Source organism: Lates calcarifer, linkage group LG13 (genome assembly GCF_001640805.2).
Source record: "Lates calcarifer isolate ASB-BC8 linkage group LG13, TLL_Latcal_v3, whole genome shotgun sequence".
Lineage (NCBI taxonomy): Eukaryota > Metazoa > Chordata > Actinopteri > Centropomidae > Lates > Lates calcarifer.
This window is the reverse complement of record NC_066845.1, coordinates 1,631,566-1,775,744: the sequence shown is the minus strand read 5'-3', so window position 1 is coordinate 1,775,744 and position 144,179 is coordinate 1,631,566. Positions and strand designations below refer to the sequence as shown.

The 144,179-nt window shown below is 39.8% G+C and overlaps 1 protein-coding gene across 1 annotated transcript; it reads right to left on the bottom strand.

Annotated features, from left to right (window-relative positions):
• Positions 1-54,148: 54,148 nt before the first annotated feature.
• rtn4r (reticulon 4 receptor) lies at positions 54,149-94,569 on the bottom strand. Its single transcript, XM_018662282.2, is given in 3 exon segments — positions 54,149-55,065; positions 55,067-56,241; positions 93,964-94,569. Coding segments are annotated over 3 exon segments (1,404 nt in total). The 5' UTR covers positions 93,986-94,569; the 3' UTR covers positions 54,149-54,858.
• Between the last annotated feature and the right edge of the window lie 49,610 nt (positions 94,570-144,179).

The following is a 144,179-nucleotide window of genomic DNA, read 5'->3' as shown; positions in this document are numbered from 1 at the left end:
GAGAAAAAAAAGAAAAACAGCTGCATTTGAAAAAAAAAAAATGGGGAGGTGGTGTATTGTTGGGAATATCATGAGGATTTATTTTAAATGAAGCACAATGGCTTAATTTCCCTTCACTCGTACCCTGAAAAACTGACATCTAGCCCTTTAGATTTTCTTCCTCGTGCTAGTGCAGATGAAAGCAGGGCAGGAATCACACGGCTTCAGCATTCTCACTTGCAAATTCAGGGATGACAGGGTTCCTCCGCCAGCTTCAATTATGAATGACAGCCTTTTATCTCCTGCCTGCTAATTAAGTGAGATGATGCTATATGCTCACACCACATTCTCTTCCCTTTTTTGTTCTCTTAGATACCTGAATCCAGCCTTTATGGTGGAAAAGATAAGTGGGGAGAGAAATGGGTCAGGAAGAATTATCTTGGAGTTCAAAAGAGTTAAGTTTAAAGTGACACAATGCAGAATCCACAGGAAGAAAAATGGTAAGCTGACTGTATATCAAAGATAGAGTTAAAAAAAAAAAAAAAAAAAAAAAAAAATACTGCACAGCTCCTATGGAAAGTTGGCAGCTGGTGGAACATCCAAAGGAAAGCATTTTAATAATTTGGCTGTATACTGAATATATTAATATGGAACAATGCTCTAGGACCCTTGATTTTTCTCTCGCCATCTTTTTTGTGGACACTTAACTACAGGGACATCCTTGTCTAATGTCACAGAGGCTGATTTGGAAGTGGTATCCAGAATTTTGACAAGTCGTTTTTAGTGTAATATGGAAACATAGCATTTAAATACACGTCAAAAGGGGCCACTCAGAGGGATTAGGTCACAGTTGAGATAGGCAAAGGATCTGGGGTCAATCCGACTGGATCCAATTAGCTGCCTCTGACAGGAGGCCATGACAAACCTAACTCCGCAGCACATCTTACTCTCTGAGCCAGGGTCCTCACTATGCGGAGGGATGGAGGGATAGAGGACTCAGGGAATAATAGAAGAACAAACAAGTCACGACTCCAGGAGAACACCCACCAGATACTCATTAGAGGAGAATCTCTGCCTCTTCCCTCCCCTTTCTCTGCTCAACAGCCACCAACCCACAAGCCCCCCCCACCCACTCGGCTCCCCGTCCCCTCCTGAGTGCGTGCTCCTCAAACTGGATGAGATGAGAGGATTTTTTTTTTTTCTGGGCTCTTGGACACTGACAGCAATTTTTTCCACTTTGCAGAATATACAGTGAGCAGTATTGACATCACTTTTGATAGCATTCAATTAAAGTTTTTTTGAAATCTGCCTGAGGTGACAGTATTTCCTGTTTCAAAGGAATGGTGCAGAACTTTTTTGTTCTGTAGTAGAATCATTTCCGTGGAGTTTTGTGCCTTTTTTTTTTTTTAAGTGATGTCAATTATTCATTCTTTGTCTATTTGATGTGGGTCATTAAAAAAAGGAAAACAGTGTAAATGTTATCACTTTTGGCAAAGAGCTTAGCGGATTACAAAACTCAGTAAGACAGTGGATTGCAAACGGCTCACCTCCACATGAGAAAAGTTTGGGTTGTTTCAGTGCATCCAGACTTTTTAGAACAGATCATCCTACATTTATACATATTAAGCAGTTGCAGTTGCTTAATGAAGCTTTGTTTGCCCAAAACTGCACATAGTAATCTGAGGCCCCCTTAAGACCTAAATTGTTCATTTCCAATGCATGAAATTAAACCTCAGAGAGAAGGAAGGTGATCAAAATGCAATCTTTTCAATATGGCATGTTCATTATTGAGTGGAAAAAAAAGAAACTATTTTCAACAGATAAAAGTAATTACTCAGAGAACACCGCTCCCAGGGACTAAAATCTTTAGTTGTCAAGACAGTAAACAAGTGGTGGAAATGGGGCTGAGGGGGATCAGTGGTCCTTTGAAGTGTTCTCTCCTTGTTTAAAATAAGCACAGTAGCTTGCCTATTCCCCTCCATGACCATGGAAAGAAGCAGCAGCTTAGACAGGAAGCTCTGTGGCCTTGGCACCCCATTTCAGGGACCCTGGACAGTAGCCTTGAAGCAGGAAGCACTGGGTGATGGACTAATCGTATTCAGGTCCCTGAACAAGTGCCTTCTAGGCCAACTCCCGCACAGCTGTGTGTGCCTCTGAACCATCACCAGCTGGGCTGAACAGGCCATCCAGCTAAGGTTATACAAAGGGCAGGAGAAGAGCAGCAAAGACTGGGCTCTAGATTCAGGGTTTTATGATGGGAAGAGCATGTCCTCCATCATAAGCAAAAACAACTGACTTTTTCAACATACAACTTTGTGCAGTGAATGGAAAGTTGTCTAATAGCAGCTGACCTAACATCTATACTGAATATGTTCTTTCACATGTGCATTTCATTATGCTCAGATTAGGTATTTGTAGACAAGGCCAAGCAAAGTGAGACTGCATTCAATTCACCACTTTGCAGGACTGACCTCCCCCACATATAATATCCTATACATGAAAGGTTACATTCAGTCTTTGCTAATAGGGTTTTGCCATTTAGAGGGACTGCTGTCAATGTTACAAAACATGGTTATCATGGCAAGCAAGCCACAAGGCTTTCTACACTGGAATCTCTGATCAGATCATACAATGTTCCATTTAAACAAACAAACAAACAAACAAAAAAAAACCTCCTTTGAGTGATAACGTTCCATCCATGGGAGGATTACTCTTAAAGCTGCGGCACATAATTTGTACTTGCAATTAGTGTTTGAAAGAGCTTTTGGCTTGTGCAGTGCTCTTGAGTCCTTATTTGTAACACAAGTTTATTTGAAGGAAATTCCTAGGAAGTAAGACTAAAATTATATGATTTTAGGTTAAGCAAATGAGCCCCAAAAAGGCTAGAGTGCCTTTGGAAAGCAATCCAGTGAAACTGAACCTTGTTGTGACAGCATTTAAATACTCATCTCAGTAAATGGCACATAAACATGCATGTTGCCTGTAGAAACATGTTTTTTCAATCAACTGAGCAAGCATTGAAGATGGCTGTCTTTATTATCCTCAGATACCTCTGTTTGAATTAATTTCCCCTTACAAGGTCTTCAGCTTCACTAAAACAAAGTCTCAGAAGAAAAGTACTCGAGGTCATAAGAACTTACATAAAAAGTGAACTGAGAAAAACAAATTCGCTTGACATATATATAAAATAAATAAAGAAAACAAAACAAAAAATATTGTGCAACACAACACACAGATCTGTTAAAATTATTTTTATGAAGATAAAAGAGATAACTTTATATATTATTTAGCCAACCTCATTATGGATTTCCAGAGGGCATACAGCATATTTAAGATTCAACTGATGACTTTTCATCGCATTGTTAAACTTATTAGCCTGCAGCAAAACTGACTTCCTGAAATGTGTGTAACATGTCAGTGTGCTAACATTTTGCAACACACATTCACACTCATTCATTTGGAGCCATTCCCAATTTACTTCAAAGTCTGAGGATTTAAAATTGTCAACTAAATGATCTTTGGTCAGGAAATGCAATTGCTGTCTGGATCATGTTCAAGGCAATGTTTTTGTAAGTGAGGGAAGTGCTACTCTGTACCACATGCTAATCAGGTTTAGGCATCAAACACACTTTGGTGAAGGTTAGAGAAAGATCATGGTGTGGTTTAATAAGGTAAGTCATTTAATATGTATTAATGCAACAGCATAAACTTTACCTAACCTTACCCAAGTATATCATTCAAAGTAGATTTGATGTTGCACATTAGAAGCATCAATGTAATTTCTGTGACAGTTGCACTGCAAGGCTATGGTCACTATGGTAAGTATGACACTTGAGTTAAATCTGGCTGCCTTTAAAAGGTGCTATTTGCAAGTTTTTTGCTATTACTACATACCAAATGTCAATAGCAGGAAAAGAACATCAATCATAGCTATTGTATTGCTTCCATTTCTATCACTTCTTTTCTCCTAATTAAATTAGCATGCTAACCAGTCAACCCCTGGCTTGTTCTGTGTCGTAATACCACTTTGCGTCACTGTTGTGCGCAGTCTGCACTCAGTCCAACACGAGAAGATGAGGAAGCAGTGCTGCCCAGAGGGCATAGTCTAACCTGTTATCTTGTAAACACAATGACAGCTGAAGCTCTTAGTGAGTAAACAACTGTTAATGCTAAGGTTGACTATGTAGCAATAGCAAAAATTACCTTTAATTAAATAAAGCTTTCCATTTTCTAAAAAAGGCATTATTTATAAAACAGTTTATGAATAATAAGAGGTAAGGTTAAAAGTTCTAGTAAAACAACCTCTAGATTACTAAATTATAAAAACAAAAAAAAATATCTTGCTGTTGATCCTCTTCCAGCATGACACTGATTTGCCTTTTTAGCTAGCTATATATTCTATTTGCTCACAAATGTGGCATGCCTATTCCACCATGTTTAATTTAAGAGTTATGCCTAGTGATGGCTTGGCAGACAATTTACATACATAATTACATCACTATAATAAGACTGCACTAGGAATTAACATTGTCACCGTGGGCAGGAAGACCTAAGATAACAGACCCATGATTTTCTATAACAGAACAATTCACCAGTACTCTTGCTATGCTATGTTAGATTTAAGTCAATAGTACCAATTTCACAGGCACACAGATCAGACCTTAGGATATTAAACTACAGAGGAATCTCTACCTGAAACCAATTTGGTTGCCATAATTACACATTTAATGAGACAAACTCCAGACTAACAGACAGAAGCTGTGATACTTACAAGAAAAGAATGAGGGGAAAGCACTGTGAATCTGAAGGCACTAAGAGTCTGAAGTGATTTGTAACCCGCTTAGCTGCCACTGACAGCAGAGCTTCTCCCCATAACAAGGCTGGGACTTGTTATGCTAATTGTGGTGTATATATATCCAAGTGAGAAACCAAGAGCCAGAGTCCAAGCTGGAGTCTGTCTGTGTAGAGTAGATTTAAATCTTCATTATACTCTTTGTCACATTTATTGAATTACAATGCTCTACATCTGAATAGGAAACTGTGATCGTTCCAGTACGTTTTCAGATAAAGATTATTGCTGGATCTGGGCAACAGACCAATGTATGGCTTTAGAGGTAAAAAAAAAAAAAAAAAAAAAAAAACAACAACAACAAAAAAAAAAAAAACTTTAATTTGAGATGCTGAGGGTGGAGGGAAAAGACACCATGGACACCGTTTTCTGTGTCCAGGCTGAGGATTGCCAAGCCTTCGGAGGAGGAGGAGATTGGAACAGTGTTCTCATCATCCCCGAGCCACTAGGTCATGGTTAAACACTAATCCTGAAGGATGAGCGAGGTAGAAACATCCACCACAGCATGCTCCAAAGATTGCACCCTTCTGTCTGATCGCATGATCACAAAAAAAAGCAGTCATGGAAGAGAAAAGGGCAGCTGCAGCTGTCAGGCACCTTTGCTCTGCCATTCTCAGTGGGGGGCAAATAGAACAGTTTATCCAACTGCTTTGACAAATATGTGACAGAGACTGTAGGTGAATGTTGATTTAAGCTTGCAGAGTTGGAGTGACATCAAGTTGTGGACCAAAACAGATTTCCTCCACAATGTTCCATCACAGCAATCAATAACACACTTGTAGACTAACCATGGGCGTTGGCCTGACATTCACTGAGCAACAGTACTGTATGACACTTTGACAACTACACCTGTTGGGTTTCATTTCTAAGGCATTACAACAAAAGCTACCGCCAGCTCTGCCCGCCTGGAGGCATCAATGCCAGTTTAATTATTGTTTTACTCTCAGAGATAATTCATTCGAATGACAGCACTGTTGTGAAACATTCAGAGGCGTGCCAGCTTGTCTTGCTGGGCAGTACAAACAGGTACAATGCTGCTTTGATTAAAAAAAAGTGCACCCTGTTGGCTAAACCTTTCTTCTGTATTGCAGCCGCCATTATTACTGGACTGAGTTGTAATTAATGGTTCAATTACAGAACAACTGCTGTCTTTGTGTTTAATTGCAGAGAAATCAATTAAGCCCCATTTTCCCACCCACTAAAAAAAGAGAGATCCTTGATAAAAATGTAGCCAATCTGGAATTCAGTTACTTGAGTATTGAGCAGACACTCACCATTAAGCCTCAAAGCATGGATGCACCCTGGAAGAAAATTGCGACCAAGTTAAAAAAAAAAAAAAAAAAAAAAAAAAAAAAAAAAAACCCTTAGTGAGGCAATTATAGAGGCAAGCCATGGAGCAAAACAAACTCAATAACTTATTCTTGAAATGATTAAATATCAAAATCAGTTTAAGGCTTATTGACGATTCAAGTGTATTGAATTTTAAGGTGAGAAGGGATGAAGAACACCATCATCAATGGTTTACGCCATTATTGGATTCCACATTTAAATATCAATACCCACTATTTCTTATTGTGTGTAAGCTCTTGTTGACAAGAGGTTAGTTGTGATGCAAATATTGCTATTATTATGAATGCCTTGAATCCTTCTCTTTCAACACATTTTTGTATTTTTTTCCTTTCAGAAAGTAAGATCTTAATGTACACAGCAGAAAAAGAGAGAGTATAGGACTGGCATTGATTTTTTTCCTCTGTTGCTGCTTACAGAAAAAGGGCAGTTACATTACACAGCTGCAAGCGCAACATAGCCGATGCATTGTGGGAGTTATTCCCAGCACGATACCTACCTACCGATAGACCTTGGACCTGTGAGAAAAGCATGAGTCACTTACTGCCAAGCACACTGTCACCTGTCCCTGGAGGACCAATTATTCTGTATGTTTGCCCTAAAGTGCCACCATGAAACACATAGAATGTTTGAATAAAATATCAGGTGAGGCAGAAAATATGGTTCACACTATTGATGGCCTCACAGTTGCATCAGCCCATAGGCCGACTGGTTGTGCAGTAGTATTTTGTTTTGTACAAATATACACTGATGGGAAGTTTTTTGAAGATAGCAAAAGAGATGAAATGCTGTCAGTTTAATGGATGAAGCTGAGGATATTCTTTGTTTTTCTTATTGTCAATAAATCCCACGAACAGACTAAAATCAACAATGCATAAGCCAGTCTCCCAATACTGGCACATACATTTGGACAATATGAACTTATGACCCTCACAAACACAGTGAGAGTCCAAATACCTTCCATCTTCTATTATAAAAACAAAAGATTGGAAATACCTGAGGGTCCTTGGCCAAGATTTGAAAACCAATTTTTGTAGCCCATTAATTTTGAATGAATTTTGTTTCCTACACATGGACAGATGGCAAACAAACTTCTATCAAGTGAAAGCAGGTGTGCATTTGCTCAGGGAAAAATGCAGTGGCAGTCCTCTGGAGTCAAAGCTGTCTGGCCCCTGGCAACCTCACCGCCTTGAAGGTCAGCTTCTCAAAGGCAACTGATACCCCTGACTGCAGCTCTTTTTGCTCATCATCCATTTCGGCAAATGGCAAGACCAGGCTGATCAATCAAGTGCCGTCAAAAGGCCAACAAAAAAAAAAAAAAGAAAGAAAAAAAACAGGGGGCAAACAGAAGCCCTGATCCTCTGTATCGACTGCTTGGATTATAGAAGATCACCCGCTGGCTTGTCTGTGTGATTTGGCCATAACTGCAATTTTATCTTATGATGATAAGTGCTAACTTCAGAAATCAAACAGTCTGCATCAGTCCTCCTGCATTCTGCCAATCTGTAAAAACAGTTGATCTGTTTGTAATGAAGCATCTGATCTGCATTGTAGCTGCAGGAAATGTGATGTTGAAAGTTATATTGACGAGCAAAATTACTACATCACCACATCACATAATATATATATTCCAAGAATTTCCTCTGATACACAGAGCCATAGCAGGAGTACTTAGGCATGCATTCAATAATGGCTGATCTCTTACAGCTAAATTTTGAAATCAAATCATGTGCATCTGTCTGCTAATCTATTCAGCCATCTACCCTGAGGAGCTACAAAGATGTTAATGCAGCAAAGGTATCATGTGCTTTTGTGCTCATGAAATAAAACTTACATGAACACCATCTTTGAGGGTTTGACAGAATAGTGATGAACAGCACTTCACATGTTACTTGAGTATTTCCAGTTTATGTACCTCCTAATGAACTGGAATTTGAACTACACTCCCAATAGTCAGATTGCTTAAAAGGGTGCCCAAGATTCTGACCACCAGTGCCACTATGGAGCAAAGTTTTAATGAGCATGTCCCTGTTTTGTTTGCATGGTGTGCTCTACTGGCATGTGCACAAAGACACAGGTGTAGGTGCATGAAGGTTTGATTGCATTTTACAAATCTGAATCCAGAATCTAGAGGAGTTGCCACTGTATTGGCACTACACAAAAAAAAAAAAAAAAAAAAACCACACACACACGGTCCAGTCAGTGCCATAGTAGCATTACAGAGTGATGATTCTTGTCTCACATAAAGAATCTTTGGCTGAGCACAAAGTCTGACTTGTAGAGAGCACAGCAAGTTTCATTTTAGCATGCTACTCCACTCATAACATGTTACTGCCAAATTTCCAAAAAAAATTACCAGTGACGAGAAAAGCTAATAAGAAATAGATGATGGCAGCAGTTAAACAAAGGCTTGTATAGATTTGAGTTGCAAATGCAACAGTTGAGCAAATGCCATAAGTGCTAATGCACCAGCTCAGAATAATATTACCCTCTGCAGTACCAAGTACCACTTTTCATTCCTTGTTTGGTCAATGATCATTGCAGTCGCTGTCTCCAAAAGAAACTGTCATCTGAAATTACAGCAGAATGCCAGTAACTTATCAGCCGAGAAGCAATTTCATCATTTGATGATAATAATTTCACTCGAGTGTTGAACATCCAACAATTGATAATCTGTGACTATCTGAGTCTATAAGACTGCAGAGTCTGTCGAAGATAAATGCAGAGGATCTCTGCAGTAGCCACCACTGCACTCACATTTTGGAAATTTTCAAGATCAAACGTTGTGCTAACTCTTCAGAATGTCAGTTTTCTCTGGATCTTTCAGCCTTGTCATGTAAGAGCTTTGTGATCAATACAGTCAAGAATTCTCCTTGAAAACAGAAAATTCTATTTTAGTGAATAGATGTTTCACAGAATTACATCATGGATCAGACTATACACGGGGAGAAACATGTCGAGTTTTCTCAGTAAATCACTGCATTCATTCTGATGGCATTTAATACAGCTCATGCATTTTCCAATTACACTTCAGTGTCAGGCTGCTGAATTGTAAGTGCATAGTTAGCAGTCATCCATTTTGTTTCTCGAAGGTTTAATGAAGTAATGAATCAACATAGGACTTCATTATTTCTGTGTACAGTAAATCCAGAAAGTACTATATATTGTGTGCTTTTGGCACAGGTCAAATTATTGAAGCTCAGACAGCCAATGATTTTATTTCCACAACTATTCCTCCAAGGGTTGTATGGATATGTGACATTATTTAAAACTAACAAATGACCAAAAGTATTTATAGACATTCATCACCACTTGATGTATGACTAAATAAATAAATGACTATAACAGGGATATGGCAATTAGTTAAAAATAGACATTTTATTAATTTAGATTAGTTAACACTTACATGGACTAATTATATCTATATATATATATATCTATATATATATATATCTATATATCTATATATATATATATATATATATATAACACATATTTCATATTAACAAGTTCATCCATGAAAAACTGCTCAATGTACAACATCACTTTCTGTTCTAGTGTCAGGTTGGTTGCAAAGAGTGCCTTGCAGTCTCTTTGGGTAACTTAAGCCATGCATAAAATATTAAGCGTTTTACCCAGATATGGTACAGCACAAGAAATGCCTAAATGTGCTTCCATGCATGTATTGACGGAACATAAAAGCAACATATATAATATGCATGATGCCAAAAAGGCAGTTGGTATGCTATAAGCACTGTAAGAATATGTAAGACTGTGCATTCCCCTAAAAAGCCAGTGGTTATTCTACTTATCATGCAACAAATAAATCATTGCTATCACCTTTACCGAGTGCAACAGCTCTTTTTTTAAATATCCCATCTTTGGAAATACACATTAGATTTGAGCAGTGTGGACACAGTCCGACTCATACTGAAAAATCAGGAGGCTGCATTATTTATGAGAGTATAAATTCCTAAGATATAACCCTCAGTGCTTAATTCAAAAACAGGGATATTTCCTGAGGATGAGGCTGTGTTGCAGTATTGATCCAAATGTTGGATAACTACAGGCAATTTATGTAACGAAGAACTCCTGCCACAATCCGTAGTGCTATAATCACAACTCCATTCACTGACATGCCATTTTCCTCCATCAACTGAACAGTGCTCAAATGCACTGTTACACTAACCCCTGCGCAGCTTTGAGATTTCGTGGCATTTGCCAAGCTTTGGCCCTGCATCGTCTCAGCAAATGCACAATCAATTTTACCTCCTTGTCTCCTGTTTCTAATTCCCCAACTACCCTCGTTCCTCGCTTGATACACTTTGGGTTCGGTACACTCACTCTGTTTGATGAGTTTTGGCCTATCAGGTGCAGTGGGGATCGAATGTCAGCACTGTCAGACAGCTTGTCTCAGTGCCCAAAGATGAATACAAGACCATTACTCTCCTTCCCCTTGTCTCTTATCCTTCACCTTGTCTTACATGTGATGATTGCTGCCTTACCTTTATTCTGTGCTTTGAAATGAATAGAAATCATAGCTATTACACACAAATCCATTTCCAAAGGCTTAATCATGCATAAAAGGCCCTATTACATTATTTTTATACTCATTATCAGTTGAATACAAAGGCACATTAGAGGCTTTAGCCCTTTTATGATTAATCAAAAGCACTTGAGGGTGAAAGCTTTATATCTGATACCTTTGAACAAATGTGTCCAATTTCACACAGATTAGAGTTATTAATTTTGATGGCTACAGTGGAATATCTTACTCATTCTCCTTAAGATTCTGCCACAGTGTCTCCTTCATATAGTTTACTGTTTTAGCATTGACTGTGCATAAGAATACTCTTGCAGTAGTTTGTCCTTTCTAATCACTTTTTGTGAGTGTCCTCCAGCTATGATAAAGGCAATTCACAGTAGGGAGTCAGTATCTGGGAAATCACGCCGTACAGTGTGAATAAATAAAGCCTCGTCAATCATTGCCAAGCTGACGGGTTGTAAAATGCCTCATTAATGGCTTAATGAATCACAATATAAAAGGTGTTGCCACCTCTCCCGCCTGGCTATAGCTATATACGTGCATGTCACTTTTATTGATCTGGCCTGTACGTGTTGATATATAGTCTCAATCTAATTGCATTCAGTGAAGGTTTTTATGGGTGTTTGCCAGGAAGGACATTTATATAGGGTTGCTCGAGCTCACCTCTAGTCATGTGATTTTTTGTCATCAGGTTTCCTGGGATAAAACTGCATCCTCTGTCATTAAAAATAATCACTGGTTAGGGAGAAAGTTGAAAAAATGAAAGGGCACTGTATGTTTTATTAATAAATCCTGCAACAATCACTCCATAGCTGCAAGAGGTAACAAAGAGAACAGCTTTAGAGCTGGAATACAGATGAGAATTTATGAGTTTGTGCTGATAGTTTCAGACAAAATCACTATTATTATGAGCATGATATAAATTCTCATCCTCTGAAAAGGCTAATTGTTTTGTTTGTTTTTTCCAGTTTACTATCCACAAGTTTGGTGTAATGCAAAGAGATCAATACTTCATCCCACAGGGAAAATGCCAAGAAATTGATGTCACAATGTAACTGTATGTGAAACAGTCCTCCAGAGCAAACAGCTGAGGTACAGTGCTTAAAGTGCTTTGTGCTTAGCGTTACCCTCCCAAGGTCATCCATAGAACAACAAGATACTCTCCTCAGGGCCACAAAGAAGATATTAAGTAGCTGTGGTCTAAATGACCTGTCTCATTCCTCCAGCCATTACTCCACTGTCAGTCAGGCTCCCTGCAGAAATTGTAAACAATGATGACTATAACTGAAAAGAGCTGCAGAACTACCAGTAACAAATGTTTTCAGGTTCTTTGGATTAAAACCCAGTTCAGTTATCAGTAATCTAAGAACATATGTGGCTATTCCAGTGGCAGTTAAACTTACTAATGGAGTCTGATCTCAGCTGCTTTTATGATATATAAATGATCGGCTGAAAACACGTGTTGTACGTGAAAGGTGTTAATGTGCAAATCAGAGCGTTCACGGTATTAATGTGTGAGTCTTAAGTATAAATTAGCAGTGATTATCAGTTTTAAATTACCCTGTAAAATATAATGGACAACTTACCCTTTTCATTGCTTTGTAATTAGTCCAGGGGAGATTCATTTTTTATGCATCAGTTTTAAATGTCTAGATGACAGCCTCGTTTATGTTCTTTTCTCAGCTGAGAGTAAAAGAAAAGCACAGCATAGATTAAATTGATGCGCTACAGTAAAAGTAGTAAAGTGAGGGATTCATCAAATAATAAGTTTCAGGAATTATATAACCACCTAAACTTTTACTTTCTATAGGTTTTCCACAAAGTTTTGTCCTATTTTCAAGGGGAAGGTTTTCAAGTATGCACAGTTTTTGCATGGAAATTCTCATATACTGTACATCTACAGCACTTTCATAGAGATGACAAAAAAAAGTATAAACTCTTCCTCTTTGTCAAAGATGTTCATAACCCCCCACATCTAGCAGCCAGTAATGTTTGTATAAATGCAGGATACAAGTGACATATAGGCCTCTCAGTTGAAAATGATTGTGACTATTTGGTGTTTATTTCTTTAAAACTGTTTTCTTTGGTTGTGTCTAGGGCATTGCACACTGACTTCAAATACCATTTACTCCTCTCCCATTTTTGCTCCTTGGTGTCAGTACATCTTGCTTACTGTTCAACACACACTATACTGAAGTTTAACAGCTTTCAATAGTATCCGATACTGACAACTTTATTGATCTAGCCCTTTTTGCTAGGGTCACCAGACAGGCCATGAAAATAGAATCAGGACCATGGACAGCTACATCACCTTTCTAAATGGAAAAGAAACCATCTCTCATACCTGAGACTAGATGTTTGAATGTCCAGACATGAAAAGTGTGGAACATGTAGGAAGTTACTGTGTGGCCTGAGTGAACTGTTCTTTTTTAGTTTCTTTACTTACATAACCAATGGGTAGGGTACCGAGACTTCACAAAATAAGGCTATCGTGCCACTTCACTTTACCACCCTTTACACCCCATGCTCAATTTGTCAGGATAGCCAATGAAACATCATGCTAACAAACTAATGTAAAACTTAATTGCAGCAGCTCACTCACTGTAACTTGCTACAGCAGTGTTCAGCTGTGCATATTTGGTTGGTAGCCAATTGCCAACCACTCAGTCTTCCAGCAATCAGGCCTCACACAGGAAATGTGGCAGATATCACACCATAAGTGGGTTTCCTCCGATACTGTACATCCTAATCATGGTAGGAGGATATACAGTACACTTAAAATAGATCACAATATTATAGCCTCTTTCAAGCATCCACTCTCTGCCCATCTCAGCTTCCTCCAGGGATGAGTAGGAGGCTGCTTCTGCCCTACAGTGAGCCAACACAGAATGTACTCTTCTTAATGTTGTTCCATCATTTCATAACATGTTGTGAAAGCAGAGGTTGACAGATACCAGCTAATGTCTACAAACAGCACAAGCTCTGGTTCATGCAACATCCTGAGAGAGGAAGCTCTCACCGTCCTGTGTAAACTGAGGTCACAGACAACTTGGGCTCGATGTAGCTGTTTAAATACGACATCATTGTGTGTTATGGTTTGGGATTTAGGAGGTTAACAAAAAGTCAGTGTTATATAATTGTGAGCGTCATATAAATTAATGTCCCTGAGGTGTCACTGTTTTTACTGCCATATCAAAGTAAAACAGAAAAAAGTTGCTGCATCTGTGGCTAATTCTAAAATTGTAAACAAATATTGGCAGCTTACAAATGAACATTTCTTCCTACACACTACCAACTCCAAATCTCAATCCAGATCTATAAAGAGGAGTTAATTTATAAAAATCCATGTATCTATTTGTTGTACTTAGAGGCCACATGGCATATCTTACTACACTGCTGGTAATTTTTAGATGAACTGATTCAGTCATTATATGGTGGCCAGGTAAAGACTGAGCACATGCTGCATGACTTAAGATAATGCAGATGCTACTGTCCCATGACACCATAGCAGAGAAGTATCCACCAAGGGATTTCACAGGAAAATGCCTGATGCATGAGGAATGGTGTATTTTGTTTTAGCACATACTGTGGCCTACACATTGGTTGTAGGTTGCAGTATGGTATATAAGGAGGCCACAGATGATTGAACTGTTGGATTTGTGTGACTTTGCTGTTCCCAAAGTCAGATTGGTGCACTTGTGAAAAGAATATTTAGTTCAAGGAAGGACAGGAGCATTTGTTTGGGGCCTTTATGTCTAAAATTACACAGCCCCTCATATTTGTAATATCATTCTTAAGTTAGTATTAGTTATTACAAGCAGCTTTTATTGTAAACAAATTGCAGTAATTTTGTTTAAGTTATCAGTGGTACAGTACTGGACTGTTTCACTTTTATTTTCCCCCCTCTATTCCATAAAATACTGATTTTTAAAAGGCTCATAAATTGCAGGGGAAGAACATAACATTAGAGTTGTGACTGAGATGAGGGTCAGCACTCATTGTGTACAAATAAACATACCTCACTAATCACACTGCATATGTTTTGTGATTAGCACAGCTGCTTAGCTACAGTTGCAGATCTGGCATGTACCATCCCTGTTAATTTGATGAAAAAAAAATAATAATAATTAGGAAGTGAGTAGCCTATGCGGCAGACATCACTTGGAAAAAGGAATCCAGTTCAATTTTGATGGCTTCCAAATCAGTGGCACTCAAGGTGGTAATTATGACAAGTGGACATGTGCACCCTGAGACTGCTAACAAGGTGTTGGAGATATTCTTTTTGTCATTGAAATGTGAACATGTTGACACCAGAATAATTGGCCTTGGTCCTTTGAGGACTCTGCATCACCTCAGGAGCACACAGTGGACATGATAGACTAGATTTGATCAAACCTGCGCAAAAAAAAAAAAAAAAACTTGCTTTGCATCATCTGATTATTTTACAGAAAGTTGCATGTTTCACCAGAAACACAGGATTTCATGTTTTATGCATGTGCTTTGTAGTTTCATATTCAAATCACTCAACTGCTTTTCGAATGGAGCTATTAGGTATCACAAAGCTCACCATCTTAGTTTGAATATTCTGACAAAACTTTCAAAATAATTCCCAAATGTGCTCATGCTGAGCTAAATAAAACAGGGTACTTTTCAGAATACTTGTCACATCTCTTGAGCGTGGGGGAATGATGCGTGTGAGTCTGGTTGTCACATGTTTGTCATACTTTGTAGGGAGTGCTGAAAATGTGACAACATGAATTCTCAGTCCCTCGGAGCGTAATGTAGAAACCTAAAACTTTTTTCTTAAACATTTAAAATAGCAACACAAGGGAAATGGTACATACCCTTTCAATGAACTGAGATGATTCACTCACTGCATGAGGATGCACCCAGTAAAATTGCTAAGTCATAATTTGACAAAAAAAAAAAAAAAAAAAAAAAAAAGAGTAGGGTCACAACATTACAGCAATTGATTGCACTGGCCACTTTATTGCGATGCATCTAAATCACAGCTAATGGATGTTACATATTTGCTAAATGGAGATCACCTGTGGGTAATCAAGGTGTGACAAGTGATTTAAGCCGAGTACACCTGTATCTGAGGTGTCTGATTGATCAATTTCCTGACATAATACCAAGGGTGCTAAAATGGGTGGTGAATGTGACTCATAGTATAAAGCACTTTAAGTGGTTCTTAAGACTAGAACAGTGCTATATAAATGCAGTCAATTTACCATTTAATAGGCCTTTTCCACAGGAGACATTGACATGTTAAGGCACAGATGCAGATATCAAAATTAAAGATGACTGAATTCCATCTAGCTGCTTCAGCTTCAGGGTTCTTGTATTGTGCGTGCTGGTTCATCGTCACACTGTCAAGGCTTACTGGGACACTTGGAGCAGAGGTGTCGTTAATGTTATTAGTAACACCTGTGCTCTTCCTACCATGACAAGGCAACTGGCAGAGAGTCAGAAAAGGTTCTCTTGCCTAATGAGGCCAAAATCTGGTGTTTTGGCCATTTGGGTATGACTGAGAGAGATGTTTAAAAGTCTGCAAGTGTATTAGGTCACAGGCAATATTGTAAACAGTGAGCAGGACAGCTTTTGAATCTGTACAATGAATGCCCTTGATTTGTCAGATATTAAATTTGTTGGAATATCCAAAAACTGTTTTACCCATAAAGTCTTACAGTTTCACACACTACATGATGCCATAGTTTAAGATCATAATATAAACTCCCTGTACTGTGACAGCAGGTTCTCTTTTCTTTTCTAAGTTGCTGACCTTTTCAATTGGTATATACTAAATGCTGGGTTTGGCATATTTGCAAGCTAGCATGCAACCATCACCAAAACAAAATGTGGTGGTGAAAAGATCATGTTCTGAGGATATTTTTCTGCCTCAGGCCCTGGATGACCAGTGAAAGCACAATGTAAAATGAATGCAGCAAAATACAAAAATTCTGGTAAACAATCTGCCGCAGTCTGCAGTAGAAGTGTGGCTTGGGAGAAGTTTTATTTTCCAGCAAGCCAACAACCACAGACATAATACATTATTGCTTCAAAAGAGTAAGAAAAATCCAGAACTTTTGGCAAGACTTTTCACCCATGGTCTCCATTCAAGCTTAACAGAATTTGATAAATAATGGGGAAAGAAAAGCCAAACAGTAACCTTTAAGAAGGGTGAATACTGGAGTAATCCAACATTTGTCTTGTACTCACTTTGTTTTGGTTTTGTTTTTTTCCCAAAAAAATGAAAAGGATTGTTTTATCTTGATAGGTGTCAAAAGTAGTATATATAATAAAATATTTACATGTTAAACACCGGTGTTAGCGACCACCCCATGGAGGCGGCCGGTTACGCCCACTGTCACATGCACGTGCAAAAGCACATTATTTATATATAAAAATAAAAAAAATAGCCAACAGTCTTTACTAGAACACAATTACCATTGAGAGTGTATTTTGTTTTGTGCGTTATAAAAGGTTGCTCTAAACATGTGGTTTTGCAGGCGAGTCTTGGATAAAGAAGGCTTAGATTTTTATAATCTAACATTATCTAAGATTTAAAACTTAAACTTATTTTGACTGGACTGGTATACATGGGGTTAACCAAAACTGTAATTGTTTAAAGTATACATGTCTGAGATGGTACAGGCAAAGTTAATTTTATTGTCATTACAAACCTGACATTTTACTAACAAATGTGTTTCAAAGTTTTTTTTGTGATAAAAAAAAAAAAAAAAAAAAAAAAAGCAACCAATGCCAGCCATTCCTTTTTTTATTAGTGGGCGTGATTAACTCGTGGCGGTACATATAAACAGTCTGAGTCGTAGTAGTAGTAGTTTGTCTTTGACCACTGCTGGGGCCCCTGGACTCGCCATATCCCTGACTCGACTACATCATTTTACTCGGCATTTAAACATGGTTCATCCAAATGGTAAGCTTGTTACTGTTACTCTTTTTTAATGTTAACATTGTTAAACAGTCGTTCAAACTATCATTTTCTTAAAAGTGTGATCTGATTAGGAGCTGTTCTTACTGTGGACGTTGTTGTGGAGAGCATCCCCTCATCCTGTGTTGATGTGGATGGTTAGTGTTTTACCAACTTTTTTTTTACTCCTTTTAAATTTTTTTTTTTTCGACGCAGAGCTAGCATTTCTAACAAGAATATGTCTTTCATCCATTGTTGTAGAAAGAGTGAACTTGGATCAGCTAGACTGTTTAAACGGTGAGTAAGTAATTCTTGTTAAAGCATATAGTTGTTATGCTGTATTATTAGATGTATTAAAACCACTAAATCTGTGTACTTAATTCCAGAGCTTTTTAATAGAACCAAACGCCAGAGATCTGTCACGGAGGCATATCAGAGAGAGAAGAGCCAAATTGGCAAGGCACAACATAGGGTAAGTACTTTGTGCTTATTTTATTCATTTAAAGTTAAATTTGGTTTGATATATATAAAATGCCTGTTTTTTTGTTTGTTTGTTTTTACATCAATAGGACCACAGACATGGTAGAAGCAGAACAGGCTTTGGAGGATGTAGCCTCTACACAGGAATCTGTGCAATCTTTTGAGGATGCCACGCCGCAATCGGTCAAGCTTCTGCAGAGGCATTGGAAACTGAGCAAGAGCATGCTTTTCGCGAGGTGGAAGCAGCAACTCAGTGGGTGGGACGAGACATCCCGTCTGGAGGAAGAGGCCTTGTTGACTGCTGCACAGCATACTTAGAACTATCAAAGTAGTGAACAAGTTATTTTTGACAATGTGTTGATGAATGAGTCTGCCAGCATGCCTCCCACCGACACTGTCTGAAGATTTGTTGTTCCCATTTCCGAGTGTTTCTGGTGATGTTGTTGATGGTGGATGAAATAACCCCCACACTACCTAACACAATTCCCAATATCCCACTAGACAGCCTTGAGGAATTGACAGAGCTTGATTTAAGTGTGCTTTATGATATCTGTTTGATACTCTGGCAATATACCTGATGCTGATCAGGTACAACAAGCAGAGGTTGGTGAGGCAGAGTGGCTGCATAATTAAAAGGGAAAGGCTTGAGCAAATTCCCCAAATTAATGACCGGTTAAACCAAATTTCCCAAATTAATGATAAATTAGACCACATCAATGTCTCTTTAGACCAGATACCCCAAATTATTGGCGGACTAGACCAAATTTCTCAAATTAACATAAAACCAGACCAGATCAATGCAAAATTAGAACTGGTTCCATAGATTAGAGATAAACTAGACCATATTACCTCCAAGATAGACCAACAGGAGGTCAAAATTGAAAATCTGATGAAGTCGAACACCGACACCAAAAAAGTTTTATTGGACAACTTAAAAAACCTGGGGAAAGCATTTACATCACTAATCAAGAATACAAATCATATTTACACATTGTTAGACAGTGTGACATCAGGTCCTTAATCTTAGCTGTAGGAAAAAAGACATGGCCCAACCCAACAAGATTTTTTAAAACGCAGCGACAGCTCTGGTCGAGTGGTTGTTAATGATGACAATTTGGTAGAAGAAAATCACATGTTTTTTTCATTTGACGCTGAGGCTTTTAAACAGTGGGATGTGACCATTAAGAAAATTTGATGCCATGCGTGAGCGGGGGTGGCGCTTGCGCAAGCGTGTGGCTGAGCCTGGTATTACAGCTGATGGTGCTGAAATGTCTTCTCGTACATGTTGTAGTACTGGGGGTGGTTTTAATAATTCTGTACCACGTGGCGTTGCTACTACTTCTTCTGCTGTTGATACTGCTGGTACTTCTGCTGCTGCAGCCGATAGTGAGTCTAATGATCAAATACAACACGAGCCATTGGTTGAAAGCGATTTCAAAGGGGCGTACAATCCTAACAACAGTGTTGATGACAACACTCTGTGCTTCTGTTTATGCCTTGCACACGCTGCCGATGCTACCTTGTCTGAGCCAGAAAAACTAGAGTATGCCCAACAGTTACACAACACTGTAGGCCTTCACCACATGCAATGGGTATCATTCACTGATGTCACCAAATTTGAAAAACATCCACATGTTAAAATTATAATTTTCCACCACGCTGCAGGGCATAAACGTCTGCAGTGTTTTCAAACCCACAACACCCCACACGATAAGACAATATTGTTGTATTTACATAACGAGCACTATTACATGATTGAAAAGCCTACAGGGTTTTTTTGTGCCTCATGTGTGCCACTATTGTTACAGCATGTATGAATCGCCTCTACTACACAATTGCAAACATCGTTGCAATGTGTGCTACACCCAATGCCAGCAACACTCTGGTAACACCGTGAAATGCTCCGATTGTAAGCGCATATGCAAATCGGTGTATTGTTAAACAACACAAGGCTGCAGATCCCACTCACGATATGACCCCATGTGACAATGAAATACTGCGAGGAGTGTGGCAAGATCTACAAGTGTGGAAAAAATCCCCACAAGTGTGCACCCATTGCATGCTCACACTGCAGGGAGCCTAAATTGGACAGCGACCTCCCTCATCCATGCTTTATACAAGCCATTGAAAAACAAAAGCCCCAGCAAAACTACATTCTATACGACTTTGAGACAAGATGCCACAATGTAAGCATGAGGCCAATTTTGTGTGTGCAATGGACATGAGTGGGGAACAAGTTTTGTTTCAACACATTAAAGTGTGTGGGGGCGTTTGTCAATCACTACAGGCGCCCTAGATTTAGAGGGTACACATTTATTGTACACAACGTGTCAGGCTTTGACAACTATATACTGTTGGAGTACTTTGTCAGAAATGGAATTGCTCCTGCTGTGACAATGAGAGGTAGCAGAGTGATTCTCATGTATGACAAAGCATAGCAACAGTGGTGGATCGACTCGTTTAGTTGCCTACCTATGCGCCTGGCCAAGACACCAGCAGCTTTAGGGTTTGAAGACTTGGAGAAAGGCTACTTTCCCCACAAATTCAACACCAGGGCCAATGAGGAGTATGTAGGTGCGTACCCAGACCCCTCCTACTACGGGTAGGACAGCATGAGTGAGTGTGAGAAAGTCAAGTTTATGGCGTGGTATGAGACAGTCCGTGGCAGTATGTGTGATATTGAAGTGGAAATGCACCGCTACTGTGTTAACGATGTGGAAGTGTTGCGTAGGGCGTGCTTGATATATCGTGAAGCATTTCTGCAGTGCACACAGCTGGATCCGTTTGTATTTACCACTCTGGCATTCAGCTGCATGGGTGTGTTTAAGACAGTTTCTCCCCAAAGACACACTGGCTCTTACGTATGAAGGTGCGTAAGTAGTGCAAAATAAGACCTATTCAGATGTGTCTATACAGTGGCTTGAATATGTCCAGACGCAAAACATCCTAATAAAACATGCACTGAAGGGGGGAGAGATGCAGGTAGGGACCGTACTTTGTGGATGGCTACATCGCAGCCACAAATACGTGCTATGAGTTTGCAGGGTGTTTCTACCACAGGATGTGTCAAATGCCACGTTGAGAGTGACGTGAACCCTGTAGCCAAGGTTCCCTACAGTGAGCTTTACCACACCTTTTCTGAGAAGGCGAGTGCCTTGGAGTCACGGTATGGCATGTGTGTTGTTGTGATGTGGGAGTGTGAATGGGCGATGCAGACAAACGGTGCAGATCCGGCAGAAAAAATTTTTGTCGCTGTATAAAAAACCGGAACGCCTGGACCCCAGAAAGGCTCTTTTTGGTGGCTGTAAAAATGCCATGATATTACATCACAAGGCTGGCTGTGACACTGGTGAAAAAAAAAAAAAAAAAAAAAAAAAAAATTTCATTATTTTGATTTCACCAGCCTGTACCCCACAGTCCAATCCAAAAAGCTATTTCAGCTTTGTCAAGTGCACTGTGCTGCCACCAAGAGGCCTGTACCACCCTGTCCTGCCCTACAGGTGCCACAGCAAACTCATGTTCCCACTGTGCCGCACATGCTCCGAAGAGCAAAATCGGTGAGTGCAGGCACATGGGTGACATTTGAGCTTGAAAAGGCGCTGCAGAAAGGGTACCAAATTGCCTGCATTGACAAGGTGTGGCATTTTCCTAACAAGACAGATACTTTGTTTAAGGAGTATGTCAAAACATTTCTTAAATGCAAACAGGAGGCATCGGGGCTGCCCAAAACACGTGAAAACTCCTGAAGATCAGCAAAAATACATTGCTGATTATTATGAAAAGGAGGGCATCAGGTTAGATCCGGCCAAGGTCCGTGTTAACAAGGCAGTTAGGGGTTGTAATAAACTACTCCTAAACTCTCTGTGGGGCAGGTTCAGCATGAGGAGTAACATGCCGTCGTGTGAGTTGATTACAGATCCAGACAGATTCACACAGCTAATGTTTAGTGATCGTTACGATGTGAGACAGTTCTGTTTCATCTCAGACAATGTGGCCATGGTGCAGCGGTGCCATGCTGACGGCAAGGGGTCCCAGGTAAAAGATGTAAGTGTGTTCATAGGTGCCATGACCACCGCATACACCAGGCTCATGTTGTATGATTTACTGGACAAGCTGCAGCAGCGTGTTTTGTACTGTGACACAGACTCTGTCATCTTAACATCACGACTTGGCGAGTGGATCCCTCCTTTAGGCCCTTATCTAGGTGATTTGACAGATGAGTTAAATGACGGGGGTCCTGGGGGGGAAACTACATCACAGAGTTTGTGTCCGGGGGCCAAAGTGCTATGCATATCATACATGCCAGGGGAAGACACAGGTTAAGTGTAAAAGGTGTGACACTTAATGCTGCAAACTCCAAAACAGTCACCCGAGTCGCTAGCTGGACTAGTGCATTCATTTGTAGACAATCGGAGCACGGATGTACACCTAACAGCTGTATCTGACACCATCAAATGCGATAAAAAGAAGTTTCATCTGAAGAATGAAACAGTTGTTCAGAGTCCAGGTGGTGTACAACAAGCACAGGGCGTTGTCTGATTACACTACACTACCATATGGATTCTAAATTAGATTGATGTTTTGATGGCAGACTACAGCACCCATTTAGTTTGGTTGTCAGTGGTCCCTCTAACTGTGGGAAGACTTTTTTTGTCAAGAGTGTTATTGAAAATGCACCAAGGATTATTTCACACAACGTGGACAATATTTACATTTATTCATGCTGGCAACCTTTGTATGATCAACTTCAACAGATAAGAGACATCAACTTTGTAAACAGTTTGCCTGAATCTCTGTGTGATGATGCGTTATTACCCCCAGACAAAATCAATTTGTTAATTATAGATGATTTAATGAACGATGCTAGCAATAATTTAGAAGTACAGAATGTGTTCACCAAATATGTACACCATAGAAATTTAAGTTGTATTATCTGGTTCAGAATTTGTTTATACAGAGTAAGTCCAGTCAGACCATTAGTCTAAATACCATTTATTTTTGTTTAATAACCCCGAGATAAATATCAAATTTCCCTTTTAGGCAGACAGATGTTTCCGGGTAACAGTAAATATTTTTTAGAAGCATTTAATGACGCGACCAGTGTCCCATACGGTTATCTCCTTATAGATTATAAAGCCAAGACACCTGAACATTTAAGACTCAGAACGAATTTGCTTTCAGACCTGCTGGTTGTCTAAAGGGTGAGGATGTTGTCACGCATGCAGACCTGAACATGTACGACAAGCAAAAAAAAAAAAAAAAAAAAAAAAAAAAAAGAATAATCCATCATTCTTCAAAGATACCTATCACTGGTGAGACAGGATGAGCGTGAAAAGGGTGTATTAACCCTATCACTTCCCGTCACTGAAACTGATGATGCGGGTGGCACGAGTCAGGACGCTGCACATCTTGTTGATGACGCTGGTGTTAAAGATCTGGTTGTGGACAGATGTAAGACACATGCCAAAAAAAAAAAAAAAAATGCTGAGCTCATTTGGCAGCACTAGCCGTGCATCAGATGTGATATCATGGACCAGGTATCATAACAACTACTGATCAGAGGCTCACATGTCTATGATTAATAAACGTTCCAGACACCCTCATCTGAAAATGTAATCACCAGCACCTATCTTATATGCACTCTTCAATTAACATGCTTCGTTACGACCGCCACTGGTCAACGGTTGTCGTCCACACCACACACACACACTCTCATGTACACGCATTTCACACGCACGCACAAAAGCACATATATACTACTGTCAAACAAAGCCTAATTGCACCTGCTGTGGTTTCATGATGTTCAGGAATAAACCAGCAAGTCCAGCAGTGATGAATACTATTTATGGGCACTGGTAACAATAAACAGGACTATCACAGCTTTACACAGTATGTGGAAAAGTATATCTGAAGAGAATTGTTATGAAAGATTCTCCCTAACACATTAGAAGTGTTTAAAACATCTATTGACAGTACATGTTGTGCATCTGGATCCATTTTGTTGATTTATGGTGTATTTTTCCTGTTACTGTGGCTAATTGGTCACACAATGTGACAATATCACAGCTGAGTTTAATTAAGATTTGCCCAAAAATCAGTGTTGCAGTGACCAGTTAATATAAAATGCCTCACTCCCTTTGCACCAGGGATTTTTCTTGCGAAAGAGGCTACCCAGTGAGCACCAGAGTTTAAAACAAGAGTATCAGCAAGAGTAACAGGTAACAGAAAAATGAACGACATTGAAGATAATGTGGATCTGGTGTTGTGTGAGCCTCCACAGTTGAGCAAATTTATTGAGATAAAATCATGACTGTAGCTCTTCAGGTCCATCTCAAGTTAATACCAACATCAACCTCAATTAATGACTCATGTGACAGAACAGTGTGAATGAACTGCAGATGTGAAAATGACAGGGACTCCCAACTGGAAGCCTTTTAAACAGTGAAACATTTCCATGACTAAACAGCAGCTCATGATGACACACTTGTAAAGCACATCAGAACTGTTTGGACTTATAAACTTGTGACCTACATGCTCCTATGTTTAGCAAACAGTGCACACAGGGACTTTTTTAAAAAAAAAAAGCTTTGGTGCATAAAGAATGACTGTTAGCATATACAGAGGGATCAAAATAAATACAAAGCAAGTGAAGCACAGAGCAACTGCTTCAGTTCTGAGACCATTGTCAGCTCAGCTTATAATCCATGTGCACTTAGAGGCTTAAAAAGGTGACCAGCAATCAGCACCGACCAATCAGAGGGAGGCAAAAGAGAGGCAGAATGTGTCTCCCATGAACTAATCAATAGTGGGTGTGGCCTACAACCATGTCTCACCAGATAAAAATGAACTGGTCACTTCTGCCTCTGTTTGCATGTGGCTTACACATAAGGAGCATGTTAAGGGTTTTTGTTTCAGAATTCTTTTGAAACTGTACATGGGCACAACTTCTGCTCTTGAAGATGTTGTGAAAATCACTACCCACTCATGACTAGAACTGAAACAAAACCACAGGTTAGTTGTTTTCATGAATTACTTCTATATATTCTATTATCTGAGTGATTGAGAATAGTCATATTATTTGAGAATGTACACAGAAGCAAACCTTTGAGCTTAATTTACCGCACAATATACAGTACATGTGCTTTTGCACCTCTTGGTTTAATCATAACATCATGAATACTACTTAGAATTGCAGGGATCTGTGTTTCTAAAAGTTCTCCCCTGCTGTGGTCCAACATCCTTAAAGGAAAAGTTTTAGTTTGAATTTAGGAATATTTTCCTAAAAGGTGCCTACCACTTCATCATCAACAACTTCCTAATGGGGTGCACACAGCTAATTTCAATTCAGATCAGTTGGAGGAAGTTATTTATAGGCATGAAAAATGTGAGTCACCATCTGAAAGTGGCAGAGTCCAAGACTCTGGCTGGACCCGGGTACTATATAACGACCCTGCAAGCTGAACTATAATGATGTGTATTCCTCCTAAGAAACTGCTGTGTTAAAAAAAGATGAGACGAACCAGTTTAGTACAAGACCTCTGAATTTAATGCCAACCTAGTGCACCATTCGAGAGTGCTGTTGTCAAATCCTGCATTAACAACAACAAGAATAAAGTGAACTTTTATATGCCAGATACTGCTGTAAAACATAGCAAAAAGACATATTATTTATTCATGGAAGATAAATTTAGATGAAAAAACTCTCTAGTTTTGTTAAAAGTATATTTTTTGTTTGTGTTTTTTGGCCTAACAAGTCACCATGTTTGTCTGCTATTTGGTAAGGCTGATAGTATATCAAAGGTTTAAGCTGAGGGTTGATGAAGTTTGCAGGCTTTAAAACTTAAAACCTGACACCAAAATGCTTAAGCGCTCCATAAAACCGATGAAATCTGCAGAGTTGGGTGATAATTCCCTGTAGGTTCGTGACTGTCTCCTTTCATATTACACATAATAATTTGCTCCAATGTTAATATACGAATATCGATTTGTGGAACTTTAAACCTGCAGTGACTAAGATCACAAAGACTGCTTTATGGCCTTCACTTGCTTATATAAAGGGAGAAAGGCTTTCCACAAGGGATCTACTGATAAGATAAGGAAATAAATGAAGAAAAATGTGTTTGAACATAGCATTTTCGAAAAAATGGGACGGGCACAATGATTTCCGTCCACATGGACCTCCTTCGAAACTTACAGCTGTGTTGCATTGCCTTAATCTGCACCAACAGGTGCACTTAATAGCAAATCAAGTGAACAGAGCAGATGACTCCTCACTGGCCCAACAACAATCCGCACACGAAACACCTCACAGTCAATACACGGGAAAACAATTACAGAAGCCAGGCTGCGTATATATTTACACAAATAGGGCGCACAACCTCATCGTAATGGGAGGACACGATGGTGTTTGCAAAATGCATAAAAAGGTTTTCATTAAAAGTCAGCATGACATTTCTAATTCCTCTAATGATGTAGTGCTTTAAACGTATGAAAATAGATCTTAAGATTTAGTGTTTAATTCAGAGCCCCATTACATTAACAGCAATTTGTGTGATATAAAAAAAACTCAACTGTATCATAAATGAAAGCACTCTGTAATGCCCATCTCTCTCAAATTATAATGACAAAAGCATATAGTTTGCATAAGAAAAGAACTTCAGTAACTTGTACATTAACTTTCCTGGTCTAAGGCAATTTTGTGTATGGCTATTTATACAGTGTATCATACAACAGCCTCATTCTCTCAGAGGGAACCAATTGGCTGGCTTAAATTTCCCTCATTGCCTGTGTCCTCTTTAGTGTGAGACCTTTTTGCTGTGCTTCTCATTGCACTTTCCCTCCTTGTAGCACGTTGGATTAAAGACTGCTTTCCAAATCCTGTGAGGCCCCCACTAATATAATGTCAAATTGATCTGTCAGCCAGAGGCCCTCTGAATCTGGGACACTTCCCCCATCCCAAAGGCATGATTACTGATTTAAAATGCTGTGCCACATCTGTGGAGCAACTGGTGGCTGCTGCTGGTTGATCCTGAAAAATTAATATTAGGGGTTCACTGGTCAATGTTTGTCACAGACTCCAACACTGTCCTACTTTTTGTTCTCCAACAATCAAGCACAGCAGCTACTCTGCACCTCTGAACTCAACATGACCTTATTCATCTGTAAACAAGCAGATGAGCTGTAAACCTCCATCCGTAATTTGCAGAATAAGTGCCGACTTGCCCTTAAAATGTATAACTCTGGTGACATTTATGAATTTTAAATCTTTCTTCCCCTGGCTATAACTGCACAGCATTTATCTTGTGTGAACATTACCAACAGATGAGGCATGTTTATCATTTTGATGCACTTACTTGACAGAGAAAGGTATTGTGGTGTAAAGTGTGTGGCAGGAGTCTGACATGCATCCCCCCACAAGCACCTGATATGACTGTCAGAGGTAACATAACAATGTTTGTAGGTTTGACAAAGATGTGAATCAACAGACGCCTTTGAGTGTATCCCATGAGCTTTCTCATACCCTGTGCTACTGTGTGTATCTCTGCTCACACAGGCCAGAGGGAGAGAGGACTTCACAGACCTATGAGGTGATCGCTGTGAACGTCAAGAGTGATGGATTCAAAGACATGTCTTGGCACAATCATGTGCACAGGGAGAGTCAGCTAATGATGTGTGGCATATGGACAGTTTCTCTTACAGCATTGATCATTTCCTAATCAGAATATTGCCCCTCAAGGCCGCCCTACTGGCTGGATTTCAGCCACATGCAGAGATGTCATGGGTGAATGATGCTTATCTGCAAAAAAGCCCACAAAAAAAGTGAACATTGAGTTCTGCAAGGTCATATATTTTATTTTTTTTATTGCAGTTTTTATCGATTAAATAATTGTCAATGAAAGCAAAGTATACTCAAAATCAATGCATGCCTAATTCTAAATTGCATTTATATAACACTTAGATCTTCATAATCTCGCCATGGACAATTTACACTCAGCTAGCTGCATGCATCAGCAGTTCCCCTTTACACAAAGCAAGCACATAAACACACCTTCCTGTGGCATATCCTGCTGACATTCACATAATATACTTTGTGTGCTCAAAGAACTATGGGTAAAAATGATCAATTAAAAAGAGACAAACCCATCATTTACCTCAATTATTGCAGAAATTTGTCAGTTTTCCTTCAAGGCAAGACATCGTTGGATCATAAATCACAAGACACACAAAAGATTTCCTCATTCCCTTGGGAGAGTTGCACTCTCAGAATGGAAACTGGCTCTTCAGTGATATAAAGACATGCCTCCAGGAGGAACAACACACAGCTACTGTACACCTCTCACACACACAGGAAAATGGAATTTATATAACATTTATGTGAATATAAATAGATATATAAAAAAGGTTTATAGCTTTAAAGAGCCCTTTGACACTGGAAGTTGCTTGTTTATCAACAGAGCAGCTACAGCTGTGCTTATTGCTTACTGTAAAATCAAACCCTCCATACTGCTGTGTGTTTTCTTTTTGTTCATTTTTTTTGTTTTGTTTGTTCTTTGGTTTAAGTTTATAAAGTCTGTTAGAATCAGCGAAATATATTTAATTCTAATTACATCTACAACACTTTAATTTTGCCAAGTGACTGTGTTCATTAGGAACGAAAAAACAAAACAAGACAAAGCTGTTCTTTGAGACAGTCACACCAAGCACTAAATTTAATCCAAGAGTTTCTAAAGAATAAATATAGATAAAATATGAATGCCTTCGGCAGAAATGTGTTGAGTTCTAATATGTTGCTACTGCTATGGATTGTCAAAAAATACACCAGCAAAACTGTAAAACCTACTTTTGTTTTGGAGGCCATACATTCAGGTGACTCCTGAATGTATGGCCTCAGTGGTTAAAGTTAGCAACCTAGCTAAGAATATGCTCAATAAACCGTTCTAACTGTGCACAAGTGCTGGGCAAATTGAAAAATATCATCAGCTACTCATCAAAAGAGGAACTAAATTCCTTAACTAGTTTCTTAACAGCAAAAAGTAATTAGTTGCATTACTTTTTGTTACTCAACAAAACATGTTTGTGGTTTAACAGGAAGCATATCCTTGTCCCGAGGGTCCAATGTTCCCCAGTTCAGTATTCTGTTCCAACCCTCTTATTGAGCTCTGATCAAATTTGTCCCAATTCAAATTAAAATATTTCATTAAAATTATCCTGTGGCTTTTTTCTATCGGAACAAGGCTTCAAAACAGCTATAAAAACACAACTCTAACTCTAACCTTAATCCCAAATCTGAAATTGTACTGTACTTCTCATTACAGAGACGATTACTGACCATTTAGGGAATTAATGAACTGGGAAGTGATTTTGGACACAGCTTGCGTCTCACATCCTCCACTGTCCTGTTGACTTGGTGACCCAGCAAAACAAGTCAAGCACACTCCCACTGTTCAACAAATGGCTTTTGTTTCCCACGCATCAAATGATGATGAATTTTCAGAACACAGAGAAACACTAAATTAAAACAAACTACACACAGCTCAGTCTTGGTTGGGGGTGACTGCACTCTTGGGGTAAATCACTTCATTAGCTGGATAGTAAATAAAAGAAAACAAAGTCTAGCATCAGGTTGAGCTCTGCTCTGTTGCAGATGAGGTAAGCAGCTTATCTGCCTTGCAATTAAAGGGATTTTCTTTTTATTGGGCCGCATTATTTAACACAGTTAATAAGCAACTTTGTAGTGCCACTGGAGGAGTGATTATGGATTAATAGAAATTGATAAAACAAAAAAAGTACTGTTGTGGTTGCAAAGCAGAAATTACTTTATTAGCGAGAAGGTGTGGATAATTCAGCGGGATCTGATTTTCAGAGGTCCGTTTCAAGTACCTTAGTGGTTTGAATCAACCCATCTGCTGCTCCCAAACCTCACCACCCGCCCTAAATCAATATCAGTCTCATTCAACAAGTTAAAGCCCCTGTTAAAGGATTTAGTGTGTAATGGAACTGGTAACTCCTGACAGCTCCTCCTGCGTGTTGGCTTGCTGTATAATGAATCCTGGGAATACAGCAGAAGGGCAAGGTATTTACCCTGGCTGCAAGGCAACTGCCGTCCATCCTGCAAACAGCTTTGCTGCCACACTGAAGGCCCAGTAATGAGCTGACAGGTGCAATGTTTACACTCGGATTGCCACTCAAGTTTGAGGGGTTGACTCTCTTGACATTAATGATGCCAGCCAAAATGGCTCAACCTTTCCATTGATTGTCGCAGATTCTTGAAAGGAATACTCAGTCTTGGTAGCTTCTCTGAATGATATTTTTGACTCTGACACACAAAACCCAAATGATGTGTCACACTTGTTTTGTGTTTGTGAAGAGCATTTGATGCTGTGCATTGGGTAGTGTAAATCAGTATAAATCTCAAAGTGGATTTGCAACGAACAGAACTATCATATCTCCACTAACTGAAACCTTGTAGGTTTGCACTATTTATTCCTCTGTTGAGTGTGTGTGTGCACAACAACAAACTATCTTCTAACAGCTGCACATAAGGATTCTGTGCTTGCCCATCATCTTATATCTTTTTGGTGTAAAATTAAAACAGTGTTGCAAAACCTCTGCTGGTGAATGTATGCATACAGTATATAGATGTTGTGTTGCAAGATCTCTGCATATTAACTAGTAGTAACTCACATCCTTATGTACATGACCAAAAGTTTGGCTTTAACATTAAATACCAATTTGCAATCTTTTGACTTTCTGACACCATCACACTGTTCCACAAGTGCAGCGATTTTCTCAAAAGTAGTCACTTATGATATGACAGGATATTCACGTAAATGTTAAACACGTCAAACATTTACCTTGAACAGAGTGGACATTAGACTGACTAACATTAACTGCTTTAAAAACCAGCCATTATCCATTATGTTGCCTTTTCTGAGTTTAGCTCGGCCTATGGTTAACCCACAGGAAGAAATCACCCAAAAAGCTCCCGTTCTGAAGGCACCTCAGCTGCCAGACACCACTTGCTTGTGTGCCACAAAATGGTTCTCAGCTCCTCTGTGGCTGGTGAGTGGGCTAATGCTCCTCATTAGAAAGGTGACCTTTCCGGAAATTGCCGCTGTGCACTCCTCACCACCCTCTGATTACCACAGTTACTGTGGCTAAAATCAAATGCCCCGGTCATTCTCACAAGTCAGGGATATGCATTTCCATCGATGTTTCTCTTGGCAGGCTTACCAGAAAGAGGGGATTGAGGAATGGTCTGGACATCATGATTATGCTTGTGTTTTGAAAGATTCTGGTAGTTATAGAATACTGTAGACATGTGAATGCAGAACTGTTTTCCAGTATCTTGGGTTTAAGCTGACAAACAATGACAGAAAGAACAGCTTTCCACACTAGTGGTGTATAAAAACAGACCTACGTCTTAAATGTCAACTTTTATTTTGTCTCTGCATTTTCTAGAATACATAGTTTCAGACGTCAGACTCCTGTTTGGTCATAATTTAGCAGCATATCTCAAGTGATTACATTTGTTGTGGATTGTTAACATAGTGAGATGTGCTATTTTTTTAAAAACAATTTAAACTATTTTCTCATGAATGGTTGCACTTAGTTATCCCATGATTCCCTGTTTATGCTTTGATGCAGATGTGAATCAATCTAGACTGTAGAGATGTAAGTAATATTCCAACATCTCTCTGTTTATTAGTAGAAAATATGATTGTACAGGTATGTCCTTGATAATCTTTACTTTTTTTGATAGTCTTTGCCAGTTAACAACATATCTCAAAAAAACCTTAAAAATGCAATTAGGCCATGGACCAAGAACTTTCTCTGTGGTTCTTCATTTATTCCATTTGTACATTTGATGAGTTCTTGTTTAATATGAAATGCATTTGCAACTCATTAAGTCACTTTTCTGTACTGTATGTGGAAACGTATCTGTCCAGGGAGGATTCAAATCTATCTGGAGGGATGCCAATAGCCTTCAACAGTGGTGAATGCTACTGTTCATTGATGCTGTTTTAACAGTAAACATGTACAGATGACAAATGAGACATCACAAAAATCCACATTTATTATCGTTCGTACAGGAATGTCGATACTGTTTGTGGATTCATTTGTCACCGGCCAACTTTCCTCTCTGGATTGAAATCTGAACTGAATCTGTGACTGCTGAGAGTAACTAACAGACTCTATTGTAGGTTGGGCAGTGCTCAGGAGTGCAGTACTGCAGGATGTTAGTGCATGGCTTTTGAAGAATGGGAAAAGAGCACGGTTTATCTTGCTTTCTGCTACAGAGAACCTTCAAACATCAGTTTTTTTTTTCCTACTTTATAGATTTAGAGATGGTCATCCATGCTCATATAAGAATATGTATGCTCTGCCTTTTTAGTAGTAGGAGTAGTTGTGTCCTATCTCATGAATAGCATAAAAACATCAACATACCTCAGAATCTGTTTAATATATGTTTAAAACTTAACCAGTGTGACATTTAATTTCCTTATTCACGGTTTCCGTAAGAACATTTATAATATTCTGACAATCTTGCATATTTTTAGCCTGAAATTTCACATATCCTTGAGCTTCATGCATGCTCACTGTAAGGAACATTTAATTTAATTTCAGATTCTTTCAATATTGTATATAATCTTTGACGTTTCAGTTGCCACCTCCAGTTGATCAAATTATCCAGTAAATGCAAATTGATGTAGAAAAAATGTTTAGTTATAAACCAAAAGGAGACAGTGCTGCAGAACAGGTTGGGGACACTTCTTTTGAAAGTGGCATAAAATAAGGTTTCATAACAATATGCTGAGGGAGATGGTAGCTGCAGTACCTGGCAGCTTTCACAGCTTTCTCCATAATCACAGAAGGCTCCCTGTTCCAGGTGGCATTTCTGGCAACACACATTGCATTCCTGGATGGGCCAAAACAAAATGACGTTAAACACAATGTTAATCTTCACATTCTGTACTAAGAATGGCTTTTTACCACACAAAACACATACCCTCTCTGTGAGTGCACAGCATAAAGAAGGATGATGTTTTGTCATTTGGTAATGTTCCAATATGATAGCCACCTAATGAGTTTTAACTGCACAGAGCCACGGTTATATCAGTATTCTGCTTGTCATCTCTGGGAGTTTACAGGAGAAAGCTTTCATCAGGCTCCTTCAAGAAGTCTTTTGAAGCCTTCAAAATCCTGCTTTTCAATGTAACAGTAATCAGGGTATATTATAAAGGCTGAATGATTGCAGTGGGAGATTGTGTGAAATGGTAACAACTAGGTGGGAATTTAAAAGCAGCAGAGATATTGGTGCTGAAAGAAATCCAGTCTCAATCTGTTGTAGAGGGATGAGATGATGGATCTGAAGAAGCACTAGAGCAACAAAATGTTTTTTTTTTTTTTTTTTTTTTTTTTTTTTTAGAATGTAATGTTGCATGAAGCTCATCTCAAAAAAAGCCACTGTGTGTATAAACACATCTTTATGGAAAAAGAAAGTAATTCTAAAATCCTCTATTAGATGTGCTAATAAATTCACTTTATACTGTTTATGGTCCAGCTCCTACAATGTTTTAACCTACTTACTCTGTCATTCCATGCCTCCCAGCCTCTGCTTACATTTGTATGTACCATACAATACAAATGCTTTAACACAAATGATTTTTCCAAGCACAGAGTTTTTTCCTGTGTTGGCCTTGGTGGTCATAATCCCATTCCAAATGATGAAAAATGTTACATGGAAATTGAAAAAAATAGCCTAGTAACGGTGAATCACTTTAATTTAATTACTTACACATTTTTATGAAGCTGTGAAATATGTTACAAGCACTCTTACGTATTGGCCATATGTCCAGGCCATTGTTAGCACCACCAACAATTCCATCAGGCTAAACAGAATGAAAAATGTGTTGCTACAAGAATAGAAATGAGCAGAGTATATTCAGTGTGGACTAGTTCTTACACAATATGAACAATGGATGAAATTATGTGTAATATGAAAGTAAGTAAGCGAGCAAAGCTTTATTTATATAGCACAGTTATAAAGTTCTTCACACCCAGGAAAAATATAAATGAATAAACAAAGTGAGAATACATTATAATATAAACCACAGCATACTGAGAGACTAAACAAACCAAAACATATGACAGCGATGGAGATCTATAAAACGTATATGAAGTTATATATACAAAGTTTTTAGAAGCCGCTTAAAACAATCCAAAGATTCAGCAAAAGATGATTTCAGTTGGGGATAAAAAAAAAGCATGATCACTTTTTTTTTTTTTTTTTTTTGGCAGTTTGAAAGAGGGAATGGATAAAAGTATGAGGTTTGAGAACTGAGTGGTTGAGAAGGTGGAACACAGAAAAAGGAGATAAGAAATGCAACTAGGGGCAAGGTCATTCAGTGCCTTATATGTAATCAACAGGATGTTTTTGTTTATTGAAAATTTTACAGGAAGCCAATGAAGGGATACAAGATCAGGGCTAATGTGGGAGCAGCAGCAAGTTCTGGTTAATAGCCTGGCAGCTGCATTTTGAGCCAGCTGTAAACAATTTAGAGAGGCTTGACTGAAGCACATAGAGAGGGAATTACAATAATTGAGATGGGGGGAAAATGAAAGTGAATTAATAATTTGAGATCAGCAGAATATCATCTGATTTTGGCAATATTTCTTAGATGAAGAAAACAGGGCTGGATGAGCTCAGTAACCTGGTGGTCAAAAGACATAAACTGATCAAAGAAGATAGCTAGTTTCTTAGTAGTAGATCTGATGTTAGAGTAAAATGGACCCATAAACTGATCAACTGCAGTAACAAAGTTATCAGGCCCAATTAAGATGCTGCCCATGGTGATGAAGCTATAGAGGATTATCACCCAACTTTGTAGCTCTAGTGTTTTAGCACATTATTTTGGTTTTCCAGCCCACAATGACGCTCTTATCAACCTCGATTTGAGCAGCAGCAGCAGTCACCTGTTTTCAGTGAAAAAGCTCTGATAAGCAGAGTATACACTACCTGCCCACCAAACAACAGAAAACACTGTTTGACTTAGATTGATCAGGTGGCCAGCAACACAACTTCAAATAAAGGCTATCCAAATGCCAATAAATGTTGTTCTGTCTCAGCTGGATAGGCCAGCTGATATACCATATCAATTTAAGGTGAATGTGTCAGATATTGTGTTTTCAGCCTGTTTTTCTGTATCCAAATGGTCTGAAAAAAGAATCTGGTAATGCAGCTTTTAAACATATGGTAGGGTGTTTCAGATGATATATAAGTTAGGGAGTATGAAATATTCTTATCTAGATACCAGGAGGTCCAGCACCTCCTTGTCTTCTGACAAGAGTCACCTTTGATCTCTGTTTAGAATTTGTTACTCACTAACAGACCTTAGTTAAGTATTTCTCCACTGAGAGAGTATTTCCTGGAATATAGTTCATCTGTAGCAATGCTATTTTGTTCAGTATTTCTGTAATACACACATGAACAGGGCTGTCTACCTAATTAATCCTGTTGTGCAACCGTTTAATACATTGACTGACTGACAGAAAGTGGTTTGAAGGCAAGGTTTTACTTAAGATTTCTTTTGTCACATCTGGTGGAAACAGTGACCAATCACAATTGTGCTGACATGCGGTGATATTTCAGCCTACAGTATGAAAACAGCAAATCTCTTCCCTGAGTGCCGGCTCATCCTTCTTTAATGTGTTCTATTCCAAGAAAGTCTTGTGGGGTGAATGCCTCGTGGATGACCTTCCCCAGCTGATGAATTCTCCACAAAAAAACTGCTGTGGTATTGCAACCAGGTTTGGAGCAATAATATTGAAAAGTCATGTTCTGTCAGGTGCAAGTTAAGCCATCATCCATTTTGTTTTTATAAAAATGACCTCCCTGTCTTAGGTTTAATAGGAATCTAGACCAGTAACTCAGTGCTTTCTCTCTGTGGTAGTGGATTGCTGAGTCCCTTCTTGTTCAGTGTGATTGGTATTTAAGGGGCCATAATCACTTACACAGTTGCATCATATGCAGTGGGGCACAGCAAAAAAATAACTTTCACCCAAGCTTTATGTAAAGCATACAGGATGTAGCAAACATATACATTAGACTTACAGTGGATCAGGCATGTAGGCTTACTCAGATGCCTATGAAATGGAATTTTCCAGAGTCTGCCACTGTGAAAGACACACTGTTGGAAGCTTCTGCAGGTATATATGCTACAGCAAGTCATTCATGGAGAAAACTGAACCAACCTGATAAGGCATGCATGGCGTCGATGTTGCGCGTGCATCCACATGGTTTGTTTCTATCAGTGTACTGAGGTGGTAGATGGAGCCTGGCAGAGTGTAATGGAACTCCCACTGTAACCCTCATCCCAGGGGTTGAGATCTGTCTGATGCTATTAATAATGACATTTTGCTCTCAAGCCGATTAATCAGCAGCTGCAACAGAAAATAGATGTACTTCAGTGAAACATGGGAGGAGGAGAGGAGTTGCTTATGTTGCACAATGCACTCATAGATTCAATATAGAGCTGGCAGTACGGATGAGGAGGAAACAAGTGGAGGCTGTATAGAATCCCACGGCACTATTGTTGGAAAGTTACAACCACAGCAAGCGGAATTATGGCCGAAATAAGGAAATGCTCATACTGTATGTAGGTGTTAGAAATTTTATATAAGCCTAAACAGTATTTAACTATTAATACAGTAGCACTGCAAGCTATGATTATTTTCATTATTACTTAACCTGAATGTGTTTCAGATTAACTGATTAATCATCAAGGACCAGGGACAAATAAATAATTGATTAATCATTTCAGCAGTAACATGTGTTGTAAATATTATTAGTTAGACTCCTAAAGATGCAGTGAAAAATAACTTTGAAGTTGCTAAATCACTATTTCAAACACTAAAACAAAAGTAGGTGATAAAGATTATATGATAATTAGTGGCACCAATTCTAATTGTTTTGCCGTTTTTTGACTGATGCATCTGCAATTTGTAGACAACTCATGGTTCCTCTCACAGTTGTAATATGTTGTTGTGAAATGTCTCACATCAACCCATTGATTGCCAGAATTCCTTTTATGGCTGAAAAATACTACTGTTTTGCATTTGGCAGCATATAGCTCACTTTTGTAGCAGAGTTTCAAAAGTCAGAGAATAGCTGTGCATTGTGGCAGTCGACTTCAGTTACTGTCTGTTCACAGTTAAAGATAGTTTGCCTTTTTATTATCTTTTCCACAGTGAATAAATAAATAAATCAAGATTAGTGAGCTAGCTATCACCACAGAAGCTTGCCTGTAGCAGCTGTGGCTGCAGCTGTTTCTATGGTTACAAAATGTGGGGCTCCAGGTCATCCTCCTTGTATGAGATGCAGTGAAAAACACTCTTTAGGCAGAACCTTGAAAACAAAGTTTCCTATAATCAGTCTGTAATTGCTAGGTTTGTTTGCTAACACACCTTGCTTAATTGCTGAGTAAAGTATAAAGGTGATATGAGAAAGTTCAAGCTTTCAAAGTCTTTCCTTATTTATTTCCTAACTCTAGATCTCTCCTTTGAAAATACATTTAAAACTACAGCAAACTTTGATATGTGGCACACAGTGCAACATAAACAGGCATTAAGGAATCTTTGACCTTCTTTGTTGACCTATTTAGCAACCGGCAGGATTTACTATATCGATACAACTAATCTCCTCCTACACAAGTCTCTGACATAGCATCCACTGACCCGCTACATTCTCCACAGTCACCCTGTAACTGACTTAAACAGCAAACTCACAGTTTCACAACAGAAAAAGCCAGTAACAAAGAATGAAGAAATGCAGAACCACAGTATATTAAAAGGCTTAAGAATGAGGCTTTAAAATCCTTATAGATGAAATGAGCAGTTAGAACTGATGTGTATGTGTGTGTGTGTGTGTGTGTGTGTGTGTAGGAGTGGGGGGTGGAAATGCCTTGAAATCCCAATGGGCACAGACTTTTTCTTCCTATTTTTGAAGGCCAAAAATCTCAGCACCTTGTAATTGTTGAGTCATTGGTATTGATCAACAACCCCATTAACAGTGTCCCCCTCAACAACATATGTTACAAACATTTAGTGCATTGGGGCAATAAAAATTGTTCTTATTGCCACTTAAAGGAGATTCCACTTGCCTGAAAGGGGACTTTTCCGGTGACAAAGCTTGCAAATTAAATAACCTCACTGAGATTATGTTCTCTAGAAAACAAAGATCTCAAATGGAAGCTCAGTCTTAGTGGAAAGTTGGTGAACTAACTCGGTGTTCTTTATGTGAACTGCATAAATATTAAAACTCTTGTCCTCAGAAGTGTGTGGCAAAATGTTGTGAATTTGGTCTGTCAGCACCTTCTGCATGGTATTATTAGAGATACTTTTTCTCCCTCTGAACTCTGAGGTCATGGTGAAGGATGAGGATGATGATGGCTGTGATATTTTGAGTCTATTCTTAATATTTGCAGTATTTTGCTGTCAGCTATTGTCAGTAACGTTTATGATGAAAAGGGGACATGACAGCTGTTCTTTTTGTTTTGGCCCCTGACGAACAATTCTGTCCTGCATATTGTTTGAGCAGGACTCAAGACATTAACATCATGTCTGTCATGTATCAAGGATCGAGCGTTTTGCAAGAAAATGTCTCTCAATGCCTGCTTCACTTGCATACAGAAATCCACTGATCTAGCCATGTTTTTCTGCAAAATCCCTCCGATATGAGTCAGGCTTATAGTCCCATAGCTGTCTGTGTGTAATAGCTCGGGCTCAAATAGGGGTAATATATGCATGCCTCTGAAACAATCAGTCTTGTTTATCCAGAGCCCTTGAACCTCCAGGATCAGAAAGTTTCTGCAATGAATTCTGATTTGCTAAATCCCTGTCCAATAAATTGCCTCAACTCTGCACAAACATCAAAACAAACACACTCTCTTTGTGTGTCACCAGCTGTTAGATTTGGGCAAGAATCACAGAAAGAAAGGATTGGATGATAGAGACATGGAGGATTCACAATTTGTTTATTAATGTCTCTTTCCTTCTCACCCTGTCTCTGCCTCCCTCCTCTTCATTTCCCCTCTCTTGAAAAATCTTTGCATCTGCACTGCAGTGCTTGCTAACTGTGAGGGAACAGTAAAATTTTGATAGAGACCTTGCAGGGTGCCTTAGCAGGTGGATTCATTTCAAAGTTTCCCTGGTTGAGTCTCCTGCCACACTCGAGTTATATTTGGTGTTAGTGAAATTCTGTTTCCTGAATGTCTATGAAGCTGTTATAAGGAGATGGAGCAGTGTGGGTTGAGAGCACGACTGCATAATTTGTATCTCAGGTGCTCATTGAAGTACACTCACTTGGCTGGAGTCACAGCTTTGCCCAAAGTGTAAAATCTCAGTTTATGGTGCATCTGTCTTTTTAAGCCTTGATGAAAGTAAATGGAAGATGAAATTAAAAGAGTCAGATTCAGCACTCAGGAAGTGATTAATTGCTCAAAGCCACAGTTCCTGTTTGGACATCTGCTTACTTGTTATTGTCTCTAATTAAAATGATAAACAATTAGTAATGCAAATCTGGATCCCTTTGGATTTTTTGGGGAAATGCAAAAATATTTTGCTGGACATGTGATCTGTGATCTGCATATAATGCAGAATAAAATAAATTATTCTCCACACTGGAAATGTTTGCTTGACTATAGACATGCTCTGTGTGGCTGTTTTTAGGTAAAGCAGTGCTTTGAGCTAACATCCTCACAATAAGACTTATGTCATATTGACACAAAACAGATGGGATGTTTAGCACAATCACCATCTTGATTTTTTATTTAGAGCCAACTAACATTTGCTAATTAGCACTAAACACAAGGTACAGCTGAGGCTGATGGGAATGTCATTACTTTTGCAGGTATTTAATCAGTTAATTGAAAATGCTGGACAAAAGAGATCACAGTTGTTTCAGTTCATTCTGAGTGGGGTGTAAATGTCTGCGCTGAATTCCATCCATTCTGGACCAAGGTGGTCCAACAAACCAACACTGCCCATCCTAAAGCTTTGTTCGTAGCTCTTGGGATGTCCGATTATAGGGATATAGGATTAAGATCAAAATGTTAATATTTAGCCCACAGGCTGCAATGTAAACTGTACTAATGCTCTCTGTATGATGCAAGAACTTTCTAACAAGCCTCAATTTTCCATTTGGTGCTTGGTTTGATCTATTGCCAGATCCTGCATGTCAGATGTTTTGGATGGGATTCAACAGCCTTTTTGATCTGAAGATGGTAATGGCTGTATATAGAAAATTCAGGAGGAGTATATAATTCTTCCTCTCATTACAACCTCATTGTTTTCCTTTAACACCCTGGGGAAATGTAGCATATTTCTCTTTTTCTTCTTCACTAATGCCGCCTAGACACAACATTTGACACCCTAGTAGACTAGATAACAGTGAAGAAAAAATGCAGCTAAGAGGAGAAACTCTGGCTGTGAAGTGATATACTGCACATCAGTCTATACAAACCTCTCAGATTACGCTTTTTAATCACATATCCACACCAGCAGGGCATTAGGTGGTGGATCTCATTGCAATGACGAGGCAATACATTAAGGCTTCACTTGTGTGGGATATTCCATCACTAAATTTCCCCGTTGCTGTCCAGAAGCCCTCTCTGCTGCTGAGTTTATCATAACAGCTTGAGAGTAGATGACCCGCCAGATGTTTGTAATCTCATACCGAGAAGCTTGTGACTGGGGTCGCAATCAGATAAGGGAACATAGAAAGGGATTATAAATGGTGACAGTGGGGAAAAGGCTATAGATTCTACCATAATCTCTGATAGATGGCAAATATCCTCTTTTACCCCCATCACAGGCTAGTCAGCATATACACCAAACCAATATCTGATAAATATGCCTGTTTATTTTTCACTATATCTTTTAAGAAAAACACCCCTCATGATTATGTTGATGTAGCTGTGAATAAAGCAAGTGAATTTAGAGCTTACACACAAGGTGCAAGCTCATTTCTTCTTGCTAGTTTGTAAGGCCCCATTGAGAGTGTATGGTTGTGTGGGCAGGTTAATGATATCAGCTTGAGAGTAGTTTTTAATCACGAACAGACTAATGAGATAGGTTGGGCTGAAGCTACTCCAGCAATAAACAGCATCATAAGTTGCTCCCTGCCTCCCTCCCTCTTTCTCTATTTTTCTTTCTGCTTTCTTCTGTCTAAACCCAAGAATGAAGAGATTTAGGAGAACCAGAGTGACGAATGAGTACACAATGGTGCAGATTAAAAGGAATCAGTCATATTTACAGGACTGAACAGCAGGACAGATTCACCCTGTTGCGAGGCACCAGCAGGTTATTGGCAGTGGAGGAATAGAATTAAGAGCCAATCCTGATGAAGTCGAAAAAATACAATTACAAATACGGCCTGACTTCTTTTGACAGACAGAGGTCTTTGTTTGTGTCCTATAAATGAATAAATATTAGTGATGACATTAACAGGATTTATGTGAGAGTGAAAAAATAAGGTAAAGCTCTGGTCAAAAGGCTTTAAAAGAAAATTGTTGTTTATTCATAGAATTATTCATTGTAAATCAACAGAAGAAAATAGATCTATTTATCTTTTTACTGTTTTGTGACTCTACAGCCTGCAGTGCTGCAGGGAACAGAGACTCCTTTTTTTTCTTTCTCTTTTTTTTTTGAACTCCTTAGTAGTGAAGCATGTTTCACTCCATTAGAGAGTGAAAATTGGAGCCATGGAAGTGTAAAGAATTGGACATCAGTCCCCCTAAGCCCCTGAGGTACATCAAGAAATGTTGGCTTGCCAAGCTCTCCCAGAGAAGAGCATGTTCTGCCTGTGAAGATGGCTTCGCAGTGGAGAGTACATTAATGCAACATGTTACTCTGTGCCGGCTTGGTCCTGCGGTTATCTTCCATCCTGTAACTTATGGGACTGGATGATGGCTGGTCTTAATGAAAAGACTAACACATTCCAATCCAGTAGTCCTATTCAAAGAGATAACCCATGACATTTTCATAGACATAACTCACTGAGATAATGCTCACTGATTGAACATACATATATATATATATATATATATATATATAATATATAATATATATATATATATATATATATATATATGTTTTCTGGACATACAGTGATCAGAGTCAGAACACAATTATTTTACTGTAAATTGCAACACCAAAAACTAATAGAATAGCTGGGTTTTAGGTGTGAGCCAACAAGTCTTCCAACTTAAGCAAGCATATAGGACACTTGTCCCTAGTGTCGGATTCGACCCTTGGGAGTGTACCAGTGGTAATTGTACTGGACTATCATCATCATGGTTACAATAACACATGTGGTAATGGTTTAGACATGGAAAGACACAGAAACTACATGGATGGGTTTAGCAAAGGATCATGGTCTGGATAAGAATAAGTACTTCCTTAAAGTTACAGACTTTATTATATAATATAATGGTAACGTGTCAAGCAATGGTCATGGATAAACAATATTAATTATCCATTTCACAGCAGAAATGAACAATGGTCTCCAGTGAGAGAATCATTTGTTTGTTGTTGTCATCCACCCTAACCTCCTCCTAACGCAGACTTCTTTCTATATGCTATATCACTTCACTTCCTCCTTTGTTTTGCTCCTGTCATAATTACCATGGCTCCTAGGAGTCATCTAACAATAAAATGTAACAAGGCTGTGTGGCTATTTCCTTTTTAAATAAAGGAACTATCTCCAGTTTTACACACTTTGTTAATATATATTTTTTTAAATCTTTTATTTTTATCTTATATTTTGTTGTGTGAAAGTGAAAGACCAATCTACAGTCTGGGAAAAATCAACATGTCCATTATGTATAGAGAAAAGACCCATTAGCAGTCTGTTAATGTCAATCCCTCGCCCTCCATTTCAGTGATTGACTTCTTGTTTCTGGCAGCTTTTAAGTGTCAGTTGTGCACCATTTTTTGTCGTCTTTAGTAAGGTTTTGTGACTTTATCAGCATATTATTCTTACCGCTCCGCAATAATCTATGTACTTCCATCCATCCTCAATTTGGTTCACAACTGTTGATGCTATGCTAAAAGCAATAAATCGGTAGAATAAATAGATATTGTAATATGTAAATAAAACTGAAACTGCATCATAGAAAAACTAAAGATAAATGGGACTGGATGTATGATCAACAGGAAAATGGGTGTAAATTCTGGTTCCTGTGCAAAATATGATTACCTTCACTGTGTAATCCTGCAGAGACACGCACCATCACAGAAGTATATATTGAATCTTTAATTCCTAAGCAAACAAGGAAAGGAGCATATCTTCCAGGAACTGAAGCTGTATAAATGCTAAATGAAATACAAGGAAAAAAGCATTACAGTACTGGCTACACAAGTCATTTTATTTGCAATGCAAAGCCTCCCAAAAGTACTATTTAACACCAAAGGTCCTGCATAAAGAAATTAATATTTAAAAAAGAAATTATAAATTTATAATGTACATGAATTTCCAGATTATCACTTTACATTCATCCCAGTTAGTTTGAGTTTGTGTGTTACGTCACAGTGGATTAGCCGCTCTGAGTGCTGGTGGGTGTTTGTCAGTAGGCGTGGTGTGAGTCCTGCTCTTGGATTGTGGACATTTAGTTTGGAGCAGATTATTTGGCTGTGCGTGCGCTGTAGGCCTTGTGAGGATAACCACACATCAGCACAGATTGCTGCATGAACTGGATAATGTGAAGTGCCCTGGGTAATGCACTGTGTGTGTGTGTGTGTGTGTGTGTGTGTGAGTGTGTGAGAGAGAGAGAGAGAGAGAGAGAGAGAGACTGCGTAACTACCAAACAACGGTCTTCATTGATATACACTTATCAGTGGTAGACCAGCAGTGTGGCTACACAATGCAGAGTCAATGCATATATTTCTTTTGGGGGGATGAGTTATTTAGTTAGACAATCAACCCTTATTTCCTAGAGCTTTTGAATGTTTATCTTAGGTATTGTACTATCCGTCTACTCATTGCACATTTTTACGATTGAACACAAGACCACAATCCTCCAGAATTGTCCTTTAACTCCCTGAGACATTTGTACAGAGATACTTGAGCTCTATTTCTAAGAGATTATGACCATTTGAACAATGGACTACAAACGTTAGTGCACCTCACAGGGCCCAAACCCACAGAACTAAAACTACCAAACAGTCCACTACCTCCCTCAGCTATCCCAACAGCAATGCTTTAGCTATTTTTTATAAGATTTCCTCTGGATGCTGGACTTCAAAGTACAACAAGATGCCTGTGGATCAAACCCACAATCTCAGAACCTCTGAATTATCCTGATACTCCAGTGCCTTTCCAATGGGCCACCATGGCATGGCGAAGATGGTCCCAACTTTTTCTTTTGTCAGCACCCAAAGGAGTCAAAAGCTCTAATAAGAGTGAAACAGTTCTTAACTGATATCAGGGAATCATTTAGTTGTAGTGATAACAACATTTTGAGGTCTGATGTTCAAAGAAAAGAGTCAAAGCTCCAACAAATGAGACTTAAGTGTGTCTGGTCAAATAGCTTGGGGTTTTAGAAGAGCTCACCTATGCCTGGGTTCAATCCTCAGGTGCACTTAATGTAAAAACGCAAAGGCTGGAACAAAAACTGTAATGTGTCTTTTTACAACTAGCTCAGAGTGTTAGGAGTGTGAAGTTTTAGGATCTGGATTTGATCTTTATAAGGCTCACTAAATTTCAAACACCCAAAGACTGAAATACTCTGAGAAATACAGCTAAAAAGTTTTTAACCAAATGGCCCAGGATGTCAGAAGACTGCACTGAGATTTTGAGGTTGTACATTTAATGCTTTGTGAATTTGCAGGTCCAAACACCCAGATGAAAGACTTAAAGACTCTAAGAAATGGAGCTTGAATGTCTCTGACCACATAACTGTGTTTTAGAGGACTGCTTAGAATTTCTGACACTCGGTTTGATTCTATGCGGCTCAGAGAATTCTGAGGACCAAAACCCAAAGTGAATACTTAAAATTGTTCAAAGAGAAGCTCCAATTGCAAATGGTAGCATGGTGGGGGATTTTTGTGACCATAAGACTCCACTGGTGCAGTTTCTGTTTCAGATTTTCTAGGGGAAGTCCCCTCTTTGATAGGTAGACATTTGGCAGGGTCTCAACTCCCCTACTGACAATTTTCAAAAAGTAAATTACACAAGCAGTTTTGCACTTATGACAAAAGACCTAAAAAAGTACCTTAAAAGTATTTTTTGTTCTTTCAAAATGACTAGAAATAGTGGTCCACACTTAATCTGACAGTCTACTGTTAGGTAGTTGTGTGTGTGGGTATGCGCTTGTATGTGTGTGAGAGAGAGAGAGACCAACAGAGAGAAGGAGAGAGAGACAGAGAGAGGGTGTGTATATGGGTAGCTTTATTCTTTTTAATCATATTAAGTTGGATCATTAGATGGACCCATTTACACAGTGCTTTCATGAGGTGTATGGGACCAAATCCTATTGGATATCGGCCTAATCTACTGCAAAAGCCCTGCAGCTTCCAGTTGCAGCTTTAGTGGGAACTGTGTATCCCTTGGTGCACGCCTGGGTATGAACATACGTGCAGCATTAATTTGGCTGAATTAGGATTGAGAACAAATTGCCACTCTACATTCCCAAATCCAGACGTGATTCAGAAATAATGAGTGGCTCAGCCCACATAAATGGTTCATGAGATTACTCCCCTCTGAATTATACAGCTCACCTCTTTCCTGGCCAGGAAGTCCAATGGTTTCATAACATACAGACTTATCATGGACAAAACAAACCTAGATAAAGCATTGGTGTGAGTGAGATTGATCTCAATCTAACCTCAGTTCTTCCGCTCTATAATAAATCTTGTTATACTTTTCAACCTCATGTCGAGTGTATCACACATGTTGTGATAGCTCCACAGACTCTGACCTTCCTTGGATGGTAAAAGCCTCATTTTCAGTCCACTTCCATCTAAATGCTTCAAGATTATCCCTTAGCAGCATTTCATGCTATGATAACACTAATGGTAAAAATAGAATCATGATCCTCATTATTTAAAAGTGGATCAGGGGGAAGGTCTTGCTGATGTGACCTTTGGAATGGGCTCTGGGGGCCAAAACTGATACAAATGCAATTCTAGAGTTGGCTCATATCACTGCCAAAGTGAGCCAGTATGCACAATCCCAAGACAGAGCATCTTAACGGATCCATCATTAATTCAATGTTTACACCTGTTTTTCTTGCTATATCTGGTTGAAGTTCTTTAACTTTTCAAAAGGAGTCCGAGTGAGACCTCCTGTTTGTAAACTGTCTCTGCCCAAAAAGAGCTTAAAACTCCGCCTTACCCCAGTTCCTGAACGTCGGTGCAGTCAGGTGAAGGATAGCTTCCCGGGAAAGATGGCCGGGATGGTGATACGGGTTTGTGGATTGTCCATCGGGATGTATCCAGTATGCAAGAACGGCAGACTAACAAAATCACGGACTTTTTTCGCGCTGCCAGGGGCTGACAGGTTAAATAGACACGGGGGCGGCCGAGACCTCTTCTTATAGTGTCTGACTGAGAGCGCCATGTTGGTTTTCTTAAAACGCGCCATTCTTTCGGCTAGGGGTGTGTGTGTGACGTACGTGCGTCTTTAAAGGATCAGATCGCCACAACGCAAGTAGGTGCAAAAAGACGCCCCAGGTGTTGTGAACTGAAGTTGTGTCTGTGAATTGAAACATTTTAAATTTGAGTAAAAAAAATGTGCTTCTTCCAGCACCTTGATGAAACTACTTTATAAACAAAAGGAAAGAAAGAACTGAAGACTGCTTCCTGGTGACCTCAGAGAGCAGTGAGAGGCTGGGCTTTCACGCAGGTACACTACACACACGCACATTGCTAGCATGTGCTGTAAGCTAGCAATTAAATTGCTAGCAAGCTTACGTCTAACGTTTCTGCAGTTAATACAGTATATTGGCTGTCTGGGGCAAAATAGCTGTGTATGCAATGTGAGTAATGCGAGCTGTGTTGTCTGACGATTGTGTGGAAAAATTTTAAAATCAAAATGTGTCTGGGAGTATGGGTGTACCTGAATTGTCTTGATTTACCTGTATGCACTGAATCAGCAGTTACTGTATTTTAAAAACTGGCATAGCTGAAACTGTGTACTATTTAGTTTGAATGAAATTTTTGAAAACTAACACAACTTGATTAAAAAAAAAAAAAAACATTTTAGCCTACTTGTGTTAGCTACTTGCATTCACTTACAGATGATAATTACACTTTTTCAACTTTTCTGACCTCCTGGTTCAATTTCAAGCAATGTTTACAACTGCTGTAGATGTCTGACAGCTTTGAAACACATCAAACACTTATTTGAAGGGCTAATCCTTCAGATATTATTCATAGAGATTTTCCAAGTATGAATTATAGTATGTGTGCTGGTGGAAGAAGGTGAACAAGAGGGGGAGAGGTAGAGAGTGACAGAAATAAATAGAGAGAGATAGAGGGGAATTGGAGTGAGATTTGATAGAAAGAGAGCTTGATAGTGTCGGAGCGTTTAGTATGCATAACGGAAGGCAAACACTTTTAGCCCCTCTGTCGAAGTCTGGGACTCCTCTGCAGTGAGCGGTCTAAACTTTCTCATATAAGCCTTTGCCTCAAGCCATGAACTCAAATATTTCAGTCACATTCACTGAAGCTGAGGAAAAAAAATGCCTTATTACTTATGATCAAAGGTTGGTGTTTTCTGGAGGAGACATGGAACGTCTGCTAGAATTTGCATTAGGAGTTGAAGGCGGGTCATTTTCAGTGAATAGAAAGACATCCAGAAACAGGCAGGGATTCGTTGTTTTCCCTGCTTTTAAGCTCACTTCCTTTGAAGAAAGTTTACATGGGTAAACAGAGCTACATGAAATCTGAATACTGGTGCTAGAAATGAAGAGTTAAATTTCGTTCTCCCTGTTAAGTCACATCGCCCTGTAATCTGTGACCTGCATTTGAATTAACCGAGAAAAAAGGATGAATGTGAGTATGGGGAAGGGAAAAATAAAATAAAATAAAAAATGTATAATAATGATTATGGGGTGCAATGGTAGCTCACCTTTTTAAGGTGTATCAAGGCTGAGTCCTTGCTGCAATGGCACAAGTTCAGATCAGCTGTTTGCTGCATGTCATTCCCTCTCTTCCCAAAACAAATTCTAACAATGATGAAATAAGTTGGACCAAGGCAGCTATTTGGTAATAGGGCATTACTGGAAAGCACTCCAGCTGGTCAGTCGGGTTTGGCCTGATTGGTCAACAATATTACAATTATTATTTACCGTCACCATTAGCATGGCTCCCCATTCTGGAGCCATTTTTCCAATATTCCCTGTAGATTATTGTGTTGTGCTTGATATTTGTCCTGTTTTTGGCCACTCCAGACCTCTAGGAGGGGAGATTGTCCTTCAGTAAAAATAAACTGCAGCATCTGTGGTTTCAGCAAATGTCCCAAAAGACATTCCTTTGCATTCAAGTGCCAAAGCCCTTTAGCAGCCATAGCAATTATGACTGTGGTCCAGTGGGAGCAAAGGAGGAAGTCAGGTAATGTCTAAGTCTGGGTGGATGAAGTTGTCAACAAAACATGGAAATCTGCCAAGGGAAACAAACTGAAATTATGATCTTTCCTTAACCCTAACCAAATCTGAACTTAACCAAACTGTAACCGTAGCATTTGGGCATCATGAAACCTATTTTATGATTCTTATTTTCATGAAAACGTTTTTTTCCAGCTTTGGAAGGTAAAATGATGACATCCTGATGATAGGGATGGAGTTATATGTTGTTCTGGAGGACAGTTACAAATGGTAAATTTTGTGGTTTCATTTTGCGGACATGCTATAAAAGGGAGCTGGCCTGTTGGCAGTCTTTCTCCAATGCTGTCCGCTCCAGGCAGATGATTCAGCTATGGGGGAGAAGTGCCACCCATATAAATATGAGATGGTTTGAGGTGGTGTACTGTTATTTCTTAGTGACATTTTGGCAGTTTTTTCATGTGACTTTTCATGAGTGTGTTGTCACCAATCTCCACACCCTCGCCGTTCAGCCAATCACACAGCACCAGACTGTCAGCAGCCGTCAGCAAGCTCCTATCATCTAGAGCCACCAAAGAGAGACACACCACTGTCTTTTTGCCTTTCTTGTTCTTCACATAATGAAGAAATAACATTTGAGCTGAGCATTAATAATTTATTGAATTATTTCACAAAGTATTGGTTAATTTATAAATAGATTTCTATATTAATGAATATTTCATATTGTTTTATTTATGCATTTAATATTTGCTATTTTAGAAATTCAGCAGCTGGGCTGAGCTCTGGAAATATTACACCAAGGTTTCTGAGCAAATTACAGTAGTAAGCATACAACTCTTGCTGATTCACATATCCTTGACTTTTCCATTTAGAATCAGTCAGTTTTACTTACATGGTGGCAGTTAGTAACACCTGCCTCAGCCCTGCTTAAAAAATGATTCTATTACTCATTTAAAGCTTTCGCAACGCACTAAGAGCTTCAATGTGTCAGGACTTCCATCCATACATCCATTTTCTGCCATTAAAATGTTAGATAAGACTGAACACTGGTTTCTTTAATCCAAAAAATATTCACATCAGAACCTGTAAATGTTGACCCATAGATCTTAAACTACTCTTAGACTTAACCCTTAAACCAGTAGTACAATAAATGGCTGTTGGTATTTGTGTGTTGAAAACATGTTTCACATGGATGCCAGCTACAGAGTGCAGAATACCAGCTAAATGCAACATATTCCTATTCTTTGCCAGAGTTTCTTCCATATCCTGTAGTTATTTTGATTCCTTGTCAAGATGCTAATCCATGTTGCATCTGGAACCTCACTGCAGATGGAGTGCCCATAATTAGCTTCATTTCCCTTCAGTGACAAAGAAGGGTAAAACTGTTACTGAGACCAAGAAATACTCTAACTGAGCAGTGTGTTTCAGTTGTAGCACCATCTAATGAGAAAGTTCTTGACGTTCAGCAGGAGCCTGCAGGCTCAGGTCATCATGTTTCTGGGCACTGTTAAATGGAGCTGTGGCCCCAGCGTGGCACTGCTGTCAGACCTCACAGCCTCTGTCAGTAACTTTAGGGGCTTGTAAAGAGGCTGGGGCTGATGGGTTTTAGTCTCCTTGGGCAGCCAGCTGGAAGAAAATTGGAACGATACTGTGTATGTGTGTGCTTGTGTCCATGTGTGCATGTGGACTGTATGTGGTGTTAAAGTATAAGTGACACACACTTACCAACTCTGAAGGTCCAGAAATAAGGACATATTTATACTGTATATATGATATACTTCCAGTTGGTTTAGTTGAGGACAGCTAACACAGTTGGTGAGAAGCCAGTGAGGGATTGTGTCCATGTCACTGTACGAGTGACTTCAGATGGTTGCTCAGAGTACCTATGAGGGGAGAGATCTTGGGGAGAACAGTGTGAACCTCCTTTTTAAAAATAGCACCAAATTAAAACAAGGGTTATGGGGAGAAGATAAAATACTACCTAAAAAGTCCACATTAACACTTGTTATAATATGACACAATTTTACAAATTTGAATAGTTACTACAACCAAAATTATTTTATCGTCCATCTTGTGAGGTAAGCTAACATTACCGTGACACCACAGTGGTCTCAGTTTTTTGAGACGGTGCAAATCTTGGTCACAGCTTCAAACTGGTGAAGGGCCCCGATCAGGTGTCAAGAAATGACTCATGGTTCCCTATGTATCTTGGCTGTCTACATTTTAAAGGGCTGCATGCTCCAAATGTTTCAGAGTATATTGTTTGATGAAATTTACCACATTTGAGTGGGTAAAGTTGATGGGTGAGTTTAAGAGTAAAGTTAGCAGTAATGAGGACTACAGTAAGGGGGGAATAGCCAAAAGTAAGAAGAAAAGTGAGAAACAAGTGTGCAGTTTTACCAGTGCAACCTACTTGGAACAATGACTAATAACCTTTCTAAATCCCATAATTCATAATTTCCATAAATGTGTCTTGATGATTTAGGGGAGTCCTGAATTACCACTATATCACAAAATGTTACCCTATGCCTGCTGGTGGTTCTGTACATTTGGGACAGAATTTTTTTACATAATATGTGCCTATAGCCATGATTTACACATTTGATTCAAACCTCCTACTAACAAAGCCACGTTTCTGTTTCCAAAATATTACCAACATATAAAAGACCGCTAAAAGCAATCAGACAGGAAAATCCATAGAGAGCAGCATGAAAACCAGGAGTCTGCTGCGAGAATAAAGAGATAAGAGGGAGGCGAAGAGAGACCATGAAATCTAATTATTATGTGTGACTGTAGTGGGGAAGTATATGCTCCAATGTGTGAATGCGATGTGATCCTTGTTTTTTGCTGAATGTTTCAAACGTTATTCATGCTTGGAAGACCTCTAGCTTCCTCTCAGCATGAGTCTCTTTTTCAAAGTCTTAAATCCACAGGCCTTGTGTTTGCCACCAAGGAAATGCCTCTGATGATCAAACTAATTTAAAAATGTGCTCATGAAGTCAACTTTGGTTCATAATATTTCTGTTGGAGAAAGTGCCTTTTAAGTAATAATCTAAGGACAAGGATTTCTATCACAGAACACATTGGTGAGTCCTTCCGGGGCACTAGATTAGGTTTTATGTTTGCAACAGCATAAATAGTGATTTCTGTTGAATGAAACACTGCAGCAGTGATTTATTTGAAATAAACAAAGGGGTATAGTACATGGTGTGTTGGCATAACCAGGACAAAATGGTAAAAATGATTTCTATTGAGACTGCAACTTCCTGTGGAAAAAAGGTGGCAGTACAAAAACTGTTATTGTAACATGAGTACATTTAAAAAATAATAATAATCTGAATGTATATCTGGAAAATACACATGACAGACATCACACATATTTTTCTCAGTCAAATGCAGAAATTCATTAAAGAAAATTGTGAAAATGTGACTGGTGCAGAGTAGTAGCAGAGAGCTGTTTATACAGTTAACAAAAAACTTGCAATGGCAGTAATGGTCGTAATCTTTCTGCATGTCTGCTGCCATGTCAAGGAGTGAATATTATGTTAGGTCTATCTGTAATGAACTCCTTTATGCATTACAGTAGAGGTGCAGTAGTAGAGTAGCAGGTCCTTATCCATACAACAGTCATTTTAACATATGAATGGGATTGAGATAGGGAGTACTATTTGATGATTGCCTGAGCAGATATACATGAGAGGTTTGACTGAATCAGACACAATCACTGACATCCTCTCAGCATGCAGCTGCTTGTGTATCAGAAGAGGGTAGCGGGACTCTATTGGAGGGGCCTTGTTGATTTTTCCCCGTTGATTCCTACCCAAGATCAATATCGTCTCAGGTCCCCTTCAGTCCTCTTACTTTCCAGGGTTAATCGACATCAATGGAAAGCTCTGGGGATTTGTGGAGACCCTGCCTTCTAATCCTTTCACTTGGTGCAAGATATATTGAGGCCTGTTGACAAGATCTTGATTTAATTTGGTGCAGAATATAGGTCTCTACATTATCCTGGCCTGTGGACACACCACAGCATGGGACCCACTACAGATACTCACCCCGTGACAGTGACAATTTGAGAGCTTAAAATATTTTGAATTCTAGAGTTTTATACGGTATTTTTCATGTCAGGAAAGCAAAACAGTACTATGATGCCTTGAGGGTCTTTTAAAGCTCTCAAAGTCAAGGTTGTGATATGAAGAGTCAGTTTTTGAATATTCCCTCTGCATTTTCATACACTGTCTAATAATTCACTCAAAATTATGAGGAATGTGGCAGTGTCTGTAATATACATAACTAAGTCTAATCATATGCAGAATTTTGTTCAGCTGCCTAGGGCATTTCATTCAACATCATCATACTGCATGTGCAGCAGTCACTTAAGACTTGTAAATATACTGCATGGATGGATGTTGACGTTGGATGTTGACCTTGTTTTAAATTGCAGATTATTGCATAATCATTGATTTGTTTGCTCTTTCACAAAGCCTGAGGAGATTGTAGTGAGAACAGAGGTTGTAACTACTGAATATCAAACAGAGGCCTGATAATTTAATTCTCGTGTGAATTATTCTTGGACCAGTGGTTCCTTGACCAATTTAAGATCAAAGTTAAAACAGGTGGCTCATCAGTTGAAAAGTAGAGGTGAAAAGTTCAAAATGCATATCAATGAGAGGGTAATTTGTTTCTATTTCAGCTGGGCTCATGCAGGCCTTCTCTGCAGTGTCTCAAAACACTGTGATGCCAAAGTCCTGAAGAGGCTGAAGAGAAAACAAACAAAATCTGGACGCCTGAGGTTAGGGATGAGGCCAGATTTGACAAAACAGTCGGTCATCACTCTCCCAACAATCCTGAAAAACAATGAGCACCCCACAGTGGGTCCACCATCTGTTTAGGAGGAGGAAAGTTGTTTGGCTCTCAGTATGGTTAGCGGGATATAATATGAGCTGCTGTTACTGCTAAATTCAAATGCAATTTGTAAATTCAAATGCATTTTGGTTCTCATTTAGAACAGTTTTGCTGACACAGTCTTAAAATAAAGACCCCTCTAATTTAGTTTTTCTTCACCTCATTAAAACAGTACACCAGCAACAGAGCAGAATAGATCTTCATAAGCTGCAAGTATTAAGTACAAGAAGTAATTTCTTGCTATTTCTTTCCTGTTTTTCTTGAAGTAGGGGGGTTGCAACAAAATATTATTTTCATTAATGAGTAATGTTTTGATTATTTTTATGATTACTTTGTAAAATGAAAATAGAGAATATGTCCAACAACAACAAACAATAGTTCAAAACCTAAAAAAAACAAATTTACATTTGTAAAACAAAGAAAAGTAGCAAAACTTCACATTTGAAAAGCTGAGATGTCCATGTGTTCTGTTTTCTTGGAAAATACCACGCAATATCAACATGATCTACGAAATAAGAACTTTTATTCATAATATATTCATACTTGTACACAAGTAAAATAAAATGCATATCTATGGTTCCTTTGCAATCTCCATAAACAAACTGACAGCATTCTTTTGGTAAATGCTACCCATATACCCTCTCTGTCATGAAAATAGAACTGAAACTGGGGGAGGTAAAACATTTTGTTTTTATAAACATAAAAAACATAACATTACCCAACAAATGCATCACTTTGAATAAATAATCGGGGGAGATCGTTTATCTTCATTAAACGGACCCAACATTCTTTGTGTGCGCTCTGTCTCTGATTTCCTGTATTTCTTTTTTATTGTTTTTGTCTTTATTCAAATCTTTTTTTTTCTTTTTCTTTTTTTTTTCTTTCAGTGGTCTGTCTAAGCAGTAAAAGCTTTTGGGAGGGAAAAAGGGAGGAGTCTCCAAAGTGTAGCTTAGACACAGTACAGTTAAGTACATAGAGAACAAACAATTTTGGGCACCAATTCATTATATACATTAGATCTGTAGTGTTCTGTAAAGGCATCCATTTTGTTAAATGTACTCTAACGTCTTCATTATTGTTTGTCCTCACCCACAATGGGTCAACGAGACTCCTCGCTTTTCAGTCACTGCCTGTTGTAGATGTCACTGCATCTTCTGTATCATTGTCATGAGCATCAACAATCTTGAGTCCTGTATTCAGAGTGAGATCAGGAGTCCTAAGACATGGCTAGAGATATCCAGATCATGGGAATGAAGAGAAAGCGAAGCACTTGCAAAGTAGAACCCCGGCCTTTGATGCAGTGGGTGTCTGATTTGGGCTTTTTGGAACACTTCTTTTTCTTTTTGTTCGACGCTGTAGATGATTCCAGATTGTCTATAAGGTCAGGGTTTAGATTTTCCAAAGACTTGTCCAGGGTGTTGGATCAAGGTTCCCAGTGGTCCATCATTCTGCTTGTTCTGGGTCTCGTTTTTTGTTCGTTCCGGCTCCTTATATTTAGTCTTGGACATGTTCTCTTTTTCCTTGAGGGGGTTGTTAGTGATTTGGCGGCTTTTGCCAGACAGGATGGAGGACTTGTCGTTATCTCCGAGGCAGCACCTGGGGATGGTGTCCCCCAGAGGATTTTCGGTAGAAGGGAATTTCCCAGACTGTGCCTTGGAGCTGAAGAGATTGGTCTGGATTTGAGGCATTTCCACACACCCCTCCAAGTCTTCACTTTTCAGACGTTTCAGGTCCTTTCCTGCCAGGAAATCAGGAACATTGCACTCCAACTCAGAGCTGGAACCTTTGAAACGTTTGAACCAGTCCCACAAGGTCCTCGCACGGCAGTCACAGATCCACTGGTTTCCATTTAAACGCAAATACTGAAGGGACACCAAGGGGTCCATGGTCTCCCCTGACAATACAGTAAGATTGTTGAAGAACAAGAACAGAGATTTCAGCTTACCAAGATCACTAAAAGCCCTAGGTTGGACATAGATAACCCGGTTTTCATGTAGCAGTAGGCGGTCCAGATTGATTAAGCCTCGAAACATGTTGTCTGTTACTATCTTGATCTTGTTATTGTGCAGGTAGAGATAGGTAAGGTTGGCAAGGTCCAGAAAAGTGTCATCATGCAGGGTTAGAATGTTATTGTCCTGCAGGTAAAGGTACTGTAGGGAGAACATTCCTCGGAAAACCCCAACGGGGAGCTCTGACAGGCCACACCTGTGCAGGTGGAGGGTATGCAGCTTAGTTAAGCCCCGGAAGGCTGTAGGGCTGATGGTGCGGAGGTTGCTGTTGTCTCCAATGTCCAGTTCCTCCAGTTTTTCCAGGCCGTAGAAGGCTCCAGCCTCGATGTAGCTGATGTTGTTGGAGTAGAGCCAGAGAACAGTGAGATTGTGGCAAGAGCTGAAGCTGGTGGATCTGACCACCGTTAGCTTGTTGTTCTGGAGGAATATCCGCTGGCTCCGCACAGGGATCTCAGTAGGGATGGAAAACAGTCCTTGTTGTTGGCAAGCCACAGTGGGCCTGGGCTCACTGTAGCACACACACTTGGCAGGGCAGCTGTTAGTTTGAGGCACAAGGTTCAGCCACATCACCAGAAACAGGAGTCGCCCCCCTAAGGAGACAGAAATCAAGACAGTTGAATAGTAAATAATGTATGTAAATATTAAAAGTCACAGTGCAAATACAGTCACAGAAATGTGTAGAACTGAATGAATCCAGGTCAGGATGTAAGATGCATAAACCCTTTAAAAGAACTGAGAATTAGCCAGATATAGAGCATGTGGGTGTAGCATGTGTAACTATAAATGAAATAGATGTGTAGTTTTTTATTATGTTTTGAAAAGAGTCAGGATGTTACTATATGAGCAATAATTCATTTGCACAAATTTCCGCCAATTAAACTGCACACACTATCAAATTACAAAACGGACAAATCCGGCAAAATCTAAAACATTCTATGGTATAAAGTGTGAGGTTCAGCACCTAACAACAGAGAAGGGAATTCTCTTTGTAACAGTCATTCAGCATGTACTTTAACAGTGATGTTTTTGGGGTCTGGGGACACATCTCCTCCCCGCTGCCTCTGCTGACGTGAAGACCTAAGCAGCTGAGGAGAGCCTTGTGAAGGCAGACTCATTTAAAATTGGGTGGGTGGCTTTTATGTGGAATTAGCTTGCTCTAATAGGGCGGACATAACTAATGGTGTTTCAGCGTTCCTGAGGTTGACATTTAGCCTGACGCTGGGAGATAAGCTTTCATGTCAGGCTAAGAGATTGATGCCTGGGGCCAAGGTGGAAAGAGGGCTACAGAGGCCCTGCTAGAGTTTCCACTGCGCAGCCATGACTGAAACATTTTTTCTAAGTGCAGCATGAAGATGAGATATACAAGAGGTGTGGTAGCACTCAGAGCAAGGCTTGTAAGATTCTTGTATGTGTTTGCCCTGAAGGCATCCATGTTTAAAATAAGGCGTATTCCGCATTTGCTCGCATTAATTATTTCTGCTTGTCCTCTGCTATGGTTCAGATCGGCTTGCTGCACAGTGCCATGATAAGTGAAATGGACTGGATTACCGCATGTGAATGATCACTTCAGACATTACACTGTTGTAGGTACAGCTGAGGTAAAAATGAAGCGCATCTGTTGGGGCTCACACATTCCTTCACGTAGAGGTCAAAGTGTCACAGGACAGTCTAGTATCAGCATACTGTATAATGGCAGGTACTCCTCCAAATCTCTGAATCCTCTTAACCTCCTGTCCTTACTGAGGATTTCCAATCTCTGCTCCCATACACATGTGAGGAATCCCAGGCTTGCAGGCATGACAGGTGGAGAGAATCTGGAAAAATGCATGAGCCTTACTCAGCCCTTCCTCCATTCCTACTCTCCCTCTCCTCATTCCCTTGCAATGTGTTTTGGTGCAGCTCATCTCTGGACCTTGTTAAACGGAGCTCTGGTGTGGCCTGACAGCAGCCCTCTGCTGCACTTTCCCTCCAATCTCCCTGCTCAGCCGTCAGACTGCCACCGGAAAGCTGTCAAGACTTTCCACTCTTTCTGCATCGCAGCACTTTTCCCTCAGCACTGCCTAACAATAGCAATATTTTATCGCATAGCACGCTTCGTGTATCTCCTCTGCCATCTTCATTTTTCCCCCCTCTGCTGTCTATTCATTAACAGGCTATTTCCACCCACGCGTTGCATGTCAAAGCCTGGTTTCCTCAGCTCTCGGCATAATATGTCTTGTCTTTGTTAGCATCTGTTGAATGACAGTGTAAGCCCCACAATGTCATCAACTCCATCCCAATTATTTTTTGCTCACTAACCGCATCTTCACATCTGCACCACACTGATTGCATTACCATATGTTACAAAAATAAATCAAGGAGTCGTGGCTTCCTGACATCTTTGTATTATTTTGTTTCATAATCTCATTTCTGAGTAACCTCTGCATGACTTCTCACCTTCCACTCCAGAGACTTGCAGTGTATCTATATACAGCTGATGTAAAAGCTGTGTTCGCACTATTGATCGGTCAACCAACAATGCTGGGCTTTCCTCTTTTATTTTCATCACTACTTTGTTGTCTCTGCTTCATATCTAAATCATAGTAAAGATTACACCCAACGCAACTTATGTTGGCTGTTTGTCCTCATAGCTGTTGTTGAGTTGTTGACACAAACTTTAATATCTTAAAATACAACAAGGTTGTGGAAAGAAAAAAAAATCCATTCCTTATCGTCTTCTGCCAGCTTTGGTTTCAAAATTAATCTTCCCCTATCTGCTGTGTCAAAACATGGCTCCAAGCGCTGCCTTCCTGTTTCAGACCCTGCCAGTGGCCTCTTTTCTGAAAGCTATATTATCGTGCAATAGCAATCATCACTTCTGTTTAAGTGCAGACAAGCCTCTTTGTTTCCTCCTGACTTGACACTGTGGCCCCCTCAGCTTTAAGTAAAGTACATCATTTAACCTCCTCCCTCTCCTCCAAGGCAAGTACTCCTGTGTACAATGGGTGCCTGACAATATGGCAGGTTAAAGAATTGCAGGCGACCACTTGATGATGCAGCCACCCTGCTTGATTAATTAAATTGTCTGTCAAAACTAATTCTCCAGAATCATGTGATATAGCTGAGGACAGTTTAGTTGCAGTAAATAGGGCTGATATTTGGTCCTCTATCAGAAATTAGATATTGGCCTGGCTGATGCCATGAGAGTGAAGATACAATTTTTTCCAGCCAGCTTCAGGTATGACAATCTGCAAGACCTGCAGTGAAACTTGTTAATAAGTTACTTTAAAGAATTTCATTACCATGGATTTCAGGAAAGTTTTGACCCATGGTCAAAAAAGGAAAATTAAATATTGAAAGAAAAACATTTTTGGCCATTAAAGCAATCAGTGTTGTAGACAAATAATATCCGCAAACTGTAACTTCAGTCCAAAAATATTGTTATCAGTGCTCTAGGAGTAGCTAAAGGACATTATATTGAGTTGTAAAAACAGAGATGCCCACAGGAGTGGTATGAGTGGGCGCAGACAGCTTTGCTTATTTATTTTATGAGTGTACCACTTAATCAGACTCCTCGCTCATTTGTGTCCCTGGCATGTTTGGAGCTCTAAACAATCTCTTGGTTCTCCTTTCTCTTATTTTGAAAATACTACATGCATTTAATCCCTTCCTTGTGCTCTGAAACCCGAAATGAACACAGAGGGCATGTCGGGAGAGCACATTCAGAAGCCCTCCGATTCATCACAGTGGCTTTACTTTGAAGGGCTGGGGATTGGGCAGGGACGGCTAACATGACAGTCTTATCCCCTTGGCCCAGAGTGAAAGTGATGTCTCTGTCAGAGATGAATCACAGTGGTTCTCCAGAGGGACCCCCTGGCCTCCTTCTGAAATCATACATTATTGTGTCGCTCAGAGGCGGGCCTGCATTTAATATAGTCATGATCTCCCTCTGTAAGGTTGTGTATCTTGTGTGAATCCATTCATGCATACATAAATTGTTTTTATATCATTTTGAAATGAATAACTTAGAGAAACTGTATAGGGTTTGACAGTTGTGTGAAGCCCAATTTTAGCACAGCCCATCCAACTATAAATGACTTTGCAAGCTGAGAGTAGTAATGGGAAATAACTCTGCAGTGCAGACCCACAAACACAAAGTTGTTATGAGTAGTAGTGCAAGGTAGATTTCATTCTAACATTAAGAATAGATTATGTCTTGTGTTTTTTTTCTTTGGTAGGTGCCACTTTTATGTTTGTTTTAGAATTTTTTTTATTTTTTTTTTAAACTCATCTTTGACTTTCAACTTGGCATTTACTGTATACCATCACTGGAAGGGCTGGTGACTGGGGCTCTAGCACCCTTTTTTTTTTTTTTAAAATCGGTTATTGTATTACTGTTTTTGTCAGTGTTATATGTTTATTTGTTTTCTCTCTCAAACCTATCACCAGTGGCTGACTATTATGCTTCCATTTGCTCTCCCTTCTGCCCTTCACTATTCTCCACCAGAAACAAAGATGACGTGGTCAACCTGGCTATCAAGCTACATGTTAATGATGAACTGCTTTTAATTTTGCATAAAGCAGGTTGTTAGCTATGTAAAAATGCCCTTCAATCACACTCAACCAGAATACAAGCATGTGTATTTAAGTTCTGGCCCACCCTTTGTGATTATAATTGGTTTATGACAAATAATAATGAATATTTAATCACCAGGGTATTTCACAGAAAAGTGCAGTAAGTCAGACATTTCTTCCAAGGCTTCATCCATTTTAGAAACTGACAGACAGTCCAGAACTCTTATGAGCCAAAAAGTGAACACACTGCAACAAAGTTGAAAAATTGGGAAAATGGACATAAATTCATGTTCTCAACTCCTGAGTGATTCATCGAGCCTTCACTTTTGGCTTTAATGAGGTTTGAGTGACACTGTCCTGGATGTAGAACTAATTACATGTACTCTTGTTGCAGTAGATGAATCTCCTTTCCTGCACTTTAACTTTTTTGAGTACGTCCCAAAATCAGTACTTGTACTTTTCACTTATGAAGAGTTTTTGAGAGCTGAGAATTATAGAGTAGCCTACAGTTACACTGTCATAGCAGACCAGGAGAATATTCCATTTAAGTTTGCTTTGAACATCTATTCCCTCATAAGCCTGTGAAAAAAGTTTTATCATTGAGAGGAAATGATCTTCACTTCCAAGAGCATCACTGAATTGCAGGGGGATTGGTTGGTAGGGCATATTCACATGGAAAAGGTTGCGGAAAGCTACATTGGCCCTTTTTTGGTAACCATATTTACCCTGTCACTGAGTGCATAGTGTTCAAAAGAGCTACTTTTCTCCTTTTACTTGGTGTGCAGCGCAATTATTCTTACTTCTGGCACAAGTAATATTTCTTCAGTTGAACATTCCATGACTTTTTCAACCTTGATGCTGTATAATTTCATTTCCTGTTGGTGTCTTATTTACTATGATGTGATTCTGGTTAACATTGACCTTTGCCTTTACCTTTTCCCTTTCATAATAAGTAGATTTAATGTTTATTATTAAAAAACGTTGCTCATATTTCTGTGTCTCTGCGCAGATCTGATTCATTTTCATCCCACTTCCCAGAGGAAGGCACACACCAACAAATACAAACACACAGAAGCACACAAAGACAGATTTGTGCTTGCCCTTACAACATTGATGAACCAGATGTTATGATCTTAAATAAAGATGCACACATTAGATCAAACAGGTTATTTAGGACATGATGGACCAGCGAGTCGAGTGGGAGGCCCTTGGTTAACCAGGGAGTGTTGTAGGGGCATCAGTGGCGGCTTCAGCATGTAGACGAGGACACAATTAGAAGACGAACCGGGGGGGACAGATGAGGTTCTGTTTGACACACATCTGACACAGCACTTGCCCAAGCAGATGGCTCATGAATAACTGAAGGAACCGGAGGTTGGCTGGCAGAAGGAAAAACACAGTCTGTGTGTGTGGAAAAGTTTGGTCTACATAAACCTATATGCATGTGCACATACATGAGAACCTTTTTTTGTATGTGAGAAAAGATTAAATCAATACCAATAAAATACAGTTAATGCTTCTGTCTCTGCAAAACTGCAGGTAGGCAGATATGTTGTCATCTCATACTACTGAGAAGTGACAGCAGAAACAACAGGCAGTGGGATGGCAATATCCTGACAGCGAGAGAATGAGCTTGCAATCAGAGGGCTGTCTGATCGAATCCCTGCTCGACTTGCAAACAATTGGAAGGGAAGTGAAGAGGGAAGTGAAGGAGTTCTCTCTTGCAACAACTGCCATCAAATTACCATCGACCCCTTGAATGATGCACTGACCTCCCAGCTGCTCAAATCCTTTCACAGTGGGCTATCATTCAAGACTGTGTTGTGCAACACTTAATCTGTCAGTGCTGTACACGAAAGTAACTTGATAAAGTAAGTTTACTCAATACTATAATGTACAAGACAATTTTAATGCTTGTACTGTACTACACTGTATGCCACTTTAGAGTTGTACTCAATTTACTCCACTTTGACAGGTATGATTATTTTACATACAAACTAAACTCAAGTAAAGCTAATAGGTAAAGTTAGCCCCACCAGTGTAATGTTTTCACATTATTCTTCAGTATAAAAATTTAACCCTGCATTCTGTCTGTATAATGGGTACTTTTACCTTTGATATTTTGAGTACTCTTAATACTACTAGGATTTGGGTTGCGGGATTCTTATTTGGTATATTTTACATTGTGGTATTGCTACCACGCTACTTCTCCTTAAGATTTGGTATTGCACTTCTATCAAATTTGTGCTGGAGAAGTGAGAGGGATATTTAAAAAGATCGGCTAAAGTCAATGCAGCAGAGTCTGCATCAATAAGATATTCTGACTTTTAGTCCCAAGATCAAGCTTCACAAACGATTGATCCCACACCTACTACTGCAAATCGACAACCATCCTTTATCAGACTCTTCCCACCTGGTAAATGTCCATGTCTTTCAAACCTGACAGTCTTCCAAAGGAGTATGTATTCCTGCGTTTCCGTTATGTAGTCTAAAAGCCAAAGTTCAGATACTTGATCACTGTTACCTAAATAATTTAAGTGCTTTGTCAAGTCTTAAAATAAGACTTGACAAAGCACCCTGAGAGCCACAGAAAATACTATTTGACTGTTTTTACAGTCTATGTCATGTACAATTGGTGAAGTGTCCCTTTAAGTAAAAGACAGATACTTGTTACACCATTAACTGTACATATGGGCAGCACTTCTGCGACTATAAATCAACTTAGTTGCAAAAATGGGAATGCTTTTTTCTTTTAAGTTGCATTTAAAGATAGCTGAAATAGAGTTGGGTATGCTTAAATGCCACTACAGTGGATTAATTGTAGTGTGATGGCATAGTGCGACTGGATTAGAGGGCAAAAATGGCACATTGCTCACAACTCTATTGTATAGTTGGCAGCAAACCAAGTCGCCCTCATTGCTGCTACAGCTCACTATGAAATGTTCCATGGAAGGCCTTAGAAGTCAAGTCTACCCATGAGGTTTTGCAGAATGGCTCAAATCCTGCTTTGTCCCCGCCTCCACATGCCACAGACATGGACAATTTTCACATGTGAAACCTTGTAAAATGCAGTAATTCAAGTAATGTAAGCTGAAAATACTGCAGGCATCCACCAAGCATGAGTGTGTGGGGGTGTCCAGATGTACTCCTCAAGCCACAGAGGAGTGAAAATTCGGAATGCCCTACTTTGGGTTTTGTGCCGTGCGGGCTGCCAGTAATGCAGCCAAGCATTTTTGCTTAACAGAGTGTATAAGACTTTATCTTATCTACACATGGCTGGAGAGAAAATAAATGAGGGTAGCTGCTACAGTACATGCCCCATGTGTCTAGGTGTTGCTTAGCTCTCAGGCAGACTTTAGCACAGGTGTTTACAACATTTTAGGAGGCATCCTTTTTTTCTTTTTTTAAACAAAGCGTGTCAGCCTTTAGAGAATTGTATGAAAATATGCTGCACAGACACATGTAAGAGGAAACATCAGCAACAACAACAGAATGGCACTGCAGATGTTTCAAGAATCTGTTTTTAGTAATTTCAAATCTGGGGATTAGGATTTTTTGGGGAAGGATTTCACACAATTAATTCTATATAAATGGATAGATGTTCATTTTAGAATATAGGCTAGTTTTAAGACATGTTTAAGACCACTTTAATACTGTCAAACTAAAAGCTCAGTTTCATGTGTTTTTTCACCTCTATTGATTATATCTTCTACAGCCCCCAACATTTGGGTAATGTAAACATAAAGTAAACTGTCGTCTTGGAATCATTAAGTTAACTAATGCTAAGCTTTGTGTGCTGTTCTCTGTTTGTTTATATTGTGGCACTTATGCAACATGGAAGTTTACATTAGTTACTGCCATTTCTTGTTTGCAGTCAATCAGTGAATAAATTGAGTTATAAACTGATTTAGTGCAACCCTGCCCCCTGGAAATGATGTTTATATAAAACAAATATGTTTTTAGAAAACATAATTGTGACCAAATTACATTTCCTGTTAATGTAATGAGGATATATTGGTAATTTGAGTATTTGGCAAATTGCAAACATGTTGATGCTGAACATATCAGTAAAATAAAAGTTTAGTTGTATATGAATGCAAACAGATGTTGGTATCACTGGAAAGACTAAGTGGATTCCAGTGATATGGGTATCATGTACGTATGTTGCTGTTTGATTGTGTTTATAGAAGAACAAGTGTATTGTATTTTCAACGAGGCTTATATTTCAGGTGTTCTAAAAAAAAAAAAAAAAAAAAAAAAACATGATTCACCACTCCCAAACGGAGTCATAGTCACTCATGTAGTCCTGGGGCTCTCATATCAACAATTTAAAATTGGTGAGGATTGTGAGCACTCACAGTTAATGCATTGCACTGGCATGCAAGCAAATGAGGCCTAATGAATCACCGCTGTATCATCTAAAAAGGATAACGGCCCCAGTAAATATTGGATGATAGCTTCAGATAATGCTAACACCTCCTCATGTGAAGTGTCAGCTGGAGAGGGAGAGAGCAGTGACAGCACCCACAGGCAGCCTCATATATTTGGGCATGTGAAGATGAGAAAACACATTGAGGTGGTCTTAGCAGAGAACACACTGTAATGAGTGGTTACACAGTTTGATGCTAGTTTGATGTCATTGTAGCCTGTCTTTGCTGTAGGCATTGTTGAGCTTTCAAAGAATGGTCTATTCTGTTATCCAAGCCTGGAAGTAGAGCCAGTTGCAAAAATTATCCACTCCTCATCTTTCTGACAGCTTCATTACTACGAAATTCCCGTGTTTGGCAGCAGCCCTCTTAGAATGGCACTTGTTGGGCTTGTGAAGAAAATAGCTCTGGATGAAGTGTTGTGTTTGTGTGAGTTACAATTGGGGAAAAAGTACATCAAACAAGCACTTGATCTTTGACCAGTCTAGACTAAACCAAAGTCATTCTGTGAGTAATCTATTAGTTGGTTTGGAGAATTGCTGTGTAGAAAAGAGTAGCTGTGGGGGAAACCAAAAAGGATTTCTAAAGGCACCTTTGCTGCTTTGTTCTTGACATGGACTCTCGACTTAACCTTGCAAAGCCTTTGTTCCCAGGATAGAAACAACTGCAAGCACGCACATTAGTCACTCCAAGGTTATGCATGGGTGAATGTACTGTACAGCACAGAGAGGTATTTTGAGTAGATTGTCTAATTCATATGAAAATGAGCATAAGAATACTTCACAAGACAAACCATTATTGACACCTTTTTTACGTGTCATAATGTGTCATCTAACCTTCCTCAGTCTTCTTCAGTTTTGCAATATTGCACTCTGCTGAATTGGCCAGCTGACTATGCAGACTGGTTGCAAATGTGTCATGCACAATCACCTCAGTCCAGGAGACCTGACTGAGACCAGGCAAGCCCCAGATAGACACGTGTTCACCAGCAAGTGTTGCCTCAAAGTACCCGCAAACATCACTGAACTCACTGAAATGGATACAAAGCATACTATGCCTGTGTGTCCTGGCATGCAACACACACACACAGACATAGATCCATATGGTTAAAAAAATGTATTCATGCAGTCAGAGCTCCTAGCCTAATATTTACATGTGCAATTAGCCATGCATGTTTTCCTGATGTTTTCAAATGTGTTAGAATAAATAAAATAAAATCCCTCACTGATAAGACTATAGGATGTCAGCTGTCCTAAAAATGCATTAAATATCAGTTGCAGGTTTACGTAACAAGAAAACCAAATAACAAATCTCTCTAAAAAGATTCTCTAATATTTCCCTGGAATTTAAACCCTTTTCTTTCTATTTCTGTGAGAGCAAAGTTTAAATAATTGAAAAAAGTACAGACTCTTCCACTACTCTTCACTAAGTCAGTTAGTGTTTGAGAGTTACTTTTCACACCAAAAATTCAGACAGACAGAATGACATAGCTCACCATGAGATAACATACCATGCAGCACAGTGCTCAGCAAGCTGTTATCTCTGATGTTGATGTCACAAAGCATCTCAGCTGTGCCGTGACATATGGGAGAGTATTCATTTGGAGGAGATGAAAAGGGAATCACGTGGGAAATGTGGCCCTAAAAGAACGGGACATTTTAATGATGTGTGACTGACGGAGACTGACTGGATTGCTGTCTAAGAATAGGGAAGTCAGAGGGATCTCGTGTGGAAGAGGATGAATGGAGCAGATAACTGGTATAAGGTGGGCAGGTGGCATCCAGTTTGCAGCTTGTAGTGACTGTCTTTTTGTGCGGGTGGCATTTACATGGTCTATCTCATCACATTGGAATGTCAGCATGTTTAATCTTTTGACTCCTATTTACAGCACATTCAATTACTGCATTTTGCGCAGCACATATGCTCTGAAGTGCCACCTCATAAAGTAGCCATAAGTTATCTATTACCTCAAACAATGACTGTGTAATTCCTTTTTGGTCTCTGTGTATGACTCATCAGACACACATTTGGGAGGAACACAGAGACACAGTGTGCCCAAAAGCATTTGTAAGAAATCGCCAGAGGAAGAGGGACATCCTGAGACTAGCAGAAAATGAAAAGAATAAAATTAATTAATTGATTAGGTAGATCATTGTGCAAGCGTTAACTAATTCTCTAATTCAGCTTTCTTGTAGATCCATCTATTTTGGAATGTGTAGGCAGCCCTGGAGGCATGTTGACCTGAAAAAGACAAACCTCTCCCTTCCTTTCATCTTTTAAGTCCGTTCCTGCAAGCAAATGTATTAGGGCCAATAACACGAGGCCTACTTCTGCTATTCTGCCCTGTAACAAGAGCAGTGTTCTCAGCAGTGTTTTGCTCCCATCACATTGGATTTTTTTTTTTTTTTTTTTTTTTTTTTTTAACGGGCCTCTCCTTTCCAAAATAGTGCTGTCAGAGGGATATGTTAGGATTTGTTGCGCAATGAAAACTATTGAAAATTCTGTAAATATTTGTGGAGGCTGCAATACTCTCTGTGAGCATGTGTAGGTGGATTTTTTGACATTAGTGAGCTATAGGATCTCATATCTTCCCCTGCCTCCGCATACATCTGATTCATTCTCTATCCGAGACCTTCCACTTAAACCCAAAACATGTGAAAAGTGCAGCCTTGAAACTGAATTTGACCAGCCTTTGTTGACTCAAACAGTATTTACTGTATATTTTAAAGCACAGCAAAGGATAGAGACCTTCAAGCACACTAGTAGGTCTCTATATTCCACTATGCTTTAAAGAGAAATGACAACTTTGCAGCAACAGGACTGAAAATGAAGTACTGGTGGAGTATAGTTACAGAATTGGGTGAAAATAGGAGTTGGATAACAAAATCACTTATTGTTATTTGTAGAGTAAATGGAAAAACTGGACCAGATCAAAAACAATATACTGTAAAAGAAAATCTATGATCAAACTCAGAGGAGTGATAAAAAGCCAAAAAGGGACATGCCAGAGTGAGCCTCAGTACTGTCATATCAAGGTTAGAGCGCTATTTGTCAGGAAAGGTGAGCAAGCTTTCCAAACTTTCATCAACCATTGCTTTGAATCTGTCCAGAGGACAAAGGCCATCTGCTCCTCTTTTTCATATTTGCTGTTGTAAATGTCAGAAAACCAAAACTCACGAGGCAGAGCACTGTTTGAGAATCCACAAGCAAGTCAGCCATCTTATTTTTCAGCAGGGGATCAGGCAGACCTGCCTGCAGGATCTCTGCAGTGCACCACAGCAATGGCACACTTAGTGACTTTGGGAGTTCTGTGCATCTTCCATTTGGAATCTTCTTTTAGTTCCGATGGGTGAGGGTTGAGGGAATGGAATAATGGACCCTTGCAGCAGATATTTTTTAGGGACATTCTCACTTTCTCCTCTTGTCACGCCCCCAAAAAAGGGGAAAGAAACAGCAGCGGCCTGGTTGGTTTAATAAGCCCACTTCAGAGAGGGTCTTATAGCGAGCGCTCCATTCTTTGGAAGAATGAAAGGAGAATGACTTGTGCATTATTTACCACCCGCCTTAGTACCACTGCACCCTGCGCAGACAAAGCAGGCTACTGCAGGAAAATGGATTTTTCTGCAGAGGAGCTCTGATAAGAGGAATAGAGGGAGGAAAGGATAGAAAACAGAAAAGGAGAGGATGAATACAGAGAGACATTAGTAACATCCACACCCAGCCAAGCCCAGAATCAGTTAAATTTCTTCACACCAGTCTGTCTGCTATCTGCTCCTCTTCCTCCCCGTTGGCCTGATAAGGGCAGTTCTTTACATCAGAGGCCTCCATGGATCAGTCACCTTTTTTACTGGAAAGGTCGAGTGCTGGCCCAAAGCTCAGTTCATGCTGGGAAGTCATCATTCCTGCTCTTTATCTCCCAGGTGAGGGATGATCCAAGGCTGAGTGCCATGCCAGTCTGCCCCCAATATGCCCTCTAACCCCCTCAACATCATCTCAGGCTGCATTCTGAGAGATAGGAGGAGAGCGGGTGACGTATGAGCACCGGTTTCACAACACCTCACGGTGAAGCGGCCATCAGATAAGACCGGAGTAAAGATCCAGTAGTGGCAAGTTGTCACGGTGGCTCGGCGGTATCTGAGTGATGGGCTGGTCAGGCTATCTCCCAACACCCCTCGCTTCTGAACAAGTGAGCCACGAGATGAGAGGAAGGGATAAACACGTCAGCATATGGCAGCCAGCTGAGAATTTCCCCTAACTCACAGCAAACAAAAATCTCCTGCAATCTGCACACATTTCCCTGAATTCCAACACAGGTGTGTGTGTGTGTGTGTGTGTGTGTGTGTGTGTTTGTTTATGCAAAGATGTGTACAACTGGTACTAGGTGTGTATTGCTGTTGATGTCACAGTCCCAAAAGGACTGTAGCACTGTAAGTGATACGCTGGCGCAATTTGCGTGTCACTGTACTGTGGGACGACCCAACTGACAAGACTTCCTGCTTTGCTGCCTGGGTAATGAGTCATTCCAGCCCTAGAGAAAAACAATCTGGTATTTTTAAACTGCATCCTTCAGCTGTTCCTTTCTCCCTGGAGCTCCAGTTTGTAAGCTCTTGGTGGATTGTAATATGAATGCCATTTCTAGTGCTTGCGCTAATGGGCCCGATATGTCTGAATAATACAAACGCATTACGCTGCTTTTAATTGTACTCTTGGACCATCCCATGCCTTGCTGATGAAGACTTAATACTCTGCACAATGCAGCCAATTACAATATATGTGTGAGTTCAGGAACTAACCTGTAGACTGGTGATATTAGTGTTGTCGAGTTGTAACACTCAAGTGTTCTGAATGCCAAATTAACAATTTGACAATCTATTTTTCATGAAAACAAGACGAAAACAAAAAAGTAACCTTTGAAAACGGGACCTTTGACAAAATGTATTATATTTTACAAAAAAAAAAAAACCCTAACTAGCTAACTAACTCTTTTTCAGTAAGCTGCAGAACCATATACTCTAGCTCCTGATAAGCAAAACAGTCTCCTCCCCTGCTCAAAATATCTCTTATTCAGAAGATGCTTTAGGCCCCAGACCAGTTGGACTGCTCTTAAAAAGAATCACTTTCCAAAGTGTCTCTGTCAATAATGCCTCATCTCAAACTGAACCCAGACAACGAACAGTATTTTAGTATGTGAGTGAAACCAGCTTCTGATTTGTTGTTCTTGCAGTGAATAGCACAGGTAGCTTCGGTAATGCTGGGTTAGCAACAGCTGTGCTAAATTAGATTAGAGAGCAGTTCTGTTCAAACAGTTTGGAAATGCTACCTAGATAGATTGAGGTGAGTCAGACTGTGAATTACTGCAGACAGATGACTAAAACTAATATGCATTTCTGTCAGAACACTTAACTAAAACTAAATGAAAATCAATAGTCAAAATTAACATTAGTGTTCTGATTTGTAATGTTTTCTTTGTAATATTTTCTTTTGTGTGTAAAGAAAAAAAAATCCATCAATCTCTAATTGCCACACTAATTAAGCACTGAAACAGTTTTTGGACTCTTGCATTTAAATGTGTGCCTAACACCACGTGTAATTTTCAACCACTGGAAAATGATATAGTTAAATGGTTCCATAGAAGATCTTTGATCCTGAACTGAATGGGCCAGTTTTCAGAGAAAACCTTTCTACTCAGCTTCACATTTTGTTAAAGCGTTTTGGTCACTGTTATCTCAACTGTCTGCATATTCTAGTCAATGCTAATACCTCTAACATATTTGTCACTTGGCATGGACACATCTAAGGCACTGGTTATAAAAAGGCAACATGTTTTTCAATGAATCCTCATTTCTATGAAACATCCTTTGATTGATTATTTGTGTTAACATGTATGGCAGGATGTATACTCTTCTGTCCATGTGATACATTTATATTAGCTGATGGTTTGTACGTGTGCCTCGTCACATTATGCATATATGTTTGCAGGCTGCATGTGACACGCCACCCTGATGAGAAACAAGAAAGAAACAGACAGCACACAGCCAAATCCCTCTTGATCCCCTCTCATATGAAAACATCTAAAGTCCTCCTTCTATGCCTGCATTCTGCTTAGAGAGGCGCTAACGTTGTGTTGCATCACCTGAGCAGCCATCACCTGACAGCAGGGATTTCAATCATTCTGCTGAGCTCGTAACCCCGTCTCCACCACCTCCTCCCCCTTACTCCCAACACAGCCACCCGCCACTGTCATGCTAATTTACTAGTGCACACTGATGTGAGCACTCACGTTTTAGAGCTTTCTCATGGACCTCATCATGGGCTGGCAATTAAAGTTATGCATGATTTGAAACTGGAGCACAAAAGACGATTATTTTCCTTTCTCCTGGGGAAAATCAGCTCAATCAAAGGTCATAAGACAACAGTGCTCAGTTATACACACATTTTTCACAGAGGAAAATAGCTTAGAGGCAGATAATACAGAAAGCAGGGAGAGTTACTGTAGCTACATGTAGCTTCATAGGTACACCAGTATGCTTCCACGGGGCATCTAGAAATAGCAGCTGTGCAACAACTGCAGTGGTTAACAATAGATTATGTTTGCTCCTCCACTTTTGTTGGCTATATCTATGGTAAACCGCCTCCAGTAAAGTAGAGTAAACAAGAAAATAGAGGGTCTGTGTCTGCTCTGAGCAACAAATAACGCTCCCACAGATTATCATTAGTCTCACTAGCCAGCAGAAGGCAAGACAAGAGGCTTGTGCCTCAATGAATTAAACACAGATTTGGTCATAAAGAAAAGCAATAAATCACAGTGTTTGTATTACCTTTTCATATGAGTTCAAGTTAACTAACAGAACACTCCTAAGAGACTAATCTTGATACTGTATCCACAAAGCTCTGCATCATGGGCTTTTGAAAACAAAGCACTGTGCACTTTCAGAGCTCATCAGGAGCTTATGAAGCTTCTACACTTCCTCATGAACATGACATGCCATTTATGATTAATGGCATTACCGGCTGGGCCAAGATAAGAGCTCAATTAGCTGTGTGGGCAAGGACCTTGACTCTATCTCCAACGACTAATCCCATGGCTTTTGTTATGATCAGCAAGAGCAGAGTTTTAATCTTGGCTTCGGAGTGCCTGGCATTGCTCCAAACACAACTGATTCATTAGCAGTTAAAAATGCACTTCTGCTGTGAATCACACAATTCAACGCTACACGAATGGTGGTTGCAATGGCTCCAATCTGCCAATCTCTGCCATTCATGTGCTTTGGCAATATCGGTGGTGACACTCATTGGCAATAAATTAAATTAAAATGTTTTAAGTGAAATGAATTCAACCACCTTGTTAATATTTTAGAAAGAGGGGCCTCTTGAGAGTTATCATCCGTACTAAGCCCACTCATCCTTCTGGGGGGGCGTACTGCATACATGCTTGCACTGATGCTAGTTTCCTACAAATATATTTCTGGCTACAACAGCAATACCCAGGGAGTTTTGCTGAAGCCCATAATCTCTACACAACTTGGGAACTGTCAAACGACTGTGGATCTCAGACAACTAAAGTACAAAGAGGTCCCTTAACAAAGCTCTTAATATTTCACCATCCATCGTTATCCACTGAAAACAGTCAAGGGCAATCCTTTCAATCTTACAGCTTTAATTTAATGTGAAAAGTTTCAGTGCTGCATTATAAGAATCCCTGATTAAATATTTTTAAAGAGGCAAACAAGGATAAACCTTTAAAGGAACACGAGGGAATGCTATAGTATGCAGGGAGTAAAGAGATGACATAAGATTTTATCTGTGCATAAAGCATGATATAGTAGTGTTTATTTGTGCTGATAAGACTCACACAATAGAAGAGATCTACTGTAGTAGTTGTTTCTGCAGTAAAACCCATCTTGCATGATGCTGCACTTTGTAGCACTCACCCTCTGCAGGGGGAAACGTAGCGCACCATCTGTTCCCCGATCCCCAGCAACAAACAACAGACAGACCAACACAGCAGACAGACCAGCAGACACAGGCGGGCACCACTCCCGCACCAGCAAAGAATTGTGGGAAACAGGGAGGCAGCTACACAGACACAAGGCAGCTAAATGTGGGATGAAAGCAGTCATCAGCTGCTCGGATTTGATCAGGAGGCCTGAGCTGACACTGCACTCGCAGGAGTGATGCAAATTGAGGCCGACACTGCAAAGAAGCCACCGCGCAATGAGAGAGACTCCATAGTGAGGGAACAGGAGAAAGGGAGACGATGGGTTGGGGCAAGAGACGAAGGAAAGACAGAAAAAAAGAGAATGTAGCCACAATACGGGAGCCTCAACAAAGAGTAAAAAAGCTGGGTAAAATAAAGAGAGAAAGGCCAGTACATCTAAAGAGACAGCCTGCAACAACAGAGAGTTGACAGGGTATGTAGGGGGCACAGGGAAAGAGATAGAAAGAGAGGGGGGACAGAAAGAGAGGGAAAGATTTCATTTTTAATCCAAGCCTCAATCAGAATGCTAAGTAGCCCCATGAACATTATTTTTGGATTAAGATTAATGTGGGTGGCTTGCCACATGCAAGCCCACACCCAAACAAATACATACAACGTGTGAGTTCAGTCTGTCACAGTCATATACCACTGTGAAGCAAACACATACACACAGTCTGAAGTGTTAAAGGATGGAAGAGGAGAGAGGAGATCTAATTGCCTTAATATGCCATGGACATATGAGAAAGGCTTAAGCTTGCCCCCTAGTGTTCATCCCTGTCCCTGATGGCAGCAGAGAAACAGTACAGAGCACTCTCCCTCTTAAAAAGGTATTATGTCTGTGATTACATCCTTAAATCTAATTTATCAAAATGGTGGTATTAAATATTTGACCTGACCTGTTTCCAGTATACACTGTTTCAATATTTTTGTTCAACCAAGTCTCATTTTCTTGATTTTAGTGAAGAAGTATGTCTTTTCCAGTCTATTTTCTAGCATCTCAAGAAATGTTCTTTAACAAGGGAGAGGTGCTTTGGGAACACTGAGGACTGTCATTTGTGTGGGCTTGCTTTCAGTGGTTGAGGGTCCTTTTTTTAACGCCATGAGTGTTAATATTAGCATTTTCACAGTTTTTACCTGGTAAAACAGCATGTGTCCTATTTTAATAATGACTGTATTTAGCACAAGAATATACATTGTGTATATATAATAGGGCCACAGTTTGATTATCCTCCCTGCATTTTTACCGCAGACAGACCAAGAGGAGATAGACAGATACATAGATCTACTGTATGAATATTTTTTATAACTGGTTTACAAGTCTGGTATCAAAGGCCATGAAAAAAAGGATGTCCTACAGTTAAAGAAAAAAGACAAAATAAAAGTAGATAGCTTCATGACTAATGGTTTATATGCCTGTGGATCAACATCAAAGTCAGCACTACATTAATAGAAAGATTCATTATTTGAAAGATAAAAAAGAATGTGATCCATTAACTAGACCTTTTTCTGCTCAGCTCTGGAAATTCTCCATTTTGTATTGCCAGCAGCAGATTTGATTTAATAATGTGCAATGATTCAACGGTGAAATGCCAGCACCAGGCAAGCCAAATGAAGAAAACACACAAAACCATTCAACATACTTTAACTGAGGAAATGACATAAAGTTATTTAATGAAAATTAAATTGGATGGAGACACTTTAATATAACTATGACTCAACTGCCATACATCCTAAAGTTCATGAAAAACAGCAAAACACTATGTAAAAATCTAAAAAATGACATTGATGATCTGTGTAAGCAGCCGATTACAACACATAGTTATGTTTTTGGAGGACAAGGGAGTTTTGATGGATGGATGGGTCCACAAAACAAAGGACTTTGATGTGGAGGACTGCTGTTCGTTTCCCAAGTGAATTATGTTGTTCCAAAACTTAGCCATGTGTGTCTAAGTGAATACTCATTTGAGCCAAACCACAAAAACCCAAGAAAGCAGCTTTTGTGCCTAGACTGTGACCATTCCATAAACTTAACCACATGCTTCTTACTGTAACCCTGACAGTGCAGATCCAGTATGCCTGCTGTTGTAGGGGTGCTGTTTCAGAGGATATTCCTGTGGGTTGTATCAGATGGTAGGGACAAGCAACCTATATAGTCATTCAGGACTTGTATCAACATAAACTGTGATCACCTCTGGCTAGCAAACATTGCAGAGAAATGTCTGGAGTGCTCTTGGGCTTCATGCAGTTGATTTCCTTACTTTTCCAGCTGCTTGGGCAACATCTGTCTCTGTGTGATTGTTTTTGTGTGTGAAAAGGCATATTCATGAGAAATCTTGCCCTTGTGTCCACGCTGTACACCAGAGAGATGTTCTAAACTGTTTTTGTCTCTTGCATTTTTTTTGTTTTGAGCTAAGCTTTGCAGTTTGACAGTTCAAATCCCAGCAGTCAATGGTATAAAAGACAAATCACAGCAAAGTGACTGCAGCAGCTTAGCTGTTATCAGCTTAACATGGTTATCAATGGTGTTTTTTTTATATCAAGGAACAGTGTCAATAGTCCTAACTAAGGTAAATTCCTGTAATCAGCATCTTGTCAAGAAAGGATTTATCCTCCCATTGGGTGATTATATTAGCAAATGAGAGGACAAAACCCTGATCAATAGTCTATCTGTAAACAAAACAGTCACTTGAAACAGTAAGCCAAGCTATCAGATGGAATGGATCTTATTTGTTTTCAAATGTGATTTGAAAGAACTGTATGTCAAGGATGCACTGAAATATTTCAAATATTTCTGGTCTAATAACCAAAATTGACCCATTTTGCTTTAGAACATGAAACAAAAAGGGATAATATGTAATGGAGAAGACAAACTGGCAGGAATGTGTGCTGACTATGGACCAGTGTAAAGAAGCAAGTAATGAATACCATCATTATTGATTAATCTGCCAAATTGTTTTTTATTAATTTATTTTTTTATCTATAAATCATGTAGTCCAAAATGTCACCAATAGTGAAAAAAACTTGTAAAAATGAGAAAAGGAACAAATCCTCACATTTAAGAAGGTAGAACCAGAGGATGTTTCTCTTTGATAAATGAGTAATGTAATTCATTTTTTGTCATTTTTGTTTACTTCATCATTTCAGTCCTAATCCAGTGCATATCATCATTTTTCTATTATATATTATTCTATATGAACACAGTATCTGAGCCTGAATGGCGCAATGTTATTACTCTCTTATTCTATGGTGTTTTTATTTCTTCACTCTACCAGGCTTCGCAGTCTGGGATTCATAACACTGGAAACCCTGACTGTCTACAATTCTGGCTCCCAGACAAACACTCTTGCTTGTTGAGGGCCAATTCTTGGTTGGGGCAGGAAACGCCTACATGCAACAAGAGTCTGTGTCAAAACAAGCTGCTTATTTTTGGCTGTATGATTTCACAATTAAAATTCTACCATTCAAAGTCGTGTCAGGTTAAATACCAGAGTGACAAACATAGTTTAATGAGTAAACTAAAAAGGACTTTGACAGACGACCATGGAAACAGCAAAAACAGACAGCTTTGATATCATACCCAGTGTAATGGGGGGACCATGTTTTAGAATATCCTAATAATTCTGAAAACTGATTCATACCTCTCTTTTAACTTTTAGACTTGTCTCTTGTCTTGATCTACTCATTATGATTTAACAGGGTACAGAAAAACAACACTGACAACCCCCTGATATTTAGACCTATTATCTAAGCATTTCAGCTTCCTTTGGTGGAACAAATTGGTTGCCTTAACCACGATTCCCTTACACAGAGCAAGCTACAAAAGGGGAGAGGGTAACGGGAAGAAAGGCATGTTGCTTACAAAAGAAAGCATCTCATTCAATGGATTTCCTCCCGATTTTTCACTTGAGAGCTTGTTCCCACGCCAGAGATGGTCAGGTCAACACAGACCTGGACATGAAGGTCATGACCTAATGTCTCTAGACCAGATCAGTATGACCAAGGAATCCTATATGGACAAGATAAGCACCTGCCCTTTATAACTGAAGTAGCCCATTACATGGGGTTGTACAATCTCCTCTGTGAAGGCTGCCCTCTGATACAGCTAACAGAGCTTAGGAGTGAAAATGCAAAGCCATCACCTTATTGGAAGGAAAGAGAGACTTTGTGGATTACAGTTTTTTAATATATTTTTTTCCTAAACTGCATATCATAGCACAAAGCAGGGATAAGCAAACAACAGCAGGAAATCTGCTTGTACTTTTAAATGTAGTGTACTATCAGGCCTGTTTGTGTCTGAAATAGTTTCTTGTTTGGCATTTCCATATGTGTGCATACGCAAAGGGATTTATTTCTCTGAGAAGCTTGCAGGATTGATGTTCACTGCAACCTGACCAGCTACACATTATTGGCAGCTGAAAGGAGCCAATAGTCAGAGTGAAAAAAGACTTAAGATCAAAAGCAAACATCAATGGACTGTTGTCACCTTAGCTAATGCCATTATTCAAACTCCAGTATTTCCTGTTCTGTCAATAGGATCTGGCACTGAGCACTAACAGTCTGCTGATTTCTGCCCTCTCTTCAAGACTAATATCCTACCAGGAGAACTTATCTGATGGGACCTTACACTTAAATCGACACTTTGAAGATCAGGGCTGAGGTCACCATTTGGAGTCTATTCCCTAAAAGAGCTTATACTTTCTTGTGAGCAGTGAGACTAGACACACTCTCCAAAACAGGAGTCAATAAAGTATCTGCTCATCAGAAGAGCGTGACAGCCTGTGAGATGAGACCACATCAATCATGTGGACTCCAATAGCCACTCTGTGGCTCAGATAAAATAGGGAGTGCAGACTGGCTACTCCTTAAATAGGCACCAAAGGAGCCAACTGGAGACCTTCTCCATCTCTTATCTAGAGAGAGGTCAAGAGGTCATTATACCCTCAAGAACTTTTGGGTTTTTCACTGCTGTGTTGATTGAAGCACTTTCTGAATGCGAAAATGAGCTTACCCTCTTTTTGACTTCATTTTTTTTCATCATTTTCACACAAGTCAAGTTTTTTCTCTCTCTCTTAGCAAGATTTGCCCATGCCTTCAGGAAAGAAATGCCATGCACATTCCTGAATAAAAAGGAAAGAGATTAAAAGACTAGTTTGCCCCCCTCCCAAGGTAACTTCCTCTTCCCCTCAGCCTTTTCACTGTCACGTCTCATTTCTGCCATAACAAACTTTGCAGAAATGCTAAAACGAGATGCGTGATGAACCCAAACCAGCTCTGGCACCAGGCTCCCCAGGGCAACTTCAGAGCAGGCAAGTAACAGCAGCAGCAGCTGTTGTGTTCTGGCACCTGTTGACTACGGATGTCACCCGAAATATGAACATGTGTCTGTGAGCTACTTAGAAGCTCACTGCCTTTATATTACAGGGGAATCCTGGAACTTGTTTTCAGGCATTTTGTTGGTGGTGTGAATGTACTCAAACAGAGGTCCCATGCCGACTTCTGACCCACTTTCCCTTTCAGAGCTGTATTTTGACATTTTCTGTCCAACATCAAACCATGCCATTTGGTATTTTACACAAGTCAAGTCAAATCTTTTCACACTGCACATTTACTCTAAGTACACCATCTTAATGTTGTGTGCCACAGTCTCTCCAGCTTAAAAAACCAAAGGATTTTAAGATGAACAAAAAGTGACTAAATGTAGGGACTGCTGGATACAAGAAGACCTCTGGTGTTTACTCAGTGTGACTACTTCTTGTCAGTCCAACTGTGTGTCAAACAAAAGTAAATCCTTCTAGGCTGAAAGGTGTGCTCCACTAATTTTAATCAAGGCTAGTTTCATCTTGTGAAAACAGTGAAAAAATGTCTGAAGGGGGCACTCCAAAAATAACCCTGATGACTATATGTTATCTTTGATTTTTCTTTTATTTGTTCTCCTAAAGTACACTGAGTACACAGGATATTCTAAAATGTGTTATTGACAACTATGGTATAATCGGCTCATAATATGTATTTGATAGACAGTGACTGTATCAACAACACTGCATGAAATCTTAAATTTTCCTTGTTTGCAGTGGTTACTCTCCAACTTGAATGACCTGAAGAGGCTGATCATCGTCATGTACATTGGTACTGATGGTCCTATTTATTTTTCTAAACACAGAATAAATGAGTATCGTAATTAAGACAGACTGATCAACACCCTGATAATCTATTGCCTTCTACTACCCATGCATGACTGAGCTGAAATATATGCCCAGCAATCTAGTCACTTTCTTCTGTTTTCATCGCCTTTTCTCAGACAGATAACCCATCTGAGCACCTCCTCAGGTGTTCACTGTGGTACAGTATGCAACTAATGGCACCAATATACTACAGACACCCCACCATTTATCTTCTTTCTACCATCATTTCTAAGTCAATTAGCCAAGTCAATATGCTGTGTCAGTTATTACCCACATTATACCTTAGGTAAATTACTTCTATGCAGTGCAGACACCTCTGTCAGGTTGACATCAAGGTGAAAGCAGTTGGATAGGAATCAGGATGACAGATTGACGGCACAGAATGGAAACAGCTTCAGTTTTGTGATTCATGAGTGCACCAGTAGGGACGTTATATGGAAACAGGAATATTGTATAGGAGGCATCGTTACATGAAGATAGCAAATTCTAAAGTTGAAGTAAAGACCCCTATGCAAAGTAGTAAAAGACAAAAATTCAGAGGACAGCATTAGTATGCATGCTCCCCCTCTCCTTCTCTGTCTCTCTCAGTTCCCAGAGTTCTCTACTGCAGTCTGATCTTCTGTGCCATCACCAGCCCTGCTACATCATCTTCCAAGATCCTTTATTCCCTGTTTTATCTTAAACATGCTATGCCAGTGACAGTGATGTCGCATGGGGAAAGAGCAGCTGAAATCTTCTTTTGAGAAGCTAAGAAAGCTGTTGTGACACTCGATCTCTAACATTGTGCTGCTGGCTGGCTCCGCAGAGAAGGAAGACAGATGTATACGCCTGCCGAGGGGACATGGATAAAATTTACTACAAGTTTTGAGATACAAACACAGCAAGCAAAGAAACTTTCAAAGAAACGCAAGGCCAATGAAATATATATGGAGCTGTGGTGACAGAGAGAAAAGGTTTTGTATTGCAGTCACACTACTGAATTTATGTTTTGTTGCGATGATGGCATTCAATCCAGAATACAGTATTTCCATTTCCCAGCTGATCTGAATATCCTATAGGAAGCCCACACTGACTAACTTATATGGACTTTACCTAAAACCTCTGTTTGGTATTCAGAACTAGTCACACTTAGCTTGACTCTTTTTAATTTCCACACCACATTTGGCAGGCTCATCAGTGACTCATTTTTTTTTAACTGAGTGGGGAACAGCTGCAAGACTGGAGTTTTTGTTGCAGACATGGAAAACAGTCATTAAAGCAGTTGCTTGGAGTGTTTGTGGAGCCCATCTTGCGTACCAGTGAAATACCACTGTCACCTGGGAATCCAGCAAATTCACAAACCAGCTCACGCTGGTAAATATTGAAATTCAGAGTTATTAGAGTGTTATTAGGTTTACTTCCTGTCGCTATCACCAACCATTCAAATAGTAATTTCTCTAAACAAGCAAGAAAATAACAATACAGCTCAAAGTGTCCCATTTAGCATGGCTCAAATTTCATGCATATCTAATCTTATTCTAGCTGAATGTTAATGAACCTGACAGTGCCATGAATTACTGAACCTACAACCAGCTTCTGTTATTTAAAAATATATTTATTTTCTCTGTAATCAGTCAGAACTTACAAAAGTCTAGTATTTGATATTCACATTATGGGTTCACATGGTTTGGTTTAAAGCAGTAAAATGTGGACAGCACCAGGATGGATTAAGGGGAAAATATGACCTGAGATGGTGCAGTTAATGAGTGAGATGTTGTTTTTCATGCAGATCAGTGTTTCCAACCTGTATGTCTTCCTTCCTTCGCTCCTTCCTTTGTGTCTCTGATATTTTAGGTTCATTTCAGTCACATTGCATCTTAATTTGGGCTGGCATCCTTGAAATTAAAGGAAGATAAAAGGGAAACTGGCGCTATGTTAATATCTCTTTGAAGATGGAGTCAATCTGGCAACAGAATGCCTAGCCTTTATTTTCCCTTCCCTTTCCCCTCTTCCTGTATTCAGCACAGTGGATAAGAGATAACTGCAGACTCAGCTTAGCAACAGCTTACCTTAGGTGGAGGAACTCTTAAAGCTCTCTGCTTTCATCTTGCTCCTTGTGGCAGAAACCAGGCTTTGTTTTGTCTTTTTTAATCTATATCTGGACACTGAATATTTATCTATGTAATTTCTGCTTATTCCTACATCCTTCCCTGCAGAGAGACACAGACTGCACCTTGCTGGCTGGATTTTCAAAGTATAAATTAACCTTCATGAAAGTTTATATGATGGGAATGTGTGCAAATCAAGTAGGGGAAGTACAACACTCTCTGCTCTTAGGCTGCAGGCTATTGTCAACCGCTGTTTCTGGAATAACGGCTGCACAGTATTAAGACTACATATGTGCAGTCGTAGCCATTATGCAAGTCCTTCAGTGCATTTAACCTGCATAATCCTCCATTAGAACTGCATACAATGAAAATGTTATTAAGTAGAAACAACCTGGTACATTCTGGCGCAAAATTAAGTTAATCGCCCGACAGTTTTATGTAAATTCTGATGATGTAACCTATAATTTTTCACAAGAGTTAACTCTTTAGAATTGCACCAAAGTAAGGCAGAGTTTCAGCAAATAGTGTAACACAAGTGTCTAGCTGCACTTGTAATTCTCTTTGGAAACTGCTTTTTATCACCTCCTCAAGTTCTACTGTTTTTCTACCTTACCTGCTGCAAGTTTTGCATTTATATCTAAACATGTTCTTATCAACACTGGTCTATAAATAAAAGTTCTTAGAAGTTGGTTCACACTGTTAAAAAAATGCTGAATTCCTCTCATCTAATACTCTCATTAGCACAACATTTTATGCCTTTCTTTGTTTCAGTACTGACATGGATTTTTTTTTTTTCCTTGAGGAGGTCTTTTGAACTAAAAAGTGTAAAGTGGGAGAGGCAATCTGCCAGAGTTTTGATGACACCCGTATCAGCACTCTGCACCCAAGTCTCCATCTTGTCTTGTGTAAGAGCTGGCGAACACGTCACGCTGCGACTTTAATACCCAGTTAATTACTCTCATCTTGACCTGCCGGTAAAATGAGCCTGGCTGCCTCTGCCGCCCGTGTTTCTGTTATCTGTGCAAAAATGCATTAGCGTGTGCGCCCTGTAATGGCTTTAATTAGTCGTAAACGGAGCTGATTCTCCTGTTAAGTGGATGAGGATTCGATACTGTAATACAGTCCCAATATGCACAGCTCCAACTCTATCTCATTGAGAAGGGGGTGCGCAGGAGGATAGTTTGCACAGCAATGGCAGAGGGCGGGCCGCATGTACCCATTCAGTAATAAAGAAGGTGTTGCATACTCCATAACTATATCAGGCAGTACTCACTGCTCTGATATGTAAATAATAATTAGAGTGCTTCTGTGGTGACAGAGGAATCCTTATAGAGGAGTTGTTTCAATGTTGTTACATAATGTTAAAAGAGCGTTTCCACTGGAGCTGATGAAACATCAACAGGCTTTATTGTCAGCAGATGGAAAGGCAGTCATCTTCCTGTCATAATAAAGTAAACATATTCTTAGGATGAGTGGAAAGAAATATGGATACAGAAAAATCAGAAAAAATAACAAAAGCTACAATAAGCCTGTTTTCTCCAGTCTTTCAACACTAAAAGATGTCTGAAATGATACAGCCAACACAAACACATCATTGTTATTTCAGCTTTAGTTGACAATGTTTGCCCAATAAACGCTTTCCCAATAAAAACCCTGCAGATTCAGTAAATGAGGCTACTTTGGGGAAGAGAGGCCCATAAAGTCCATGTCAGTAAACCATATCTGCTTTCATCCGCTAATCTGCAATAAAGTTTCCAGTCTCCAGTCTCTCCATTTGCTGAGTAATGCCTTGCCTGGCCGGTGGTGAGGTGCAGTACTCTCACACTGGAGGAGGCTAATGGCTGTTTATGGTTTCTAATGCATGATGCTATAGCTTTTGAAATAACAGGTCTCTATTACGACGTTGTGTGCAGATAGAATCCATTGACGGGAAATACTCTGATACCACAAGTGACCTCCTAGAGTTTCTGAATGTATATATCTTGACCCATTTAACCAACAGTTCTTAATGGAACTGTGCTTCTGTATGAATTTTGGCAACCTAGAGGATGTGCTCATAGTTACAATATACCTCTTAAAATAAAGACAATAATGAAGAGGAATTATGGGATTCATATCAAAATTTAGGGAACAGATTACCTCTGTGGAGAAAATCTAAATTAAATAGATCTGAACATTTTCAAGGACAAAGATTACAAAAAGTAAAGAAAAAAATGAACATAATAATTCTGCAGTGTACTTCAGAATAGTTTGAAGTGCAGAACAATCTAAAACATTTAAACCATGTCTTAGTTGTGAGCGTTATCAACCTTCAAAATGGGAAAATACTGTATGTAATGATTGTTGATAGTGAGGTCTTTGGATCATCATTAATAACCCGAGTAACCTGGGACATTGTTTTCCTGAAGGACATGTTGCTTTTCGGGTGTAAGGGATGGATCCTTTGAGCACCAAAAACAAAATTCCTTTCACCTCTGTTCTATTGTGATGGACAAAGACGTCTGTCAGTAGCAGATATTTCAATCTTACAACTACATGAACTGGAAATTTTACCTGGTTTTCTAGTTATCTGATTCATATACTTATTTAAAGAACAAACAATTTCTGCTTTTTAACTGTTAAAATATTGCACATTAGATTTGTGTTCATGCATTCATGCTTTTATATTTTTAAATCTTTGTGCTATGCTGCTCTGCTGGTTCCTAAAACAGCTGTAACATATGGATGATAGAGGCCTTACTTAACATCTCTACATATTCTATTTATATATGTTGATTGCTCTGTGGTGTAATTGATTTTAAAAGCATCCCCCGTACACTATATGCATTAGTGTTTCTGATGCAGTATGGTTTTATGTTGAACATGGTGATGTTTGGAAGAAAGATATTTGATTGAAAAAAGATGGCATGGGAGGCTCTTCCTCTTCCTTAATTTTGATATTACTTTATGTAACACTGCATGAGATTAGAGGTCATTTATCAGCTGTCTCAGAAATGCATTTTATGGTACACTGGGCTGCTGACATTAAATTTAAACTATGATTTCTGACTCTGACTTCTGAGGGAAAAGATTTGTGTTTCCAGTAGTCCATTATTTGAATTCCTAGCTGTGATTTTGAACAGCCGATAAGATTCTGCGGAGTTTCCAGCCCTAATTTCACCGTCATGCTAGAGTAGGCAACAATAAACAAGAGGAAAAACCTGGGGAGGCTCAGGTGTCTTTAACTTAGAGGGGAAGGTATACCCATTTCATGGCCCACAGTCACAGCGTTAACTGTGGGAGATGGGAATGTAACATGTACTCACCCCCCCTGAAAACCAGGTCCGCCTCTTAAACCTTGTGTGAGTCAGCAAGCAGCGGGGGATTCTAGCAGCCGCCGCGTGTGTGCTTGTGTGCACACGCATGGCGGGTTTCGTCCCGCTGAAGTGTGCACGAGTTGAGATGAAAAGTGGAGGAAGAGTGTGTTCCCTCTCCTGTCTCATATTTCTCTGCGGTGTAATGTGCCGCCTATTCATGCGATGCCTTTTAAAGGCATGGTGGGAATCGCTTCACAGTCAGGCACGAAACTCAATATGCTAATGCCTTCCAAGGGAGCGATGGAGGGGGAGAAAACATAACCTGTCAATTACCCGCGGCAAAACCACTGAAAGATTTATTGAAAACCACCAGAAATTTCCACAAGACAAAAGAGCTTAAACATGCAATAGATCAAAACACAAGCCACCAGTTGCTTGACTAATTACAAAATCATGTCAGTAAAATTAACCTCCTCTGACTTTAATGGAATCAAGTTCAATTACATTATGCTTAAAGAAGCATATGGCAATTGTATCTTCTTACTAATTACTTCTTGAAAGTTCCAGGTGGAAATTTGAGGCTTTGATTTAGACTAACAGAGAAAAAGCTTGGGCTGTCAAAACTCATTATCCAAACAAGTGGAGCGGGGTCTGTACTTCTGATGAGAGATGCAAAATGGGTAAATACAGTTTGGAAAAACAACCCCCCCCCCCCCCCCCAAATAAATCACAGATACACCTAGATACACCAGTCATCTGGAAGGCACCACTGTAACAGCCAGCTTCCTTCCGGTGGCAGCACAGTTTTGCTCCCATGAGTATCTGCTGGCTGAGGACCCAAAGTTGACACAGCGGGACCATCATTGCTATCAGACTATTTCGTTTCTCACACAGACATCATCAAGACCCCCTCAGCATAATTTGTTTACAGCTTGGAGATGGAGTGTTGGCAGTGCTCATCTCCCTCACTGGAATAATTGCTGTGATGATAAGCTTTGCTGGGAACACGTACAGGCATGTGAAATAAGCACTATTTCTGATTAGAGGTTTTGGAAACCGAGCCAAGGCGTTGTGTCCGCGACGGCGCAACATATCCTCAGTACAATCTTTTCGCTCATCAGATCAGTTCTTCCTTTGTGCTCTCCAATCCTGAATGTCAAAGGGATTCATGGAATTTTTATTTTCTATTTTTTTAACACAGGTCCTCTGCCTGCTCTAATGCACTGAGAGCCGTGTCAAAATGCTGCACTGCAGGATCTAAATGCTGTGGCTTCTACTGATAGAATCATCCGCAATACTTTCAGATGGATATATTTCCATTCTGAGACTCTGTCACCAATTGATATAACATAGTTGGAAGAATAAAGCATCTGTATTTGCTGTTCTCAACATCCAGTTTCCTTGGAAAAATCATCAAAGGAACAGGAAGTGATGCATTTTGTGATTCTAGCAGTGGCATTGATGGAAATAAAGACAAAAACCAGGTAGTTATCATGATCGCTTATTTGCCACCATATGGCTGAACAGACAAAGATCATTATACCTCACTGAAACTAATAATTTGGAAGAGAAAATGCAAAGATTAAGACGTCAGACCACCAGTTATGGTGCAGAAACAGCAATAAGGAGCACAAAAGTTGTATTCAAAGAAGAGAGGCTAAAAAAAGGGAAAACTGATCTTGATTTACTGAATACAAAGGTTCATGACCTGAGCTTTGCATGCTATTACAGCCTTGGATGGTTTTCTGGTTTCTGGGACTTAAACCCATGGATGACATATGGTGCAGTAGTCCAATGTGAACCTCATCAGAAGAGGAAAATCCATGTCTGCTACTCTCCTGCTGGCCACGGGATCCATACTGAATCTCCCTCCATCATCATCCCTCTATCTTTCCACCCCTCCCCACAGCTTCCCCTGAGCCAGCAGATTACAGATATCATTATAATGGACGTCCTGGCAGGCTAGCTGCGGTCACATTTAATTTGCCGTGGTCTGATATCTACACAAGATAATCAGCATTTACACCTGAGAGTGAAGACAGAGAGATGAGCGACAGTGTGTATGTGGGTGAAACATTAATAGAATTAGTGAGAAAAAGAATGACCAACACCACGTGAGAGAAGTAAGAGAACGCGAGAGTGAGGGAAGATTGTAAAGAATCAGAAGGGATATGTATTCGCAACACAATCCTCAGGGACTGAAGGAGAGTACCAATGAAGCACACTTGTCAGATTTGCATTTTAATAAGAATAACCTACTTTGGGCCCCTGAGATGACTGAGAGCAAAACCTGATTTACATGGACGTCCCTCAACACAGATGTTACATCTTAGCTTGGAGAGAGTTACCTTTCCTTCATACTGTATTTTGCTTTGGTAGGGCAGCCCTGTCCAATTACATGCAGATAAACAATAGTGTTGCTATTTCAAAGTGGGGGTTATAGGGCACTCTTATTGTAGCAGGCAAGTGGGATAGTCATTGATTCCACTTTTATGCTTGTGAGTATGTTTAGAAAGTCTTACTCTGCTCCTGCAGCAGTTGCAGGATTATGCATTTCCCTCTCAACAAATCCTTTTACTCCCACCTGCCATTGAGGACATTGATTTGTGTATGAAAAAAAGCCATATCTGCCACCTAAGATTTTTGGAATTCTTGTATAAAGCCACCAGAACTGGTATATATTATATATGTTTAGCGCCTACGGAATGAGTTTTCACATCTACAACAGATCAATTTCCCCTGAGCCGGGGAGTGACGACCTATTTCCTTTGAAGGGCTCCCCATACATATTTCAGCTGTGAACTACCTACCAAGCTCAGAGAGAGACACATTACTGTTGTGAATGTATTGCAATGTGACTGTATGAAAGTTCAATTTGTCACTGAGTTTCTGAAAGGCTTTGTTCTAACTCAATCTTTAATGGAAGTATGGCACAATGTAAAATTCAGGATTCTGTACGTCTGCCTGTCTATCTATACAAGCTTTAATCCCCAATGAATATTTATGATGCACTGCAGAAAACATCCACCTAAAATGACAAATTCTTTGCAAAAACAAGAAAAAAATTCACTTTTTTCAGCTTGTGCCTCCTGACAAAGAAGGAAATAACACTTGACTAAAGATGCCCTTATATATTTATATATACATATATGTTTTAGATACAAAAATACTCTGCTTGGAATTAAAATTCTTGACTTTTTTTCTGCAATAGAACTTTAGTTGGCTCATTAAATATTCTTAAATGACATCTATTCCTTCCCCCTCATCAGAAAAGTCCACAGTCTGTGAATTAATTTTTTAAATTAAAAAGTTTAACTGCTGGACACAAGATGTCTCCTACTTCACTATAAAATCTATTCTCAGTGGATGTACATTGGAGGTTTCACATCTCACTTGTGTAAGTCCGTGATTGGCTTTCAAATCATTGGTGACGTATGGACATGTCTTAAACTCAGACTTAACGTGAGCACAGCACAGCTAAACTTTCCCATCATTCTGCACAGTGAAAATCAAACAAAGAAACTAATGAAGAAACAAATAATAAAACAATGAGCAAAACAAGATGGAATTTGGAGAAAATCTGTCAATTAATACCTCCATATTGGCAGGTATTTATTCATTCATCTACTGATTATTTGGATGCAATAGTAGAGTTCTGATGCCAGAGAGATGGATAGATACATAAGGGCAATTCAGCATTCTATGTACTGTATCTAATTTATGGTTTGTCTAACCTTTCCTTCTGAGTGAGCTGCCCTCTCTGTCGTTAAATGGGCTCCTTACTCCATCGTCTCAAGGTGATTTTTTTTTTCCTTTCACCCCAGACTCTGTAGAATCTACCTTTTGCTCGAAGGTAAAAATATGCAGCCTCTGAATTCAGCATACAGTATTTGTCCTTCACATAAAAACACCCATATAAGCAGCTGTTTATGCAAGACGTAGAGTCCTTCTGAAGTGGTTCTTTAGAACTTTGCCTTCGCTGAAGATAAATAACAAGAGGAATAGGATTCAACAACGCATACAGTAGAGAAAGGTGACCCCCTTTGGCTTCAGCGCCTCAACCATGTGGTGCCAGGGATTGAGTAAGACACAGCATCAAAACACCAAATCCCATCTGCCGAGTTTACAAACTAATCACAACAACAGGCAGACTCTCACAGGATGATCAGAAGGACTGGTAGGGAGTCCATTTTGCGTCACTAACGCTAATGAGATCAACACAGCTAAAAATCTATCCAAGGATGGGGGAAAAAAAAAGCTGAGGTTCTTCCTCAGGATATCCTCCTTCTAAAAGAAACAGTTCAACATTTAACCGTCCTGCTGAAGCAGCAGCCAATACTGACTGAGTGCAGACTTCAGATCAGGTCATATGTCAGCAAAATGTGGCTAATTATATCAAAATATCTTCCGTGCTTACTGAAGCCAAGTATTGATGGACCTCAGGCTCTCTAGTGTAGATCTAAGAGAACAGAACTGTAGTATATTTTATACTGTATAGATATCAATCTTGTTTAAAATCTTTAAAATGACAAAAATAAACAAATATGACTTGTATGACCTCTTCATATCTATCTATCTATCTATCAATCTATCACTCTGTGTTTGGTGTTGATCAGTTATGTTAGCTCTACTCCTAACACTGTGATCAATGGCATCGTACTTGTGCTCATGTCTTGGATCAGACAGCCACTTTATCTATCTGAGTGGCACTGCAGCCTGCAAAGAAGAGATGCAGAGAGCAGGGTTGACTTATAAGGATGACAACGGCTCCATTCATGCGTCTAATTTAAGAGCGGCTTCTGCTCTGTCTAATTAACAATTTACTAGGCCATCAGTCAGCCTCCCCATTGTGGCATAATCAGCGTCACCGACGTTCAGGCAGCTCGGTGCACACTTTTGCATCTACAATGGGATTAGAACAGCCATGCAACTTTCATGGATACACAGACAGGAAAGTTGGCACTGCGAGTTCCAAGGACGCAGAAAGAACAACAGTGAAACCTCAGATTGAAAGATGACACTGTGCTGCAGAGTGAGATGGGCAGCGTGTTCGACAAATTAGCCAGCTCTGTTTGTGCATGCTTTAGCTGCAGCCATAGAGTGTTATTCCCGTGTTAAAGGAATCAACAGATGCATATTCACTCCCCTGGGTGGGCTTTCGTGTTACTCCCTGGCTCAGCCCGGTTGGTATGTATCATGACTCTGGTGTGAACACAGGTCTTATGCAACTGCATATTGTGTACAAATTCCACGTTTATTTTTTCTTTTGGAGGGTTGGGCTTAGGGACATCGGGGGGGTTTGCTCTGCTCTGTCAGGCGTAGGCACCTTTATAAGATTATGATACAGTGTCAGGGGATTATTGTAAAAAGACATAATAAATCCCCCCGTAATGACTCCAGCCACCTCACCTCCCTGAAGTTGCATAATTCCAATTCATCTGGTCCTCCTTCCTCTCCCACACCCTCCTCAAGACTAGAGCCAACACTTATTGTTAATATTTTTTATTTCAGGAGAGGAGTGAAGGGAGTGGTGGGGGTTAGCATCCACAGCATGTTTTCTGCTCGTTGTCCCTCCAAATATTCTGACAGTGCAATAATAACCCACAAAGAGGATTAAGGACTGGTAATCTGGGGGAATAGTGTATTCCATTTCTACTGCTTTCTGTATTTTTTTCGCCCCTTAGCTTCCTCTGTATAAACAAATAGAATTTACTCGTTTATCCACTTAGTTCCTCTGTCTTGCTGATTAGCAGCGAAGGGCTGGGAGACTGGGATAACCTAGATCGGATGGTTCCAAGGGTATCTGAGGCCAGCATGCCTGTGTATGTATCAGTGGGAATCTGCGTGTGCGTATGTGTGTGCAGCGCACATGTACTGTATAAACAAATGCAGTGCTACTTGAAGGGTGCGGCCAATTAAAAGAAGCCCCTGTAGGAGCGTGCTCATCAGGATGCAGTGAACATAGCAGATCCACTCTCAGATAGCCTGCGCAGTCTGTCACTGTAACTAAGGCATTAATATTACCACACCTCTGTAGCATAAAATATCTTCAACCTTTCGACAATGAGCAATCAATAAGAAATGTGAATAAAACGGCTCACAGGATCACGTGTGTCGAGTGTATGGAATCCTAAACATTTTATGTATGATTCACATTTTTTGAACAAACTCTTGTATCTTGTGTGTTGTGACTGATAATGCAAATATAGTCCCAATTTAATTGAATGTGAAATCATCATTTGAAACCCAAATTTGAAACAATATTACAATAAAACATTAGTAAAAGTATGCCAAATTGTAATCAGAAGTCCATAAATTGGGTCATCAGACTGTAATAAAATGTGATAAGCTGTCATGCATTACATAAAGCTTCTGGTAATTACATGTAAAAACTAGATCTTCTCATTTTAATTCAACAACAACGAGCTCCAGAGATTATTAGATCATCCAGTAGTGACGAGAACAGTTACACTCTGGATATATTTGGAGGGATTAAAACTCCATTACCAAACAGTTGTTACACGATCTGTTGCTAAGAAACTTTCATTATGAATCTGGGTGAGGAGGTGAATGTGTGATCGGATGGGAATGTTATTGACTTATAAGAGAAAGAAGCAGATTCTGTTGTTATAGAACAAAAAATGCAGTGTCGAACAGATAAGAAAAAGTCAAGTGGAACCAAGGCTGAATGACTGCATTGGACTGCACTGAAGCCTTAAACTACCTTCTGTGTTTACCCTCATTGTCTACTGGATCCAATGGCAACCCAGAAGTCAGTGCTGATGTGTAGCAGTACACAGCTAAATTGCCAAGCAAAACCTTCTATTGAACTATTTTTATTTATTCTTGGGTAGCATAAAGCTAGGCTGCAGACAAACCACATGATGCACTAACTGTATAGACTCCTGATGAGCCCCACAACTTCATCACAAAGGGGCAATAACCCATCTTTGACCTTTATCAACCTCTATTGGTGACCAGAAGGAATTGCAACAACATTGGCAGAACTTATTATCTCCCGTTCTTGGCGCTGCACAGGTTTCTGGCACAGGTAATGAGCCTTATTAGTCTTCATAGTTGAAAGGTCTTGCTCATAGCACCGGCCTCAATTGATAAAGACTTGGAAAAAGTGAATAAATGAGACCGGGGAGACTGGGAGTGTCTTGAAATTCAGCCCGAAAACTAGAAATGGAAGAAAGAAATCTCTGCACCTGGCAGAGTAATCAATGAGTCAGTTGTATTGATCAACAACCTTCCCAGCTACAGATATATGATAGTCATTTTGTACTACGGGGATGTACAAATCTGACATTTTCCCCCTTGAATACCTCAAGAGAAGAGTTGTGCTTTTATTGGTCTCACTGCTGACTTTAGCCAATTAAGAGGAAACAAACCTCAACTAGAGCTCACAGGAATGTAAACAACATTACTCACTGAAGTACTGTTAAGGAAAAAGGGAGGAGCTGCTAATTCTCTTCCTCTCATTCTGCTCCATCTTCCATAACATGCTGACATGTGATGAAAGACGCTGTCTGGAAAGCGCACAGTGACAAGTCAGGCAAACGACAGGCATGATAAGTTGCTTTGCTTTCATTTTACATGCATTCTTTCTTTTTCTCTCTCATTGCTGCCTCTCCCTTCCTCAGACCTCCCCATATACTGACAGAACACTACACCCACACACATTATCCCTCGGATCCCTCCCTCTGTGCTCATATATACACCCATACAAACACAAAGATGGATCAATTTCACATTCCCTTTCAGGATGCGGAAGATGCCATGTCTCATTGTCAGTTTATGGCACGATGTTTGATCCCACCTAATGCTGCTATGCAAATCAGCTATTGTTATTCTTTTTTTTCTGCCTGACAACTTTTTTCTTGTGTAGCTTGATATGTTCTAAACAATTCGCCAGCACAGATGCTGCATCTTGTGGCCTATTTTTAAAAATAGGGCAGAGTTTTTGGCAAGGTACCACCAAAATAATAGCAAAGTTAACTAATTGAAAAAAAAAATGCCCTCATTGTGTAGTGGTTTAAAACTCCCGAAGAGAAAGCTTTCAGTTCCACTATAATGGTTTTATCCATTCATTTGGGCTTTATTGGCTTTGCTTGGCAGTAGACAGGGAGCAGCGGCACCCCCGAGCAACAGCTTTCCCACAGAGGCATTTGATCATATGCTGACTGGGTGAAAAAGAGTGTAAATTAAAGTCCCACCTCACTCTGACACTTTAAACACAAGACACGACAGGCCATATTTTCTTCGCCAAATCAGGAGCCTGAGAGATGGATACCAATTATAATTGCAGCAGGGGAAAAAAAAAAAACAGACATAGGTGTGTGTCAGGAGCCTGGTGCTAAATCACACCAGCAGCTGGATGATGAAAACCTGCCTGTCGGGTCTGTGGGACCCAGAGCCATTCTGTGCCAATGAAGGGGTGTGCACTTGAATTTGCATCACCCTGTGACATATCAAAGAGAATGCAAAAGTAGATGTGCCTCTTTGATTTCCCTAGTTGTGAAATGCAAAGTTGCTCTGTAGGCCCACAATAATCTGCAGCTTTCTTACCATAATCCTGCACTTTTAGCCAAGTAATGAACAACGTGAGGAAGAGAGTGTGTGTACAGCATGTTGCATAAGGACTGCGTGTGTGTATGCCTGTGTGTTTCTTTGTGTTTGTGTGTGCAGGGGTTGGGGCAGGGTGGAGATGAGGGTTTTCCTCCAACTCTTGATGGAACAAATTGGATGTTACATACATGCACTTATCTCCTCGTGGTGCTGCTTATCAAACATCACACACCGTGTCAGTGTCATTCTCTCTGCACTGCATTAAACGTATTTACACCAAACAGGAGCCGGTACAATCAGGCGCGCAGGAACACGCGCGCTGACATGCCAGGTGCCTCCTCCTCCTCCTCTTCCCTGCCCCTCCTCCAGCCACCTATTGGCACACGCACCCACACACGCACGCGCACAGCCTAAGGCACAGTCCTGCCAAGAAATGAAATTCTTAGCCATTTCCGGCGGGAATGGAAGGGGGGGGGGCATTCCTGTCCTCATTAGAATAGCGAGCCCAAGTCCAATTGGTGAAAGCTACAAGGCCCAATTTCCTGTCACTTTGGCGGCACCCTGAGTGGGACGGTGCCACAAAAACACCAATTATAAGCCAAGGAGCTGGAGAGTAAAGCGGTATTATTGGGCCGCCAAGCGGACCATCTGCAGACTTCATCAAAAGCTCAGCCCACAGCGTCCAGACGGGCTGAAGCGGATGCCCGGGTTAAGTTGCGATATCATGCAGAGCATATTGACCACCACAAACAGTACACGATCTCTCACTCTCTCTCGCGCGCGCGCGCTCGCTCGCGCACTGGCACACACAGGCATACAAAGGGAGAAAGGAAGGGGCACACGCGCAAAATCTGCTCTGAATTACGACTCAATTAAGAGCCATTGAGTCAAGGTCGTTTACAGCCGCAATATCCATAACTGATATTGACTTTGCTTGTTAGTCCGCTTCAGAAATAACGGAATAATGTGTTGCTGTGCAGATTAGATGTATTTTTGCGCATATTGTCAGTCAGGTACCAGTTTAACCGAACCCAGGAGGATCCGGCAGAGTAACTCCAATTAGGACATGTGATTTATCTTTGGCTGTGTCTGCTCTCCACAGAGCAGTGACACTGCCCGATGTGGATTTTATCAGTGCGCAGTAACCCAGCAGATTCATCTTGTCTGCTTTATGTGAAAACTTTACAAAGATGTCCTATTGTCTAATGTGTACTCACCATCAATAATAACGGTCTTCATGATTTAGATAGGGGTGAAATCCAGAAGCTGTATAAAATCCAAGTCTAACGAATCCCAGCGTGTGCGGAGACAGATAGGATATCCGCTGTTTATTGCAATTTATGGGTAATTGCAAATCCAGTGCACGGTGGGAGACGGACAGCCTAAAGCACCCCGGCACCCTTCAAACTTTAGCCGTAGGTCTTCCCGAGTGGGGAGCCACGTCTCCGGCTGCACCCGAGCTCAGTCATTTGGACGAGGGATTTTTTTTTTTTTTTTAAAAAGTCAGCAATAAACATCCAAAATTGGGATCAGAAGACTCGACAGCACCAGTCGACACCTCCCCAAAATATAGGACGCGCAAACAGCTCCGGAGAAGAGCTCAAAGTGTTAACGCAGAAGTGGAGAAATCAGCGACACAGGCGAAAAACCAGAATTGGATCCATCTTTTGAAAATCGCAGCACATATCCAGTCCGATTACTTGCCCCCGCCGTATATTTCCCAAGTACACAGAGAAAAGTGTGGTGGTGGTGGTGGTGGAGGATGCGCACCGATGTCGGCCCGCACTGGTGCGCGTCAGTGTGCGTTTTCCACGGGGAGGTGGAGAGGGAGGGCGGGGCAGCGAGGTGCGTTTGGCGGAAAGAGAGAGAAAGAGGGAGAGAGAGAATTCAGAGATGAATGTTTTATGGGTCTGTATCACGCTGCAAAAAATATTCCTTTTAAGTCTCAAAGTGGAATTTTCATCTCTGCCAAGGCAAAGGAAGATGTTATTTATTTATTTCATCTGCTGTATTTTCTGCCTGGTTTCTTCGATACCTACAGTTATTTATAGAAAATCCCTGACACAAACAAGAATGAATTTTGATTATTTATTTATTTATTTATTTATTTGTTGGGCGGGGGGGCAGGGTTACCTGATTGATGGGCTTTAAGAGTGAAAATGAATAAAAATTAGTGATTTATTCAGACAGACATTTCTTGCAGTGCAGGGCTGCGCTCTAATAAATGTTTTATGTGCAGGGGGTGGTGGGTTGGTGGTGGTGGTGGGTGGGTAGGAAGGTGACGTGAGGCGAATCTATTTGGATCGGACACGGCCAGGCACGCACATGCATACGAAAACACCCCCAAAAGACAGGCGAAGAGCCAGGCCTGCTGGTGGGGACCCGCGCTTCCTCCCGAGGAATGGAATGGCTGCTCTAATGTCGTAGGCGGAGTTGATAAAAATCGTCAGAAAAAAAAAATCAGTTCTGCTTGGTAAATTGGACAGACAGAGTATCATGTCTAAGCTTTAAACCAACCTGAGACCTGGGACTGTTACTAAAAATATTCTCTTGATAGTTTTTCTTTTCGTTACATCAGCTGGTAAAAAAAAAACATTTCTCATTATTATTTTCCCACCATAAATTACTGCTTGTATCTTGAAAATGTCCTCGAAATATTAGATTTAAATTGCATAAATGAATATAAACACAGGCATATTTTTGTTCTGTGTATTTTCTCCACATTGAAAATCAAAGTACCTGCAGGCATAGCCTGTCCTTTATAGGCATTATACATTCATTCTAAATGCATTTGATGCGATAATGGTTTCTTTTAATAAAGTGATTGCACTGTTGAGTAGCAGAGACACACTCTGGCAATGCTGATTGGACCGAGGACCAAATCACCGTCGCTCTGGTCTGCAGCTATGCTGGCTTTCAGCAAACCCTGGAGGATTGGCTTCACAGCAGCGTGGGTTTTATCTTTAGGTAACAGATGCCCCCTACCGGTGAACATAAAAATAGATTTTGAGCCGTCATGGACAGAGACAGAGAGGCCTCATCTGAGGAGGATGATTCCCTGCTCGCCCTACAGACAGCAAGGAATCATTCTGTGTGTGTGTTTGTAAGCTCCAGCGAATAAATTATTGAATTCACAGAGGAGACTATATTGTATATATTTAATACATCTGCTATAAGGGAATCTGTAATATTTCCATCTGCTGGCATGTGTATACATAATGAAATATGGGAAAGTTTCCACATTGCTTACTAAATCTTGGAATAGAAGCTTAGCTGTAGAATGGTGACACATAAAGACAGTAGCAGCTTGTGTGTATTTTGTGGCATACTGGCACAAGGATCAAAAGCTTCCGTTAATTACAATATAGTACGTACATTGAGACAGAAAAAAAAGCCAAGAGATTACCATAGGGAGCAGGTGAATGAAAACCACAGCAGGTGGTGTAGCTGAGTGAAATGGAGGTATGTGCAGCAGGCTAATCCCTAGCTTACAACTGCCACCAATATTGAATCACACCATCAGAATATGTCAGCGAGCCACTCGGCTGGTATTTGCTCACAGTGGAGACCGGCAGGGCCAGATGGCCAGTGGAGACTTGGTCCAAAGCCGCGGTAGCAACCCGCTGAGAACGAGGTCACCCCGAGAGAAAAGGAAATGCTGTCACCTTTCGCAGTTGTCTCTGTCTCCCCTGCTTTACTTCAATGCATCCATGAGGACAAACACATGTGTCTGCATAATCCCATCGTGTGTTTGTATGCTCTTTGTTTGTGTGCCCTGCATGGAGTGTACTGTAACAGGCAAAGCAGCATTTCCTGTGCTGTATTTTCTAAGGCTTTTCAAAAGAGGGAAAATTATAATGAGCAGTTATCACCACTACTAACAAGGGTGGAGGGCATCAGACAGCTTATACATTTAAATGTTACATTTTCCAACCAAACTATTATATTTACTGCAAATCTACAGTATATCTTGCACAGAATTACAGACTCAAGAGAATGTATTCTGTAGTAACCCAGTACTGCAGACATGTTTACATATCTGCTATGAAACAACTTTTTTGTATGTGGTGACTCTCAGCACAGAAAACAGAACCATCATTAAAAAGACAAGAACATGAGTTGCATATAAAGAAGGATCTTAATTAAGTCACAGTGTACAGTGTTGACATGATTTAAAAAAATTGGCCACAACAAGACATTCCCAGAGTATAACCCTTCCTAAATATATCCCCAGCTAGAAAAACACATCATTTGGCTCACTGGTTAAGTTGTCTCCTTGTGCCAGGAAGTGAAGGGTGTACTGTAACTGATTACTATACCTCCCCCAGCTCATTATACAACATGCCTACTCACTCCTCAGTCCTCCGCTCATTCCATTATAGTATATCACAATGATATGCGCCAGCAAGTGAAAAGGACACAGGTAAATTGTCACGGGAGCTTTGAGGCTGGAGGCCTTGCACAGTGAGCGACTGTAAATTAACTAAGGGTGGATCATTGCCATGCGAATGGGGAAAAAAGGAGATTGGGGATCTTTAATTCATGACAGTAATGAAATGAGTCAAGCTGTTGAGTCTCAAAGGCAACGGATCCCTAGGCTGAGGCTCTACTATTCTTTTCATCACAAGTCTGGACGGATCAAAAGGAGAACGAGGGCATAAATGACTTCCTTTAGTAATGGGAAAGTTAGTTGTCCCACTGCCACAGGAGCTACAGTAGATCCAATGTTAATTACAGTATATGAATGAAAGCTACACGTAAAGATATTTACTCAGTTTAGATTACAGAGTGAAAAGGAAGTTAATGTTGAGGGTTCATGTTATGTATATGGTATGTCAGAGGCCATGAAGGTTCCCTAGGGAGCCCATCCATATATCCATCACACACTCACATCACATTCTTCTTTCCTCCTGAATGATGAAAAACTGATGCAAAATATGCAGACATTTGCCTTCATAATACATTCTCTGCTGCATTTGGCCATTGTTAGTCCATAACTGAGCAGGAATAGTACATTTGTCACTTCGGGCAATACTACTCTTTTTACAACTTTCTACCCAAACACACAGCGTGGGGTGACTAGGATAAAAATGCTTGAATTTAATAAAAGGAACAAAAAGAAAAAAAGAAAAAAGAAAAATCTGTGTAAAGAAAAAGGAGAGGAAATGCAAATCCTCCTCAGGGAGAGAATCCCTGCTGGCTGAGTTCCACAGTATGTGTTTGTGAAATATGATGGGTGAAACCGGTTCAGAGTTATACTGTTATTTCTTACAGTAATCGTTGGAGTAAGAGTTATTTTTATTGATCTTGTAACTCTGCACATAATAAAGAAATTGGTGGATGATTCCTGTAGGCCACATTAAATAAACAAACACACATCAGGCACACAAAAGTGGTACTTAAAATGCATCAGATAATATAAAAGCAATAAAATACATTTATAGAATACCTTCACACAGAATTACTGCACTAATGGGGACTTATGTAAAATTAACAGAACAGAAATATGGGCATACATAGGTACAGGTATACAGGTATACAGGTGTTATGAGCTATGCAAGAATTTATATTCATTTTTGGCCAAGAGGTATTTTAGAGGGGATAAAAAAAATATCATACATCTTGTTATCTTACAAGTGTTACTTAATCTGAGGGGTTATTTAGATCCCAGAGAGGTCTACTTTCCTTTTAGACCTCTTAATAAAACTCCAATAATCCTAATAGACTTTTTAGAATTTGGGAGAGGTAGTGCTGGATAAAAACACCAACCACAGGTGTACAGCAGATTAATATCCACTATAATTACACCATGTTTTATAGCTGAGGCCTCTGAGACCCCAACACGACTTAATATGTAATTTTCTGCAGCAGGCATCCGAAACATGTGACCACTTACAAGTGAGTTATTTTGCAATTATCGTGAAATTAAGAAAAATCACTAAGCATCCAAGTGAAAAATGTTAAAATGTTAAGTATGTTTTTGCAGCTGTAGTGGATCCCAGGACCCCAAACAGAACATTAAGACAGGGAGGACTAGCAGCTTTTTTAGTCTCCTGTCTAATATATAAACATATTAGAAATGATATGTAAGTAATTACCCTAAAGCAAAGCAAAACAAAAATTGTATGAATTAAACTATTGAGGCAGGCCTGTGTCCCGCTAAACGAGAATACAGAAAACAATATAAATATATCTGCAAATTAAATCTCCACCTGCTCCATCAGCTCAGAGTGAAAACAGCTGTTTAATGACACCACACTAAAGCCATATAGACATGCACAGAGTATGCTGTATGTGTGTACATACTAACTTTTAATGGCTAGCCATCCATGCAAATCAAGTAATGCTGAACCTGAGGGGTTCTGGTATTAAAATACGTACATGCATGGATAACCATGCTGTGAAAAAGGGTTAAAGTGTACATTACACCTGGCTATGGGGTATAGGAGCAGGTGCTGGACACCAACAGTGAAATTAGCTGTAATCAGCTTTATTATTACAACTGCCTAATTATGTCTTTGTATATAGTTTTGCAGTGTTAAATGAAACACTTTGAGAATATGGTTAATTTTCCGATCGTCACAGTGATAAGGCAGCTTTGAATTGAAATTGCCCTTGAGGAGCAGAATCCAATCAGAGAGATGTATTCCCTCACAAGTGCCATTACTCTCTGCACCATCCATTTCTTATTTATTTATTTATTTTTTGCTTTTCCTCTCCTTTCTTCTCCAAACTCACAGGACAAAGAGTTCGCTCTGCTCTCCCAACTCGTGCTCATTAGGCCTGGGAGTCAGATATTAATTCTGGCCTGGGTGAAAACCCTGTTGCCATTAAGATCGGGTGACAGCTCATTTTCCTTGGTGGCCTGCAGAAGACAATAGCAGTGATGGAATTGTTTTTTCCAGTCTGTAACCTCATTAACTCATTGGAATAAAGACAATGTGGAGTTGTTTGCATTAAGCTGTAATTATGCTGATTCACTCACTTTCTCCCTCTCTCTCTCTTGCTCTCTCTTCTCTTTCCATTTGCCATTTTAATTAGATTCTCCTCTACTCAAACACTGACAATGTGGACTTGCTTTTGACTCATGAATTAAGCGCCCACCCACCCATCACTTCCTATATGGATCCGTGCATCACGTGTGAGAGGAGAGCAAAAGGAGAAAGGAATAGGAAGGTAGATGAAGGTGACGGAGGGCCACATGCAAACATGCCATACGTCTTCACTAGTCATGTATTACCTGGCTTGACAAGGCTACGTTCCTTGAGACTGTCAGTGGGTCGGAAAGGACAAGCATGTGGAAATTTATTCTCCTGCAACTTCACATGCGTGGTAGCCTGACCTTGGTTTTTCCCCCTCTCTTTCTTTTCAAGTGGGAGCCTGAGAGGGAAAAAAAGAGAAAGATAGAGAGACAGACAGAAAGAAAGAATGATGCTTGGATGAACAAAGGTTTTATGCATCTGTCCCATGTGGATTTGATTTGGTCTTGTCTGCTGGGTGATAGGATGATAGGGGCACAGATAGCAGATGTCAGCCAAGACTTCCTCCTGCTGCCTTGTTCAGTCCACAGCAGTGTAACCATACATAATTTTCCTCAAAGACAAATGAGAATAAAAAAAAAAAATATTGAGGACAAAATGCCCAACTTACTTTAGAATCAATTCATGAACATATGAACACATTATTTTAGGGAAATGATCTCAATCTCAGCCGATATCTTACCCAAAGCAAGGTTGCTCGCTTTAACCGTAGGGTTTGCTTTTCTGCCTGCCAGCAAGAAATCTCAAAAACCTACACAAATCGGTGAACAAATTAAGGCTTTGGACACAGGAAGATTTAATCAGATCTGTTCCAATTCCATAGATCTACTAAAAGCAGACCCTTGATTCCAAACTCAAAGCAAATATGGAATTCTAAAAAGTAAGATAGCGAGAAATATAAAATCACTGTTGGCAGACATTTGTCATCTCTTGGTGGCTTTTAGTTTGTAAGTTATCACTTAATGAGGAACATTTGTGTTACTGAAATAAACTTTTTGGAACGTGTTGGCAAGTACACACACACACACACACATTTTTTTTAAAGTCCAGCAGGTTCCAGAGGGTGCAGTATTCTTTATACTTCATGCAAGTGACACAGTCATAATTTCACTATTCTTACTTGCCTGAGGGCTAAAAATAATAACATTTTTCTTGAGGTTTCCAGGCGAGGGAAGGCCATGGGGTCATTAGCACACCAGAGTTTGTTCCCTCGGGAGCATGAATATGCTCAGGAGGTTGCATAGCAATGGTTTACAAGATATTGGATGTGTAATTGAACAGGAGTAATGACATGTCCTAAATGCAAAATACACATGCTACATACTAATTTTAAGCAGGTTTTGATTATGTAGTGTGTTTACACTGGAAAAGTGACAAAATGAAGTATATTCCAACCATGTAGTATGAATACTAATAACAATTGATTTCAGTGTCGATGGATACTATTCTTCCATAATGCAATGCATGAAAGAAACGGTGGAGCTGCTCAGAGTTGGGAAAACACTTAAATTAATTGTGGGTTATGGTGTGAGATCTCCAGAAAGAAACAAAACATAAGTACAAAATCTTAAGATATTATTATTATTATTCATTAGCACTAAACAAAAAGTACAACTGAGGCTGATGGGATGGCATTATTTGGTCATAAATCTAAATACTGGACAGATTCAAATAGTGATCTGATAGCTTAAAAGTCAGGGATTTTCAAAGTGATTATGATTCATCTTCTGGGGATTATGAATGTCTGTACCATTACCATGGCAATCTGTTTAATCAGGTTTAAGACATTTCACTCAAAACCACAAATGTCAACCTCATAGGTGGCACTAGATGAAAAGTCAGACCATCGTCAAAGTCATTAGGATTCATTCTCTTTGTTCTCTTCAACTAGCAGAGTTAAAAATTGAAATGGAGATATCTTGGTCTTGATGTCCATGGTTTTGACTGACAGACATACAGTAATCATCCTTAGGCCCCCTTTTATAGCAGGGCAATAATTAAACATGATTTTGTAAGGGCCATTTCAACAGCTCCTAAATATTCCATTTTGCACATATCTCTGTCTGCTACTCTCTGAGCACTTTGTTACTTGAAAGGCTCTCTTAAATTACACATTATTAATTCATAAAGGACAAGGATTTATTGGTTTTTATTTAGGAGTGTGTGGTCACTACATTATAAAAACAGGCAACCCAACCACCCTTAACACTTGTCTTTTATGTAGTCTGCTCAGAACAATTTGTCCTGACTTGCCCTGTACAACTCAGAACAACGGACTCTTACATAAAGAGGCCATATTGCGCTCCCTTGGATTCCAGGCCAATGCAGGTCAGATTGAAAGTCTACAAGGTGAGCTGAGCTAAGTACCAGCTGAGACACTACTCTCTCAGTTACTTATTTCTTAAGTCCCTCTCATTCCAGATTATTTAGGGGGTCTAATATCATTGCCACAGTAGATAAAGCCGATTACAAACCGTCTCTAAATGGAATTAGGTAATTTGCCTCACTTCATTCAGTATAATCTCTACCACCAACCTCACTTCAAACGTTGTCTCACTTGACTTGATCTTTTTCCTTTGTTGTCAAATGTAGAACCTCAAACTTGAGAGTTTGGGGATATGCCCAAAGTGTGTTAACTGAGTAGCTAGCTACACAGTAGCTAGTTCTCTTTTAAAAGTTACACTCCCTACATACTATAAATGGAAAATGCTTAAAACAGAATGGTTGCCTTAGTTCCACCTCTCAAATTATTCAGGGAGTCTAAGCTAAACCACCAAATTCCAGGCTGTTTTGGGGCTTCTGTTGTTCACAAGCTGAGTGAAGGCAGATCTTATTGTAGTCTTGAATCAGATTGGATTATGAGCTTAGTCTATTTTTTTTTCTTCTATTCTCTCATTGTATTAGTCTCGGGAAGAGCATCACAAGTTGTGCAATGATGCGGTGCTTTTTCCCAGCACAATCACATTTTTGTATTCCTCATGACAATTACTGTCTAGTCATTCCTTTTTGGTAAATGTTACACGATGCCACAAAGTTATTTCAGAGAGCTTTATCAATTGATAATCTTTCAATCCACTGGAGTTACATATTAAAATTCAGATTCAGTTCTTGGTCCACAGTTACTGCGTTTATGATGGGAAATCATATAATGAGATCTTCTTATTCCCTAGATATATAGATGGTATCATACTACAACATCAATAATGTGTGGCATACATGTACTGCATGGTGATAGACTCAGATTGATACAGTCTGATGGCATGTCCATGCTCAAATTTAAATGTGGTCTGATGTTAAATCTTTAAGAATAGTATGGTTTCCTGTGAGATATTGAGATTCTGTGTGAATGTATAATCAATCTTACATAGAATCTAAATCTTTTTTCTCTAAGCTTACAAAAGACTATAAGACATGAGCATCAAGATTGCAGCCCCATAGCCACTAAAAGAATGACCCCTGCACAATGATTAACCACAAGAAAACATGCTATATTTCTCATCTTGTCAGTAATCTGCCAGTCTGGCTTGCACAACTATTCATTTCCTTTTCTTTAGAGATCTTCTCTGCCTGCCGAAAAAAAAGAAAAAACCTCTAAAAGCCTCTTAGCGGAACACATAAATATACATCGCTTTCCTAGAAATACTGTGTAAATCTTCCTTATCCATTTCACAGGTACCCTGCCCAGAATTACAGATGAGGTAGTCAGTTTGATTCAAGGAACTTGCCCTTGTACAAGGGGCTTCAAAGTGGCCCTGAGCAGAAGTGAAAGAGGAAGCTGGGTAGCCCTGAGCCCAGCAGAATGCATCTGCTTACTTTGCCTATGAAATTGATGGAAAATCACAAGAGGTTCAGCCTGAGGGCTCTCCACTTAGATATCTAAGAAACAGGATGATGGCAAATCCAAGGTCTTTTTTTCAAACTTGGTTTTTGTTTAAAGTAGCAGCTTGCTAATGTTGGTGACACTAGTTTGCATTTCACAACAGGCAGTGCTAATGTCTTTCCCAGTAGGCATACGCATCTATCCAAAGACTCATATGGCTATCACATTAAAACCAATACCCGATCCTCTCAAAGTGAAATAATGACTCCTACCCATGCTAGCATGAGCTCTCAAGGAGAACATGGTGCTCTTTCATCTGAATACAAGGCACTTATGAGCTTAGTGCTTAATGCAGAAATTAATGAACAATGGATTGAATCCATTACATCATTCATAACAGGCACCAAGGGAGCATGTATAGACAGACTAATGCCAATTTAACACACACACACACACACAAAACTATGACAAATGGTCCAAATATTCTAGGGTCAGTCAGTAGTCTATTGCCACATCTCCATGTCCAAAACATTTCTGAAGAATTCATGATTGATAGCCCACATATCAGCCTGTGACATCTGTCCTTATGTGTCCCGTAGTCACAGATTTTGCTCAAAGGCAGGGCTTTGATTCAGTATGGAGTGCTGCACATTGATTGGTGGGCTTTGCTAATGGTTAGCAAAGGTTGTGACTATAGGGGTTCATTGGTTTGAAGGGGGAACACAGTGGGTGGGAGCAGTTTATGAGTAACACCCTCCCTTTCACATATGTTACTTCTTTTTAATCTTTTTACTGCTTAAAAATATTTGCTTGATTTTATCATCTTTCAACTGCAATTTTAAAGTTCTAATGTATTTCTCTGCCTCTGTAGAGCACTTCTAATTGCCTTGTGTCTGAATGGTGCTGTATAAACAAACGTATGAGTGTTACACAACACCATACTGTGATGCTCCTCAGGTGTGAACAGGCTTGTACTGGAAGCCTTGCTTTTCTCAATGTGTAGAACTGCATGGATGCATTATTGGTTGTTTGATGTTTGCTTAATAGAAATCAAACAAACATGGTTTCCAGTTAGACTTAGATTTCATGGGATGATGACAGGTAAGCTAGTATTAGACTTGGTGTAATGAGTTCAAAGACCTGACTTTATCCCTCTAGTGTAGAAGATCTGGGCAGCTGCCTCAACGCAATCCCGTGGATAACAGTTCTCACTTTGTCTCTCTGCAGGCATCTGGCCCTTGGCCTTTTGGCTATCTCTGCAGAAGGTCAGCAGGAACCCTCTAGGCTCATAAAGACAGGCCAATTAACGCACCCACACTAAGAAACCTGCATTATTTATTCTGGATCCCTCCTTAGGACGAGAATGGGAATAAGGGAGGAGGCAGGGAGGATGTAGGAAGAGATGAAGGAGATCAATGGAAATGTGGAGTTTAATTACCATCAGCTCAGCAGGCCATCTTCATAGGACTAAATCCCTGGCAGTGGCTGGTGGAAACAGACGAGTAACACCCAGAGCCAGTATTTGTGATTCTGACACGTTTCACTATTCACAGTGGTGTTGTGTTTAACAGAACTTAGATCAGGGCCAGAGCAGTTCTACTTGACAAGGCTGACACGCTTTATGATGAATAATGAAAGAAGTGTTTTCGTCAAAAGTCCTTAATTGGCTTAAAGGAGAAGAGCATTTGCGTGGAGTTTGAAAAACCTCCCTGCTTGTCAGGATGTAATTGAACGTCCTCTGTAGATAACTTTCCACTCATGATGCACTTACAGCATCACTAAACACAAATGTGTTAGCCCCGGCTCAAGGATAAACACTTAGTTTCACACCAAGTGAAGGAAATGTGATTAAGTCCCTATATCTACACATCAAGCGATAAACATCATTAGATGGAAACCGCCCCATCTAATTTGTTGTGATGTGCCTGTGATGTCATGATTGGATGTGCTCCTCTAACTGAAAGAGGCAATTCCAGCTGGTTCGGAAAAACACTTTGATTTATCATGCCATGTTGTTGACTGCAATTAAGCTGTGATAATGAAACAGGTTACTTCAGGCGTGATTCACACCAGCTGAACAAAGAAATGTACTGCTTAAGTGTACCCATACGTAAATGACATAACACTCAAAAATAAAAACTTAGATAGCAAAGAAGACTTTGATAGCATGGAGACAACTCACAGCCATGTCACAGTAGTCCTTTCAAGTGAGAGATGTTTTTGCACATTTTGGATGTCATACTGCAGATTCCATAATTGCATACATTTTCATGTAAAATCATGTGTTTACTTTATATTCATGTGAGCAGTTTTTTCCCTGTGATACTATGCAAAATGGCAATTCACATCCCCTTTGAACACATGGAGGAAGCACATTTCCATCTTGTTGTTAAGGCTAGTAAAAAGCAGTTTTAGCTTTGTGATCTATTTCCATAACATCAAAGAAGGGAGCATGTTAACACATGCCAAGATTTTCACAGGTATGTCTGCAACATCTTCCATGTTTGTGTACTCACAGAAAATTGCACTGTGAATCATATGTCTGCAGTTGCATTTAATTTGTACAACATAATGCAACTGGACCATTTTCTCCTGAAATGAATTAATTGAAATAAATGAATGCAAATTGTTACTATTTGGAAGACTCTTCTCAGATTGACAATTTCAAAAGACACCGCAGATGGATTATATTAATTTGCTCATCAATTAACCTCCACAAAATAGTGTTTCTGAAATGTGTAAATGAAATTTACAAAAAAGTGGAAAATAAATTAATTGAACATGTTTGCAATTGTATATTGGATCCAACTATAACTATTAGGTGACTTTTGCCCTTTAATAGCAAGTCAGATGAGGAAATGTATCTGTCTTTTTCATCCTCGCATCAAAGTGAACCTCTGGAATTGCTTGATGCCTAACTTGACTGAACTCCAGGTGTAGGAAATGCTGTGAAATTTAACCAGCTCGCCCACATATGTGTGTTCTCACCCCACAAGGAAACTCACCAGACTCCTCTGTGTACCTTTGCTCATGATAGACAGACTCACCCATGACCTGAAAGCAGAAACATGAAACTAAGGATGTAAGCAAGAGGGCAGGTTCTCTTTCCTTTGACCACTACCCCTGGTGTATTGACCGATCGTAACGCAGGCAGCACTCAATACACTCAGACCCAATTAAAGGCTCCTTCCTGAACACGGCCAAAGGTGTAATTTCATTGCCTCCTTAAAAGCATTTCATACAACTGCAACAACGGCATACGGGCAATACCCATGTAAGCACATATGTGCAGATGTTTTCATTCAAACATTCACTTATTTATTTTATTTAGCCAGGTATGTTATCTGATAACACAGTGCTCAAATGCACCTTGATGATGGTAATGACAACATGAGCTGCTGTTAGATATGAGGCAGACATTTGTCTAATGACAAGCAATGCTTTTTCACTGCACTTTAACCACCCAGACATAGTATGCCAGTCTGTGAATCAAACTACTAACCTTCTAGTCACAATCACACCTCTCTAACCTCTAATAGGAAACACCCTCTTGTGGTATTTATATAAACATGATGAAATCAGTGTAGAGGAAATCCCCATCCGACTACTAATGTAAAAGTTGTAAAACACAAGATTCTCCAACATTTTCAAAAATACAAATAATTCATGTTTTATGCATCAAAGTGACTGTGGCTCAAATGGAGCAGCTCAGATTATATTATTCGACAAGCACAATCAGTGGTTCGATCCCTGGCTCTTTCACTCTAAATGCTGAAGTGTCCTTCACACAATGAACCCTAAATTGCTCCCAGTAATTGTGTGTGCTTTGGTCAAAAATATCTGCCAAACAAAACAAAATCAGTGTAATGGTGAAAACATGAGTGGCTGATAGATCTGAGGTAACTGCCAGCTACGTCACCTGTTTAACCAAAAACATAATTTCCCACTCTGGTTATGGCGTTGTTACGTTTTTGCTTTCTAATTGATTTCTATATTATATAGCCTTAGACTCTCTGGCCTAAGTACCCTCTTAGGTATTTTCCACTGCCAATGCCTGTCATATATTTCCAGTACACAACACAGCAATGTGCATTAGAGCACCTTATCCACTGAACTGAAGTGGCTACTGTGTTCTTTAGACCAAGCAAGTGGGTGTTAGTCATTAGTCACTGCTGGGGTTGCTGTTGATTTTCTCTCTGTGTGGGTAGGGGATGTATATTATAAGATTACTGCACTGATCCTCACATCCTCACAGTTATAATTAATGCAGGACTGCAGGTTGGCTGAAAGCTTGCTGATTTTTAGTCCATGAAAACTCTCTAATGTACCCTTGAACAAAATACTTTATTGTGTTGGTTCTTTGTCTGATTAGCCTCCTGAAGTTTTGTGATTTGCATTCTTAAAAGGAAAGTGGTGGTGCACTGTTAGTGTCAGTGCTATGGTTATTACAGAAGCTTTGCTTTGGTCATAGACCTTCATCAGCATTTAAAGGTCATTTGATGTCTTCAAATTCAAATTCACAGGTGTGCAATATATGTTGAAGGAGAAGTGAAGTGAGAGATACACATGCTTTCACCATGCATCTAATCATGTGTCAAATGCCTAAGTATCATCATCATGATGCAATTAGCAATCTTTTGGTCAGACTAAATCTCATAGGCTGGTGGAGCAAATAGTTATGAGAACATTGTACTCACCAAAATAATTGTTGAGATTTGAGAACATGGAGACATCCCTGCCAGACAGGGCAAAAAACACAAGGTGTCAAGCCAACCTGGTTCTCAGCATCGTTGGCTTGTGACCCCTCACCACAGCCTTGGTGTGGACATGAGATGCTCGCTGTTCAACCAGATTGTTTCATCTGAAAGATTTTTAGAAGCCAGAAGAAGTGCTAGCATCCAGTATCTAAGTATAATTTTATAATTTTTTAAATAATTTTTATAATTTTATAAATATAATTTTTTAAATCTTTTTTATCGTCATGGGACCCCTCAGATTTCTTGAGATCCCTGGATATCTAAATCACTTTAACTGCAGATAAAACTGAAAGTAAAATGTCTCTGTGCACACAAAAACTGTGCACATGCACAACTAGGTCCAAGTTGAACTAGTAAGTCATTCTGTAACTAAAAATGTTATCCATGGCCTTCATACAGTGATTGTCTAAAACTACAAAAATAAAACCCAGACTGTATAAAACTGCAGTTTCCCTTTACTCTGCAAGCATAGGACCCTGTTTACAAAATTTACTGAGATCAAGAAATGTCCAAATGAAATCAGGCTTCTTAGACACCACCTTTGAGACCAGACTCTAGAGCCACAGCCCTGCCTACACTCACAGGTTGGTTATAACTTCCACAATGGCTCCTTGCCTCTTTCCTTTATTACTTTTCTCAGCTTCAGCCCTGCCAGGTAAGTATGGTCTCAAAGCAAACAATACACATAAATTTCACAGGAGAGCTACGCATGAGAAAACTGAAGGAAACTTGCAACAGATTCGTGTCCTGTTAGAGTGACCTTGTCCATCAAAATGACATGTGCTACACAGTCATAAAATAACTTCATGGTCCAAGAAACAGTTTTACTGTTTACTGTTTTTACTTTTCTTATTTTTCTATCTTGAGCCATATAGGGGTTGCACTCCAGCTTATGCTGTATTTTTATTTATCATCATATTTTTGTTTTTTGTTTTTTTACTTGTGGTTGTCTTTGTTTATTTTGAGGTGTGGAATTTTTATAACCCCCTCGGGTTCTTTTTTATCTCTTCTGCATAATCTGTACTTTTTTCTGTCTGTTTTATCTTTTTCAACATGCGCACATAAATAAAAGTTCAATTTTCAGACATACTGGAGAGCTGGGTAAAGAACCAAAGTTGGAACTAAGTTGACCAGGACTGTGACAAAACAGTCATGATTTCTTAGGCAGAACTACACAGTCATTTCAGTTGGCGTCTCACCTCAAAAGGGAGCAACGCTGGAACTTGGAAAATAAATTCCCTTCCCTTGAAAAGCAAATACTATATGTAAAGGAAATTTCATCTTTAAAACATTTAGTCAAGTCGTCCTCTGACAATTAGCTTGAATGCAAATAAAAACAGCCAGTTTAATAAAACAGTGAAACAGCAACACTGCATTTAGTCCTGACTGGAATGAACTGCTGACTGTTGCATACAGCTGTGCAATTACAGTTTTATTAATGTTGATAAGTTCAATACAACCTGAGCTGACAACTTAAATTCAACTTCATCTGCATCATGCTGAGTGACAAGCCGTCAGTAATGCTGGATACATTTTTAAGTGAGTTTTACGAAACCTTGTTCTCAGCACCAGAAAATAGTGCATTAAAAAAAAAAATGCAAGCACACATTCAATCTGCTGCTCTTTTAAATTGTGCTGTTCAAAGCTGTAAAGCAGTCTGAGCGCCCTTAGTGGCTTTGTGATTGACATGTGATATGTGCTAGGATGCAAACAACAAAATCTTACTTTGGATTGTTATTTGATTTTTGTGGAGAGATACTGTATAAAGGTTTCTTTGTTCTCAATCAAATGCTTTTGAGTGAAAGACCAGCATCAGAGGAAATCTGCCTGCTGGCTGGTATTCTAAGGTTCATCTTCCTACCGGGACCAAAATACAGCATAGCACCATCGGATGAAACTAAAAATAGCCTAATATAAATGAAAAATAGCACTAAACGTAGAAAACATAGTGTTACTGCATGTTTTAATTATCCTAGGAAATATATATATGGTTACAGTGATTATGTATCCATCCCCAGCTGTCTGTATTCTCCTCCATCCCCTTTTGTTCCTGTATTCTAATATCTCATTTGTCCACTGCGGCTGTCTCTGCCGCTCCCGTCTTGTCAGTGAAAGGTCACTCTGGCCCTCCAAGCAGAGTGCACACTTTCTCCAGGGAAATTAATGGTTTGAGCCTTCAATTGCTGCCTCTCTCTTTCTTTGTAATTTGCCGGCATTGACTTGGAGGATGCCTTCAAAAGGTAAACGTACACTCAGCCACGTATGGAGACTGCAGACAGATGGACGCTTGCTCTTGTGTTGATGAAATCAGAAATTAGAGGGTTGGTTTCTGTCTTTTCTTTTTTCATTTTTTTTTTTTTTTTTTCACCGGACTGGCCAGTGAAAGCAGGTGGACCAGATGGAGCTTTCCCATGCTCTGTTTTTGTGTGTGTAAATATAATAATTCACTTGTGTGTGTGTGTGAGAGAGAGAGAGAGAGAGAGAGAGAGACTGTGTCTTCACCTGCATCAGGGGCAAAGTGATTCCTTTTGATTCGATTTAATTTTGCTGCATCCCGTGGAGGTGTCAGTGGGAGGTTTGTGTAGCCGTTGCGACAGCCACCCACCCGCTTTCTAACGTTACGTTATTGATGATGTTCTCATCCTCCCAGACAATCACCAGGGATACATGGACAGACGAGGGAAATATGTCTTCATTTTCCTGTCAGGAAGGTTTACGGGCAGTTGATGTTCAGACGCCCAGCACTGCCTCCAGAATGGATGATCAGAAGAGTAGTGCAGAGTTGTGGGAGTTTGTGATGAGGGCAGGCCAACCTTCACAGAGGCATAAATCTGGAGCATTATGTTAATTAGCATGTGATAGATTGGGGCACAAAATGTCAAGGTGACACTTATACTTAAAAACATTGTTCACATGGCAATTACACTTTTATATAACAATATCAATTATTGGCTGTGAATGAAAAAAGTCATACCTCTTGGAGCACAGAGTATACAACTTGACATGAACGAGCGGTTTCTCCCGGGGAACACTGTCTTCTTCTTTTACATTTTAATCTCTGGCTTTTCAGCAGAGTTCTGGCTGCTGTCCTATGTAGTTATCCATTATATCAGGGCTAAATACAGCCTTGACTGTCCAGTTGCTACATTAGACCTCAGCGGAAGTCTCAGCAGGCTCAATAAATCACAAATGCAGATACTAATGGAGGTCTTCTGACCATTTATAAGCCATCCTCTGGCAGTGAGAGGGAGTAAAAGGGGGAAGGGTGACATCAGTTGAGGAGGACTTGTTTTCAGACCCAAAGAGGAGATTTTAATATAATTGAGAGCAACGTGGTCAACTTGGCATCGCTCGAGGAGAATCGAGGATTGTGCCAAAGGCTCTTTCTGTCCAGGCAGTGCTTAAAGGGAGCAGTGTCATCATTAGCAGTGAGTTAATATGTTGCTGAGAGAGGTTTGAGACCTGTAAAAGACAAATGTGTGGATGTAATGCTGTGGACCACAACCTCTGTGTTAGCAAACCTGCTTCTTAACCAATGAAGCTAAATACAGCTTTTTGAGCTACAGCAGCTCTCACGCAGATAATTATTAAATATTTCGTTAATATGAGATCATGATGAGCTCACATACCCAAGTCCTGTCATCAACACATGTGTGCTGCATCTCCCTATACTTGACTTTGATTGGTTTGTAAGTGAATGTATGTCTGACACTGCCGTGTAGATAATTGACTCTCTTTCATCCTCTTAGAAAATAATTTACAAGTTTTGGCATGTTTATGCATTTTCTCAAGTTGACTTTTGGTTTTGTCATCAGACCAATTTAGAATTAAATATTTCATCTCCTCCTCTCCCCATTTGCTACCACAGCTCATTCATACCTATCCTCAGGTTATTTTTCTTCCTCTATTGTTTAATGGATGTCAAGCCTGCCTCCGTTTCCTGTAATTGGTCCAAAAGTCTGAACCATCTAAAAAAAAAATTCACACTACAAAAGATCCAAACCATGGTTCAGTTTGAGCCAGATTGAGACCACTTTAAGGCCAGACCATGGTCCAAGGCACCTTTCACACCTGCTTTTTTGGTAGAGACCAAACTGTCTGAAGGTCTGAAGGAACAAACTAGGTGAAAGCACCTTTAATGTTTACAGCTCTTGGTACATTTATAACAAAACAATGAATTGCTAAAATGAACCAACAAAGAAAAACAAATCCTTTCATTATTTGTTCAAATACATTCAGGAATTCCAACTTGGCACTTGTGATTTAGGGAGCTCTAAAAACTTGGCATAGAAGTTTCAGCAGTATCTTGCTCAGCTTCCAGCAAATGCTGCCTCGGATTTGCCATATTGCCAAACCACACTTTTTTAAAGTGGTGTCACATTATCTTTTTTTTTTCCACACATAAGCTCAACGTGACAGTAATCTGAGAGGAGCTGGGCTTCAATGGGTGGTTGATGAGATCAATACTTGTGATGTGTGTTAGTGTGCTGCGAATCTAACATTGTGCTGGATGGAGGGAGTCTGTCTCTTCATGGCTGCAGGCAAGATATGATAGATTGGGGGCCAAACCGCAGGCCCTCTCAGGTCTCTTCTGGGTGCCTGGGGCATCCACAGTTCAAAGTCCACAGTGCAAAGAAATTTGAAGAGGACACAACACTGGATGAGTGAGAGGCTATCTAATGTGTGTGAAAGAATCCACAGGGATATGGGGTTGGGACGGTGGGGAGGAATGGAGGTACTGAGATAAGGATAGAGAAGGAGATAAGAGTGAAAGTTCATGTGTCTGGTAGAGAGCAGACAGGACGAGGACTCAAGAGCCAGTAAAAAAGAGGCAGAGTGAGTATGTACCATCTTTTCCAAGTTGTGCTGTGTGACAAACATTGTTTCTACCCTACATGTACAGTACATTTAAGAGAAGATGGAGCCTATGGGATTACAGTTTGCTGTTGTGTGATTATATAGCAGAGAATTCAGATAAAGTGTCCCACTTCTGGGGTTAGGGATTAGGGATTTGTAAATGGGAAAATGTGAGTGAGGCCTGTTGGTCAGATGCGAAACAGTGGGCTCTGTGCAGAGGGTCGTATACCTCAGCACTCTGCCCTGGTGTTGATCTCCTCCTAAGGGGATTTAATACATGAACCTTGCCATCCCATCCTGTCACTTTACACACACCAACACACATGCATGCACACACAAACACACACAAATACAGTTAATGCTGAGGTTGTGTGTCATGCTCCACTAGGTTTTAACCCCTTTCCTGATAAACAGTACTTTTCCCTCACGGTAATCTCAGTTTCCCTAATCTGCCTCTTTGCAGGTTTTGGAAGCTGCGACCGACTATTACCAATATGTTCCCACAATCCCTTTCGCTCTCTGCAATTAGAAAGCTGTAATGTAATTGATACTGCTTTAATGTGCCTCTCTGTCACCGTGACATTTCCCTTCTCTGTATTTTGTGCCATGTATAGGTCTCTCCCACACACGCCAACCTCTAACAGTCTGTCTGTATCATGTCAGTATTTGTATCATACAGTGTCTGCAAGCCACTAAGCTCATAATCTAACTCACAGCAGCAAATCCTATTGTAGTCATACCATTGTAAGGGACACAAGTGAATATGCAGTGACAAGTGACCTCTGTGTACTGTGTTTTGGTCGTCACGCGGCATCAGTGATCAATAGCAGGCTAATCGTGAGCACAGTGTCTGTCTTTGTTATTGACTGTGTAATGGAAAAAGTCTAGACAAAATAGCTGCTCTTGACCTCATTTTGGTGCACTGCAGTACATTTTGATATCTGAAGTTGAAATTGAAAGTTTATATTTAGATACAGAATGTTGTGCAAAATCCCTCTACGGGAGAGGGCATGTACCTAACCTCTGAAACATTTACAAGTCGATGCTTGTATCAGCATGTTCCACTCTGTATATTGTTTGGGACAAGGGAACAGCACACAGCATTTGTCACTGAGGTGTCACCGGTGTATAACAAGCCTTGCTAGCTGAAATTCCCCCCAATTCAAGTCTATGTTGCCTTAAACTTGTTCCACACTTGTCATCTTCAAAACAACACCTCTAATCTCTTTGAATAGAATTGCTAAGTTGACATGTCTCACTAACGTTACACAAAAAAAGTCTCTGCGTTTCCTCTTTTTTTTTTTGAGTCTTTTGCTGAGGCAGGCAAAAGTGTGGACCATTCTGAGTGTGCAGACATTTGTTATTCTTTTTTCGTAATATAATTTAGTTGAAAAGAGAGGGTGCACCGGCGATCAATAGCAGGTCAGCCAATGATGGATGGCGGCGCGATTACTAATTTCACTGCGAGACAAATAACTCTGTGCTGGGCCCTCAGAGCTGAGAAATGGAGAGAGAAAATGGCAGACCAAGCTACAAGGGGAGCCGTGGCTCCCCAATCCACTTCCCTATTCACATGACCATTCATCTCCATTGCTTCTGCACTCCCAGCTTTCACTCTCACTCTCTGAAGGATCATAATGACTGCTGGGGTAATCACATGTGGGAACCTGTGTGTCTACCATCGCTGCACTGACTTTACCACGACTTACGCAGCTCTAACTTTAGTAGCTACAGGAAATCAGGTCAGCTGAATAGCATTCAATCTTCACTGTCCTACGTGTTATTGATGCACAATAAAAAGAATGGTTAATAATGAGCTACCTGCAATGTGCTGTAACCCGAGACAACTATTGATCCTGGATTGGAAACCAATAATCCATTCCTGGTTTTTGCACTTCTTAAAATTTCAAAGGTTGCTATTTAAGTATTCAATAAATAAAATCCAAAAGAGGAGAGAGTGACATCACAAATGAAAACAAAAAGATGATCTTCATTCGCCTTCAAATCAGATCGATTGGTGCAGAAAAGCAGGGAGAGGCAGGGTGAGGGACGGGATAGGTCAGAGGGAGGGAGATGATGGGACGTGTCCAACTTTCTGTGTCTCTCAACGCTCAGATGAACTCATTAGAAGTTAATTAATCACAGGCATCGATCCGTTGTCACCCCCCCCCCCCCCAGCAAGGCTCCACTAGATTCCAGGGCTCGGATTCTGTTCAGCCGATTGAAATGCTGAGCTCTCTCATCTCCCTGCCTCCTCAACTGGGGCTGTGGTGTTCATCCTGGCGCCATGCTGCATGTCAGGGTGTAGCATGAGATGGCAGATCCATGCCTGGGATGCGGGACAACCATTAGGACTGAGATCTGGTTAGGATGAGACTTTAATTGAGTGCTAATGCAGTATAGATTTTCATACTGTATCACATTATTTCACACCAAACCTGTAGTCAACAAATTTCCGTAAACATAAACAGATTTTTTTTAATGTGAGACATATCACTGCTGGCTTTTCAGCTTTAACCACATGTACTTGTTAACACTCCTCTTCTGTTCCTAATTATCAAAACTGATGTCCACTGACATCCATCAACATTGTCTGTTTAAAGTTAATGCTCCAAAGTCAAAGAGATAGATAGAGTGTGTGGTTGAGTGTGGAAAAGTAATTCCCTAGACTCCATAAAAGCTTGCAAGCTGGGACTGTGTGAGTCTAAACTGAAGTGAGTCAACTGCACATAATTCACAACATAATTCAGATAAATGGATCATTAGCTAAATTCTCAAGTGAAGCATAACACTTGACCAAAGATTCAGCTGCTACTTAAAATAAAAAAAGGGCAGGCATTGCATGCATAATGTAGTGCTTACTTCTGTAGTAATTCATTGTAGGTAATGGCTGGTTGTTGTTTTTGCTATTTGCTATTTCCTTAGCTGAAAAAATAGCACACACAGTACAGTTTTACCCATACAGAGATCTTCCATCTAACTGGAGAGCAAAATAAAATGCTGCAAATCGCTCTTAAAAATGCAACAGACCATTGCTTTTCTATATACATTTGTTTAAAGGTTTATGTGTTTATATCAACAAATGTTGGCAGCTTAAAGAAAAAAACACAATTTGATCCATTTACCTACATTCTTGTATTTGAAATAAAACATAATGAAGTTGTGTTTTGTTTCACTTGTCTTATTACATACCTGTATTGAAATATCCAATGCTAAATGATAATGAAATTGTGGATTCAGGTACATTGATCATCATTTAAATTTGCTGGCAATAACTATGGGGGGTTTAGTTGTGTCACTGTGTCCCAGTTCAGGGATACTCTGAAAGGCCCAGTTTTGTGTGCTGAGTCCTTCAGAGGACCTGGAGGCCAGCTGAGCCTGCACTTCCTCCTGAAATTAGACACTCACAGAGACCATAACTAATGGTGTGTTCTGTGGGCCTTTGTCAACTTCTACAGTCAACACTTTCTAAGTTTATCACCAGGACGTTTCCAAAAACCAATGTAAACTGAATTTACCTTTTGTTACAATATGAGCAGTGACATTATATTTAAATGAAAAACAAATAATGTACCTGGTTAACTGTAAATATATCCATATAACATTCATTGATCTGGCAACTAATAAGTGTAAAGAATAGACTTGTCTATCATTTACACCTTTCACTATTTTCACTGGTCATTATTTGAAGAGTTTAAAATTTTATCAAGATATGATAATTAATTGCTCTAATGTGGCATACACACTCAGTGAGCACTTTATGGAAGGAACACCTGTACACCTGCTTATTCATGCAGTTATCCAATCTGCTAATCATGTGGCAGCAATGCAGTGCATAAAATCATAGGTCAGGAGTTTCAGTTAATCTTCACATCAAGTCTGGATTTAGCCATTGTGCCCTCCAGATTAGTGATGGGAGGTCCGGCTCTTTTTAAAGATTCAGCTCTCTTGGCTCGGCTCCCTTAGAAGAGCCGGCTCTTACAGCTCCCAAATAGCTCCCAAATGGCTCTTCATTTAGTATCATTCTTCATTCCTTTTATTTTAGTCTAATTTAGCAATGAATAGTTTATGTGTTGGTTAGCAATTTTTTATTCATGTTTTCATAAAAGCCTAATTTTTATGCATTTTTTTGGTTACAAAAAAAATACAGTTACTATTGTTTGACATTTAATCAAACCTTTAAATGAACAATTGAACACAGAACCAGAGCAAACAAATCAAATAAATAAAGACCAAAGTCTTAACATTACGACACTAAATAGATAGTCTTTCCCTGCATGTGATTGGCTGCATGGTGTGCCCATCAAAATTAAGTCCTGCTCCCGCCTGTATGGATTCTGATGGTGCGTTCCATTTACATCAGAGGACGGAACTCAGAACTGGGAGTGACGTCAACTCCGAGGTAACAGCATTTCGAGAAGTTGGAAAAAATATAGATGCACACCTCACTCCTTTATAGTTGCTCTCTCGGAGAATAGACAACTTCAAAACTAGTCCACACTCAACCTGAAGAACACCTCAGTTGTTAACATTTGATTTTAATGTAAACACTTTGGAACATTCTTGAAACGCTTCTCAAATGGAACTGTTTGAGAAAAAAAGAGACGTTCCTTGGAAATTCAAAGATTCGGCTCTCACTACTCCAGATTCTAGAAAAAAGAAGGCTGCATTTCAGCATGTGGGAGCCTTTAATATGGTATAGGCCCTCTCAGCCTGTACAAAAGATTTGATCTTCATGTGTCAAACTTCAGCCCCTGATTTCGGATACAGTCTTCCTTCCACCTCATCTCTGTCCCTTTCCCTCCATGGGCTCCTCCTTCTTTGTCCTACATCCAAAAGGAGCTACTGTTGATCAATTAAGCCACAGGGAGGTTTCATTTAACGCTAAATTGCAAGCAGGTGCAACTGATTTGCTCATCAGTGGTGAGAGACATAAAAGAGACTCAGACCCTTGCAGTGGTTTTGAATGATGGGGCAAGGTTTCTCACACAGAAGCATTAAACTGTTTTCTTTTGTTCCACATGAACTAAAGAGCTTCATCACCCTACACAGCCTATGTACATGTTTAGTCCTTAAAACATTAAACATATATGGCAGTCACAAATGCAACCTACTGTGGTTCATACTGTGGAACTGAGTATTAATCCCAAAACTTTCCATTCTAAAAATCTAATGGAAATGGCTCCAGAACTTTCACAGTGTCGTTACCACCTGATATAGTTGCAATAAAAACTTCAATTGCAAAACCTCTATAGTGCTGAAAATACTGGGACATGATGGAATTGCATTTTGATTGAGACATGTAAGATTTCCCATCTTCTAGGGAAAATAATGTGGATTCAAACACATCTGAGAAAATATTGAATGTCATTAATATTTATAGACATTTAGGCATTTACAGATAATTGGTGATGAATTTTCTCACATGCAATTTATATTTTATTCCATGTCAAGCCCCTCCATTGCAGAGTTTTAATGCAATCTGAGCTGTTTTATGGCATCAGAGCTAAGAAAACCATTATATTGCTGAACTAATATAGTAACTGTTAATCACTTAATAATTCTGCTCTGGATTATGTTGACTAAGTTTCTGAAAGTTGAATAAAATCTTGCAGTTTTCTGGCAAAACATTTTAAAACCATATTAATAAGAACCAGACAAATCTGGCAATGTCACAGGGGCAACACAAACACACTAATACATGTGCTTACAATGGGTGGATTTTCATCGTTGAAGCACAAAGTTGTTCGTGCGTGCGTGGTGTGTGTGGAGTGCGGTTCTGAAGGGGAAATTGCTTTTGTCGGCAGCCTGACCTCTTCTTGGTTCAATTCGCCTGAAAGATTTGTCATCTCCGTACAGACTGCAAATAGTTTGGGGGTTTTGTGTTAAACCCCATTGTGCTGAACCCAATAGTACGTGACACACACATACACACACTGTGGTGCATGAATGTATTCAACAGTCTGATTAACCATTCAGCGGTATGTAATCCGTTGTCTTGTGAGGCTGCAGTGGGCAGGTGAGGGTCATTGTTCCAATTGCAAACACACACAATATCCCTTTATGACTTGTTTTGCCACTTCATTTGCTTTGCATTCTCCAAAAGAAGGAAGTATACTTTTTTTTTTTTTTTTTTTTTTTTTTTTTTGCTGACATTCTGTTGCACCAGGATAAAACTACATCTACATCTCTGGAGAGTGCAGAGTGGATGTGGCTGGAAATAGAACTGTCTGTGTGCTCGGTGCCCTCGGTGCAAGAGCCCATAGTGCTGACTGCTGCCATCTTTTTTTTCCTATGTTTTTCATACTATGGGGGGCACCATGGGGGGGGAGTTAGGGGAATGAATAATTAATCTATTATTTGGTCTCATTTATTTGGTTATGCAACATAAAAGGGACTGAGGCATCCAACAGAAGGGTTGAATCAGAAGCAGGATTTAAAAAAAAAAAAAAAAAAAAAACTTAAACATCTCTGTTTAATTTCATTACATGTTTTTGATATTAAACTGAATCATTAAGGGAGAATTAAAACATGCTTCTCACCTCTTTTATCTAACATAACTGTACTACAGGGGGATATGTCATCTATTGGGCTTGTGATACTTTAGATGCTTTGTCATGTGTGTCACAGCAGCTATTAGGTAATTCATAATTCACACAAACAGTCACTGAGTGTCCTATTTTAACTGACCTACCTTAAACTCAGCTGCTTACTGAAACAAGGCAGCAGCCTATAGATTGGCAAAGCGTGCTGACGGTCACATATGGCTGCTGTTCACAACTCAGGCTGCTTTTTAACTGTACCATTCCACTGTACCTTGTGATCTATTTTAAAGTTTTATGTGTCCACAGCTCTGGTTATACTGAATAATCCCAGAAGTGAACATTTTGAGTGTGAGGGAAGAAAGTGCTGAAAAAAGATCATGTATGAAACATCCAGATTCCCTGGATACAAGAAGGTGAAAAGTACACTGAATAAATGTTTCCTCAGCCTCAGCCTGACTTTGTTTTACGTCTTTCATTATGTAAAGATCATCTTTTCTGTGTATACTGGCGCATGTCAGCTTATATTATCTGTAGTCTTAATGTACTAATATTGACCGTGGATTTTTTCCCCAGCTGTAATTTTTTGCATGTTCGTTAGCAGTCCTGAAAAATAACAATTTTGACAAACCTAACAATCATTTTTACACGAAATATAAGAATTTTCACAAATTTTTGTTTGTTTGCAAAATTTTTGACCGTTTCATTAATTACAATGACTTTGTACACAAACAGTGTCATAAAATTGTGAACCCAGTAAAAACATGTAGCGAACAGTGATAATGTAAGCAAACCACATGTAAGGATTCTGCAATGGCACACAACAGACACATTTTCACAGGCAAGTAAAGGTTTTATCAGGGTTTGGGTTGTTTTATTTATTGGTACATGTTCATTTAGAGTGCACATAAGGAGGTCTACATGTTTACATTTTTATTTTAAATGATGCATGTCATTGCTCTAATGTATGCAGAAAAGTTTCGGTACAAGTCCTTTTTAGTCATCTGCGAATTTTACATCTAAATTTAGCCTCAATATCTCTGAACTCAATCATATCTGCTGTGGATTGAGGATTATAACAGAAAGATGATTCAGTGTCGTCATGCAAACCTTCCAAAGTAGCCCTTCGTGTTCTTAAAGTTGAGTGTGTCTTTCAGAAAGAATAACCACAGCAACACAATAGACATTTACTCAACAGTCTTCTCTCTAATGCAGCAAAGAACTTCTAAAAACAAAGCTTGAGTCTGGCTTTAAGAACCGTGTTCTGCTCATTTCAACACAGCTGACGGCTGAATCTGCCTGCCAGTGCTTCACTACTTGTCGGATAGTGACCCATAATCCTTGCCACGGAGCAGGAAGTGATTACATCACATGCTGCTTGCTGTCAAAACTGATGTTACATTATTTGTTGTCCTTGAAAAAGCTCTTATTTGTCAAATATTAAAAAAACAAAAAAAGGTTCCAGCAGCAATGTAATTTTGCTGAGATTTAGGGTCTGGTTTTTTACACGACAGGGCACGTGAACAACTGTAAGGCTAAATTTGGTTTAATGTCATGAAAATTAGGGTTGGCAGGCACTGGGTTAGATAAAAAAAAAAAATACTTAGTTGCATTAACTGGGAGATGAAGCTGGGTTCCTGGAAATATCACTCCCATCAACCCCTCAGCCTCTGTCCACTGTACTTCTATGTGCTCTGTTTTATCATCAAAATACAGCCTGTTCGTTGTCCCATTTAAGCCAGTCCTCTTTGGCAATGCACTGCTCAAATTACATGAATGGACCATGTTATTTGCTTTTATACACATCACACTAATTTCACTGAATTTCACAAGACCAGGCTCCATTAACCCTTTTATACCTCTTTACATGGGTCATTAGGTTTGTGCTCTAACCTTAAAAGATGTTGTACCAAGTCTTTGAACCCATTATCCCATTGTCTACTCGTACTTGACTGATTAATCCTCCCCTTGTCTCCTGCTTGTGAAAGTCGGGTTGCTCATTCCCAGGTATCCAGGGGTGACTGGCCTCGAGGCAGTGCCATTTCCCTGGGTCTAAATAGCCAATTAGTTGAGACCTTGGGAACCACAGTAAGGCAACCATTAGTAATTAGCCATTGACATTTTGGCTGCTGTAGCAATGGAACAGTAGCCTGATATTCAGACTGAATGGCCAGTTCATCGAATCGCTGGTGATTCAGAGGCCTGGAACCAGGCTGATACAATAGTCAAGGTGTGGTCAGTGTGATGGATCAGCGCTTTTACATCAATAACTTTAAATCTTTATCTTTCAGTGACACCTTCTTGAAAGGATTTCATCTCACAAGATTATCCAAGCAGTAAAATTAAATCAGTTTATACACAGTGGGAGATTGAAATAGTATATCCCTCATGCTGTTTTTGACAACCAGGGTCTTAATTTTTTTTTTTTTTTTTTCAAATCATTTTTGTAATCCAGACTCATGCATGATGGAGGACACTAAGCATTATGAACACTGAATGTGATTCAGTGTTCATTTCTCTTTAGATGAGATTTTGCTGTACAGTGAAGCACAAGAAGCAAGTTGATTATTATGATGTATGCATCTAGTATTGTATTTCCTGTCTGGATTACAACAGCACCACTCACATTAAAATAAAGTATTAGGGAGTTATGACATATTTCAATATCCATAGATTGTTGTCAAACAGAATTATTTAAGAATGCATTTGTATATTTAACATTTTTAAATATAATCATCTTCTCAATTAACCATAGAATAGTGGAAACTAATTAATCACTCACCATCTCACCAGCATTTTTTGTTGATAGGCTAATGGATTAACAAACTAATTGTGGTAGCTAGAATTTATACTATTGTGTGAATGATGTGTCCCAAGCCGATATATCAGGATATGTCCTTGTGTCCTCACTGGCCAAATTAGCAATGCAAAATTTAAAACCTAATTTGAACATGAAATCACACACTCTTGCTCTGAAATTCTCTCCTGATCAGTAAGACAGTCGAGACAGTTCTGGTAAAAGCCACATATACTATATAAATGGCAGGGATCATGCTAACCCGTCATGGTTTTCAGCATCCTGTCCGCCCCACTTTCACATGGTTTTTACATTCACACAATCTGCATTTTATCTGCTTGTACGTCAGTTGACACCCAGGGACTGCAGATGTGCTACACATCAGCGTTTAGCTCTCACCAGCAGATAATAGCAGAGAAACAAAGTGGTGTTTTTCATTCTTATGTTGCATTCCTTTTTAGTCGTGCAGTAGATTATTTCATTGTCTTTTCTGTTTAACAGCTTTTGGAGGGCAAAGAGGCAAAGAAAGGATTTTTTTCTTTTTGGTGTGTAATTAAAAAATTGAGACAACTGAAAGCCTAAAAAGGGGTTTGAAGTGTTGAATTTTCTCATTAGCAAGTATATGAGCACAGTTTTATTCAAGTCATGTAGGCTCATTTTAAAAACACCTTGTCTAGATTGGCTGTGCAGCAAAAGCAGCATGCCCAGCATATGATCATGTACTTCTGCATGAAAGCAGGGTAAAAACAGAAGCAGTTAACACCCTCGTAGATGGAGTATGTGCTCCATCAGATGGACATCAATTAGATTGGTGAAAAACATGACTGACACATATCCAGTGCAGACAGGTGTCTGTTCTGCAGGGCTGAGCAGGGCTGGGAAGTTGCTGTGAGTGTACTGTAATCAGTAATTTGGTGGTCCTCTGCATTTCTCGCAGGAGGGGTGGTGGACAAATGAACATGAGCAACAGGAACTCTGTCCTATTAGCTTTAATGTAATAATAATGGAAGCGAAGAGCTAACCTGTGTTTGCTGTTACAGGGGCAAACAGAAAGCAGAATAAAGAGGAGGAATGAAATTTCAGGCTTTACCTCATGAGGATGGGTGTGAGCCCGATGTCCAGTCAGTGAGTCAGGAGCTGTGACAGGCTGGGCGGCGGTGTAAATCTACCTTTCAGCAGAACGTCAACAGCCTCCCCCTGACCTACATTCTCTGAGACGAACAATAACAGCAGAGAGAATATTGTGGAATTAAGAGCAAGCAGGGCAATTTTATCAGGATGCCCCGGCTGTGGGTATGCTCACAGTTCTTCCAAATCTCTCAGGACAATCACTCATATTACTGGAGGCAGAGGATGATTTTTGTCAGGCATTTCCTGTCTCAATAATACATCTATTGTTATTTTTGCTATTCTATGAGCAGCAAGGTTTGGAGGCAGAGTAAAAATATTTCAAGGCTTTCAAAATCAATTTTTCATGAGCTTCATGGCCTTCAGAGAAAATTGCTAGTGAGGTAGTGTTCATTTTAGTAGGACACTAATGTTCAAAATATTTTGGAAGCCAGAGGGTAAAACCTAAATTGCACAAGAAGGAGGAAAATATGTGAATGATAGCTTAAAAAGTGAATACAATATTGTCATCACCATGTCCAAATCTGAAAGTGGATGTTATGGTTATTCCTGGAAAGAAAAAAATCTTAGCACATCCAAAAACCTGCGTTTCCAGTTAAACAGATCTTAGGGAACATGGGCATTTGTATGGACAAATGAGGAAAAAACAGGACTCAGACGGTATTTTAATAATAGTCTGACCACCTATGATCAATAGCTGCTGCTAACAAAACCAAATTACTCTCATAAGTCACAATGTGGTTTTCTCCTCATGGTGTTCCATGTTCCAATATGGGAACAGCATAGATCTGTTGTCTTGGGAATTCCATTGTGGTTATGTCTAACAGTGTAGGCGGGGAGAGGGAGACCTATAGAAGAGGAGTGATTAGCCACATTCCTACAACAAGATAGTACATGGTGTTTTTACTGTGATGGTCAACAATCAAGATTTGTTCATATAGCCACAAACCTATTGCCAAGAGGTTCACGTGTCATTGGTAGGTTCAGTGAGCAACACCTCAGAATGTGATTTTCCTCTCCATCTTCTTTACTTCTCCAGCTCCGATTTCCAACATGAATATTACGTATTGGTATTTCTGAGAGTATACCGGATTTAGATAATGTCAAATGTTGGGCCATTCTCAGCGGAGACTGTGTAAGAGGAGACACAGTGTAGAGAATAAGTAAGCGAGGAGGAGAGAGGGATAAAGTGTAGGAGGTACATTCAAAATGCCAACAGCTACAGTCTCGTCTGTAAAACACCTATATGGCATTTACCTGACAGAAGGGCAGTGGACGAGTGTAGAGCACTCTTCTTCCCTTCAAATCTCCATCCCTCCTTCTTGTCCTCTTTGTCTTTCCCTTCCTGTCTGCACTAATTGCCTCCACCTTCATCTTCTCCTGCTTCCCCTTTACTCCTCTCCACCCCTCCGCCGCTACTACTGATCAGCTGCCCCGCAGGCGAGGGCGCTGTCTTGTGCAAGACGTGTGCCTGATAAATGAAGATCCAGACTTCTGCTACAGAGGGGGCCCTGGAGCTCATGGGGGGCTAAATCACCGCCATTGATTGTGCAGCTTCAACTCACTGACAAAAGGCCATGATCACTCATCTTGTTAAAAGCGGATTATCGGCCTGTTTGTATCTTGTTACACCCATAAAGATTTCTCTTCCATCCTTTCTGTCCCATTTTAACACATTAGCTGTTTTTCTTTTGCCTAATTTGCTGAACGGATAATCCTCCACGTTGGGTTTTTGTCTCCAATGGAACTATGGATTTTGATGCTGTTTAGTATTGTCTTATACTGAAACAGACTGTGTGGAGATGTGTTGATTCATTAAGTGGTTGCTTTGATTTCGCTGGTTGGTAAATAAGACTGGCCAAGAGCACACATCCACCATGGATGTGTTGTTCAGCTCTTGGCCTTATCTACCTTTTGTTTCAGCAGAGAGATTATGTATTCTGACCTCAGTCGCTGTTGTACAAGAGCGCTTTGTCAGATCCATGAGATGAATTAATCAAGCCATCCTCACCCAATTGTTCTTGAGTGTAGAAAATGTACGACACCCATGTAGATCACATTTTAAACACCTAATGACATTAGTCTGATTTTATTTGAAATGATTAACACATATATTCATAAAGTAATTAGACTTCAATTCATAAGAAAACTAGACATGATGGTGTGCTGTACTGTCTCTGTCATGAAGGATTGTGTCATCTGCATAATGACTTACTAGCTTTCCAAGGCTGAAAACACACGTGTGATTGTGTGTGCATACTGGGGAGCAGAGGTCTAATGACATATCACTGCCAAATCCTGAGCTCCCTGATACAGAACCCATTTACCTCCTTGAGCTGGTTGTTCAATGCAGAGAAATGAATCACAGGGAAAATGGAACACCAGCATGTTAAACCTGGTGGTAAATAAATCCATTTTACTTACTGCTCCATATTATTGCAGCCCATGGAGGTTAATCTCTCCAATCACTTGAGATCCACCTGGCTCTTACCCTGATATAATATCAAGCCAAATAAAAAAAATAAAGAAATAAAACTAAAACATAAACATTAGGCCATACACTGCACACCAACAAACAAGAACAGGATGTTAGTTGATGGATATTAAAGCAGCGATGTGACATCACCATACTGGTTTCACTGTAAAAAGTGAGTAAAATCAAAACTTTGACAAAGGAGAGAGAGCAGAGCAAATGGCAGAAAGGCATTCAAACATATCACTGGTCTTGTAGTAAATGTAGTGGCTAGTGCTATAAATCATAAGTTGAAGGGGTCTTTCAGTTCCAGATTTCTGAAATGCATTAATTTACTGTTACTTATAACATGTGCATGCAACACATGCACGCACACAATGAAGTGCAAATGCTGAATGGGCATTAAATCGATAACCTTTGAAAAGCAGCATGGAAAAATGAAGAAAAAAAAACAACCCTATGATAAATTTATAATAAATATCCTATACTGATTTTTTTCTACACAGCAGCTATATCTCTGACAGCTGTCTAAATTTTACACATTTCCAAATGGTAATAAGTCCAGTGATAAAATGATCAGCATTGGTTATGGTTTTCTTTCTAAAGCAGATTTGTTGATGTCATTGTCCACAAACAGCAGGTGCTGAGCAGATATAAATGTTTAACTGTTTAGAACCATATGAAAATGTACATGGAATGACTCCAAGTGAGTGTATAAGAGAGGGTTTGAGGAGAAACAGGAAGGCAGATGGTGGCAGGAAAGTTAACTACGGCACTGGAACAGTGTTGTACCCAGCGGTCAACATGCTGCAGGCTAGTTTCGTCTAGTCTAGCCAGGTTTCCGATATCTGAATCACCACCCACATTTTAAAAAATTAGAATAAATAGGTCTGGTTCTAGCACATGTCAAAAGATTTTTTTCTCTTAAATTCTGTGAAACAACTAGAATTGTAAAAACAAAGGCTTTGTGGGTGGGTGGAACTTAAACCACCATAACCACAAGAATAAGTGAGTGAGAAAAATCAATCAAAGGGAACAATAAGAACACATAGAGATTGTATTGTGCTTTTTATTTGCTATGAACAATTTAATTGAAAGTAATTAAAATTTAATTTATAAAAACTATGAAGAGACAGACTGTTCAGTGGTGCAGAATTGTTGTTTGTATCATTTAATATGGCTGCCTTTCCAAGAAGGGTTGAGTGTGTGTGTGAGTGTGTTGTGTGTAGAGCGGAGTAGGGGTCTAATGGCAGATCAGTGCCAAATCCTAAACTCCCTGGCACAGAGCCCATTTAACTCCTTGAGCTCTTTGTCCAAGGCAAGTGCTCAACACAGACAAAGGACAAATGAATCATGAAGAAAATAGAGCACCAGCGTGTTTGAGCCACTGGTACACAAATCCATTGTAGTGGAGTGGAAGTGGCTGCTCCATCTAATTACAACCAATGGAGGTTAATCCCTGCTTTTGAAAAATAAAAAAAAAAAAACGCTCTCCCCTCAGTGTACCTACTGCATCTATCATGAAAATATATGCCAACAGAGAGGATATCCAGCCCACCTTTTAACCACAAACCCTCATTCTGCTGCTTAATCCTAACAACATCCAGTTAGAGGCCTCAGCCCCTGTGTCAAAACAAATCACTCTCCGCTGATTGCAATGAGAGCAAAACCATTTTATATAAACTCCTATCATTTAGAGGGGTTGTCACATATTTGTGAAACATTCCAAATTTGCCATCATGACCCAGATTGAACTGTTTCCCTTTGATTTGCTGATCCTCTCATATTTATTGCCTTTAGCAAACCCTGAAATGGGCTATTATGTCACAAAACAACTACTTTGCCACACCCAAATATATTTAAATTATATTAGTGTTTAAATGAATCTCCAGATTTTTATTAAGAGTATCTTGGGATAATTATGACAGCATTTAAACATCAGAATAAATGCCATCTTCAAGTTTTCGAATTGCTGAGGACGCCAGTGGAGACCATGCTATAATCATCTCACAGGGGAGCCTTTAAGTTAGTGTGCCCATGAACAATAAGGCAAGTCAAACCAGAGGAGCTCAACAGGATTGCATGATTGATGATGTGTTTTCCTTGCAGTGTCTTGGGAAATTAAGCTCTCTTTGGGGGAAATATTTTAATAAATGGTACTGACTCATGGCGTATGGAGTCCATCGTGCCAAGAATTACATGAGCCATTTAGATTGAGTTTCACAGATGCAGAAGCTGCACTATTGTTAAATGTGATCCTGTGACAAGGTTGGTTTTGTACTATTTCACAGTGCTTTACAACTGATTACGTAAATGTAATGGGTTACTGAAATGAGTTTACGTCAGGTGCATCATGGGATGGACATTTTATGGTTACATTCATTGCAAATGGTTAAGGTCCTGTTCTCTGAGGAAGCCTTTCAAGAGGTTGAGTGGCAACAAGGATTCTGCAGGGGGAACTAATCTCCTCCAACACATAATGGTGCAGAATCATTAATCACTATAAATATAGATGATCATTAGATCTTAGCAAGACAATGCCAAGGCCTAAGTCATATAAAGAGGAGTTTGGGCCAGCTAAGGGATTAGCATTATCAGCTAATGTTGAGGCTGACAAGAAAACGTGCAGGCAGGACGGCGCTACACAGTTTGTTCCGCTCTGTCCTGCTGTTATTACAGACAGACTAGCTGACAACCTTTTTGTGATCTTCCTAATCTAGACATATAGGATTAATCATATGTCATACCATTGAATAAGATTATGTAGTTGTTTGTAATGTTACAAAAGAGATTTTGAAGTTATGAAATTGTCTTACTTCTGAAACAGAACCTAAGTGCTCCATTTTCAGCTCAACTTGCATGGATGTGACTGGCTGCTATCAGTCAGCTGGAAGTCAAACATGACAGCAGGATGATATTATATATTGTAGGAACCATAGCACCATATGGAAACACAGTACAAACACCTGCCATATTTTCTCAGTCAAGGAAGTGTGACATTCCTGTACTGAGCAGAGATGTTAGGGAGAAAGCTGGCATATATGTCTGGACGTGCAAATTCCCAGGAAAAGGGTTTGCATTCCTTATCCCATGTGTTATGACTCAAACATGTGGTTAAGGTTCACTAAATCCTGACAACAGTTTAGATTGCTCAAGTTGATGCTGAGCGTGGAAAGTTGGAGGTGTGTCATTTTTGCAAAAGATTAATGTTGAGCCCAGAGGTAGCAAGCTAACAGCTCTAAATTATTCTGACAGCATAGAAAAGTGGATGTCGTTTCTATTTACAAAATTCTCTTAACACCACACACACACACAGAACCTGATTCAAACAAAATGAGAGCTACTTTATACTCACAGTTTATCTGTATGCTAAAACAGCAGGTGACAGAAACTGTCTTAGTGTCAGGATGTCAGACGGAGATGACAGTGTCTAGTGTGAGAAACACTAGATGAGAGTTAACTTTGGCTTATTGCGGCTATAGTTATTACTGCTAGAAAGGCAGGAAATGCACTGGTGTTGACAACTACAGTGGGGCAGAGCTGTGCAGAACAGAGTGGAGCTTGTCTGATTTATCCAGAAGACCATATGTGAGGGAGATTAAAGTACCAAACTACCAGATTAAAAGACTGCTATCCTAGCTGTAGCCAAGGTCTAATGAAGAAAATGTGACCGCTTCTCCTTTTTAAAGGGAGAGAGTAATGTGTTTCAAGCCCCCTGACTTGTCGTCAGATATGATACAAAGATTAATGGTTTAGGGAAGATTTCTAGTGAGAAAAGAGATTGTAGCAATAGGGGGGCTTTAAGGTGGTTAAATTAATTTTTGGACCCTCCCCACCAATTCCTATGGAACTAGGATTAACTAAAATGGCTTCCTTGATGGGAGTAACATGAGGAGGGCCCCAGTTTGTTTGCTGCTTTTGCTAAGCCCATGAAGTGTTCACAGTTGTTGTCAGTGTTGAACACTCACAGGGGTTTTGCAGATCACTTTCCTGTTGTGCTTAAACGCGGCACGACATATTGAATATGGCTCACAAACTTGAGTGAATTAAGCCGCTGTGTCATTTAGAGGGTTTCTCAAAGCTGCAACACACTCCTCTGTGCCTGTGGATGAGCGCTGAACCTGAGCCAAGTGGTGAAAATCGCCATTTAAATGTGCCTGCAGAATTAAAAACCACTTGAATGTAATGCATTGCTGGAATATAGTGAGAAAATGCATTCTGAATATTAATTGGCAGTTTGTTCACATTAGGGAAAGAGCAGAGGGAAGATGGTAGAAAACAAAAAGGTCTTACAAGCTGTGTGCCCTGTCTATGTATAATTAAAGAAATGGATGTGTTACAATTAAATTGCTGAAGAACTGTATCCATGCATTGATAATAAGATCATCCACAGTTTGCATTATGTACATCACTTTGATGTCAATACCGCTGCACTGATTTGTATCAAAGCGTGCCATCTTTCACAAGACAGTATCTCCCATCCATCTAAGCTGCTTTGAAGTTACACCACCTGCCATGTCTCCCCATTGATACCATCAGACAGAGCTGCCGCTGCTTTTTTACCAGCTGTCATGTTTCCTCTCGACCTTGTTTTCCGCAAGTCCTGAACCATCACTTAAACCGTGGCCTACAGTAAATGTAGCACATAACAGTTCACTGGAGGTACAACATGGGGGACACGTCATGCTATGGCTGCAACCTGACAGATAACTCATGTTTCAGAAAGCCACATACATCTCACTGACCTGTATCTTCCTCCACTCAATAATCAGCATTGCTCAGTGATTTTAATGTGTTACTGTCTGGTCAGTTTTTACTCTTGTGATGTATCCCACAGGAATCAAATGAGATGGAACTCAAGTGACTAATAAAAAATGGCTGCATTTCCCTCAGCTTGGTTATTGCCAGAGCCCTGGTATTGTTCATTTTAAACCACTAGCATGGTTTACTGACTCGCCCTGATGTAACCAGGCCAACATTATTGGTTACACCTGTGCTTTTCCTGCGCACACACAAAAAAGGCTTTTGAGCTGGACTGAGAGGTAATTGAAAACTTAAATATCAAAGTCAGGTGATTCCCTGGGCAGTCAGAAAAACATTACATACTACAAGTAGCTTTCACTCCTGTCTACAGGCTGACTTGCAACCAATGCAGCTAGAAACAGCAACCCTATCCTCAGTGAGAGGACCATGGCTAAACACAGTGCTGTCAGTACACAGTGCGGTCAAAACTGTGGAAATTTAGCAAAGGGACCCTATTACTTCCCATATTTATCAGATTTATCACAGACTCACATATCAGCTGATAACTTCCAATCTTTCATGAGATTCTAGAGCTAGAGAGTGCAACAATGATGTTGGCAGTGATATAACTGCATAAGACTTAAAGAGATAGTATGTTTTACTTGAAAGATGAATTTCTTGCATAGCGTTCTGGGCCTCTGAGGCTGTACTATCCTTTAAGAAATTGATTCTGCTCTTTTTGTTGTGGATTTCTTCCAGAGTGACAGTCAAACGTCAGAGCAAATTTATGACACTAGAAGGACGACTTTGCTCTTTGAAGACTGAGGGAATGACACCAAAGCCTAACATTTGCTATTGGTACTGTCGTACAGATTTTTTTCTCCCCTTTAAACTTTATTATAGATACCTTCAGAAGTTTTTGACATGTTTGATTATCCCGAGTAATGAGAAAAAACTTCCAACAACCAGATCAAAAAATAAAAGTAGAAATTTAAGTTGCATTGCCAACAGCTGTATTTTACCACTGCTTCACAGCAAATTGTTCCTTTTTAAAACAACCTGAGGGGAAGTGTGTGTGTGTGTGTGTGTGTGTGTGTCTTGGCTGGCAGGCACAGTTGCGTAACACCAGCACAAGCAGGTGGTGGTGCCCAGCCGCGAGCACATAAGGATTAGGAGAAACTCACCCTACAGAGATCTGGGTTAATTAAAACTGCTTTGGTGAGCTTGCTGACCTACCGAGCGAAATGCAAAAAGATGCCGACTCCATCTGTTTAAGCAACGATAAAGCCACAGTCCACAGCCAATGACTCGACTCAACGCATCTACGTATAGTAAATACAGGCTGGATTGTACCGTTTTGGCAACATTTCTTACATCCTGCAGCTAGATATTGTACATGATTAGAATGATACAAGCACAGGAGGTGTCTGTACATGCACAGGTGGTTTAGATATGGTTTACATGTAGAAATGTAAGTATAGTAAGTATATACAGTAAGTAAAATGTATTAAGCACAATGATTTTGTGTTACATGTTATCATACAGTATATGAGCTCATCACTAACCAAGTACATTTACTCAAGTACAGTACTTAATTTAACTTTGAGGTACATGAACTCTATTTCCATTTTACGTTACTTTATACGTCTGCTTCATTACATTCCAGAGGGAAATACTGTACTGCATTACACTACATTTATTTTACAGCTTTAGTTACTTTTCAGATTAAGACTCTACCCAAAAAACAAAAACAAAAACATACATTTATAAAATGGATAGGTTGAGATTAAACCAGTCTTAATGTGTCTAACCTTTTTGGCTCGTGACCCTGTACAAAAAACAGCATCTGGTTGAAGCCTGTCGTGATTTCATGATTTTCAGGGAAAAGATTTCCCCTCTTAGCATCTGATTTCATTTGGATAACTGCCCAAAGAAAGATTTTACATTATTTCAAAAGAACAGCAAAGGTAGAAGGAAAGGATTAAAAAAAAATTACATTTCTTTATTGTTTCTTCTACTTCTCCTGTCTCATGAATCATCTGATGACCCCCAGATTTATCTTGTGGCCTTTTGGGAGGGCACGACCCATAGGTTGGGAGCCAACAAACTACTTGTAGTAACAGTGCATAAAGTAGAGTAGCTCCATGTCAGCCCACTGCCACAGTGAAATGCTACTTACACGGCCATGGATCAGTATTAACAGCCTGTTAATGTAAAATATAATACGTCATTGCCAGTCAGTATCATTAATTTCATTGTGGTATATAAGAAAAGGAACTGAATACTTCTTCCACTACTGTAGAACTTTCATGAATTGCTAGTACTATGAAAACTCAAATAAATAAGATATGTGAGGATATGTGAAAAGAAAAGTTAAAATATGCATTAGGAGGAATGAGGTCACGATTATGGAAGATATTAGGAATGAAATATGGTTTAACTTTTTTATATGATGAAAGTAGGTTTATTTATCTAAATCAGTCTGTGTTTGCAACCGTTGGGAATAGAAATATGATGGATCTTGTATTCTGCTCTGGATGAATTTCAATTTTAGAAGCAGGCATACGCATATATCTGCTGGATCTCTCTGCCTGTCTCTCTCACACATAAACTCATTCTCACCTTGCATCATTTTCCCTGTGTCCTTCAGGTGTGTGTGCGACTCTCTATGCAGCTCTGCTACCTTTTCTTTTCTCACATACAGTCCTCCCTCCTGTCTGTCGGCCTCCCTCCCTCCCTCTCCCTTCGCAGCATTCAGTGTTCTCTCACACGCTTTCTCTCTGTCTGTCTCTTTCTGTTTCTCTCTCTGATCTCTATCCTCCTGAGCATGTCTTGGAGGCGGATTGGCTGCCGTCAGCCAGGCAGCTGTGTGTTGTTGGTCTTGTGCCACCACAGAGGCGCTTTGGCTAACCCGCTATCTATTTGTTCAGAGGAATTACAGGATGCACTCTCTCCAGGGACCTCTGGCCTCCGAGTCGCCAGAAGGGGCCCATATCAGAAATTGCACTCGGTAAACACACACACATTCAGAAGTAGATAGACAGAGATGGACTCACATTGAGGAAAAACTGCTAATCCATCACTGATCTTTGGAATCATCACATCTGATTCCCCATCACTGACCACTGCATTGTGTGGCAGGATAGGGCTTGGGGTTACAGATGTGGGCTTTTGTGGTAGTTCTCACGGGTGCCATTATAGTTACTACTTGACTGCTTTCATTTTTTTCCTCTCTATGCTCGTGGGGGACCACAAGAATGATTCAATATCCATTCTGCCACGCTGTGTGCGCTGCACGTTAATACAATCCATTTTCTATTTTCTCCAAACGCTTTTAGTTACGGTGCAGTGGGGAAATTGGTTTCCCTTCCAGCTGAATCATAGACTGTATATGCATATGTATAACATGGGGCGACATAAATATGATTTGCGCAAACTTAAGTGGGTGAAAAAAGTAGTTCTGTACCATATCTGTAGCTAAATGAGAAAAATGAAAGTGGCAATCAGATGCCTAATATGCTTTGACGAGGCTACTGGCTCAGAAATTGCCTCACTGCCTTTCCCCAGCTTAACTTAGATGGCTCTTTTGAAGACATGTTTGTTTGTTATTTTCAGCGTATGGACTGAAGCTTTCTGCATCTGTAATGGGAGGTATAAAACTAGCTCAGTGGGTGGGGAGAACCTAATTTTCTCCTGTCCGTTCACCTTGACAATCACAGTCAATGGGCTCAGCCTACAGGCATGTTATTTGCTGCTCCCACGCTGTGAGCCACGTATGCATCGCCTGCTCAGCTACTGGTGGGCAATGAGCTGAGAGCACACAGGCTGATATCTGCTCGCCTGCCAGCAGCTCTTTAGGGAATTGCGTCATTGGGAGGCTAGCAAAGGTGAGATTTAATTCTGACAAAAGACTAGCAGAAACAACTGTTGTACTCTCAGGAGTTCTGCAAAATCTAGCCAGCCGGTGTGAGGAAAAACACGCTGGGAAATAAAGCTGTGTTTTACATGCAGGGCAGAGGGTAATAGAGAACACAGCTACCACTAATTAGCTGTTATCTTGTTCATTCCAGAAACACACACTCAATACATGATCCTGTTCCTTGCATAAACTGGTACCCAAGGCTCTAGTGGAGTTGACTAATGCTAAACTTTCTTTTCTCTACTTGACAGTTCACTAGAAGTAATTATGTTGTATATTGGTGGAAAAGAAACAACCATCTGTATCCATACAGGTAGAGAGAAAGGGTGAGACAGAGTGCCTGGCACTGACTAATCATTATTGATGGAGATTCATTTTCACTTAGCAACCGGATGGCTGGCTGACTGCTGCTAGGGAGGACTGCATGTGAACTGCCATTGGCTGGTTTTCACGGCCTATTGAGCCAATCAAGGTGACAGTGTGAGAGCCTGCTGTTGGGTTCGACTGAAATCTTTGTGGAGTTTCCGTTGAAATTTGGTCCAGTTCCACAGCCCTCAATATACCCCCCACTTCAAAGCAATGGGTTTGGGTAAAATGTCGAGATTAAACTCCGTTATATCAGTATTAAACCACTCCAGGGTGGAGTGACTGACTGTCACTGTCACAGCACCGGACATGACTCATTCTTAGGTAAATTTTTAGGCAATCCTATTGTAAAGTAAACTTTTACCTTCAAACATCCCAGTATTTTATATTTATTTGTTTATTTATTTCTACTTCCCAGTTCTATAAGTTTTGTCTCTCCTCTTATTGCCTCGAAGAAAAGCCTATCTTCTTGCATGTGCATAAATCATGTGGATGTATTTACAGTGATGTATTCTCCTAGCGGTGTTGTTATATCCACGCTTCACAGGATTCCAGCATGCTGCATACTCATGAATATTCATGTCTCATTCTATATTTGATCTTTATTAACCTTGTTAGCTGTATATATATTGCCCTAAAATTCACCCTATCTTCTCTATTTTGCTCACACACAACTGTACACAGTCTTATTGTTTATTGTACAGTTGCTCTGTACATTTTTGTATTTTTTCTGAATCCACATGCACTTCCACGACACTGTGGGTGCACGTTATGCCTTCTTGACCCTCTGACACTTCACCCAGTGTATGCACACTGTGATGACTTGTGTGCGTGCTTTGTTAGCATCAGCATGTTGTTGTGCGTGTGTCGGCAGGCCTGTGTGTTTTGCTGTGCACCAGGGCATGAAAGCATGTACCAGTTCTAATCATGCTTCATTCAGAGGAACATCCCCACTGTGAGTTGTCTATACAGGTGAGAGGCCCACTGCGGCAGGTGCAGATGACTGAAAATAATCTTTAGGTTTTCTGCACGCAAAGTATACTAGAGAGTTTTTGACTTGGTGTCAAAAAATGATTCATTCACTTTGACTTTTGACCTTGAGGTTACATAACCTAGGACTCCCCTCACAACACAGTGCTTATGTCACAGTGGGTTTCCGTGGGTCCTTTCACCTTAGACGTCCAAAGACTGGTGTGGAAGAACCATCATCCGTAGGTCAAGGTTTTCGATTTCCAGATGGTGCTGAAAACGATCTTGCCCTCGGCCAGTTCAGATGGTTCGTCTTTGTTGGAAGGAGGGTCCAATCTCACCCGTTTAGCAGGTGTGGGGAATTGCTGTTCTTCTTCATCTTCTTGAGCCGAGAGATGGCCTCTAAGATGCTGTTCCGGCATCACCAGTTGCAACACAGTCCAGCTATTGGAAGTCTGCATCACCAAAGTGGTCAAAGATCCCAATGTTTCACCCTCATCCTGTTGATACAACCAGAGCTTGTTCATTTTGTACTTGAACACATACACACACACTCCAGTGTCCGCACAGTCCGCATGGCTCTAAAGACCACTCCTCTTGCAGAGAATCGCAGGGAGGGTGACTGTGTCAGATACACCATGCTTTTCTTCAGAGCATGTGCGATCGAGCTCACATAAAAGGTGCATCTACGTAAATATTATTACACATTATACAGGGTACTGACATTAAAAGTTTATGATTAATTTTACTCTTATCCCACAGCCATACCTATTGTGTGATTATGGGATTTCATAAACACTAAACATGTTTCCCCAAAATATAGTAAGAATGTGTGGAACCAAAAGCAACTTTATCTTCTGCATATTCTCTGCTGAATATGAATTTTGTTTCATTTCCCTTTTTAACCATTTAACCAAGAGGGATCATTGTCACAGATTATGTGACTCCCTTAGGACATAGCAAATGCATTAACACAAAACCCTAGGGTTGCTTAAAGTGATATTCCACCCCCTCTATCTTTTGAGTAAAGACAGATCTGCACTCACTCCCTGTAGCCTTGAAATGTGGATGTTTAAAAGTTCGCATTTTGCCCCTTCACAAAGAACAGTGGCTGCGGTCCTCTTGATTTATGTTGTTTACTGTATAGTGGAATCTGATGGTGACAAGTTTTACATCAGGGAAAAGTATCCAAGCGTCCACAGAACTTCTCAAACCACTCCTGCAGCATAATTCACTTCTCTTGTTTACCCATGTCCTCAGTATATCCCAAATTGTTATCATTTTCATTTTATATATTTTGGAGTTAAGCTAAACATCTTGCAGAACCTCAGCACTTTAGGAAGGGCAATAACAATGTGACCTTAGTCATATTTGAACAAAATGGTAAGTGGAGGAGAAATAAATTATGATGCATTGGTGGAATTATTGAGTTTCCACCCATCGAAAACCATCCCTATATCCTTCAACCTCTTTAATTAGTGACAACCAGTCAACAAGCATCTCCCACAATGATGCACTGCTTCAACCCCACCACCACCAGAAGCATGACCTGCTACTAACACCTCTGAGTCACAGGTACCGGCAATCTCAATTTACCTCTCCTCTTCTGGCGGGCTGGCTGCCTTCAGTGCGTTGCCAAATTAAGGACCTGGGAATTACTCTTGGCGTGGAATAATGATGAGGCAGCCCCTATCAGGACAAGGAAGTGTGTTTATAATGAGATCGTAAACATATGCTCGTGCCAGCGCAGCAGCTACCCATCAGCTTAATTGGCTCGATGTGGAATCTCAGCTCTCGTTGGTCCTCTCCAGAGGAGGAGGGGTATGTGGAGGAGGAAACTGTGGAGGTGTGTTATGACATTAGTGTGACATTTGTTGTCTGTGACTTTGAACACACAAATACAAGTGTAAAGACTTCCCCATAAAGATGACCCTGTATGATTCACATGTGTACGTACTGGGAGTTACAGACAAAGACACACATTTTCACATACACACTCACACACTGCAATAACCAGAGACAGTGTTAAGACTACCAGGTACAGTAATTGGCACCTGCATGGACAATATTGACAGTCGACAGACCCATTGTGCATTGTACTTGCCTTTGTGAATCAATGTATCTGCAAAGCCAAGTGGGGTAGACAATATAATGAATTGGTTCAACAATTGACAAAGTATGATTTATGCATGTTCCTTAGCGTAATCAGTCTTGCCGCGGCTGGATTTGGTCCAGAGGGGAAGAGAATGAGCAGAGGTTAAATTGCACTAACCTCTGTCTGCTTAGGAGCTAGTGGGAACAATTTGGCAGCCTGAAATAATATAAACGCCATTAATCATCACTCTGCTCATCGCACACGTGTGGAGACACACATGGACGCCGGCACTGGGTCATGCAAACACTATCTGTCCATCTATCTATCTAACAACGTACTTAAATATCCATGAACGAGATCAAACACAAAAGAGGGAAACACACTGACATTTCCATATTGACTGACCCCAACTGAGCCACTCAAACTGATTATCAGCCATCCTAGCATTCAACACCGACATGTGTTATGCTCGAGATAGAAGATATGAATATGAATGTTGTATTTGACACTTTTTCTTGGTGTCACACACTTGTATATCTGGCGAGCTTCTGTCTATGTAATTAATGAGGATCATGGTGCCAAAAGCTGGGAGGAAAATTAGAAGTTACTTTCAGCCTGACAAATTAAAAATTCCAACTTATGCTCTCAACAGATGGACCCTTTGCATCTTCATTGTTCATCTCTGGTGAGCTGTCCGCTCTCTTGGCAGGCTCTGTGCCCACACGGTTTCCGTCCTCCACCGCACCCTGCACAACCTAGGTAATCACGCATGCAGCAATGTTACATGTTAAGTCCAGCATAGGCAGATTATGCATGTTGGCGTGTCATAGCTCCCCTGCGGTTGTGCTTATAAGAGGCTAGCTCGGCTGCACGGCACTAATAGCCTCCAGCCATCCATACAGAATGAAAGCTCATTACAAGCCGAGGAGCCACCACCTGCTATTATTGACAGAGATGTGATGAGCCCATGACCATGTAAAGTGTTAACTGCCAGCAAATGTGCCATGACGTTTTATTGCACATAAGCATGGATTTGGTTAATTTGACACTGCATACTTTAAATAAACTGGGCTGGAAATATATTAAATTTGGGCAGATGTGTTTATCAATTACAATTAGCGGATAATTATTCATCAAAAGATTGCACCAAAGAGATTTGTGTGTGTTGGGCGTGTGAAAGGATTTGCCATTCTAAATAAAAAAAAGAGCATCAAAAACAATTTAAAAAAGGAGTCTGTATAATTGGCGTATCATCGATTTTCTCTACCCTTCAATATAGAAACATTAAATTGCTAAATGAACTCCTGCAGTAGTTGATAGGTTTAGTCATGAGCGGTAAATTCAATATAGTGGCAATGTGGTGTGCTACAGATGTAACCAACCATGAAGAGTTACTCCTCTTGCTTTTGTGACACAGATGTTATGTGTGACCATTTTCATACTTTTTATAGCATTGTACTGTATATGCCTATGCAAGCATGTAATTTAAAATCCAAGTCCAGATGAATAGCATCTTAATACAGTATCTTATTTATGATGCTGAAATACATTTGCTTTTCCTTTTTATCACAATCTTGTTAATTGAACCCTTTTTTTCCCCCACAATTCTGCTCCTACATCCCTCCCTCCACACATAACCCCCTTCCACTTCTAGCTCTCCCACTGGCTCACACTTTGTAATGATCCATCCCTGCATGGCATTCAAATTAATAATACAGCAATACACTCTCAAAACAAAATTTCATTGCAACTTTAAAGGTTGAAGAGAATGCTGAACATATGAGACATTACAGCCACAAGAGACACTGTCAATGCAGAGTTTATGACAGACAATAAAGAGGCAATTGAATGGCTGTGTGATGAATAGGTGAATGAGTGAGATTGCCAAAGGTTGCACTTGATGAATGTTAGAGCTGAAGTTGAGGCACAAGAAATTATAGTTTTTCACATACCATCATCGCAGTAGATGCACCTGTCTTTCATGTGAAACTTTTTTACACACATGCTAAATGTGTTGCTTTTGCTCCACCCCAAAGAAACCATCTGCTTGTGCTTATAATGCATTAAACTTGTATCCAGTAATCACCATGCAGTCAATGCCAAGGAGGGAACAGCTTCTACAGATAATAATGATAACTAATCAGATGTGGTCACACCAGGGTGTTGATACAAGCTAGCTAACAAGCTGAAGAAACAGAAATTGATTTGATGCATCAATAGTGAAATGAACAGCTCTGAGTCAAAAAGAGCACAGTAATGAAGCATGTACTCAGCTCAGTTGAGAGACAGCCAAGTCATATGTTTAGTAACACAACCAGATGTTCACAGCTGTTGTTGCCCAAGAGCTTTGGGCAAATAATATGGCTGCCAGAAAGTGTGTCACATTACCTGATTGGTTGTTTCATGTCTGTTACATAGAAGCTCTCGCAAACAAACATGGAGCAGACTCGGATGCTTTTAGCAAACTGAATGAACTGAACCTTTTGAACAAATATATTATGGTTTAAGTAAGACTGACTCTTACTTGGACTTACAAAGGTCTGAATGGAAAAAAAAGAAGTGAATGAGTGAGACTTATTATTTTTATCATATCCTCAAAGCCCCATGCATGAAGAGGCACTTGTACTGTATTCCTGTAGATGCTCTTTTTGTTGACAAGTGATACAGATGAAAGGCACAGAAGGTACATTAGAAAGCAGAAGAAGAGGCCATGGACATGAATAAAGAAAGTAGAAGGTAGAGGAAACAGAAGATTACTATTGTGTTGATTCCTATTTCAAATTTACCTAATTAGATGAATGCAATTTGTCTAGTTAGTTTTTACTGCAACAAAGGTAAACACATCATTGACATATCATGATATTGTAGAGGTAATATATTGTGAAAATTGTGAACTTATTTACACGCCTAGCAGACACTGACTAACATTAGCATCCATTTGAGGTCATGTTTCGCTAAAGTGCTTTGATGAGGGAAACTGCTAAATCAGGAAATAATGACAACTATATGTATAATGTAACAAAAATATTGATGAGTGCAGCTTTAAGAAGTGTTTCAGTAGATTAAACCATATATAAACCGTGAATCCTATTGCTGGTTTCAAAGTGCTATGCATTATGTGCCCAGCCAACCACTCAGACTGTAACTCCTTTGCAGTCACATTTCCGTGACTGGTTTACAGTAAAATATATTTGGAAAAGCAAATAAGCAACATATAAGTATATGAAGAAGAAAGGGTTCTTTTGAACATACATTCTGGGAATTATAAGATAACAATAATGATTGACAAATGTGTAAAAGTAAGTAAGAACGTGGAAGAACATTTGTGCCAGAGCAGTTTGAAATGGCACACACGTCTGTAAAACATCAGTGTCTCTGGGCTGTCAGAGCTATACAGATTGACTGTTTCATTTGGACAATCATACATTTCATTGGCTGGCCATTGGTGGTGGCTGGGGGGGGGGGTTGTTTGAGAAATGAAAAGCGAGAAAGGCAAGGACATGGAGTGAGGGATACAGAGAAGAAATGGAGGAAGGAGGATTTTAATTATAATGAGACTGAGATGATGAAAGGAAGTAAAGTGAGGAATGACCACAGGGTGAAGTTTTGATAGAGCATGGGGAATATTGCAGCAGTGGCGACATGTAATCTGACACACGTTGATGCATATCAGATGGTGGTAAAGTGCAATTTAGTGGGTTTATCATTTTGGTTATTATGTTGTAATGTGGCTGTAATATAGATAGATTTGGTCACATTTTACTGGGTCAATTAAAGAGAGGACAGTTTTCTCTATAGCAAAGGAAATGAACAAATTATGTGCAGGGGTGCAGTAGATTGCTGATCAATAACAAAGACTCTGTTACTTTACTAAATTACAATTATATTTGACATTTCTAGCTTTCAAAACTCACTTTGCAGCCTCTCTTGTGGTTTTTTGTAGAAAAACCTAACTGCTCCACTGCCTCTCTGTCAAGCTAAAAGAAAAAACACAAACTAAAAAAAACTAAGCCATTATCTCTTGAGGACATGTTTTTGTTGGATCTTTGTCCTAATTAGGCTGCTGACTCATCTCTAGTTAAAACACTTTACATCTCGGATGTTAACACATGACTTTACTGTGACTGGCTTTACTGTGCATATTCATTACAGGATTTTGTAAATCACTTCTGCTTGTGTTGTATAGGTTGAACACAGGAGAGTGACACCAGAATAATTATAGATGTATTTGGTGTTTAGAGTCACTGAAGAAATGGCTGAATTGAATAGCAAATTAAATCACATTTTCATTTAAATAATGCATCAAAAACTCTAACGAATATGTAATAAAAAGTTAATTGCATCTTCCAATTAATAATTCAATTTCCTTATGTAATTTTAGTTTTAAAAATGTAATTGTTGAATTAATTGTAAAATCTTTTCAACCATATACTTCTATAAGGATACCCTGTGAGTTTTAATACAACAGTTATCTTTACAGTTAATGGTGCCACACTTCCTGTGTCCTCGAGGTCTGACAAAAGTGTTGAATGCATTTCCTTCATCCTAAAACATTTGCAAAACCATCTTGACTATTATTTCAAACCCACGTTGTTTACATCCATATTTATCAGTTTTAAGTCTCCATCTTCCCACCTCCTGTGTGGGTATGTTATTTTTCATGGAATTGGCTGCTACCAACTGTTGATTGGTAGAACAGTGTGAAATACTGTGAAAACATGAGCAGGAATCTTCATCACATCAAGTGTTTGCTTGTGGGCTTGCATGTACATCCTTATGTGTGGCATACTAGAACGCAAGATACAAATAAAACTGGGACCCTTTAGCAATTTATAACTGCTTTTTTTCAATTGACAGATTGTAATTGAATGCCAAAAAATATATTATTCTGGTGGCCAAGCACTCCAGACTTCATTAAGAAAAACAAGTTCTGCTGCAATTCCTGCTGGTCAAAGGTTAAATGTCACATACTACTAAATGCCAACTGAAATAATCTAATGAAGAAGCCCATAATTTGCAGTCAGGTTGCTACAGTTTGATCTATACTTGAGACAGGTGAGCCAGGACTCACTATTGTGCAAAGACAGGATTTGTTATGCTACATTACTTCTGACTGTTAAAACTGATTACAGGCACAGACCTGACATCCTGAAAATGCCACCAGTGTGTCAAGAACAGGCCACAGCAGAATAGCTTAAGAACATGGAAGTAATGATGAAAACTGGCCCCAGGCTACCCTGTAGGCAGGAACATCAGACACTGCATCTACAGTATCTCTCCCATCTCATTTATCTATTGAGATGGGGAAAGGGCAGAATGGTGTCAGGAGATAGCAGTTAGGAGCTTCTGTTGGATCAACAGTGATTGACTGACTCATATGTGGCTGATTGCTTAGATGGTTAATTCATGGAAAAATTGAATAATTGATTTGTGGTGTAATTGGTTCATACATTTATTAACAATGTGGTTTTTTTTTTTCACCACCACAGAGGCAGGGATGTTAACCAAAACTATACAAGAAAAGCATTTGTGATGTTTATTCAGACACAGAGATATTGTTGAGATGTTGAGATAGTCCTACTGTATGTGAGACTGTAGTTTATGAAATATGAAAGCAAGGTTTATATGCTGTCATCAACATCACACCATGACAATCACACCTCTTTTAGAAATAGCTACAATCTGACAAACCTTTTTTTCATCCTACACCTAACCCCCTCTCTTCCACTGTGTGATGAGCAATGCAAGATGATGATGCATCACTTTGACACCTCACAGAATTTAAAGCCTGTACTTTTCACCGAGCTAAACTTTGCCACAATATGTGGCCTGGCAGCAGGCCAGTTGTGCTGTATACATACAAATGTTCACAGTTTAGCCTGAGGCTGGTAATGAGCTAGTAAGCAGTGGAATCCTCAATGGAGAGC